Source organism: Panthera leo, chromosome A1, assembly GCF_018350215.1.
Source record: "Panthera leo isolate Ple1 chromosome A1, P.leo_Ple1_pat1.1, whole genome shotgun sequence".
Classification (NCBI taxonomy): Eukaryota; Metazoa; Chordata; class Mammalia; order Carnivora; family Felidae; genus Panthera; species Panthera leo.
The window spans coordinates 195,759,290-195,880,132 of NC_056679.1; the positions used below are offsets into that span (position 1 = coordinate 195,759,290).

A 120,843-nucleotide genomic window follows, 5' to 3' on the forward strand; every position below is an offset into this window, starting at 1 on the left:
GAAACCACCCTGGCCCCTGGCCCCACCTGTTAGTCCACGTTCAACACAGCAGCCAGAGTGAATAAGGCATTCTTCCACTTCAAACTCAAGGTTTTGAGCTTGGTAGAACAAAAAAGTACAAACTCCTTACAGTGGCTTGTGAGGTCCTACATGACATGAACCTACATGATGTGAAACCCCACTACTGCCTCCTTGAATTCATCTATTACTTCCCCATGCTCCCTCCACCCCAACCACGCCAGTTTCTGCTGTTGCTGAGTCACCCAGTCAGGGGTCTTCTCAGGGCCTTTGCATGGGCTGTTCCATCTGCTTGGAAAACTCCTCCCAGATATCTGTATAACTTACACTGTCATCACAATCAGGCCTTTGCTCAAATATTTCCTTCTTAGTGAGGCTTTCCCTGACCACCCTACTCAATGGTGGAAAACTGCCGTCCCTAAGCACATTTCCTGTCCCCTTGGCTACTTGTTTGCTTTTTTTTTTTTTTTTTTTTTTTTTTTTTTTTTGCATAGCACTAAACACCAGCATAATGATATACTTTATTTTCTGACACATGACACTAGAACATAAGCTCTGTAGTGCAGGGATTCTGTCTTTCTTTTTTTAATTGCTGTATCTGCAGAGCCTACAATACCTGATAGTAGGCACCTTAATTTGTTCTATTAATGTTATCCTTTTCCTTATGTATGTACCTGTTGATCTTCTAGCTTTTTTTTTTTTAATATACCTATGCCTCTTTTTTGTCATAAGCCAAATATCGTGCTTGCCTTGAGCATTCTTGTTCTGTAGTTTTCTCTACCTAGAATACTCTTCCTTCTCTGTGTGCCTTCTCTAGAATTACTTCCCTGCTCTCTCCTCCCATCTCTCCCTTCCTCTCATCTAGATGTGACCTTGATCCACAGCACTGTATCTCTTAAAAACATTTACCTCTTCCTTCTTTATGGGGTTTTGTATGTGTGTAGTTCAGTTACTGGATTGTAGACTCCTTCAGAGCCAAATTCTGGACCCCTTCTCATCTGTTTTTCCTTTATTTCATCAAACTAAAAACAATCAGAGCTGAGATGCTTGTTCAGTTGCTATACTTAACTTTGTTTATCCTCATTTTCTGGTGGTCAGGGACATCTACAGCAAAATGTATTTCACAGTGTGAGACACCCACACAAGATAATGACTTTAAGTATTAAATGAAAGTAACATTAGGGGTGCCTGGGTGGGTCAGTTAAGCATCTGACTCTTGTTCTCACTTCAGGTCATGATCTCATTCTCATAGTTCATGGGATCAAGCCTGTGTTGAGCTCTGCACTGACAGCGTGGAGCCTGCTTATAATTCTCTCTCTCTCCCTCTCTTTCTGCCTCTCTTTCTCAATATAAATAAACGCTAAAAAAAAAAAAAAAAAAAAAAAAAGAACATTAGGGGCACCTGGGTGGTTCAGTCGGTTAAGCATCCAACTCTTGGTTTTGGCTCAGGTCATGCTCTCACAGTTTGTGAGTTCGAGCCCTACATCGGGCTCTGCACTGATAGTGAAGAACCTGCTTGGGATTCTGTCTCCCCCTCTTTCTCTACCCATCCCCCACTTGCATGCACACTCTCTCTCTCCCTCTCTCTCTCAAAATAAGCAAACAGTTTTTAAAAAGTAACATTAGGGGTGACTGGGTGGCTCGGTTGGGCGTCCGACTTCGGCTCAGGTCATGATCTCGCAGTTTGTGAGTTCAAGCCCCGTGTCGGGCTCTGTGCTGACAGCTTGCTCAGAGCCTGGAGGCTGCTCCGGAATCTGTCTCCCTTTCTCTCTGCCCCTCCCCTGCTCACACTCTGTCTCTGTCTCTCTCATAAATAAACATTAAAAAAAAAAAATAAAAAGTAACATTTAATAGAGAATCAACCAGTGAAAAAATATTTTCCTCATGTTTTTATCCCTATCCTTCTGGTTAAATCAAGGAAAAAGTATCAATACTCATGTTTGTAACATCTAAACACTTCCTCTTCTTTTTTAAACCTAGGCTTCTAGTTCAGAGTCTGGCAGACAACAGTAGCTACTTACTTAAAAAAAAGGCTGTTTCATTTTCATTGTATTTGTTTTTAAGGCTGCATCTAAATATGTGATACTATTTTCCATTTACAGAAGTGATAGAAAGTTTCCTCTTAAACTATATTTTGAAATGAAATCACTCAGGAGTTCCGCTTCTGCCCATGATACGGGTATCTGGAAAGTGTCACCCCCCGCCCCACTCAAAAAAGAAAAGGTGGATAGATGAGAAAGTCATAAATTTTACTGGATCTATCAGAGAGCTGATGTGGCAGAGCAGCCAAATAGCTTGAATTTCAAGGGGGGGGGGGTGGGGGGCGGCAGGGGGAGCGGGGAGGGACAGACCCCTCCAAGGAGAGATCAGACATGCACAGCATGGGAGGAAGAAGTGTTGACCATTATAAGCAGGTAAGAGGAAATCAACAAAAATCTTAAAGAATTGTTTGAACAGTCATATTTGGGCTAACAAAACAGTACAAAATCCCTGGGAGCCTAAAACACTCAGGGAGCTTGCATGCATTCACAAGCTCTTTCCAGAATCTCCACCAGGTATTCATGAGAAAGACCTGCAGGGAGGGGAGAGTGCTGGAGCTCTACAGGGCCTCCTTGGTTTGGAGGCCACAGAAGAGATCTGCTGCTTCTGTAGGAAAGGCCCGAGAGCCTGCCTCCTCCTGCCCAGGCCCCTCCCTCATAAGGAGAAAAAGGCCACTGGGGGAGGAACAGAAAATCATGTCTCCCCAGGGCACAGGTAAAGACCCACTGCTGCTGGGGCACGGTAAGAAAAAGCTTCTACTCTTGGGGGCAGAGGACAAGATTCAGTCCTGAGCCCCAAAAATCTATACCAACCAATACCATTAAAGTTCTACCACTGCAGGAAGGGCAGGAAACTCTCCCTGACAAGGCCGACTACAGGCACAAGTCACAGTTTGGCTGTCATAGACAGCAGGGGCAGGAATGTTAAGAAAAAAAACCACTCGTGAGGCCTGGCCACAAAGGACCCACTAAAGACGGAAGTTGAACTGGAACAAAGAACCTCCAACAAATTCCCAACTACCAACCTAGCAAGGAACTAATAACAGTTGCTGGGGGAAAAGCAAGGCCACAGAGACTCACCACTAAGGTTTGGGTGTGCAGGACAGCTGAACGCTAAGGATAAAATATGAACACTTGAGAAAAGTTCTTCAACCCCATCCTAAAGCACAAAATAATGCTAGAGGATACGAAATCTGTAATGCATGGAAGGCAACCATAGCAACAACAAAACCCAGACCCAGTTCAATTTCTGACTGGATTGACCAAACCCCACACACGTGGCCTGACAGATCTGCCCACTTCCCAGCATCTACCTCAGTCTACTGCTACATAAGCAATGAATGGCATTCAATAAAAAAAATTGAGTTACACAAAGAAGCAAGAAAGAAACAACTCATTTTTCACAGATAAGACAATAAGACCGTATACAGATATGACCCAGATGTTGGAACTATCAAGGATTCAAACTCTGATTGATATGTTGAAAAAAGTAGTTGAAAATATGGATAATATGTATGAACATGTTTCAGCAGAGAGGTGGAAACTGTAAGAGACAAATTGAAATAAAAAACAGGATCAGAGAGGAAAAATATCTTTTACAGGCTTATCAGTAGAATTGTCATAGCTAAGGAAATAATCAGGAAACTTGGAGATCGGTCAACAGAAATTATCCATATTGAACCACCTCCTCCTAAAAAGGGAGGAAATAACACCACAGTTTTCAAGAGCTATGGAACAGTATCGCGTGGTCTGATATGTGTAATTGGAGTCCCGGATAGAGAAGAAACTAGGCAGAAGAGTAAAGAAATGATGTCTAAGAATTTGCCAAACAGCAAACGATAACAAACCATAGGGGCACCTGGCTGGTTCAGTCGTTACAGCACGCGACTCTTGATCTCTGGGTTGTGGTTTTGAGCCCCATGCTGGGCATAGAGTTTTCTATACAAAAAAATTGTTTTTAAATCTTAAAAAAAAAAAAAAAAAAAAGATAACAAACCATAAAGAAGCTCAGCTAAATCCAAGCACTTTGCCTTACAGGAAAATATACACTTACCATATGATCAAGTAATCCCACTCCTTGGTATTTACAAGTGAAAACCTATGTCCATGCAATAACATGTATGTGAATGTTTATAACGGCTTTATTTATATTCACTGAAATCTGGAACAACTCAAATGACCATCAACTGGCATATGGATTTTTTTTTTAACTCACCCGGTACATCCAAGAATCTCAGCAATGAAAAGAACAAATTGCTGATGCATGCAACAATATGGAAGACTCTCAAATACTATATTGGAAGAAAAAGAAATCAGACCCAAAAGGCTATAATAGGACTCCACTTATGATTTTCTGGAAACAGCAAAACTATAGGGACAGAACAGATCAGTGCTTGTTAGGACTGTGTGTGAGGAGAGGGGAATTTACTTGGTCACGAGGAAACTTTTTGGAGTGATGAAACTATTCTATATTTGTAGTGAATATATGTACATATGTGAATATATGTAAAAATTCTATACAACTATAAGGTAAACTTTTACTGTACATAAGTTCAACCTGATTTTTTAAAAACTGTGGTGACTTAGGGGCGCCTGGGTGGCTCAGTTGGTTAAGCATCTGACTTCAGCTCAGGTCATGATCTCACAGCTTGTGGGTTCGAGCCCCGCATCGGGCTCTGTGCTGACAGCTTGGAGCCTGGAGCCTGCTTTGGATTCTGTGTCTTCTCTCCCTCTCTGCCCCTCCCCTGCTCGGGCTCTGTGTGTGTGTGTCTCTCTCTCAAAAATGAATAAACATTAAAAAAAAAAAACCAACTGTGGTGATTTGAACATAATAGGTATTTTAATGATACACTGTAAGTGTACAGAATGCTTGAATTCCTAAAATATTGGCAGTGCAGTAATGAGTTGTTCAAAAAACGATGTAACGATGCATGTGTTGATCCATAAGACCCTTTAAGTTTCAAGAGGGAAAACACTACTATTGTCTTTGGATTTGTGGCTTCACCATTTATTAGCTACACTACCAGAAGAAGCAAGTTAATTACTCGCTCTAAGCCTCACTCTCCTTTTCTATAAAACAGGTACAATCACACTTGCCTAGAGGGTAGTGGTTTGCCAGATACAATAAGGATATCCAGCTAAATTTGACTTTCAGATAAACGAGTCATTATTTTAGTATAAATCTATTTGGGACATCTTTATACTAAAATATGGTTTGTTGTATATCTGAAATTCAACTTTAGACGTTCTGTGTTTTTGCTTGTTAAAACAGGCAACTTTACAGAGTTTATTGTGAGAAATAAGACACTGGCACGTCAAGACGTTCGCCCAGCGTTTGGCATAATAAACGCTCCACGGAAGCTAACGCTGTTTGAATCCCATCCCCTCATTCCTTGCTTGTTCCTCTATTCCTTCGCTCAATTTTAAAATAAATCTATTGTATTTCGGCTCTTCTTCCTAAGCACGGACCAACTCAAAGAAAGGACCAGGGAAACCCACCAGGCCGCCCAATTGTTAAGCGAAGAAATTCCGGGCGACGTCATGACGCACGAGGCCCGCCCCCAAGGGCGCCCAAGACGCATAAATAAGACGTCAACGGGCCGGGAACCAGCCTCGGGGCCTGACGGGATTGTGGCGGTCCTCTCTCCCAACTCGGAAGCCGCCACTGCCTCCAGACGCTCTCAAGATGGCGACTTCTCTGGGTTCCAACACCTACAACAGGCAGAACTGGGAGGATGCGGTGAGTATGCCTGCCGGAGGAGGACGGAGAGAGGCGGCGAAGCCGGGCCTCTTTGGGGCGGGCAGGGCCGTGGCTGTGGATCGGCCGAAGGAATTCCGGGAAGGAGCCAGCGCTGCGGCCTAGCTCGGCCAAAGCGGGAGGCTGGAGGGCGGCCCTCCTTCGGGCTTGGAGGGAGGGGGGCTTAGCCAGGGTCCGGGACCTGCCCCCTTCCCACCCCTGCCCTCTCCTCTCATTTCGAGCTGGTTTTTTTTTTCCCGCCGCTTGCCGGAAGTGCAGACAGCGCCCCCTCCCGCGACCGGGCCCGTGCAGAACCTCGGGTTCCTGCCCTACCCTGTCCCCCACCCTCGCTCCTTGCCTCCCCTCCTTCCCCCTTCCCCACGAGTGTGGCTGAGATGGCAGGGTCTTCCGAGCCTGGCTTTCAACCAGATTTCCCACTTTCACCAGGACTTCCCCATTCTGTGCCAGACATGTCTTGGAGAAAACCCATATATTCGAATGGTGAGTAATCGCGTGTGAAACGAGAGTTCTTCAGGTTCTGTCATTGTTGTGTTACCTACACGCTGTCCGTGAAATGCTTCTCCTAGCCAAGCCAAAGCAATGATGCTCCTTTACTAACCCAAAACACAGGACTATTTGCAAAGGACTGTCATGCTTATTCTGTCTTTGGAACTCAGCGGCATTCCTGAGATCCAGGAGTCATAACAACAGCTAATATTTGTTGAGCATTTATCTAAGAGTGAGGTGTATTAACCAGGCAAATACGGTTTATGTTTTTTCGGTATGGCAAGCAAGGAGCAGAGCTTGGATATAAATTCAGATAGGCTGACTCCAGGGACCTTAGCAAGGAAGGAGGAGAAACTCGGTGTCCTGATTCCTAATCCAGTGCCTTTTGGCCACTGCACCTTGTAATCTGTTTAGTGTAAGGTAACCCCATCCTTATAAATAAGGGTAAAATCACCAGCAGTTAACATTTAATAATTAGAATAGGGCTGTGTTGTGATCCATCTCAGAGATCTTGATTGACTGTATACAGACTGTCTGCACAGGAGGGTATAGTAGGTACCTCTGACTAAACTTTGTAAAATGGGCTAGCCATAGCTACGTCCTCCATGATTTGGGGACTGTGGACACTATTAGGAATTTTAGTTCTTCAGCGAGAACTTGGGAGCCAGAAGTGAGCGGAAGAGTTGTGGCAGTGGAAACATACGTATTTACCCAGTATTAGATCCATAAGATTCTTAAGAGAGTATAATTCATAGCAGGTAGTTAGAATATATCTCTGTCATCCCCTGCCCGCCCCCCCCCGCCCCCCAAAAGAGGTGGTCCCCACACACACATACACACCTCATTAGGATGCCGGGGATCTCCAGACACATTTCTTAGATTGTATTTAGGGAAGGAGAAGACATCTAGTTTTTTTCTTTCTGTAACCTGCTGTTTTCTGTTTCTTTCTGTTTCAGACCAAAGAAAAGTATGGGAAGGAATGCAAAGTAAGCATGTCTGTTAAAGAGTAATGATTTGATTTGATTTTCCTTTTCTTTTCAATTTGCATGGCTTTGAGCTTCTCCAGTAAAAGTCAATGCTTCACAGACTTTCATGTATCATTTATGTACTCACTGATTGTTAACTGTTTAGTGTGAGAGGTAAGAAAGTGAGGCCTTTAATGTAAAGGTTCTTAACCTGGCGTCTGTGAATGGGCTTTGAACCCTCAGAGATGGTATACTGAGTGTTGTTGTCTGACCGTGCACATGAGGATTTAAATTTTTTTTTGACATTAATTTATATTTGAGAGACAGAGCACGAGCTGGGGAGGAGCAGAGAGAGAGGAAGACACAGAATCTGAAGTGGGCTCCAGGCTCTGAGCTGTCAGCACAGAGCTTGAGACGGGGCTCAAACTCATGAACTATGAGATCATGACCTGAGCCGAGGTCAGATGCTTAACCAACTGAGCCACCCAGGAGCTTCCAAGTGAAGATTTTAGCAGAGGAGGAAGGTCATAGCTGTCATAAGATTCTTAAAGGAGTATATGGCATTCCCCACTGTCCCCCCAAAAGATTAAGGGTCATATGTTAATGGTGGTTACCTCTAGTGTGGGGAGGACTTTGACTTTTGAGTATTTCATTTCTGTACTGTGTTAATTTTTTAACTTCTGGGGATGGGTGTGCTAAATGGAATCGAAATGTCAGATGGTGTTTAGGCTACATGATTGCTAAGATCTCTTCTAAACCCTAGAGTCAAGGATCCTTTCTTTAAATCCCCTGTTGTTATTAAATCCCCTAGCTTGATTGGCCAGACCAGCATCAGGGCTCTTATTTTGTTTATTTTGTTTTCCAGATCTGTGCCAGGCCATTCACAGTATTTCGCTGGTGCCCCGGTGTCCGCATGCGTTTCAAGAAGACTGAAGTGTGCCAAACCTGCAGTAAATTGAAGAATGTCTGTCAGACCTGCCTCTTGGACCTAGAATATGGTATGTTTGCCCTAACAGATCTAAAACTATGCAGATGCAGGTGCCCTAGATGACAAATTAGTCTTTTTGTTTTCTACTTCTCACCCCATCTCCAGTTCTGACCCCCCTTTGGAGTGCCTTTTGTGCTCTGCTTCTCCTAGGAAGAGGAGAATCGTGCCAGGCCATCCTAGAGCCCTTCCGGACAAGGGGAGGAACTTAACTTAAGGAAAAGTTGGGAATTAATCAGGACTGGCCCAAGCCTCTCTGTACATCTGTGTAGCCAAAGTGAGGCAAAGGCATTTTTCCTATGGTAGATCATCTCTTTGCCTTGGGCTTCTTTCAAAATCCAAAGCTCTTTCCCACAATCCCTACCAGAAGCATAGGCTAATTGTGCTTTAGATTTCTGTGTTTTGGGGACTGATGTGCTATAACTGCTCCTATTTTAAAAGTAATTTGGGAGTGATTTTTTTTTTTAACTACAAGTGACTTTTTGTTTATGAGAAAAGTACTTTTTCAATAAGAGTTTCTACTATACAATAAAATAAAAGGGAAAATAAAAGTTTATGTATGTTAAGAAAGTTAGCTGCTAATCAGAGTCCTGGTCATATATTGTTTAATATTATTTACTTACATGTTTGTTAAAAGAAGTGTTCTGGTTCTGGAATATAGTGACTCTTACTGACTATGACTATCCCAAGGATCTAGAACACCAGCCTAAAAATAACCCACTTTTTATGTTTATTTAAATAAATCCTGTTCCAATAAAAGCTAGGTACTTCATTAAGTACAGGTCAAATCTGACCACTACCAAAGTTTGTCATCTAAAAGATTTTCTAAAACCTTCATTTCAAATATCATGACAGCTTAGGAATTTCGACAGTTGCATAGAATGCTCTTAGGTAGTTTTGGCCTGATGGTAATAAAGATTTCGAATAAAAATAAAGCCTCTGGGGACGTGTGGGTGGCTCAGTTGGTTGAGCATTGGACTCTTAATTTCAGCTCAGGTCATGGTCTCATGGTTCATGGGATTGAACCCTGCATCAGGTTGGGATTTTCCCTTTCCCCTCTCTCTACTCCTCCTCCCCGCTCACTCTCTCTCTCTCTCAAAATAAATAAACATTAAAAAAATAATAAAGCCTCTGATACCTAGAAAGCTGGAGGAGAGAACAATGATGTTGTATTCTATGTGCATGTTCAATATGGATTTGTTTTAAAATGTATCTTGAGGTTTTTTCCTCCTTTCCTTTGTACCAGGCCTGCCCATCCAGGTTCGGGATGCAGGATTGTCTTTTAAGGATGATATGCCAAAGTCAGATGTCAACAAAGAATACTACACACAGAATATGGAGAGAGAGGTGTGCTGCCACTTTCTTGATGTAATTTTATATTTGGTAGAATCCTAGTGGATTGATACAGTCTGTGTAATTTATCTTTTGAACTTGTCGTCCCTCTGTAGATTTCCAACTCTGATGGAACACGGCCAGTTGGCATGTTGGGGAAAGCCACATCCACCAGTGACATGCTACTCAAACTAGCCCGGACCACACCCTACTACAAAAGGAATCGACCCCACATTTGCTCCTTCTGGGTAAAAGGAGAATGTAAGAGAGGAGAGGAGTGTCCATACAGGCAAGAGCTGAATTCCATTTTCATTATTTGCTTTTAGATAATTAGTCATCTAAGAAATGGGAGATGCTAGCTTAAACTATTTCTGCTTTAAAATCTACAAGTTTAGGGGCATCTGGGTGGTTCAGTCGGTTAAGCATCTGACTTCGGCTCAGGTCATGATCTCACAGTTCGTGGGTTTGAGCCCCATGTCGAGCTCTGTGCTGACAGCTCAGAACCTGGAGCCTGCTTTGGATTCTGTGTCTCCCTCTCTCTCTCTGCCCCTCCCCTGCTTGCACACGCTCTCTCTGTCTCTCTCAAAAATAAATATTAAAAAAATTTGGGGCGCCTGGGTGGCTCAGTCGGTTGGGCAACTGACTTCACTCGGGTCATGATCTCACAGATTGTGAGTTCGAGCCCCATGTCAGGCTCTGTGCTGATATCTCAGAGCCTGGAGTCTGCTTCGGATTCTGTGTCTCCCTCTCTCTGCCCCTCTCCCACTCACGTTCTGTCTCCTTCAAAAATAAACATTAAAAAAAATTTTTTTTAATACATATTTTAAAAATGTAATTAAACAAGTTTATGCAATTAGTGTCATATATCTCATTTCTTAGGGCTATTAAATTTAGAAGAGCTTGATTAAATTGTTGTTTTTACTTGTAATGGGACTTTTACTCATAACCAAGCCTTGGGAAACTAAGTTATTATGCCATATAATACGATGTTGACTCTAAAAGTTTCTGCCTGAGAAGTATGTCATGGTTTAAATCTCAGTGTGTAGTTGAAATCAAATGAAGGCCAGACCTTTAACAGGTATGTGAGTATGTTTCAGTCAAGACCGCCAAGCGTCTGGATCAGAAGTTCTTGATTGGGTCTTGGTTAACCACACACCCACCAAAAAAAAAAAAATTATCTATACTTTTTTCTGGGGCTGGTCCACAGCCTTAATGAGACTCTCCGTGGAATGCAGGACTTCAGGTTTGTTAAGAACCATTGCCCTAGAGAAGGGTAACCATGTTTTGATTACTTTTTGTTTTGAAGCAGAGTGTGCCAAAAGCATTTCTTTGTAAGGAAAGTCTGTTACCGTAGATGGTCATTTAAATGGCTTTTAGGAGGCTGGCAAGTGTTTGTGTGATACAGTAAATCCTTTTGGTGTTAGCTTTGTTGTGATAATTATGTTTTGGTATGGCCATGGTTTCTAGTTCAGAAGGCATTTCAGGGTATATGTACGTAGCTACTATTGGGTGATAACCTGTAAATTCTTTTCCTTTGTTTTACCTTCATGTGTTGTTCTGTCTTGAACCATAGGCATGAGAAGCCAACAGATCCGGATGACCCCCTTGCTGATCAGAACATTAAAGACCGATATTATGGGATCAATGACCCTGTGGCAGATAAGCTTCTAAAGCGGGCTTCAACAATGCCTCGTCTGGACCCCCCAGAGGACAAGACTATCACCACGCTGTATGTTGGTGGTCTGGGCGATACCATTACTGAGACCGATCTAAGGTTTGTAGATAAAATTTTATGAGCTCTCTGCTTTTAACTGCCCTGAAATACTTTTTTGGGCAAAAACACAGGCAACAGGATAATTCTGTACAAAGTACATTTTTCTTTAGCCTCTCTATAGTTATGCTAATTAGTCATGCTAACAAGAATTTTTATAAACGTGTCCTTTCTCTTGCCAGAATAGTAATGTTCATCAGCAGTGCTTATAGTGCTTACCTGATCCTTCCACGTGATAATAATCACAAGATTCTATTTGACCTAATAGCCAAATAGAGTCTTTTAAATATGGCACATATCCAAGAATGATTAATTATGTCAAGGAGGGAGACCTTGGCAGTTATAAAACTCTCATGGTTTAAATTGTTGGCTTTTTAAAGAGATTTCTGTTTGCTATGTTTATATTATTCTTGGCTTGTATTTTGCTTGGCCAGTGGGACATCTAGACAGATAGTGATGGAAATTACCCCTTCCAATTACCCACTTATCTCCTATAAGTGTATAACCTGCCCTTGGTAGCCTGTCTCCATTAAACCCGGTCTAAGTGAGCTAGACAGTCCCTACTGCTGGCCGACGCTTTCCCTGCTCCTCCCTTTTGTTTCATTGTTGTTGTTACATAGCCTTAAAAAACTTTTTTAGAGGTGCCTGGGTGGCTCAGTCAGTTAAATGTCTGACTTTAGCTCAGGTCATGATCTTGCGGTTCATGAGTTGGAGCCCCGCATTGGGCTCTGTGCTGACAGCTTGGAGCCTGGATCCTGCTTCGGATTCTGTGTCTCCCTCTCTCTCTGCCCCTCCCCCACTCACACTCTGTCTCTCTGTCTCTCAAAAATAAATGTTTAAAAAGATTAAAAAACGGGGCGCCTGGGTAGCTCAGTCGGTTAAGCGTCTGACTTCGGCTCAGGTCATGATCTCACAGTTTGTGAGTTCGAGCCCCGCGTCGGGCTCTGTGCTGACAGCTCAGAGCCTGGAGCCTGCTTAGGATTCTGTGTCTCCCTGTCTCTCTCTGTCCCTCCCCTGCTCATGCTCTGTCTCTCTCTGTCTTTCAATAATAAATAAACATTTAAAGAAATTTTTTTTTTTTTTTTTTTAATTAAAAAACAAACTTTTTACAATGTTCTTGGCTCATGAGCTGCGGGGCTGAGTTTGCCAGCCCCTTATGGAGGGTTTAAGGTCCCTATGAAACCTGGATACTGGAGCCTCTGTTCCTCCATGGAACAATCCCTGAGATGTTTGTAAACCTTTATTTACTCACTATTTTTCTTATACTCTCTCTCAGTAAGTAGTACCCACGGTAGGGCAGGGTACTGGGGGAATTACCTGCAGGTAGTTAGGCAGATGACCAGGGGGCCACCTGCCTTGTGTGTGAGTGAGTGCAAGAATGAATAATCCACTGCAACCTCCTGGGAGTGTCATTAACTCTCCTGTTTCTCTGCCTGTATCCCTTCAGAAATCACTTCTACCAGTTTGGGGAGATCCGGACGATCACCGTCGTACAGAGACAGCAGTGTGCGTTCATCCAGTTTGCCACGAGGCAGGCTGCAGAGGTGGCTGCGGAGAAGTCCTTTAATAAGTTGATTGTCAATGGCCGTAGACTCAACGTGAAATGGGGAAGGTGAGAATTGGGCTATTTTACGATGTCTTTATTGAGATTTTCAAGGAAGTGTTTCATTATCTGGGGGCTAGTATGCTTTTGGTGAATGGGTTTAAGTCAATAGGACCGTTAAAAACAATGTTTCATTTCTCTGACACTTCTCTAACACTGTGGACATTGGGAGGATCCTGCTTTGGAAATTTATTCAGGGCTTTGCCGTTGTAATCTACTCCTTCGAAGGTTCTTACCTTTTGTGACCAGCTATTATAGGCCAAATATAACGTCAGGGCAAGAAAGATTGGATTTGAGAGTTTACAAATGCATTAGACCTAGTTTCTGCCCTCTAGGGGCTGGTTGTCCATGGAGAATAGCTAATTGAAGTTTGAAAGTGATGATTGCATAAGAGAGACTCAAGTGAAATACCCTGAAGGTTCAAAGGGAGAACATGTTTCCAGCTTGGAACCAGGAAGGAGCGCCCCTTGTGGGTGCTTCCTGTGTGCTGATTAAGCACTGCGCCAAACACACATAGGTCGCTGCTTCTTGTCCTTAACAGCATTTCCAGCAGAGTTTGAATCCAGGTCTTTCTGGCTTTAAAACATTTGCTTCTGTCTACTCTGCACAGTGGCATTTAGGGGAAAAGAGTATTCTCTGAAAAGGAGGCAAGGAGCAAAGGAACTCTATTTGGAAACACGAGAAGCAGAGGTGTGAGAGAAGGTGGGACAGAGTACTGACATTGTGTGTGTGTGTGTGTGTGTGTGTGTGTGTGTGTGTGTGTGTCTGTGTCTGTCTGTCTGTCTGTCGCCCAGGTCCCAAGCAGCCAGAGGAAAAGAAAAAGAGAAGGATGGAACGACAGACTCTGGGATCAAGCTAGAGCCCGTTCCAGGACTGCCAGGAGGTGAGTGCAAACTTCCTGCCTACTGGGTAGCTTGCTGATGTCAAATGCTCACCCTGCCCTGCTGTTCCTCAGTGTCAGGAGAGACCCAGGCAGGTCTCTGGCTACTGTAGCAACTCTTTTCCCCCAGCAGGAGCCCCGGGCTTAAAGGAGGTAGAAACATCGTTGCACGGTCTTCTTCCCTTTGACTGTTGGCTGTTTTCTCTTCTCCAGCTCTTCCGCCTCCTCCTGCAGCTGAAGAAGAAGCCTCTGCCAACTACTTCAACCTACCCCCAAGTGGTCCTCCAGCCGTGGTGAACATAGCCCTGCCGCCACCCCCTGGTATTGCCCCGCCCCCACCCCCAGGTAACATCCATCTTCTTTCTTAGTAAATAGGTCTCATTTAGCCCAGGAAAATCTTTGTGAGAGTCCTGTCTCCACACCTCATTATCGTGGCTAAATCCTCTGAGTTTGCCCCGTAGAGGTCTGCAAGTAAACCTGATTTGTTAGGATCCCTGATCTTTCGTTTTTTTCCCTGGCCTGCCAAGGAGGAGAAGGTTGCCAGTTTTCTAAAGATCTGAGTGTGTATGATCAGAATGGGAGTTACTGGATTATAGTGATCTCTCATCAGTTTGTCCCCTGTTTGGCTCAAGTTACATTTGACTTTATCTTGGGGTGGCGGGGGCAGTAATAAGCAGTTCCAGGACCAGCACTTTGTGTAGCGCTGCTCTAGGAAATGTCAGTGGCGATCTGTACAGTGTAGGTAAGTCACAAATAGCCGGTTCTCCTGTGGCAGAGTTCCCATACTCTGTAACAAAGTCCTGGTTTCTGAACACCTTCCATTCTGGTATAAGGCATTGAGGTTGGTGGTGACAGAGTCTGGCATCAGCCTGGTTCCTTCCTCACTTCCCAAATCCTGATTGCATCCTGTCTGGTAGGCTTGGCGTGTTAGGCACCAAAGGCTCAGATGACATAGTACCAGATCCCTTTGGGTCCTGTGGAGTTTTCTTTTAACCTGGTCTGAGGGGAAAGCTTTCTAAAGCCGAGGAAGTACTACAGGTGGACATGCCTAAGCAAGTCTGTGAACTGACATTTTCTGAAGCCCCTTGTCAATTTGACTTACGGCTGGGTGGTTTTGACCTTAGAAAGATTCACAGGTTTGAAAGGTTGTCCAGGAAACGGCAAGCCTAACAAATTTGTCCTCTCCCATCTGCAGGTTTTGGGCCACACATGTTCCACCCAATGGGACCACCCCCTCCTTTCATGAGGGCTCCAGGACCAATCCACTATCCTTCTCAGGACCCTCAGAGGATGGGAGCTCATGCTGGGAAACACAGCAGTCCCTAGCACACTATCCGCACGCCAGGGCTTTATGGAAGAAAGGGCGTTTAAAAATCCCAGTAAATGAATCTTGGAATAAATATATTTTTTCCTTCCTTTGTAGTTTCCGTGGTAGCTGAATGTGTTCAGATGTGGGCAGTCGGAGAACGACAGCCATGCTTTCCTACACGTGTTCCAAGGATTGATGGACCTCAAATAAGCTGCCATTAACACATCTGGTTACTACTATAACATTGCTAATAAAACTCAATGCCTGTTCTCCTTACTTGTATGGCGAACAAGCGACTGGGTGAATTGGAATGTCTAACGGAGTTACCATCCCAATTATATGTTCATTTTGTATCTTTTTTGGGGGGGAAAAATTGACCTGCGGTAAGATCTTTTTGACCATTTTTATGTCCATTGGGTACTTTTCCTTTTTATCATCTGAGAAAAGATTACTAGTACTAATCATTGTAGTGGCATGAGTGTGATTTAACACTTCGGAAGTCACGTTCTCAAGGAGACAAGTAGAAGCCAGCACCCAGCACAGCCCAGATCCTTCCTTACCTCTCCTCTCCTCATTTATTACTAAAGGCATCTGGCGGCTAGTTTCACTTCTCTGCCCTGCTAAAACAAGATGAAAACAAAAACCGCTTTTTAGTCCTATCAGTCGGATGGAAACACCGATGTGGAGCTCTGTGTTGTTGAAGAAATCTGGCGTCTGGGATGAAATGATTTTAAAGAGCTTCCCGTAAACCATGTGAACAAACTGTGAAGTGAAAGTGGCGGCGTGCGTCGGGCTGGAAGGCTGTGGCCCGCAGCTGGGACTGTCCTCTAGCATTCACCCTCGTGTGTCTTCAGCGTCTCTCTCCTCGTAGTCCCCTGCTGCTGGGCAGAGGACTCTGTTTGGTCTTAGAATGTTTGGATATAACTGAATTGTAGACGGCAAAAATAATTTGACGTTGTGTTGTGTGTTTTTGTTTTTAAAAAATTAAAACGGTCAATTTTCCAAACGTTGTGCTTTGTCCTTTGGTAGCTCACCTTGAGGTCAGTAGCAGTTAGAATCAGATTATGTATAAATGTAAGTTTTTGGCTTTAGACTGTTCCGATTTTTGTCTCTATCCATTCTAGGATGGGAAAACGGCCCAGGCCTTTTTCGCAAGTTCTTGTGGTTAGTTGTGAGGTTGGAGTAAGAGAATGCACAGAAGGCACTTGGCACGGAGCTGCCGGGAGGTGGTTGACAAATGGTAGCTTTCAAGTCACTGCCATATTATCCAAGTCACTTTAAAGAGAAACAAGCAAAAATCATCCGAAAGTCTATTTTTCCTGAAGCCAATTCCATGTCACTTGGGTAAACGATGTATTTCTGGGATGGACATAACCCATAGGACCCTTTTTTAACTTCTCTGGAGAAAATTGTTTTTTCCTCTAGAGAGCTTCCTCTGGGTTGCTTGCTTTTTTTTATTTTTATTTTTGTTTTTTAAAGATTTCAAAATTAATCTAGAAGGACTTAGAAGATTTGATTTAATTTCTAATAATACCAAATGTGAATCGGTGAGGGTACTTCCAAGTATTTTGACACTGTTTGGGGTAGGGTTTGTCACTGTTTTGGGCCTACTTTTGAGCCTGTAAAAGATTTTTAGCCAATTTGTGAATAAGATGTGGATTACGTGTAGTGTTTTAATAATGCCAAGTTTGATTATTTATATCTGTACATATATATGTATGTAAATATATGACTCCAATTGTATATTCTTTTCGAGAAGGAGGGGATTCTAAATTTCCTGCACTCTCTGGCTGTGGATATATATTTTTTTTGAAAAGCATAATATGCCAGCATAAGTTGAAGTGTAGAAGCGATGCTGTCTTTCTTGAGTAAATCAGAATTAAGAGCGATTGGATTTTGACAAAAACTCTTAGGTACTTAACCAACTCCGTTTCCTTTTCCTCCAGGGCACACAGCTGGGGGTGCACTTGGTGAAAAGTAACCTTTGCCATTCGCAGACCAGGTCTGTAAAAACATCTCGCCCAATCCCATGAATTCTTTTCCCATCTGGCTAAAGACACAGGAGGAGGATCCCTCCTCTGGAGGGAGGAAGATGGCAGAGTCACAATGGAAGGAGCCTGGGTTCCTTATCACTGCTTTGAGGAGGAGAGCGTTATGATGGGGGGAATTTTTGTTACAGTAAAGTGTTGAGACCTGGGGATTTATCTGTTACAGCAGCTAGTGTTACTCGAGTAACAGAGCTGTAGTTGAATCTCACCACAAAAAAAGAAAAACCCCATTTTTGTTGATAACGAGTGATGGTTTGTTGATAACGAGTGATCTGGAGCCAGATGATCTGCATTCAGATCCTCACTTCAGCACCTCCCAGCTGTGTGCCCTTGGGCACATTACTTAACCTCTGTCTCCTGGTCATAAGGCCTCCCCTCCCAACCCTTCTCGTTGCCTGTGGTATTTTGGGCTGCTCCCCTCATGGAGGAGGCTCAGAAGGCACTGCATCATGACAACTATATTAAGGCAGTGACTGCCCATGGGGCAAAGAGTGATGTGACGGATGTTTTAGACAAGTCAGCGAGCCACCACTGTAACCTGAAGTAAATGGAAATAGAAGAGTCAAGGATGACACCCCCCGCCCCCCCCCCCCCCCCCCAGGTCCCTGGGTTGGTCAGATGGGTGGAAGGGTGCCTTTTCCTGACCGAGAATGATGGTTAGGGGAGGACAGTGAGGTTGGGATGTAGGGGTAGGAAAATGAGTCCAATGTGGGGGTTGGTAAGTTTAACTGGAAGACCTATGGAACTTCCCAGCCCAAAGGGAATCGGAGCTAAAGAAAGACCCCAAGATTTGGGAGTTGGCAATGAAGTAGCATTTGAAGCTCTGTGTGTGGAGTGAAATCCTGCAGGATAGGGATATAGAACACTAGTTCTTAAACTTCAGTATTTAAGTTCCTGCACTGGGTCTACACAAGTTGGTGAGGCAAAGACCACCCTCCAAGAAACACTAATATGAGATGAAATGGTTTTCTAAGATTAGAAGAAGCTACCCTCCTCAGAGATCCTGAAGTCTTTGTATTCTCCCTAACATTTTATTATAAAAATTTTCTAACATACAGAAAGGTTGAATTTTACAGTGAGCAGTCACATATCTACTAACCAGATCTACAATTAACATTTGGCCATATTTGCTTCAACACATACCTGTCTATTCCTCCATCAATCTGTTTTTTATGCATTTCAGAGTAGACTGAAAACAGCATACTTCACCTTGAAGCACTTAAGCATTTATATAATGAACTTGAGTTCAATATTTGTAGATTTTCTAGGTAAAATTTACACAGATCGAAATGCACATATCTTGAATATGCTACTCAAGAATTTTGACATTGTATCCATCTATGTGACCCAAATCCCTGTCAAGATGTAGAACATTACCATCATTCCAGAAAAATGTCCCCTGTTCTCCCTAGTCAATACCCTGCCCCCATCAATCTCCAGAGGCAACTACTGTTCTGATTTTTTTCACCATAAATTAGTTTTACTTATTTTAGAACTTTACATAAATGGAATCATGCATTGTGAACTCCTTGTATTTGGCTTCTTAACAACATGATGTTTTGGAGGGTCATCCAGGATGTGTATAATTCCTTCTTATTGTTGAGTAGCATTCCACTGTATGATTATACCATCACTTACCTTCCATTGTATGATTACACCATCACTTACCTATCAACTTTTTGCTATCATGAATTAAAGCTGCTTTGGATATCCTTGTACACTTTTTTTTTTTTCTTGGTGAATATATGTTTTTATTTCTCTTGAAATAAATAGAGTGGACTTCCTGGATCACAATGCTGGTGCCCATTTAGTTTTAAAGGAAACCGTTGGAACTTTTCCCAAGATGGTAGTACCATTTTACATTCCCACCAACAAGAGTTCCAGTTGCTCCAAAACATCACCAAAGTTTCATATAAAAAGTCTTTTGACTTTTAGCCATTCTGATGGGCATATTGTAGTATTTCATTGTGGTTTCAGTTTGCATTTCCTTTTTAAGTAGTTGTTGGTTGTTTATATATCTTCTTTTGTGAAGTGTCTGTTCAAATATTTTGGCCATTCTTACTGGGTGTCTTTTTATTAACTAGTTACAGGAGTTTTTAAAATATATGTATGTTCTAGATGTTAGTCCTCTGTCAGATATATGTTTGCAAATACTTTCTTCACATCTGTGGCTTGCCTATTAACTTTCCTATTGGAAAGATGATAAGCAATTTTCTTGATGAGCAGAGATTTTTTATTTAATGAAGTCTCATTTATTGTCTAGCATACAAAAATATGTATTAGTTTGCCAAAGCTGCTGTAACAAAGTATTATCAAGTAGGTGGCTGAGCCAACAGAAATTTATTGTCTCACCTTTCTGGAGGTTAGACATCCAAGATCAAGGTGTTGGTAGAGTTGATTCTTTTTAAGGCTGTGAGAATGTGTTCCAGGCCCCTCTTCTAGCTTCTGGTGTTTGTTGGCAAGCTTTGGCATTTGTTGGCTTATGGAACTATCACCCCCTGTATCTGCCTCCGTTTTCACATGGTTTTCTCCCTGTGTATACATCTACTGTTTCCAAATTTCCCCCTTTACATAAGGACACCAGTCAGATTGGATTCAAACCCACCCCACTGACTTCATTTCTTCTTTGTTGAAAAGCTTTTCCTTTGTTAGGTCTTCTACATTTCCGTATACATTCTAAGATCAGTTTGTTAATTTCTCCAAAAACATAGGACTATGACTGGGATTGTGTTGAATTTGTAGATCAATTTGAGAAGAATCGATGTCTTAACAGTACTGAGTCTTCCAATGCAGAGCACGGCACGTGTCCCCGTTGCATGAAGTCTGCTGTAAGTTCTCTCAGGAGCATTTTACACCATCAGCGCACAGGTCTGATGCAATATTCGTTACATTTATCACTAAGAATTTTGTGATTTGCTCCTATTGCAGCTGGAATTTTAAAAAACGTACTTTCTAATGATTTCAGCTAATATATGAAACTGAGTGGGTTTCTGTATATCAACCCTGTATCCCGTGACCTTGCTTAGCCTCACTCAGTATTTCTAGTACTTGCTTTATAGATTCCTGTGATGATCTATGTAAGAATAATATCTGCAAATATAGACCAGTTTACTTATTTATTCCCAATCTTCATGCCTTTTATTTCTTTTTCTTTTTTTTTTTTTTTTTTTTACTGAACTGGCTAGCACCTTGAGTAATATATTAAATAGAACTGGTGAGAGTGGACATCTTTATCTTGTTCCCAATACTGAAATACTTCAGCATGTTACCATTAACTATGATATTAGATGTAGATTTTCTTTTGTAGCTGCCTTTTATCAGACTGAAGAAGTTACCCTCCAAATTCTCAGAATTTTCACCGTAAACAGCTGTTGAATTTTGTCAGTCCTTTTTTTATGCCTCGTATGGTTTTCTCTTTCCCTATGCCAGTGTGGTGAATTACATTGATTTTTAAATCTTTTAGATTAAGTTTGTTTATTTATTTATTTTGAGAGAACAAGCAAGCTAGGGAGGGGCAGAGAGAGAGGGAGAGAATCCTAAGCAGGTTCCGTGCTGCCAGAGTGGAGCCCAACACGGGGCTCGAACCCATGAACCATGAGATCATGACCCGAGCCAAAACCAATTAAGTCACTCAGGCGCCCTGACATTGATCAATTTTTAAATGTTAAAGCAACCTTGCATTTCTGGGATAAACCTAACTTCGTCATAATTTATTTCTTTTAAAAATTTATTTTATTTTTTCTACTCTTACTGAGATACAGTTGGCATTGTATTAGCTTAAGGTGTACAATGTGATTTGATACTTGTATTTATAGCAAAATAATTATCAAAGTCAGTCCAGTTTATATCCATTACCTCACATAGTTACATTTTTTCTTGTGATGAGAACTTTTAAGATCTATTCTCTTAACAACTTTCAAATATGCTATATTGTACCATTAACTATAATCGCCATGCTATACATTACATCCTTAGAACTTACTTAACTTGTAACAAGAAATTTGTACCTTTTGAGAAAGAATGAAAACTTGCCATTTGCAACAATGTGGATGGAACTGGAGGGTATTATGCTAAGTGAAGTAAGTCAGTCAGAGGAAGAGATATCCTATGTTTTCACTCATATGTGGAATTTGAGAAACTTAACTGAAGACCATGGGGGAAGGGAAGGGGGAAAAATAGTTTCAGAGAGGGAGGCAAGGCATAAGAGACTCTTAAATACAGAGAACAAACCGAGGGCTGATGGGGGGGAGGCGGGGTAGGGGTGCAGGGGAGGGGAAAATAGGGTGATGGGCATTGAGGAGGGCACTTGTTGGAATGAGCACTGGGTGTTGTATATAAGCTATGAATCCTGGGAATCTACTCCTGAAGCCAAGAGCACACTGTATACACTGTATGTTAGCTAACTTGACAATAAATTATATTTAAAAAAAAGAAAAAGAAATTTGTACCTTTTGACCACCATCACCATTTGAAGCCCTATGACCCAACATAGACATAATGTATCATAACATATATCTATATATGATATATATCTATCTGTATCTATATATCTATATATAGATATATATCTATATCTATCTATCTATATACTGTTTTTTGTGTTTATGTTCATGAGAAGTATTGGTCTTGAATTTTTTGTAATGTCTTTGTCAAGTTTCTTCTGGCCTTGTAAAATATGTTTGGAAATGTTACCTCTTCCTCTATATTTTGAAAAAGTTTATGTAACATTGTTATTAGTTTTGTCTTAAAGATTTGATACAATTCACCAGTGAAACCATCTGGGTCTGGAGTTTTCTTTTGGGGATTTTTTTTTCTTTAGTTTTAAAACTTTATTTTGGAATAACTTGAGGTTTACCGAAAAGGTGCAAAGATGTACAGAGAGTTGTTATTCTTTACCTAGCTTCCCCTAATGTTAATGTCTCACATAGCCATGGTATCTTTGTCAAAACCAAGAAATAAACATTCGTATAGTACTATTTACTAGACTAAGTCTTTATCTGAATTTCACCATTTTTCCCTCTAATATCCTTTTTTCTGTTCCAGAATCCAACCCAGTCTACCACATTACAGAAAAGTACTGGTGAGCTATTTTGCAGCCTCTCTTGACTTGAATTTGTCTGATGTTTTGTCGTGATTAGCCTGGGGTTATAGATCTGGGGGAAAATATCTCAAGGAGAAGTGCCCTTATCATGTTATATCATTGATGATGTTAACCTTGATTACTCGGTTAAGGTGATGTCTTCCAGGTTTCTCCTTTGTAAATTTACTGTTTTTCCCTTCCTATGCTCTATAGTTTGGAAGCAAGTCAGTAAGTCCAATCTATAATCAATAGGATGGGTTTTACATTCCACCTCCTGAAGGACAGGTTTCTACATACATTATTTGGAAGTCTTTTGTGGGGAAAAAAGAAGACTTGTCTTTTCTCTCCCCATTTATTTATTTATTCAATAATTTATTGTGGATGCATGGATATTTATTTTTTCTTTGAGTTTATAACTGTTTATTCTGTAGATTGTCTTTTCACTGTCTTGATAGTGTCCTTTGATGCATGGAAGTTTTGAATTTTGTGTATTCATTTTATAAAGTGTTTCATAGTAGTTAAAAATAGTGAGTATTCTCTAATTTGGCAGTGCAGTATTCTACATTTTAATTTTATTGTACAAATTTCCTATATTCCCTACTCTGTCTGATAACCAATCAATAATTAAAAGAACTGTGTTAAATCTTCCACTATGACTTTGGTTATATCCTTATGTAAGGATCCTCTTTATCACAATAATGCTCTTTGAAAGTCTCCTTGTCTGATGTCAATATGGCTGGAACACATTTCTTTGGGGTAGTATTTAACTGGTTTATCCTTTTCCATTTCTTATTTTACTACTGTGTCGTAGTTTTAGGAGTGCTGTTGTGAAAAGCGAAGAGCTGGAATTACTTTTGACTTAAACTGTTATCTTTAAATTGGTGAATTTTACACATTTACATTTATTGTGATAACTGATATATTTGAATGTATTTATACTACCTTATATCATGTCCCTTTAATTGCTGGTTTGTTTGTTTGTTTGTTTGTTTGTTTTTCATCCTTCCTGCTGTCTATTGAATTGATTTCTCTGCTCACCATTGCTTCTTAGACTCTATACTTTTATTCTGGATCCTTCCTAAAGCATGTTCTTTTGCTCTTTCAGAGGTTAGTGGGAAATTCTCTCACTACTTATTTGTCTAAAAATGAATTTGTTTTGCTCTCACTTCTTGAAGATGTTTTTCTATTATGGCTGTCATTTTAAATACTCTTTTGTAGGTAACCTAGCTTTTGTGTTGGGTAATTTGTAGGCAATATCAACTTTTTTGAAATTTCTCTGTGACTTTGGAGTTCTGCAGTTTCACTACAATGGTTCTTTAAAAAAATTTTTTAATATTTTATTTTTAAGTAATCTCTACACCCAACATGGGGCTCAAATTCATGACCCTGAGATCAAGAGTCATATACTCCACCAACTGAGCCAGCCAGGTGCCCCTCACTACAATGGTTCTTTTTTTTTTTTTTTTTTTTTTTGACAGAGAGAGAGAGTGGGGAGGGACAAAGGGAAAGAGAGAGAGAATCTTAAGCAGACTCCATGCCCAGTGCAAAGCCCAACATAGGGCTCGATCCCACGATCATGAGGTCATGACCTGAGCCAAAATTAAGAGTTGGATGCTTAATCGACTGGACCACCCAGGTGCCCCATAATGGTTCGTAAGTGTGGATTTAATATCCTTTCTCATGATAGGGTGAGAATTGTGTGAATTTATGTCCTTTTATCAAATCTGAGAAAACCCCAGTCATTAAAAAAAAATTTTTTTTAACGTTTATTTATTTTTGAGGCAGAGAGAGACAAAGCATGAACAGGGGAGGGTCAGAGAGAGGGAGACACAGAATCCAAAACAGGCTCCAGGCTCCGAGCTGTCAGCACAGAGCCCGACGCAGGGCTCGAACTCACAGACCGCGAGATCATGACCTGGGCTGAAGTCGGCCGCTCAACCGACTGAGCCACCCAGGCGCCCCAAACCCCAGTCATTTTAAAACATTCTGGAATTCCTGTCAGTATTGTTGGACATTTTCATTTTATTCTCCATGTCTTTTAATTTCTCTCTCATACTTTCTAACTCTTTACCTCTCTATGAAGCATTATGGGCACATCTGGTTCACTAATTCTTCCTTCAGTACATCTGATCTACCATTGATTTGTCCATTAACTATTTTTTCTTTTTCTTTTAGAGAGAGAGAGACAGAATGAGTGAAGGAGAGGGGCAGAGAGAGAGAATCTCAAGCAGGCTCCACACTCAGCACAGAGCCTGATATGGGGCTTGATCTCAAACTGTGAGATGATGACCTGAACGGAAATCAAGCATCAGATGCTCAACCAACTGAGCCACCCACGCACCCTTGCCCATTACCTTTTTAAAAAGAGGGACTGTTTTGGTAAAACCTAACACATGTACAGAAAAAGTACATAAAACACAGACGTACAACTAAATATTCTAAAGTGAACACCTATGTAACAATCACCCAAATTGTAGCAGAAATTGTCCAACTGTCCCCAGAAGCATTTTATGTGTCCCTTTCTGATCACCACCCTCTCTTTCATCCCGAATTTAACACCATCCTGACTTTTACATTAACACCTCCTTGCATCAGCAAACATCTATGTTTGTATCTTCCTTCCTTTGCTTTTGCCATTTTGTTTCCAAGGTGCATTAGTCTCTGGATGTTACCTGTAGCTGCAGCTCACCTACCTTCACAGCTGCAGGATCTAATGGCTGCTTTCCCGACATTGTGGCTATGCTCCGTCTGTGCCATTTCTATATCACTGTGCGATTTTATTTATGTAAGGAACAAAACAGCCAAAAGCACAGAATTTTATGTGAATGAGCAAAGAATAGGATTTTATATGAAGGGCTTCCTAGGCCCACAAATTACATGAAAGGCTAAATGGCCTGCTTTTTCAGGATCGAAATTTTACTTACTGTTGAATAAAGGTGCAAAATACAGAATAATGCACATAGTATGATCCCATTAAAGACATATTTTTGTACCTATGCATCTATGTTTCCTATGCATGTTACCTATGCATCAAGTTTACCGGTTCAAGTAATTCTAGAATTCTACAAGGTCCACACTGTTACCAGTGGTTACCTCCAGTATGTGGGAATCAGGCAGAATGCAGGAGGCTGGGAAAGTCTATCTGCGTGCGTGGGAGGAGCTATGTGGGCAAATCTTTTCACATTTTATTTATTTATTTATTTATTTATTTATTTATTTATTTAAAAAGCTTCCTTTCTTTCTCTTTCTTTCTTTCCTTCTTTCTTTCTCTTCCTTCCTCTTTCTTTCTTTCTTTCTTATCTTTCTTCTTTCAACAACATCAGTGAAAGTCATATTATCAGGAGAAGAAAGAGTGAGAATTTGCTTTTGGGAGCAGCCGGCTCTGCTAGGCTCTCCTCTCCTGGAGCTGGTGGCGGCCATCACCCTCCAGGACATAGCAGAGGCAGACATTTTAATGGTTGGTTTTCAGCTCGTGCAAACATGGCTTTAAACAGCAGCCCCCAAACTCAAGACAACACGTTAATTACAAGCAAGTCTAATGGGCTGCTGGCCCCTTGAGAATGTGTGGGGTGAAGTAGAAGTCCAGAACAAAATGCAACCACTATCCCATGCACCCTGGGAATTAGCTGGATTTCTCACCTTCTCATCTCCCCAAGAGAGGGAGTCAGGGAAGAGGCAGAAGGAGGCGGGGTGGGGGTGGGGGGTGGGGGGGGCGGTGAGGAGGTAATTCATGTCCAGAGGGAAGCCCTGCAGTGATCAGAGGCTTTCCTTCAGGCTTAAGCTTTACCGACCCCAATGGTCTCTCGCAGACAACTTCTCAAGCTGCATCTGCTACAAGAACATCTCTTCCAGTCAAGAGCAGGGGCTGCAAGGAATCTAAGAATGACTGAGAGCTTCTTAGGTATGTGGCCATCACTGTGCTTGCAACAACCCTACACAGGGCTTTTGGTCTTGCCCTCGTGTTACAGGGGGGGAGAGACAGCCTCACCAATAAGAAATGGCTTGTTCAAGTTCACACAGGTAACAGTAGCAGTTCATCTGGTCTGACTACCCAGCGTGCACTTTTTACCTCTAAACCCTAAGGCGGGACACCATGCTTTGATGATTTCAGAGTGAGTGGGCGTTGGCCTGGCCACCCAGTGCAGTGAAAAGGGAGAGCCACTAGAATTAGATTCCCATTTTAGCTCTGTCCCTGAACAAGCCGCTTCTTTTGAGCCTGGATATCCACATCTGTAAAATGGGACCATACCTTTTCCTCAGGGTTGTACTGAAAATAAGAAATAGGACATGTGAAGAGTCTACTACCAGCCCAAGCACTGAGGCACCCAATAAAAAGCAGCCACCAGCACCATCGTCATCATTGTCCTCCCCATCATCACTTGAACTGAGAGGCACTCCTTTCTTTCCTTTTCCGAATGACCTAGAGCACAGCCCTTGAACTACCCCTGCTGGAAACTAGGACATGACTTACCCTGAGGCTTGCTCAGGATGGTGAGCAGAAGAAGAAAAGAAAGAAGGAGTTCTTATAGGTGCCCCACATTGCACCTGTCTTAGAAGGTGGCCAGAGGCGTGCCCCTTCTTTCCATCCCCATGGCCCCCTGCCTAGTCCAGACCTTGTTCTCTGTAGGCTTCCTGGCTCCCGGCCTCAGTCCTCTCCAGTCTTTGCCCCACTTAGCAAGACCCATCACTCCCCAGCTTAAAAACCACCCCCATCTCCTTAGCAGAGTGCGCCCTACGGTGGCCCTCACCCCTCCAACACAGCCCTCTCCTTTCTCCAGAACACCTCCACCTGTGCACAATTCCACACTTCGCACGTGCTGGTTTACTCGGCAGGAATGCCCTCCCCATCACTCCCTCTTCCCGTGACGGCTCTCACTCCTCCTCTGGGGTCCCACTCAAAGTCTCTGAGAAGCGGCCCAGAACCCCACCCCACACCCAGGGGTAGGGACCCCCTCCTCTGCCTCACGGCACTTTATTCCCCAGTTAGTATACTGTAGGGAAAATTAACACGATTTACTGCTTTCCAAAGCTATCTTCCCTACTGTCCTCTCTTCCTCTAGGCCACGGCCTGGGCTTATTCGCCACACACTCTCCCTGGGGCTGGCAGGGTGTCCAGTGCATAGTAGGTAAGTAGCAAATGTTTAGCACATGAATGAGGGCCAACTGCATCTCAATAAAAGGAAAAGCTTTCTAGTTATCAGAGTTATCCACAGGTAAACAGGTGCTAGTGAGCTCCCTGTTGCCGGAGGAGTGTAAGCTGGAGTACACGAGCAGGGAGGGGTGGTGGCATGGATGTGAATTCATTGGTGGCTTGGATTCCTAAAGACACAAACCATGGACGAGTTTCACTGGAGTCTCCTGGGAGTGTTGGTTACTAATAGAGATTCCCCGACTCAGGAGATTCTGATGCTGCAAGTCTGGGGCAGGCCAGAAATCTGTGTTCAAAACATCATCCCCGGGAAATTTGGAAACACACCCCATTTAGGGACTGTCCCCAAGTCTTGGCTCCAAGATGTCACCCGGACACCAAGATAAGGGAATTGAATATTCAGGCTGGGGCTACAGGTCCTCAGATTCGGGGAGGTTGCGGACCCAGCCCTGGGCCACTCTGTTGAAGCTGGGTCTGAGACGGAGGAGTTCTAAGCCACTGATGAGCTCCGGGACGAAGGGGGTGCCTGCCCTGGGAACAGTCTCCCCAACCAGGGGTCCTCCAAAGGGCACCGGGGTCCTGGGGAGAGAAGAGCAGCAGAAGAGGTGGGCTGTGTGGGAGAGGGATGGCAGAGCACTGACATGCGGGTCACGATGTGGGGCCCCCTCCGTGCCTCCCTCTGTTTCCCCACCTATACCAGGCTTTGTACTGTCTTTAACAGGTTTCTCTGGCTCTGCCCATTCCCCAGTCTCCTTCTAGTGCGGATGGCTTGTTGCTTGGGAATGGGAATGAAATTTTCAAAGCTAGAATTGGCTGGTCCCAGACAAAACTCTAGGTACCCCTTAAGTATTAAGCTCCAGAAGCCAAAAGAGCTGGAATGGGGTTTTTCCTTGCTCTGCTCATCTCCCCTTAGAACAGGGGAGAATTAGAGAGGGGAGAGAGGATTAGAAAGAGCACTGAGAAGGGCCCCTGGTTGGCTCAGTTGGTTAAGCAACCGGCTCTTGATTTCAGCTCAGGTCATGATCTCATGGTCTGTGAGTTCAAGTCCCAGCTGCCGGTGCAGAGCCTGCTTGGAATTTATAAAAGAGATGCACCATTTGTCACCCATAAGACTGGTAGGAAGAAATAATTTGATAAGGGGGCAAAGTTGATGAGGCGGTGGGGGCAAAGTTTCACTTAGATACTGTTGGTTGGAGGGTAAATTGGTGCTGCTCCCTTGGAGGACAATTTGGCAGGATCTTTTTCACCTAAACATGTGCAAACTCTGTCAACCAGCAATTGCACCTGTGAGCATACGGCTTAGGAAAGCACGTGCACAGACAAACGGATACAAGCAGGGATTGGTGACAAACCAGAAACAGCCCCTATGTCCACGGCAGAGAAATGGACAAGACAAATGTATATTCACATGGTGGAATACCATACAGCAGCTTAAAAGGCATGAAAAGATCTGTTTGTATTATGTAGGATAGATTTCAAAAGCATACTGTTGAGTCAAAAAGGCAAGCAAGTTCCATGATGAAATACAAAGTATTAAAATGCCCACTATACATAAAACAATCCCATCCCCTATCAGAATGTAGCTGCTGGTAGAAAATGATCTGAAAACACACACCAACCTGACAACGGTATTCCATTTGGGAAGGGAACTGGGATTGGAGGATGGTGAACAAAAGGCCCTCTATTTGTAGTGTGTGTGTGTGTGTGTGTGTGTGTGTGTGTGTCTTTATTTAAGAGAATATAAGTATGTTATTTTTAAACTTTTTTCATTTTAAGACAAGTTAAAAAGCATTGCTTGTGTAGTGTTTTCCTCGAAGCCCGGGACCAATGGGAATGGGGGAGTGTTTGCCCCCCGGGGGTAGAAAGGCAGACCGCAGGCCAGGGCCTGGGTTCCAGCCAGTATAGCATTTCTGCCCGGACCACCCCGGCTGTGGCGGCAACAGCCAGGCCCTGTGGGAACAGGCTGGGCAGTTTCCAAGCTGCACAGGCCTCACGATTCGGCCCTTGACTAGAAGCCCAGAGCCCTGGATCCTGAGCACAGCTTGGCCACCAACACTGCTGTTCCCCCCCTTCTTAGCCTCAGTTGGCCCTTCTGTCTCAGACGGGGCCTGGGCTCAGGGCCCCCGAAGGTCCTCCTTCTGCTGATGGGAATGTGCTTCAGCCTGTCATAGCTGCAGTGTGAGATAGATGGGGCTATGACTCGACTTGGCCAGCCTGGAAGCCGGCGCCCGGGACTGAATGTCTGCTGAGGGTTTTAAATAGCTGGGCAGGCAGGAGCTGAGGGCCCCCGGAGGAGGGAGAACGCAGTCTCGCCTGGCAGAAACCCCAGAACGTCTGCCAATGGCTCGTGGCTCACACGGTGCCTGTTGGGCACAATTCTTCCTGTAGGGGCCCTCCTGGCTATCAGCTGTTTGAGGGCAAGCACCTCCCTTCTGAGCAGTCTCTTTTCAGTGCTGGTCACCCCCAGTTGTCAGACGGTCTCCGCATGTGGTCTGGGCCAGAAGAGCTGGACCTTGGCCTCCTCCGGTGGACCCCCCCCTTTCTCACTTTAATGCAGCCAAAGCCAGAGGAGCATTTTTCAGAAATAGCATCAGACTGAAGAAGCCGACTGCAGTTGAAATGCATCCCCCAGCCCAAGGCCTTCCTCCAGTGCCAGACTCCTGTCTTGACTCCTATGATTTGTCTTTGGGCCCCTAGGTCAGCACACTAAGTTTATCCCTTTCAGTTCTCCCTAGTAGCTTTTCCAACCATCATTTCAGCCTGTAACTACTACTCCTAATACCAATAGCTACTGTTTATTGACAGCTTATTCCTTGCTAGAAACTTTGCCTATGACTTCTCATGCCAGCCTCACAACAAACTTATGAAGAGATTCTGTAATGATGCAGACGGGGAAATGGAGGCTCAGAGAAGTTAAGTCACTTGCCCAAGGTCACACAGCTAAGCAAGGAGTCTACATTTAAGCCCACGTTGAGGCCCCATGCTCTGGATAGTACAAGCCACTCTTCTGTGGCTCTCACCTCTGCTGTCCAACGTTTCACTGCCGTCCCCCACTCTGATAGAGCCTCAAGCCATTTCTAGACCTCTTCCAGACCATTGATGAACATGAGGAAAAGGCTGAGCTGATCTAGGAGTAATGAGATCCAGGGCCCCCACCTAGGGAGGATATCCATCAAAGGGGTGGCACCAGGAGTGCAGGAGAATAAGACCCCGGGCTCTGGAGTCAGACTAACCCAGACTTGGATCCCAGCCCTGCTTCTTGCCTCGTGACTGTGGGCAGGTTGTCGGTGTTCCTGAGTGGGTCTCTTCACTGGCGAAATAGAAAACATTGAGGCACGTCCCCACCCTGTTGTGTGCAGAAACTGAGATGTGTGGCACATTCACCCATTCACTCCCTGTACATTTACTGCGGACCTACTATGTGCTGAGGCAAGAGTTCTACCGAGTTCTAGCAAGAGCTCAATCAACGTGTAAGTGTTCAGATAGAGCTTGGCATGTCCAAGGGCTTGGGAAATGCAGCCACTACTGTGTTGTGCCAGGCACCTGCACCCCCTAGGGACCTCTCCCCAAGCTGCCCACCCATCCTTACTTGTTGAAATTTCGAAACTCGGCAGGGCTGGGGGTGTGACTTCTGCCATCGCTCTGGTAGTCCCGGTAGCTGATGAACTCCTGCCAAGGACAGCGGTAGCCCTTGGGGATGGCCGTGTGGTTGAACTTCTCCGGCGGGACGCCCTTCAGCGGCTGGGCATAGCCTGGAGGTGGAGCAGGGCGTGTGGGAGGCAGGCAGGCTGGGGCACCCGGGGGGCTTTTCTCCCTCTGCCCCCACGCCTGCCCACCTGGTGGATATGGTTGGGGGAGGGAAGTCTGGAGCTGGGGTAGAGGAGTGGGAGGGATGTAATGCCAAAGTTGCGCCAGCAAAGGGGAAGGAGGCTTCCCCACCCCTGGAAGCAAGGAGGACCGGCATCTCGAGTCGGGGCGTAGACTCTGGCTGGCTTTGTGACCTTGGGGACGTTGCTGTGCCCCCCTGGGCTTGTGTTAGATCTGTGGAGGGGCGTGGGGGGTCAGGGAGGTGGACTAGACAGCCCTCTGGGCACTGTCCCTGCCCCACCCTGGAGCACTGCCACGCTTGGGTCCCCCAGCCCTGGTCCCAGGACCCGGGGCTGAACTCACCTGGCGCCAGGGCGCTGGGGCTGCGGGGGCGTTCCGCAGGGAAGGCTGAGGGCTGGGCCACCTCGGGGCCCCCAGGCGTGGCCCGGAAGATGTGGAGCTCAGAGCTGCAGCTCTGCCCCTCAGGGCCGTTGGCAACCTGGGCACAGGAGCGGGCGCTCAGAGGCTGGCCCGAGCTGCCTGGCTCCTTCCCCCGAACTCCCCCATTTTCCCAGGGCTCCCTCCACGCTCACCTTCCCCTGGGCATGAAGGGGGCCGGCCTCCGCTGTTCCCGCTGTTCCCGTCACCTTCCCCTTGGCGCTTCGGTCCACCAGCTGTGGGCACAAATAGACCACAGGGAGGCTCAGTGGGGCAAGGATCCAGGGTTGTCCCAACACCGAAAAAGGGAGGGGCGCATAATCTTAGCGCCCACATCCCGGGGATGCGGGGTAGGGGGGATGAGTTAATAGCGAAGAACGCTAAACTCGGTGCCAGGGACAGGAAGATGGGCTCTATATGTTAGATGCTATTCTAATATTGACCCTGGCCAGATAACCTTCCTGAGTCTGTTTCCTTGTCTGTGAGATGGAAGTACTGATGATAATATCAGCTCACAGGGCCCTATGAGCATAAAATGAGATGATACATGTGAAGTGTGTGGCTAGCGCTGTCTCAGGCACCTCGCGAAGGTAGGTGTTTTGTCGTCTTTACTCTTGTGCATCCTGCCACATCGTCCCCTCTCAGTCACCCCCTGTCTAGTCCAGAAATGGAGTGGCGTATGAGTGGAATGTCCCCGAGTGACTGAAACTACCTGCGGACTCTTTGAAGCCTGAGGATAAGCCGTTCTTGTCTCTACCAGCAGACTGTTTTCTGGCCTTTTCCTTCTTCTAGAGGCAGGAAGAGAAGGAGTTCTCTCTCTTAGGTTCTCTCTCCGTTCTCTCTCTCTGTGTTCTCTCTCTGAGGTCAAGCCCAAGTCTCATCTAAATCCTGCTCACTGCCAATTCAGCCCAGAGCACTTTTTGTAGGAGCCAGAGTGCCCTCCTCACCCCACAGCTCGCCCTGCCCGGTCCGCTCTCCGTTTTGCGTCTACGGAGAGGCACCTAAAGAGGTAACGCTTTTCTAGGATCACACGGCAAGTCAGGGGCTCGAGCCGATGGGAACGTCACAGCCTTTCCAGCTGGAGCTGCAGGGGCTCCCCGGGGGCCAGAGGTCTTCATCTGACTCGCTGCTTGGCTCTAGGCTTGGCTCTAAGCTCACCGAGCCTCAGTTCCCCGGTAAGCACGGTGGGGGCTAACTCACCGCCCTCTGGCTGGCTGGAAATTCAAAGGTGAACCTCTGTACCCGGCGCTGTCTCTTCTGGAAGAGGAGGGATCCTCTGTTGTTGCGTAGCGAGAGCTCCTCCATCATCAAGTCCTGGGGCACACTCAGCTTCTTGCCCAGGTCCAGCAAAGGGACTGCTCAGAGAGGCCAGAGGGAGCTCTTACCACCAAACCCTCAGGGCACTCGGGGCTGCCAGCCTCCAAGTGACCTCCTCTGAGCAGCTCCAGTACCATGCCGCGGAATCTTAGCCCGCCTGGGGGGCAGAAATGAGCTCGCAGAGTTTAATGTGCATGTGTTTGACACCCAGTGAAACTGAGTTCTTCCAGATGTTCTCTGGCCATTTGTATTTTTTCCACGGATGTCCTCGGCAGCTCTTTGCCCACAGTGGTGGGAGCCGTGAGACATGGTCAGATTGTAGATATCTCCTAACGGTAAGCCATGGGTGTGAGCCATGCGAGGGGAGGAGGGGTACTTTCCGGCCTGAGCCACTGGCAGGAAGGCACAGCCGCTCACTGAGGTGGGGAGGGCAGGAGGAGGGTGAGAGGGGGCAAGATCAGGAGTTCAGTGTTAGACGTCTGTTCGTTCAGTTTTAAAATAGCCTTTTATTATTATAAAAATAGCATATATGTGCATTGAAGAAAGTTAGGAAATACAGATATAAAGGGGAAAGAGAAAAATGTCATTTCTATCACCTGGAGATGTCCACTTTTAACACTTTGGTGTGTGTCCGTTCATATCTTTTTTTAAAGACTACCTATTCATGTATGAGTTTTCAGCCAAAATGAAGTCATAGTTATACAAGCTTTGTGACTTGGTTTTATCAGTTGAAGATCTCCACCTGTACACACGTGAAAAGATACTCAGCCTCACTCATGATCAGGGGAACACAAATCAAAACGGTAATGAGATATCACCTCACACCTGTCAGAATGGCTCACACGAACAATCCAGGCAACAACAGATGTTGGCGAGGATGCGGAGAGAGAGGATCTCTTTTGCATTGTTAGTGGGAATGCAAGCTGGTGCAGCCACTCTGGAAAACAGTATGGAGGTTCCTCAAAAAACTAAAAATAGAACTACCCTACGACCCAGCAATTGCGCTACTAGGCATTTATCCAAAGGATACAAAAATGCTGATTCGAAGGGGCACATGCACCCCCATGTTTATAGCAGCACTCGCAACAATAGCCAAAGTATGGAAAGAGTCCTAATGTCCATCAACTAATGAATGGATAAAGAAGATGTGGTATATTGGAATACAATGAAATATTACTCAGCGATCAAAAAGAAAGAAATCTTGCCATTTGCAATGGTGTGGATGGAACTAGAATGTATTATGCTAAACGAAATAGGTCAGTCAGAGGGAGATAAATATCATGATTTCACTCATATGTGGAATTTAAGAAACACAACAGATGAACATAGGGGAAGGGAAGCAAACATAAGATAAAAACAGAGAGGGAGGCAGACCATAAGAGACCCTTAAATACAGAGAACAAACTGAAGTTGCAGGAGGGGAGGGGGGAGGGGGATGGCTTAAATGGGTGATGGGCATTAAAGAGGGCACTTTTTGGGGTTAGCATTGGGTGTCACATGTTAGAGATGAGTCACCGGGTTCTACTCCCGAAACCAAGACTGTATGTTAACTAACTTGAATTTAAATAATAGTAAGAGATCGCCACCTGCGCGAGTGAACACATTTTTATTTCACACAATCCCTAATCCATATTTAAATCCCCTTAATTGTCTGCAGAATTGGGCATATAAGGTTTGAAGAACCTCGACGACACCCAAACGGAGAAGCCGAGGAGGGCACCAGATATGTGAGCCTAGTGCTCACGGGACAAACTGACCTGAGATACAAATTGGGGCATTGTGGGCCTACAAACGGTATCTGTCATTGTCTTTGTTGTTTGATGAAGACTATTACATTTACTTTTTTTCTCAAAGTTAGGATGAGTCGTCGTAGCCATGGAGAGGGTTTCCAGGCTATCCTTAATGGTTTCAGAGCCCAACAAACACTGTTACACCCTTCCCAACAAGGGAAGTCTTTTGGAGGCAAGGAGTGACAGAGTGGTGAGGGCACTGACAGGAAAGGGATACGGGGGGGACAGCGTGGCCAGAGTTGTCCATCTCTAAAATCCGATACACGGAGGTTCGTGTTCCAGCTCTATAAACGGTATGTAGAGCCGGAAGGCTGGATGAGATCACTGGGGATGTGAGAATAGGTAAAAAGATCCCAAGCCTGAGTTCCAGGCCTGCCGCATTCAGACGGAGGAGGTGAGGAACCAGCCACGGAGCCTGGGAAGGGGAGCCTGGTGAAGCAGGAGGAAATCCAGAGTGTGGGGCCCTGGAAACCAAGTGATGAAAGTGTTTCGGGGAAGATGGGTTGATCACGAAGCCACATGCTTCTGCTTAGTGAGGAGGAGGAAGGCCGAATACTGGCCGTCCTCTTTACTGTCATGGGGTTATTATTGGTCACCCTCACAAGAGTAGTTTCCATGGAGTATTTGGGTGTGAAAACCTTACTGGAAAGTGTTACGAGAAAATGGACAGGGGAACATTATAGCCACACCACGAGCAAGCAATGAACCAAATCTAGGATGTGGGACATTTTATAGGGCAGCTGGCCTGGGTTCTTCAAAGGAGTGAATGACATGGGAAAAAAAATAGAAGAAGACAGGGCCGGGAGGGCGGGGGGTAGGGTGTAGATTAAAAGAGATTTAAGAGACGCGGCCACCAAATAAACAGTGGTCCTTCTTTGGATGCTCATTAAAACAAACTAGAAAACTGAAGAAAGTTGATGCTGGCACTGGTTACCAAGCTAAAGTTGCTAACAACTTGAGAGAGAGAGACAGAGAGAGAGAGGGAGAATCTCAAGCAGTCTCTACACTCAGCACAAAGCCCAATGTGGGGCTCAATCCCACCACCCTGGGATCATGACCTGAGCTGAAATCAAGAGTCAGATGCTCAACTAAGACACCCAGACCCCCCTCTTTTCATTATTTTGGATGCCTCCTGAGCCTGATGAAATGACAGGCTCTTTGGGTTTTGCTTTGGACTCCAGGAATGAAAGGAGGGCCACGGAGATTTGCACTCTCTATTTTTGTGTGTTTGGAAATGAGCTTGATAAAATGTTGAAGACAGCGAGTGAGGAGGGGAGAAAGTATAGACAACAACGTTGAGGAGTTATGCTCTACAGGACCCGAGGCATCTGTAGAGTCAAGAGGTGTTTGTTTGTTTTTAAGAGGGAGAAGTAAAAGCATGCTTTGTGGCTGATGGGAAATTTTGACAATGCAGTAGAGAGAGGGCAGAATGGAAGAATGTCCTTGGGCAGGAGAGAGGGGCAGGGAGGGTATCTGGTGCCCAACTGGAAGGGGTAGCTTCAGACACGTGCACGGAGAGGTCAGCCACCACGTGGGGAAGAAAAACAGGGAACGCCGAACAGAGGTTCCCTTTTGGTTCCGTAATTCTCAGTGCAATAGGAAGCAAGGTCATCAGTTGGGAACGAAGATAGGGGAGGAGGCATTGGGAGTTTGGGGAGAGAGGTTGCCAACGTTGTGTAAGAGAATAGTACCGGATGGGGAGACAGGCCTGATGTGGCCACCAGGCGGCATCGAGGCCAAGGCAGGTGCTGTGATTCATTCCACTCGATGGGATCCAAACAGCCTTTTTAAAAAAGGAGGCTGATGATTTTTTTCATTCTTTCAGCAAATAAAGAGAGCGCACCTTTTACATGTTAGGAACAGAAAGAGATCCATTGTAGGGTAAGAGGGGCAAAAAAACAAGTTTCAGAAGAATCTGTATTCTAGGATTGCACTCATATTTTAAAAAATAAGTACTGTTGATGCACACATTGAAAAATCTGCATGGAGACGTGCCAAATATTAGTAGTGACTACATACAGGACATAGGAAGAGGAGGGCTGGAAATCACACTAATTTTTAACGAGAAAAGGTACTGCATACTTAAAAGCATGAAAGACTATTTATACCGAAATATATAATAAAAAGTCCCCTGGCATCATACTGTCAAATATTGTCCAGATGAATTGACCTCGACAGTAAAAAAAAAAAAAAGTTACAGATAAAATCTATTTAAGGAAACAATTCTATTTCTAGGCTCTCATTCTTAGGGAGAAAAGTTGAATAAGCATGCCTGAAGTTATGTATACAAGGATGTTTATGGCAGTGAGGGTTCAGATTGTGAAAACCGGGCATCAGTGTTGTGGGGGTGCTGCCCAGATGTCCTTTATCAGTGGCTCTGTGTCACAACTGGCCCCTTCTGCAGAGAGCTGCCTGGCTGAGCAGAAGTGCTCACAGCCCCCTCGCTGAAGGCAGGGTGAATTCTGTGGACTCTGGGGGCCTGGAGCCCCCACAAGGTCAGACTGAACCTGGGCTACAGATGAGCCCATATCCTGGCTTAGCAATTTCCCCCACCCTATCCCCCTCCTGTCATCCCTCCTCCTGAGAGTCCAACCTCAGTAAGTCACTTGCTTGAGAATCTTCAACTCTGTTCCTAAGGGTCCAACCTGAGATGAGCCTTCACGACTGCCAGTAAGGTGTGTGTGTACCAATATGCTGAATATATTATGTGCTGGGGGAGCAGGGGGAGGGGATGGAGAGAGAAATCATAGCAGGAGGGAAAGAAGTCTCTGGAACGCTGCTAGTGGAAAAAAAAAAAAAGCAAGCTAAAGAACCCAGCGTATAGTACTTAGCCCACATGTATTTGCGTTTATATAAATACATTTGTATATGAACGGAAAATGGATTTACACAATTATGCTAACAGTGGTTATCTCCAGATGGTCCCATTACGAGGAACTTTCACTTTCAAAGTCATTCATGTCTGTTTTGTCTGAATATCTTATAAAATGGATGTATTATTTGTACAACCGTGTAGTAAGGAAGAGGGCTCTGGAGACAGAGATCTGGAGTCAAATCTCAGCTCTACTGACTACTACATCCATGATCACCTAGCTCCTCTGAACCTCGGTTTTCTCATCTACAAAACAGGGACAATAACATCTAACTTACAGAGTTGTTGTTTATGTGTATAACATAGAGCATAAAAGCCCTTAGCACTGGATCTGATGCAGAGTAAGTACATAATAATGGTAAGTGTTTTCATCATCATCACCTTACAGTGCTGTCTTCTGATGGTGAGACTATGAGATTTTTTTTTTTTTTCTTTCTACTTTTCTTTGGTTTCAGAATTGTCTTGCGTTAATACCCTAGCGATAGTCAACAATGTATACATTTCCAGTCTGGCATAAATGATATGTGTCCACATTTGGGGGGGCCGCAACTAATTACTTAGACAAAGGGGAAGATAAAGCATTGCCTGGTTCTTCTAGTTAGAGCATCAATACCTCACCAAGTTGGCATATTTTAGCACTTGAAATCATGAAGTTAAAAAAAAAAAAAACTTGATGCCAACAAAAGGAGGCAAGAACACACAAAACAGGTTAGGACCACTCACATATAAAGTCATACGACATGGTTAGGGGAGCCTGGGTGGCTCAGTTGGCTAAGCGTTTGACTTCAGCTCAGGTCATGATCTCACAGTTTGTGAGTTCGAGCCCCATGGCGGGCTCTGTGCTGACAGCTCAGAGCCTGGAACCTACTTTGGATGCTGTGTCTCCCTCCGTCTGCCCCTCCCCTGCTCGCGCTCTGTCTCTCTGTGTCTCTCAAAAATAAGTAGAACGTTAAAAAAAAAAAAAAAGTCATTCAACATGATTAAATACTTCTTAGAACCCTGCACGGGGCAAAACCGCAGTGGTGTCGATTGATGAGGGTTTACCGGAGCTCGGTTCACTGTCCGCGTGCACCAGGACACTTGCCTGAAAGGTGAATGTGTGGCCCCCCTCCAGGTCCACTGAATCAGAATCCCTGGGGGAAGGGGCTGGGACTCTGCATTTTGAACCCGCAACACCACTTCACTATCATTCACACTAAAGCCTGAGAGCTAGGACTTGGCTGAATTCATTTTTTAAAATACTTGAAATGCCCTGACATAGGCCAAATGAACAGACTCCAGAATTACGCGGAGAGTTCCAGAAGGGGTCTTCTATGGTGATACACATGTGTTTTAGATGATTTCTTCATTGAGTGAGCTGGCTTTTAAGTGAAATGGTCTGAGTCACCCTGGGGAGCCTGCTCTTGCCAGCCTGCCTTACTCTCCCCGCCACCTTGTCTCTTGCCACAGGGGCTCGGTGAGACCCACAGTTACAGGAAGCAAGGGCAAGTGTACGGGGAGCTTGGGGCCACGGTAAGGCTGGATCTGGGACCAGAGCCCTCAGTGCTCAACTCGGGGCTGAGGTAAGGACTTAGTTGGGCCCAGGGCCCAGTCTAGGGCATTCAATCTCAGCTCCTGGGTGTGTGGGTGTCAGGGCAAGGCCCCTCCCAATGCTTCGGGAAACTTCCCAGCCCAAGTGGCAGATTCCACAGGCACTCCCTCAGGGCTGGCCTGGAACTCACACCTGTTTGCCCGGGCCTCGGGCCAATAGGCCTGTGTGGCTGCCCTTTGGGACCAGGAAAGGATGGGGTCAGAGGAACCCACAAGGGCTGAGTCCACCTTACCTGGTCCAGTGAGGTCCCCCATGGCAGCCATCACGGGCCCCTTCTGCTCCTTAGGGATCATCCTGTGGAAGAGAGATGCCTGCAAATGGGCCAGCCCTCCTCCATCCACCCCCAGACCTCCTCTTAGTCCCTGCCAGACCTCCTCTCAGTCCCTGGTCCACCCAGCCTCAGCCCTGAACCGCCTTGGTCCACCCTAGTCTCAAGGAAGGGCTGTCTGAGCTGGAAAGGGCTTTGGGGCCTCTGTGTACAGAGGAGGAGACTGAGGTCCAGGGAAGGCAAGGGAGGTGTGAGAGGCCACACAATGTGCTTCACAGGTTGTCAGGGAGGCACTCTTTCTTTAGGGGCTGATCTCTGGGACATGAGGGGTAGGGGAGGTGGGGGTCTCAGACCACTGTCATCCACTCAGATGAGCTTCTAATCAGAGGCTGAAAGAAGATGGAAGTTTAAGTCAGGGAGAGGGGGGTATGGATGGGTTGTCAGTCTGGGGTCTACAAGGCTGGTCCTGTCCTTTTATCCCCAATACTTGGCTCGGAGGCTTGAGGGCACAGGCTGGTCCAAGGAAGCTGAGAGACCCATTGCCCCCCTTCCCTATGCCCCATCCCTCAGCTGACTTACAGGGGGCTCTCTTCTGCCTCACCCCTTCTCTCTTTCCTCCTCCATCTCACCCCCCCGCCCCCCCCCCCCCCCCCCCCCCAGTTTGCATCTCATGGGACTTTTCAGGGATCTTGGAGGAGATTTACAAACAAAAAGAGATCTAGAGCCCCAGAGGATCCCTGCAGGCTCCAAGTCCAGATTCCCTGATTTGCCCCCAGGAGAGAAGGCAGAGCCCTTGAGGCCCCTGACACACTACCCACCCCTGTGCTTTGCTTCCAGGTTTTTCTACACTCCTTCCTTTGGAAAAAAGTCTGCCTCTATCTATACCCCACACTCACACATGGCCCCTGGTCAGTGGGCACTGAACTGGGCAACCTGGAGTCCAATCCATGCCCCTGACTTCCTCTGTAACTGTGTGTGAGTAGCTCTCCAACTCTGTGCCTCAGTTCCTCTTATGTGCCCTTATTACATAAGGAGGGTGGGCTAGATCATGGGATCCACAGACAGACTTTGGGGCATCCATAACCGCCCCCCCTGCCCCACAAACTGTGTCACACATGAGCATGTCTACAGGCTTTTGGGGGGAGGGCCATGAGTTAGGGGAGAGTGCTCTGACCGTGACCACTCAGGAGTCTACAGTGCACGGGTCTGTTTCTTGATAAACACTCCCCTTACAGACAGGCACGGACATTGGGAAGGGCTCTCATCTTACAGACACGGACGCTGCTCCCTTCCACAGCCTAAAGATCTTGAAATGCTGTGCAGAGCCGTCACCTATGCCCACCTCGAATCCCAGCCACCCCTCCTCATTCAACCTAAAGCGGCCTAGAGCTTAGAATCCCTCTGCTCCCAACTCAGGCACTGAGCTTCCTTGAGGCCCCCGGTTCCCCAGCCCCTCCGCAGGGCCCTTCCTCTGCTTGGGGGCCAGGGCTCATGCTCTCTGCCTATGCCCCGAAGCTCCTCGAGCTCCCCTAAGATCCTGGTACCTGAGAGATGGAACCGAAGTGTGCAGGAGGGAGGGTCAGACTCTCAAGATTAGCACCTCTGTCGGGAAGCTGAGAGCTGAGTAGTCATGTAGGTGTTAGTGGTCCTCGGTCCAGTCCGAGCCGGGTGTGCCCTTGCAGCCGGCTCTGGCCTCAGCTGAGAAGAATCAAGAATCGTTCCTGCCTTGTCGTGGCTCACAGCCTTATTTCGGGCTGCAACAGGATCCAGGGACAGATGCTAAAAGCACCAGGCCCCAGGGAAGACAGGTGCCCCGGCAGCAGGCCCTTGCAGACAGAAGGGCTTGCACACACACACACACACATATGCACACACCAAAGTCACCTGGAAATGCTGAGAGTCAGTTGCCAGTCACTTGAGCTTGCTAATTGTATCTTCAGTGCCTAGAACGGAGCCTGATAGGAATTCAATAGATATTTGTTGAATGAATGAATGGATGGATGGATGCTTGAATGAATGAATTCTCCCCTGATATCTTTGCTTGACTTGTTCATTTCTTCTTTCCTTTTTTCTTTCCTGCCTTTCTTTCCTCCTTCTGCTCCCTCCCTCCCTTCTCTCCCTCCCTCCACCTTCTCACATTCTCTAAGTCTCTCTCTATGGAGTGCAGATAAATATGGCAGGGCTCTGTCCTCAAGGAGCTCAGCCAGGCCCAAGTCAGACCCGTAAACAAGCCTTTGCGCTGCATGATGGGAAGTGCTCTGGGAGTACCCAGGGGAGGGTGCCACCAGCTTGGCCTGGGGGTGGAGGGGTGGGGAAGGCACTTCCCAGAGGAGACATTTGATCTGGGCCTGGAAGGCCAGTGGGAGTTCAGTGGGCAGAGGGGCACGGGCATTGCAGGCGGAGGCCACATTGTGTATAACAGTGTCAGGGGTCTTCAAGCAGAGCCAGAACTTGCCCCCAGCGTTGAGAGATGGGTAGGGTGGGGCTGAGAGATGAAGCGGACAGGTGGGCCAGATCACAGCAGGCTTTTCAAAAGGAAGATGTGCTTTATAAAGGGCTGTTGAAGAATTTGAAACAGTGGAATGCCGCGGTCAGATTGGCATTTTCCAAATATATCTCTGGCTGCCAGGTGGGCAGGGGGCCAGACTGGAGGCGGGAAGATTTTACTGTGCTCAGGTGGGAGATGGGGAGGCTGCACAGGGGTAGGAACAGAGCCCACGGAGAGGAGAAGGACCTGAGGGGTATCTGGGGAATCATCAGGTCCTGCTAAGAGACTGGATGTGGGGAGCGAGGAAAACGCCACTCTGGCTTGACTGACTCGGAAAGGTAAAAGGGGAACAGATTGGGGTGGCGACAGATGCTCAGCTCAGTTTGGGATAAACTTGATTTGAGGTGTCAGGAATGGGAATCACCAGTAGGAGACTGCGCCCAGGAGGGGCTCCAGCTGAAGATAAAGATTGGGTCATTTGCAGGGAAGGGTGGGACCGGCAAGGATGTGCTGGGCCCCGGGGTGGCCAGCACCTGTACCCATGTGCTGGGACAGACTATCCAAGGGTGCGTTTTTTTTTTTTACATTTATTTCTGATAGAGAGAGACAGGGCACAAGTCGGGGAGGGGCAGAGAGAGAAGGAGACACAGAATCTGAAGCAGACTCCAGGCTCTGAGCTGTCAGCACAGAGCCCAACGCGGGGCTCGAACTCACAAACCGCGAGATCATGACCTGAGCCGAAGTCGGACGCTTAACTGACTGAGCTACCCAGAGGGTGTATTTCTGACACACTCATAGGAAGAAGCCTGGGCTCTGCTGTGGCCCGCAGGAGGTCCACGTTCTGCCCCTTAGGATCCTGCATCCAGCCTCTGCTGGGAGCTCCTAGAGAGGAAGGAGAGGGATGTTCCCAGGGCAGGCTCGGCCTCACCTGGGAGTGGGGCCACAATCCCCTTCTCTAGACAAAGGACACCCCCCTCAGGTGAGAAGCACTCCAGATAACCTGGGTCTTGAGCTCACTAGGGTTATCTGGACTCACATGGGATCTCTTGTAGGGGCTTCTCTCCCTGCATGGAGCCCCAACCTGCCATGAAGAAACAGCCCCGGAGCACTGGCCCCTGACCTGGTTTGGCCCTGCCTGCTTCAGTGACAGTGTCTTGTGGTGAGGGCCTGGGAAATACCACCCTGAAACATCACCTAGCCCAGCTCATTCTGCACACACAGGGAAGCTGAGGCTGGATAAGGAGTGGCCTTATTCAGGGTCACCCAGCTAGTAGATGACAGGATCAAGATTTCAACCCTGGGACTTCATCTATGGCCTGGAGTTTTTCCATTGTTCCCCATCTCTCTTCATGGCCGCTACTCCCCGAGCTCCCGTCCCACCTGTATCAAACGTTCTCATCCACCCAGAGCCCCTTGGACTGTTCCATGGGGAGAAGGGAGGGGCTTTAGACACAGCCGAAAATGACACAGGAGGCAGAAGCATACAGGAAGCATTTATTGAGGGCCAGAGATGAATTCTACAGGAGGCAAGAGGCAGAACACAGGCAGTCTCTAGTGGGTTAGAGAGGATAGGGGCTGGGAGAAGGCAGTGACAGGGAGAGAACAGCCAGGAGAACTGAAGCTTCTCAAGGCTGCCTCCTGCTGGTTCTTTGGGGGAAATGCAGGCAGAAGTGGATTTGCTATGCTTTGGCATCAGCCAGGGGCCCAATAGTGTCTTTTCTCTGAAAGAGGCCCTTAGCCCCAGTCTCCCATGCTACAAGGAACCCTGAAACAGATGGGGACTTTGGTAAATGTGGTCACTCATCATTGACCAAAGCAGGAGCACCCTTTTACCTTCCCACTGTCAGGGCCTATGTTCCCAATCCTTAGGCCCTAGGCACCCTCTGGGATCGCTCCTTTATTCCAAAGCCCCCCTCCCAACTCTCTCCCACTGTGGCCCAGCTTTCCCTAGCCTCACTTAGGGGTTCCAGGTCTAACATCATCTGATGCGTGGGTAAGTCTACCTCTAACCCCAAACCACACTCACTCCCTCACCTTTAGCCACATCCTGGTGTCCTTTCACCTGCATCTCTTTGATCCTCAGCCCATTCCAAGCCCCACCCCCCATGCTCCCCTGCTCTTAGTATCCTGAGGCTGAAACTATAGAATTCAACCACATTTCTCCCATGCCCTGACCCTCCTGGGGATTGGAATGAGAACCACCAAGGTTTGAGGGTCAGGCCAGGGCCTGCAGCCAGGCTTCTCGAGGTCACTGGGCATCGGCACTAGCTAGGCCAGAGTGTAGTGGGAAAGAGACGGGGCAAAGCGGTGCCCATTATCTGGGCAGGATATGCATACTGGGGCCTAAAACTGAAGCATGCGGTATTTCCTAAGGAGCCAGAAACACAGGCAGACTCTAGTCTAACCCTTCACTCACCCACCCGTTCTCATCTGCCCCCAAATGCTGCCTAGCCAATCCTCTGCCGCCAATCTCCTTCCCTTCCTAACACCATGGAATGCATTTCAGGACTGGGAGAGCCCTCAGAGGTCATCTGAGCCAATCCCCTTCCTACTAGAATCTCCTCTATGCATCCTGGCTCCTGCTTGAATACCTCCTGTAACAAGGAACTCTTGCCTCCCTCTTTCCAAGTGGGCAACCTCAAACTCAGGGCCATCAGGTAAAACCACAGGGTAGTGGATAGCTCTATATCAACTCTTCTCTCCCCAGCTCAGATTTTAGCCCAGAACTTTCCATGGAAGGGCCCAGAAAAGACAGATGGGCTGGAGGCACCTGTAGCATGCCTGGACGCCCAAGTCCTGGGGCTGGGGATAGAAGTCATCCCCTTACAGCTCTCCTCTCTGGCAGCAGGTAAGATGCCCAGGCAGTCTGAGCTGAGGTGGGGAAAGCATGAGAGGGATCTGGGAGGAGGGATCTTCCCATCTCTTGTCTCCAGAGGGGCCCGGCCGGGCACCTTGAGCTGGCCTGGGAGACCTCTCTAAAGGTCACCATGGTAAAAATAGAGCTTGTCTGGGAAGGGATGGAAAACAGCTGCTCCTGCCTGGGACTTGGTGCCAGGGAGGCGGATGGTCAAGCCAGGGCCTGGACAGGGAACTTAGGCCTAGGATCTTCTGAACACACCCCTCGTTTGCCAGACTCCAGAGAGCAGAGGCAGGAAGGGAGGGAGGAATAGGGAGCCCCGGACTGCATGCAGCAAGCCCAGGGGTCCACATGCACAACACCCTACCTCTTCCAAGGCACGTGTGTGTCTGTGTGTGTATGCTGATGGGAGGGGAGGGGGAATCTAGACCTGTGAAGATCGCCTTGGCCAAAGGCCCACTAAACAGATGGGAAAGCCCAGGATCGGACAGAGCAAGGGTCTTGCCCAGGGTCACACAATGACTGATTCGAATAAGGGCCAGAACCCAAACTTGGATCACTACCCCAGCCCCAGGCCCAGAGCTCTACTCCCCTGACCCCTTGTCCAAAGAGGCCAGGCCTCCTGGGGATGTGGTGCCAGGAGCTGCCAAGCCCCACAACTCTTCTTCTGGCTCAGCCCTCCCGGGGTGGGGATGGAGCGGGAGCGGGGGAGGCTTTAGGTGGTGCAGGAGGCCTCGGAGGGGAGGCTGCCACGCTTGAGCCTCAGGCTGCCGGTCCACCCGCGGGGACAGATGTTGTAGCCGAGGATGCCGGGCGACTTAGCGCCGGAGTCCTCGGAGTCGAGGGACACATCGGAGTCTGTGGGCGAGCGGCGGGAGGGGAAGGGCCTGGGCGGCGCCGGCAACGGGCTCCGGGGGCTGGCGCACGGCGAGGGCCCGGCGGACAGCGGGCTCCGCGGGATCGGGGAGAACGTGGCCCCGGGGGCGGCGACGGGGCCGGGCCGGGCGGGCTTCGGCGAGCGCAGGCGCGGCGGCGGCGGCGGCGGTGGCGGCGGTGGCGGTGGCGGCGGCGGCTGCGCCCCGGGCGGGGAAAAGGGCCGCAGGCTCTCGGCTCCCGCCGGCCGCGGGGAGGCGCTCTTGCGCCGGGCCGCGTTGATGATGTTTCGCGCCAGGAGGGCCTGCAGCTGGCGGCTGGGAGGCCGCGCCTCTGTCTCAGGTCGCAGCGGGGACACCGAGCGCTCGCTCCACGAGGGAGACATGGGCGGCGGCGGCGGGAGCGGCGGGGGGCTGCTCATGCTGCTCCCGCGGCCCGGCTCCCACGGCCCCGGGCTCACCCAGCCGTCCAGGCTGCTGGGGGGCCGGGAGGCGCCCGGCGTCCAGGGCGGGGAGGTGGGCAGGCTCTCCCGGCGGTCCTGGGGAGAGAGCAGAGAGGGCGGGGGCAGGCGTTAGTGCTGGGGTCCTCTAGACCGGGGTTTCGGGAGGGACCGAGTCTGGGTTGTCCACTGCACACAGTCGGGAAGCCAGGCCCCCAAGTCAGGGGAATAGGGCCTGCAGTAAAACGCAGGGGTCCCGGCTCTCAGCCCATGCTGCCTGTCCCTGCGCTCAACGGGGAGGCAGGTGAGCGGTGGTGAAGAACGCTCGCTCTGGAGACAGACCCCTTTACTTACTACTGAATGAACTTGGGCAAGTTATTTCAGCCGCGGAAGCAACTGGAAGCCTTCGGGCTTCGGTTTCCTCCTCTGTAAAATGGGGGTATAATACCAGCACTAGAGTTAGGGGGTTGTTGTGAGGGTTACATGAGATAACTCGTGTAAAAGAATGTTACATGTATTGGAAGATGCCCTGGAGGAGAGGAAGGGCTCAGGAAGTGTTAGTTACCCGAAAGAAATACTGGAAGGATACACCGGAAACTAACCAAAGTGGGTCTCGGTTAGGAAATGGGGCCACCGGGGTGGGGTACACAGCCACGGGGGTGGGAGTAAAGCTCTAGCGTATTACTTTCTATGTAAGATTAGGTTTCTGAAACATATGGTTGTATTATCTATTTTAAAATGTTAAGACAAAAATACTGATCATTATCATTAAGGGCTTAGGGAAAGAACCTCTTAGTCCCAACCCCCTTGTCAGGTTGCCATGGTCACCTCCGAAGTTTTCCCTGGATGCCCCCAAGCAGGGAGGAAGTTCCCAGTGACAGATGGGGACACCAAAGGGAGTTGGCTCATTCTGCCCTAGACGGCACACTCCCCCGACTGGACTTCTTGTCAGCATGGGGTAGGGGGTGTGGATTTGGTGGGGCGGAGTTGGTGAACATCTCTGAGGTGATAAAGCACGGCTCTGCTGTATACTATTGTACCTGTTTCCTACCTATTTAAGGACCCTCCAGCCTACAAGTTTCAGTCTCATCCTGTATCTCTCCTTGGATCCTCACAACATCCTGATGAGGTGGCTGGCATTATCACACCCATTGTACACACCATCTGAAGATGAAATTCAGAGGTGTAAAAAAACTGCCTGCTGTGTTCTGTCCCACCAGGAAATGTGTGGGGGTGACCACCTCTTATCCAAAGGCTACACCATGCTTAAGCGGTTGGAAGCACTGGTTTGGGCTTTGGAATCCATGCCCAGCTTGTATCTGCTAAATCATCCAACTCTTCATCCGATCAGATTGCAGCAGTAAACCAGTCCACTCAGCCTTCAATCCAACCCAGATTCACCAGCAGTCATTCCTCAGAGTCCAGACTTAGCCAGTCCATTCAGTGTCTTCTACTCAATCAAAATCCAGACTCATTCAAAAGATCCAGTCTTTCACCCAATCAGTAACCAGCCACAGCCAAGCCAGTCAGCCTCTCATCCAATCAGAATCCGATTTCTCCCAATCAAAAGGAAGTAATAAACTATGTTTTCTCCATCCAATGCAGCAGCTACTAGATGGGCTGACTCAGAAGGGGGTCCCTTAAACCTAAAGAAAAATGTTGTACAGCCGTCCCAATAGGAGATTTTTCATGGGATAGTAATGCTGGAGGGGCCCTTAGGGACCTCCTGGGGACATCCAAGACCCCAATCATCAACTTGGAAAGTTAAAGCTCAGCGTGGGATCCACCCCTTTCACTCCCAGGGTCGGAGTTGTGTATATATGAGCCAGAGACACTGGGAGCTGTTCTGGCTGTGACATATCCCAGGAAGCTTTCAGTTAGCCCAGCTGTGGGAAGTGGGGCCAGGAGTTCATGATCCCAGCCCATCAACAAGCATCCAGGGCTCTGCAGCCAGGAGAAAGGCGGGCTAGGGCAGGTGGACTTATCATACCTGTCTGAAATCTCTAAGGGTTATGTCTGCCTTTGGTGGCCACAAGGGGAAGGCTTGGGCCAGCAAGTGGCCCTAGCCTGACTTCCCAAGCCTGGGTTGGAATGTGGGGCAGTGGTAAGCAGCTCCTCACCATTTGGAAGAAGGCCAGAGCCTGACCTCATCGGAACTGCCATGTCTGGGTACTGACTCTCTGTGCGGGGGGCGGAGGGGGGAGGTGGGGTGCACAATACAAAAAAGCTGTGAGAAATCAGGACTGTTCACTTTCTGACAAAGCTCTCAATGCATTACATAAGCCAGAACTCCCTGGAAATGCACATGGGTGAAGATTCAGAAAGAAGCGCCCACTTAACCCAGCCCCAGCCCCATCGCAGGGCATGTGTGTGGGGTGAAGGCTTGAACAGAGTCGTCAGACAGGAACCATCGGAGACCAAGCAGAGCTAGCTCCCCGATTGCCTTCTGCAATCCTTTCATTGGACGCAAGGCAGACTAAGGCCCAGCCAGAGGTGAGAGGGGTTGTCTAAGGTCACACAAGGAGTCAGGTATAGATCTGGGACTACAACCCACTTCTGACTCTTGATGGCAGTTTGCTCCTCTCCACCAGGGGCGGAAACTCTGTTTTCAGGAGCTAGGAGGTGACAAATATGGGACATTGCCAGATTAGATAACAGGGAGAGGAGGAGGGGGCCTGAGGGAACCAGAAAGTATATGCTCTGGCTCAAGGCATTTAAATCCCACTTTTAGGGGCTCCTGGGTGGCTCAGTTGGTTAAGTGTCTGACTTCACCTCAGGTCATGATCTTGCAGTTCATGAATTCGAGCCCCACATCAGGCCCTGTGCTGACAGCTCAGAGCCTGGAGCCTGCTTTGGATTCTGTCTCCTTTGCTCTCTGCCCCTCCCCCGCTCAGGCTGTCTCTCTCTCTCTCTGTCTCAAAAATCAATAAACATTAAAAAAAAATTTTTTTAATTCCACTTTTAAAGAACTCAAACAAACATGGACTGTAAGGGGCTATGGGTCTTCCCTATGCTCCACAGCCTTTTTGGCCAAACTCTGAAGGAAGGAGAAAACAGAAGAATGTGATTTCCACAGGACTATGGTTCCCTAAGTGCTGACCCAGGGACGAGAGAGAGGCAGCCCTTGCCTCCAAGCCGGCACACATCTATACACACGGCAGATCCAGACACGCAGCGGATTCAAACAGTACTCGGAGACACGCCACACGGTAACTGGGTTGTCCCACCCCACCTCCCAAGCCAGAATCGGGAAGGAGAGAGTCCTGACCACCAGCCAGGGAGTGCGGAAGAAAGAAAGAAGCAAGACAGATTTGAGGCCGAGTGTATTGAGAACAGGAGAGAAAACAAAGTTGGGGGAAGAGCTCGGCCAGCCTGGCCGCAGGAGCTGCAGGATGGAGGGTGGCCTCTTCCACTGCTGGCCCTGGCGGGGGGTGGGGGGAGGGTAGAAGGGAGCAGGGTCCAGGGTAGGGGCTTCGCTCTGTCCTGGGAGGGGCCGGGCACGAAGAAGCTGAGCTCACTTACGACTCCCCCACGCATGCCCCCAAAGTTCTGGGCAGAATGAACTCACTAGGAAGGCACCCCCTGTTCCCATGGAGACGAGCCCAGAGCTCACGAAAACTGCAGGCTCAGCCCAGCATGGGCACCGCCTCCACCACCCCTCACCCCGCTGGGGAGCCCAGAAATAGGGCTGGGGAAGAGAAAGTGGGTGGTGCTCGGCCCCCAGCCTTGGGAAGCTTCCACCCGAATTCTGCCTCTTGCGTCTGTATTCTCTCCCTGCCCACAAAGCCTGGTTTGGGGGCTGCATCACATCAAAGGTGTCAGAGGTGGTGAGCATCTCACACTACCTGACTCAGCACCCTCACAATACGGGGAAACTGAGACCCAAAGATACACACGGAATTAATCTGGTAGAATCCAGATCTCTTAAGTGCCGGCCCTGTCCTCAAAGCCTTAAGGTCTCCTCCTCTGTCCCACTGAGCTGCTAGGCCCCTGCCCAAGCCCCTGCCATGCTTCTACTGTCTCTAGGCCACCCTGAGCCTGTGCCGTCCCAGCCGAGGCTTCTGATCCCCTGGCTTCCTGAAGCAGCTCGTTGCAGCCACGCCCCAGGACGCCCTTACAGACCTCTCATCTCCAACGGTTCTATGGCAACAGCCCATTTCCCTCCCCGTCTCTTTCCAGGGGACTGTCTTATCACTTACAAGGCCTTTCTCTCGAAGCACCAGCCTATCCCCTCAATCCTCGAAGACTGTCATAGCTGGAAGGGCCCTGACTATATAAATAAGTGGGGTGGGGTAGGGGGCTCTCTCACTGCACACTCACATCTGCACATCCTTCTACAGGGTTCCCCTTCTCTCAGGGATCCCCCGGGACTTCGCACGCCCTAGCACACTGAGGGCCAGCCAGATGGGGTCTGGGATGAACTGCTCTAGCTATCCCCAAAGTGGAGCCAGGTGTTTGGAGAGGGCACGGAGGCGGGTTGAGCAGAGGGGCAGGAAGAAAAGCATCAGACAGCAGTGGCAGGCTAAGTCCTCGTCCAGCAGAAGAACCCACGAGAGGAGAAAACGTGGCAGCCGAGGCAAAGCTCTCTGAAGCGGCGGAGAGGAATCGGTGTCCAGAAGGCAGAGATGGAAGAGAGACCTGTGCAGGTAAGAAGCCAGCGACAGGCAGAAAGACGCCGGGAGCTGGGGCAGCTGAGGAGGCAGACCCTTGGCTGGCTGGTTGCACAGAGGCACTGGCAGGCTGTTTGCTCCAGAAGCCCGTGTTAGGGTCCCCTTCTAGGCCATTCCCCAGCAAGACGCTGGCATCCCTAAGGCTCACAAAGGCCAGAGGAAGCCCCCCAGCCTCATTTCGGCCTGCCAAGGGAGTTCTCTCTCCGTGACCCTCCCTGCTATCCGGTATCGGACTGCAGATCCTTCAGACTTGGAGTCTCATGACCCTTGTGGCAGGGAAGGAGGAGCTGCAGCCCAGAGAGGGCTTGCCCAAAGTCACAAAGCTAGCTGGTGGCAGCATCAGCCTTTGAGCCCTGGGTCCCCATACTGCTGACCCTCAGCTCTGTGCCACTTCCAGCCACATCTGCTCTCCATCCAGCCCTCGGAGAGGGGACCCTGCCAGGCAGTGGGATCCCTGCAGGGTCCGTTACTTGAAGCAGAAGGAAGGCTTCCACACCTGAGCCTCGATCCCAGCATTCCGGGTAGAGAAGGAGGGCCTGGGGGCCTGCTTGGCTCGGGGAGACCACGCCCTGGAGGGCGACACAGGGGAGATATCACTGCTGTAGGTAGGGCTCACGGCCGTGGGCTGGAGGCCATCCTGGCCGGGGGAGGTGTAGAGGCCCGGTGAGGAGCGGGAGGGCCGAGGCAGGGCCGGGGATGCCGGGAGAGCGGCCTTGGGCAGGCTGGGCACCAGGTCCAAGGAGCTCGGCTTGGCGGGCGAGGCGGCTCTCGGAGAGACCTTGACGGGCTCCTTGATGGGTGAGAGGACGAAGAGAGACTGCCGCATCTGGTAGGCCGGCTGCTTGGTGGGCTCGGGGCGCAGGACCCCATTCTCGGGCAGGTAGCCGTGGTAGAGGGAGGCAGGCGGGGTGCGAGCTGGGCTCCGGGATGCCACCCGGAAGCCACCAGGAGCATTGGTGGAATATTTCCAGGACGAAGGCAGGGACATGGTGGGTGAAGGGCAGCGGGCCAGTTCGGTGTGGCCGGAGGACTCGATGACATACTTCTCCATCCGGGACTGGCGGCGGGCGTAGAGCTCGGCCCCCTTCCCAGAGGCCTCGGACAGGTTCTGGTTGGGTTTGGGCTTCGGCTTGGCCTGGACGCGCGGAGACTTGAGGCATGAGGCCCACTCCGGGAGGACTTCCTCGGCTGCCCCGGGGCTGACCCTGTCCCGGGGTGCGGGCTCCTGCTGGAAGTTGGAGGCCTCGGCCCCCAGGGCAAAGGGCTCCTCCTCCACGCCCGCCTCCCCCTGGTCCCTCTGCCTCCGCTTCTCATCAGCCGTCTGTACCAGATCCAGCAGGTCTGGGTTCGGGGTCACCTTGGGCTTCTCTACGAAGGTGAACATGGATTTCCGGCTGCCCCTGCGGGCCATGGACTCCTCCAAAATGCCTGTCTTGCTGGCCGGAGCTGCCTGGCCCTTCAGGTGAGAAGGCTTGGTGTCAGAGCTGGGGTAGAGGGCAGAGTAGGATGGGGGAGACCTGCCCCGGGAAGCCAGGGGAGCCGTGGACAAGGTTTCAGCATAGGTGGGGGGTGGGGTGAAGTTCCCCAAGGGGCGTCTCTCCAAGGCAGGGCTGCGCTGTGCCACGGGCCTCCTCTCCACCATGGGGCTGTGGGGCATCACATGTCTCTGTGGCCGAGGGCTCCTGTCTACCACGCTTGAGGGCTGGGGAGCCCGGGCCTTCTCCCCGAGATGTCGTCTCTCTACCATGGGGCTCCGTTCCACCTGGCCGGTGCTCCCTGGAGCCTGGATCCCAAAGGGCCTGGCGGTCCTGTTGACCACTGATGGGGGCTTGGCCAGTGTGAAGTGGACCTCACTGTATAGCTTGGTGGGCGTGGGCGTGGCTGCCCATCCAGACGGCTCAGGTTCCGCTGACACCGCTGGGACGCCCGGCTGCACATCGATGAGCAGGCAGCTGGACGCGAAATCTGGGGCTGGGATCCCAGAGCTGGAGACGGGAGTAGTTTCTCTGGAGAAGGTGTTGGTGCTGGTAGGTGGAGCTGACACCTTATCGATGAGGAGGGTGCTGGATTTGACCTCTGCAGCCGGCTCGGGGGGCTGCCCGCTGGCACACGGGGTGCTGGGTTTGGAATCTGACACCGTGCCATTGGGAGGGAGCTGGCTTTCTGAGGGCTGCTGGCTCTGCGGGGCAACAGTGGCCGGGGGATTCTGGTTGACGTCTGCGTGGTCTGCGTCTGGCAGGCTGTGGTTGCTGTTAGAGGCTGGCGTGATAAGGGTGGCGCTGAGTGAGGAAACGTTTTGGTTGACGTCTACAGCTGGGCTGTGGGCCTCAGCCGCGGGCGGGCTTGGCGGGGTCTGCTGGGTTTCTCGGTTCTGGGACAGGTGCAGTCCATTGGCTGTCAGCAGGGCCGCGTTCTCCTTCAAGTAAACCACCAGCGGTACCTCCTCCTCCTCGCTGGCCACCTTCTCCAGGTGCCGCAGCAAGCTGGCTTTCTCTGAGCACCCCTCCATGCTGTGAGCGGGGACCCCTGTGTCAGGGCTCTGGCGGTCGCTGTTCCTTGGAGGTGAGGTGGGACTCAGGCCGAGCCCCGAGGCGTAGCCCGCAGGGCCGGCAGGGGGCACTCTGAGGGACTCCTGGCTGGGCTTCCGTTCCCGTTCCCTCGGGCCAGGGTTCTCCAAGGTGAACTGGTTCACCCTCTGCCGACGCCTGTTGAAGAGCTGGACGCCTCGGGAGTTGGAGCTGGGCGGGGTGGTCAGCTGTGCCGCGATCTGCTGGCTCCGGGCCTTGGCCTCTTTCAGATCTTTCTCAGTGAGGCTGGTGCTGTGGGCCAATGCTGTTGAGAGGGACAGAGGTCCAGTTAGCAAATGGGAATGCAGAACCACGGGAGCAGAGACAGACAGACAGACAGCCACCATGCCCCTCCTACAGATGTTCTTTTCCTCTGGGATTTGCTCTTTACTCACTAGTCCCCGGAATCCCCTCTCCTCAGAAAGATCCCTGACCCAACAACCATCATGACCCAACTCAAAGGCCACCTACCTGTGGGAAAACCTCCCCTGATTACCCTTTCAGGGTGAACCGGCCCCTTATTTGGCTTCTCCCTGAAGGTTATTGATACTGTACTTTATTAAATTCTGCAAGAACACCTCACCCTAGCAGGAGAGGCCACACTACATCCCTGACCCATTCTCTACCACCCTCTCCACTCAGTGGGCTCGGCCCTGCTGGCATTCTTTCAATTCCTTGGAAATGCCAAGGTTGTTCCTGCCCCGGGACCTTCGCACTTGCTCTTTTCTCTGCTTGGAATGATCTTATCCCAGATGGAATACCATGTCGGTTCCTTCTTGCCATGCAGGACTCACCTGAATGTTCCCTCTCTGGAGGGGTTTTCCTCTCTAATCAACTCTCCCCTCCCCTATCCTATCCCTTTGTCTTATTTCCCTCATGGCATTCACCATCATTTGCGATTATCTTCTTTACACATTTCCTGGTTTATCATCAGTCTCCCCACCTAGAACATCGGCTCTCAGGGGGCTATGTATGACCTTGCTTGACCTGGTCATCATTCTATCCCTGGCCCCTACAATAGTGCCTGGCATAAAGCGGGCACTCGGTAGGCATTACTGAATGCATGAATGAACCCCCAGGACATTTTCTATGTGCCTGTCTTAGGGGCCTTTACGCTTTCACGGCATAGTCATTTGCTAACACTAACACTTCCTCTTTTTAGAATAGGTAATACACTCACATGGGCTGAAAACTGAGAAAAACAAAAAAGCGTGCGGTAAAAAAAATGTCCCTCCGCCCCTGAGCATCCACACCACAAATCAGGTAACCACGGTTACTAGTCTCTTCTTATAGAGTTTCTTCCCATTTTTATTTCCATAATCATTTTAAAGTTCTCATATTTTAATATCATAAAAGTAATACATTGGGCTAATTTCAGCAGCAACCGTACTGGAACGTTGCATTAGTTTATTCTGTCCTCGTAAGAACACTAGGAGACCAACATTACTTGTCCCTGTTTTACGGAAGTGGAAAATGAGGTCCAGAGGCTGTGTACGTAACTCACCCACAGTCACACAGCAGAGTGGCCAAGCAAAAGTCAGCACCGGTTCCCTCTGGGCTCACAACCCATGCTCAAGATGCCTGCTCGTCCCCAAAGTTCCCTTTGGCACCTTGTAGGGTGCCACTACAGGAGACAGAGTCAGTGGGGGACAGGTTCAGTCTAGGATTGGAGTCTGGGGCCCGAGGTCGGTGATCAGGCTGGGGTCAAACCCTGTTAATCTGTAAGTTCACTGTAGGCAACCATTTCTCTTCCAATCCCCAGAGCCCAGGTGGCACACCGTTGGTGCTCAATTTATGCTTATTGAACAATGAATGAACAGATGGACCAATGGGAAGATGGATGAGATAGCCTGTGGCCAAGGTTACCAGCTCAGTCAGTGGCTGGGAAAATTCCTCCCTCCGTCATCCTCCCCCAGCCCTCCCTACTGTGGGAAGCTAATTAGTTCTTGAGGAATCTGACCCTGCCCTCCCTCCTACCATGCCCTCATTAGCACTGGCCATGACATGCTGAATGGGTCTCCAGGGACAGTCTTTCTAGGCATCCTGCCAGCGAGGCTCAGAATTCACAGACTCCCAGAGCTGCAAGGGCCCTTCCAGAGGAGCTATTTGACCACCACCCCCATTGTAGAGGTGAGGAAACTGAGGTCCAGAGAGTGACGGCGCAGAGTAGAGCTCACACTAGGGTCAACAAAGACGTCCACATGGAGCAGCATAGCCGAAGAGGTTCTCTGGCCCCAACCTCCTCCTTCCCACCTCCCATCAGGATCTGGCTCCCACCCACACACACCCGTGCCCACCGGTCCAGAACAACCTGCCCCATGTGTCCCTGACGCTTGCCCCCTTCTGGTAGGGCTCCTCTCCTGCCTGGATCACCCCATCCATGAAAGATGAGGGATTTGCAGGTTGGGCCAGGCCGCTGCTGCCGTGGGTGCGGGGGGTCGTAGGTAGGGGCAAGTCAGCCACGCAGCAGGGCCTTGAGAGGTTTCGTGGCTCACGCAATGTTCGTCTCCTCTGCCCTGCTTAGCAACCAGGACTCCTGGCCCAAGTCCGGGCTCTGCCATTTGTTACTTGTGAGACCTTGGCAAGTTACCACACCTCTCGGAGCCCGCTTCCTTGACTGAGAAGAAGTGATAAGAGCACTGACGTTAGAGCCAGGAGGCTGCGATGAGGTCACGAATGCCAGCACTGCTTGCTGCCATCAGGCCCAGTGGACAGGGCAAGAGGGCTCATGCTCCCTGGGAGAAACTGCTCGTTGGTGACCCTTCTCTACTCCCTGGAGGGGTCAGAGCTTTTTCTAGCAAAGGAGACTCACTCCACAGATCGGGATCCTGAGAGGGAATGTGACTCTCTCAAGGTCACACAGCAGGGCATTCCAGAGTTATGGAGAGGGAGGGATTATTGTCCCAAATCACGGGACCTTGGAATCTCAAAGATGGCGGTCACTAGGTCCAACTGCCCACATAATTCCTGTGTCCCCAAAACCATGCCCCTGAGTTACAAGTCTCTGTTTACATACTCAACCGACAAGGAGCTCACTACCCTAAAGAGGTGCCTTCCTTACATTAGTGCTCCTTACATTAGCTCCCGACCTCTGGACACGGTTCTGTCCCCTACTGCCACAGATTTTTCTTTCCAACCTGACAGTCCTGCAGAGTCACAGATACAAATCATATCCCCCTGGGGTATGGTCAGGATAAACACCTGTGTAGCCCCAACAACGTTTCTTCCGCCACAATTGCTAATGTTGATTCTACATATTATTTAATTTCCACAACAATGCTATGGAAGCACAAACTATTATTATCCACCTTTTAGTGATGAGAAAACCAGGGCTCAGAGAGAGAAAGTGAGTTGCCCAAGGTCACAAAGCCAGAAAGTAGTGGAGCTGGTTCACCTCCGGCTCTGCAAGACTCCAGACAGCACCAGGCTTTCTGGCTAACGGGTTCCCACAGTGTGAGGCTCACGGAAAGTGCTTCATTGTTTGAATAATCCAGACCTCCCAATGTCCCTGCACTTTCCTGTTTTTCTTTTTACTTCTCTGCTTCCATCCTATCCCCAGACTGGTTCTAAAGGCCGCCATGGGTTTAGAAAATGCTCAAATGTGAGAGCATGAAGGGCCCTTGGGGATAAGCTGGCCTGGGAGGCTTCTCAAGAGGCTTCGAGAAGAGTGGGCCTCGGGCCAGGACCTGGTCTGCTGACCCCCAGGCTGGGCTTGGAACCTCCCCCGCCCCGCGCTGCTGTTCTGGGACAAGAGGAGGGCAGCAGAAAAGGCCAAGGGGTGAGAGAGTCCAGCCTCCAAGGAAGCTCCCGTACCCCCACTCCCAGCCCGCAGTGACTCCACGGAAAAGGAATCCGGCAGGAGGCTTGGGCAAGACCCTGCCAGCAATCCAGATGATTTCTGCCACCCTGCGCAAACCACGCTGAGAGAAGGGGGCTGGGCCAACCCCAGAGTCCCCCACTTGCAGGGCGCCAGGGAAGGCAGGTCCATGCAACATTCCCCAGACACAGGAATTGTTGCCCCTGGCCAAGCCCCAGCCAGCCAGGTGCAAGACGGTGCTCCCTGGTGCTAGAGAAGCAGGAGGTAGCCAAGGGCCATAGGGGGCAGGTATCTCGCTGAGCCCCCCATCTGCCTGGCTGCAGCCTGTTCCTGTGCCAGCCATACACCCCCTCTTCTCAGGTTGGGGTGCTGGCCCTTGAAAGACCTACCCTGGACATTGGATCAGGAGCTCTGAAGACAGGCCTTCAGGAGAGGAAGGAGCGAGGGTAGATACAAGGAAGAACTGCCCGGGGTCAGGAGAACTGGCTCCAACAGGGGTAACTCCCTAAGTGTGTTGGGGGACAAGAAGCCCCAAGTACAGCTGTCAGAATAAGGGCTACAGTGGCTGCTGCGATCAGGCAGCCCTCACTATACCCAGGGGGGTCGTGCCGCACACTTTACACACATTACCCTATTCAGTTCTCCCCCCAAACTCCGAGAGGTAAGCACTAACATGCTCCCCAATTTGCTGATGAAACTGGAGCTCAGAGAGACCTGTCGAAAGCCATACAACTTACAAATAGCAGGGCTCGGATCTTTCCAACCAAAACTCAAAGTCTGGTTGAGTTTCTTAACCGTTCCGCCTTTCAGCCCCAGACTTTGGGTCCAGTGCTCTTGGATAATGGTCTGCAGAACCGCCTGTTTCCTCATCTCATGATCGATGTCCCCAGCAGTGCCCTCTCCCCTGTCAGCTGCCTAGAACAACCCATGCATCCTCTCCCTTCTGCCTGTCAGGAGAAGAGCTGAGAAAACTCATTCTTACTAAGGTAGAAATGACTGCTAGGAGATGAAAGTCCAGGGGAGTGGAAACAGCATGGTATTGGGAGTCAGGAGACCTAAGTTCCAGTTGTGCTCAGGCAGGGATAAGCCCTTTCTCCCACCCCTGTCACTTCTATAGGTAGTTGCCTGGTCTGCTGACCACCAGGCCTGTCTGGACCTAGGATCTGAAGGAAGGAGGGGGGGCAAGGGAAGGGAGGCCAGAGCAGAAGGTCAGGACAGGGAGAGAATTCAAGGAAATGCTTCTTCACACGGCTGCCGTCAATGGGAGTATCCAGGCCCCAAGCAGGGTGGAGTGGGACAGGGAGCCAGAGGTGGGAATAGAGACTGGCTGGAGGCAGCCCATTGTGGACGCCCGGGAGTCTTGGCACTGGGACAGGTAAACAGGCTGGGTAAACTGCCCCCCTGCTGGGGTCAGGAAGGAACCAATGGCTGGCTGCACAACCTCTGGCTTAGCTGGGGGCAGGAAGATGAACTGGGCCTGAGTAATGGCCTGACCGCCTTGCCAGCCCCTGCCCCATATCCTCCGGGCTGAAAGGAGGAAATGACACAGCCTCCATTCCCTAGGGAGTTCTCCATCCACGCCAAAGTCCCAGTGAGTGCAACCTGACTGAATTGTGGCAGACTGCCAGCCCTCCTCTCAGGAGGAGAATAATTCATACTAAGGTGAGGAGGACTGCCAGGACATGGGAGATGCATAAGAACAGGGATGGGAGTCCCAGACCTAGCTCCGGCCTTGCCACTGACAGGCTGGCAGAAGTCTTCACATGCCTCTTCTCTCGATGCCCAGAGGGGAACTGAGACCAGAGAGGGATGCCATATGCCCTAAGTCACACACCCCAAACCACAAAGGCACCTCCGAGTGCTCATCTTACTCACTCCAGCTGGGTCCTCTCTGCAGCCCAGCTTCCCCCTGGATGCTGAGCCGGCCTCGGTTCTCAAAGCCTCCGGGAAAGGCAGCCAATTGCCTCGCTGACAAAGAGAGGAAAATCCCACATCGAAGGCAACGGAGAAGCTGGATGTGACTTCTCTCCTCCACAGATGACTCAGCCCAGCTCTTTATCAGGAAAACCGATTTTGCAACAGCTTTTTAAATGGCCTCTCCGCCCCCAATCTCTCCTCCGCCAATCTACCCGCCCCATGCTGCCAGATTCATCTTCCTCTGCCTGGCTTCACTCACTTCTCTCTCCTGCCCCCCCAGGATGTGGAGGGTCAAACAGCAAGTCTTCATCCTGGCATTCAGGGCCCCCGACACCAGAGCCTGCCTGAAAGCTTGCTAACCTGCTATCTGTGCCCTCAGCAACGGCCAGAGAAAATCCAATGGCCCGTGCTTCTCATGCCCACCCTGTGAGTTCCTGCCTCCCCTGTGTGGTTTGTGCCGACCCCTCTACAGGAACCCTTCTCTGTCTCACATCCTTTGTACACGCCCCAGCCTTCCCACCTAACTGGAATGCCACCCCTTCCTCCAAAAAGCCTCCCCTGACCCACCAATGTATTATATGCACCGCTTAATAACCTCATCACTTTGCATATTATTCATAGGAGTGAGAATTACCCTTCAGGGCATGCTCACCACACGCCAGGTCCTTGCTTCATTTACAGCAACCCTCATCCCATGTTAGAGAAGAAACCGGCTCAGAGGGGTGCAGTGACCTGTTCAAGGAGGCGCAGCTAGGCAGTGGCACGATCAGAATTCAAACAGGGTGGCCCAGTGCCCAGTCCAGGGCCTACCACGTGGGTCACATTGCCCCCTTCCTCCCAAGGTCTTGCTTTGCAGCAATCACAGTCTAGGTTTATTCCACCCCCCATCTCTGCCCCCCCCCCCCACCTCACCTCCTGAGACTGCAAGAGTCTCCGGGGCAGGGCAGGGGCCTCAACTGCTTCACTTCTGTATTCCCCCCTTGTTCCCCGTACTTTCCATGAGTGCTGGCAGAATAATGACAAAGTCAATGGGGATGACAATAGCCAACGTGTGAGGAGCACCAGATGCTGCTGAGCTAAGGGTTTAGCATATATTTTCTCGTTGAACCTTCACAGCAACTCAGAGGGGAGGCTCCCTAACCTCTGCTGAGGAAAATGAGAGCCACAAAATCAGAGAACTCACCCCCGGTCTCCCAGCCAGCAAGGGGCAGGCAGAGCTGAGTTGGAGCTGGGAGTCTGATTCCAAGCCCGGGCCCCTCCTTGTGAAGAGCTCTGCCTACAAAGCACACTCATTTCCCCCACCCACGGTTCCAGGCCCAGCCCTGCTGCCACTTCCTCCAGGAAGCCCTCACCAATCCATCCAGACTCCTAGATCAGTGCTCCACCTCTGCTCAAGCTGGCCCAGGGGCCTCAGAGCAGAAGGGGGTCAGAAGAAGCAATAGGTTGAGAAAGCTCAGGAATCCAGGCCCAGAGGAAGCAGGCCCGGCCCAACTCCTGGTATCTCCCTGTTGGAAATGGGCTGGGATCAGGCAGGGCTGGTGGCTGGGTTGTGGGGGGAACCTAAGAAGAGGGCTCTCAAGTGGGCATGGGCCTCAGCTGGCAGCTATCCCCTTAGGCTACGGGCACTGCTCATTGCTGGACTTCTGCTGTGGGGTCCTCTGCCGAGGACTGGGAGCCACCACTTCTCTCCTGCCTGCTCCACTGGACTAAACACTCATCTACAATTCGAGTTTTAGGGACTCAGAAATGGTGACCCAGAGAGAGTCAGGTTCAGCCCCAGGTGCACAGCAAACTGGAAGGGACTGGTTCACAGAGAACCAGGCTCAGACTCAGGCTCCCACCTCCCAGTCCAGCCCTGGTAAGCCAGGCCTGCCCGGCCTCGGCCTCCATCATCCTGGCCCTGGGAGCCTTAGGAGTACAGAAAGGACTGCCACACCCTGTCCTTCCAGAGAAAATGTTTACTCCAGGAAACAAAAGGTAGTGAGCTGGGGGCGGGGGTGGATGGAGATGGTTTCCCCTAAATTGCCTCTGCCAGGGGTGTGGTGGGCCTAGGCCATCTCTGGGTCTCCAGCACCCAGCCCAGGGCCTAGCACGCTGGGTCTTGCATCGAGATGCAGCCCTTTCTCTTGGCCCTGTAGCAAGCCGGGGCTGGAGAGGCCTCCATCCTGTCTGGAGGCCCCCAGGCTCAGCAGAGGCTGCCGCTTGGGAGGGGTTCAGTAAGTGCTGAGGAAATAAGTGACTGAAGGATGATCCCTCCCACAGCCCAAATCACCTTCCCAGTTTGCCCCACCATTCATCCGGGGAGACAGCCTCTAGATCTCAGATTCATCTAGACTCTAGATCATAGATCTAGAAGATCCTGGAAGACCTTTTGGATCCTGGAAGAAGAGAGGAGAGAAGGAAGGAGGGAGGGAGCCACACCTCTGGGGGCAAAGAGGGAGATGAAACCTCAAATCACAGCATTAGACCTAAGAGCACGATATTCCATTAAGTGCTAAGAGAACACAGAACCTAGAATAGAGATTAATTAGGATGAAGGAATCCGGGAAGGCTTCCCGGAGGAGGTGGCTATGCCCTCCATCTTGAAAGATGGAGCTGTGGGGGCATTCCAAGCAACGGGCCAGCCCAGCAGAGGCTGGAAGGCTCAACGCCACCCCCACCCCACGCCCCTCCACCACCCCTACCCCAAGTCAAGACCAGATGGAAAGGAAGAGGGATGGTCCCAGGAGAGTTCCTCGGAACTGTGTATATTACAGGGCGCATGCCCGGGACGGGAGGCACCGCGCCACTTGCCCGGGGGGCCTCCGGGTGGGTTACATAACCGCCCTCCGCCGGGGCCTCGGAATCGGCCGGGGACCCTTCTCCGCCTCCGAGTCCTCAGCCATCTGTCTGGGCCGCTTCCCTCTTACAGAAGAGGCCGCTGCAGCGAAAGTGAAGGCCAGCGCCCTGTGGTAAATTCCCCACATTCCTTCCTCACAGAAAAATAAATAGCCCGGGAGAAGGAACGCAGGAGGAATGATAATGACTGCAGGGCTCAGTGGTGGAGACACAGAGCGGGGTAAACAGAAAGGAGCCGGAGCACCCCGCAGAGCTCCCCAGCCTCGGGGGACCGCTGCCTGTCCCCTGGAGGCCGCCTGTCCGTCTCCTGTCTACCTGTCCCCCGGAGGCTGCCGGTCCCCAGAGGCGTGCTCATCCGCCTCCCCTGGCGGCTCACTGGGCTGTTGCCAACGCTCTCGGGTCCCAGGCTCGCTCACACTTGCCAAAGAAGGCCCTGGGAATCCCTGGGTCAGGGCAGGTGACAACTGAGGGCAAGCTTGTCAGGACAGGGCTCCCCTGGCTTTTACCACTCAGGCTGCTGTCTACTGGGCACTTCTTACGTTCCAGGTATTCAGTTTTAATATCATCCTTACGTTGTTATGTTGTTTTATTTTCTCTCTGCAAGCTGTGGCCTGGGGGTGCGGTTGAACCCATTTGACAGATGAGGAAACAGGCTCAGAAAGGTTTTGGGGAATAGCCAAGGTTATTTGGCCAGCGAGTGCTGTGAGGCCTCGGCTCCTGCCTCTCACTCCCACATCCGTTCAGCCTGCCTGCCCTTCCCAGAAAGCCCTCCTCTACCAAGTCCAGCCAGAGGTGCGGCCTGTGCGCCTCCCACGCCCTGTGCGGCAAGGCATCCCGTACCGCTGGCAGGCTACTTTTAGTAAGTCACCTCACCTCTCTGGGTCGCAGCTTCCTCATCAGGAAAACAGGGATGATGAGATCTGCTTTGCAGAGTCGCTGCTGAGTACATGAGCTACAGCAGTGTGATTCCTACAGTAGAAACTACTGTGCACACCTGAGGGGGATTTAACTTCAGCCTTTTGCACAAATCCACCTGTGCATGACTCTGCTGGGCTCAGGCTCTGTCTGTCTGTCTCTCTCTTGTCCTCCCTTCTCCAGCCCTCTCTGGGTCTGGTCTTGCTATTCTGCTCGCAGTCAGACACAGCCCAACTTGCCCTCACCCTCACACCCCCTCCTCCCCCAGCATCCTGTCTGCAAGGGCACCCCAGCGTCAATCTCTAGCTAATGTGCTGTGGCAGAGAGAACCAGGTTTGAAGCCCACGTTTGCCTCTTGCTAGATGTAAGTGTCCAGGCCGCCCTGGAGTGGCCCCAGATCCAAGAGTCCTACAAGGGAAGGTGCAGCCAAGGCTGCTCCCACCTCTCCGTGCACAGCCCCACAGCCTGGAGGGCACTGTGGCCCTGGGTGTGCTGGAGGCTGCTGACCCTGCCATGCCCCCTATGCCATTCACCAATTACTAGGCCGGTCTGGCTCCCCTCCAGCAGGAGGATTCTGCTGCCAGAGGAGAGGCTAGATCACCCAGCGCTGCCCTCCCCTCGTCCCTCAAACTACAAAGGCAGTTTAGAGGCAAGTCTAGTCCAAAAGACTAGAGGCCAGGAGGTTTGGTATCTGTCCTGTCACAATTTGGGTGAGATGCTGGACTAGTTCTGACCTTCTTTGGGCTTCAGTTTGTCTGTGTGTTCCAAGAAGGGACTGGGCTGGAACAGTGATTCCTAGAGAACGGTGCCCCTATACCTCCAGTGGCAGCAAAAGGATCTAAACGGTACCCTGATAATCTGAAATGTTAAGAGTTATGTAAATTTCACATGTGTATTGGCAGAGGGGTATAATGAACACGTCAGCCCTGTGAAAGGCATATTACTGCTTAGGGAGAGGTAAAAGTAAGTATTTCAGTAATGAAAGCTAGACAATTTAAAGGAAATAAGCATAGGTGGTGCATGGACTCATTCATTCAACAGATATTTACTGCACACCAACTAATGGCCAGGCGCTGTTCACAGCCAGGAAGAGTAACAGAGATCCCTGTTTGCATTCTGGTAGGGGAGCAAGATAATAAATATATGAGTAACTATACAAGTAAGTCAGAAGGTAAATGTTATGGAAAGAAATAAAGCAGGGATAAGACATCAGGCGACAGCATGGGGTGGGGAGTGGTCTGCAAAGGTAAATAGAGTGACGGAAGTCACTGAGAAGTCACGCCTGAGTAAAGAAGAGAAGAAGGTGAGGGAGTGAGGCACGTGCCTGTCTAGGAAGAGAGAGCAGGCAGAGGCAACAGCTGGTGTTAAGGTCCCGAGGCAGGCTCGCACCTGGCAGGCTTGAGGATGGTGCACCTAATGGGGAGGTGGGGCACGGATGGAGAAACCAAGCTCTCTAATGGCCCTTCTACCGCCGCCCTTCAGGGTCTTAGGGATGCCCCTGCATTGCAGCCATTTGTGCACACACGTGCACGCACACCCTGCAACACACGCATTCTCAATAGCTTCTTCATGCTGGCCAGAGCCTAGACTGCAGCCGTACCTCCTCCTGCTTGCTTCACACCTGCACTACAGGGGGGAAAGTGTGCGCAGGCTCGCCTGCACACCCACACACAGGGCGGGCAGACCCTGCCCATGACCTGCAAGCACTTGCAGTCATGCGGGTGAGAGGCACAGGTCCTCAGGTGGCAGGCTGGCACGGATCCACACGCAGCAGGCATACGCCTCGTGGCAGGGCCCATGCGTTTCTCTCCCACCAGCCCGCCCGGTCTCCAGGTGACTGAGCTCTCAGACAACCCCTGCCCAGAGGGCACGTGCTGCTGTAGAATGTGAAGTGCACTGCTGGTGGGTCACATTCTCTTCTCCAGGCTCTCTGCAACTCGGCCATGGTTTCCTCTTTCTAGGGGTACATTAAAATCTACCACCTGATACTCAAATGTGCCAGTGGATTTTGTCACTCCGAAGAATGTCGCCCTTTCTCCCCATACTGCAATTAAATGGACAAGCCATGTAAAATGCCTCAGGGAGCACTGTAAATGCCACCAGCTGCTTCCAGCACCATTGCCTGTCACAATCCTGGTCCCTGGCTTCATCCTTTGAGGTTGCTTGGGGCGGCGGGGAGGGGCAGCTGAAGAGTAGGAAGAAAGGGCCAGACTGGGAGCCGGAGGTCTGGCTTTCAGTTTCAGTCTGGTCTCCAACCCATCATGAGGCCTCGAGCACATCTCCTCTCTGGCCCAGATCAGAAACCTGTAGGTGGTATAGGATCCCTCGGGAGGTGTATCCCAAATGCACATTCCTGGGCTCCACCCCAGACCCAGACCACAGATTATCCACATTAACAGTCCCCCTGAGGGGTTCTGAAGCAAGACATGTTGGGGACCCACTGGGCCTGTGATTTTATAAACATGTTTGTGGAAGTGAATTGACATATGGGGAAATGCTTGGAACACAGTTGGGTACCTAGCAAGACCCCATAATGTCAACAAAAAATGCACTTAAGAAAATATATTCATTTACGGAATCATACGCCAACCCTTGAACACGCACCCTTTTAAAGTTCTACCAGCACCTTCGCATCCATCAGAGACAGAGGCAGAGCAGGAATTGTTACACTATTTTATAGATTAGGCACCTGAGGCAGAGAGAGACCAAGGGGCCTGGCCAGGATCTCCCAGAATCCAGGTCTTCAGCTCCCAGACACAGACCTTGGCTCAGTCTCATGAGATGTGCCACCCTGGGGCCTTATCCCTCATCCCCGATGGTTCTGATGTCCGGCCCACAATGCACCTGTCCTTCCGCTGCAGGTTTATGAAAACTCTGGACACACATGACTTCTCACGGTTCACTGAGAACAGGACAGCCTCAGATAGTTGAGTTCCTTAACTAGCCATAGTGTTGCTCTCACTGGGCAGGGCAGTGGCTTTCCAAAGCCGTAACGTTACATGCTACCATTTGACCTGGTGTGGTCCTTCTCTTCCCGTCAGCCTGAGTTCAAACCCCAGTTGAGCAGATCACTACTTTGAGCAAGTCTTATAAATGCTGTGCCCAGTCTCCTCCTTTGTAAAGGGGTCTCCTAATTCCTACCCTGCAGGGTGAGTGTGAGGGCTAGGTCTCCTATGTGCTAAGCACCCGGTTTCAGGCCTGGCACAGAGGCTCCTGTGATGACACAGCACCATTAACTCGTAGGCTAAAGTGTGAGTTGCCGGAGGCAGAGACTCTGCCTCATTCGCCAGGGTGCCCGCAGCTACTGCGTGTAATACGTGCTCAGTAAATACGTGCTGAATGAATGTAGAGATGATATCTCCAAAGCAACTCAGTCCTCGTCCCAGCTTACCATTCTATTTCCTGACCCATCTCCCAGCCTGGAGGCTGAAGGCACTGAGCAGGAATGGTCAGGGACAGAAGGGATGGGTTATGGGTCATGGGAAGTGCCCCCCCTTCTGCCAAGGCAGTGACAACAAGCGGCATCCGGGGAGGGCGGTGTTCTTGGAGCCCTGAATGTAATCCTGTTGACTCAGAGGCATAAATAATGCACTAGCATGTTCTCTCCTCACTACCCTGTCATGCTAAGAATAGCAGCAGCTACCCTTTCAGGAATTCCACAGGGAAGAGAACAGGACACCAAGATGGGGACGAGCAGGGAAAGACGTCACTAGGCTGTGGATGGTCAAGTGCCCTCCTTCCAAGCCCACCTTCCCAAATTCATAAGACAAAGGACCCTGGAGGTAAGAGTGGAAAAGGCTCTTAGAGGCACCTGGTCAGGGGCTCTCCAGGGACAAGCAACAAGCACCACCCCCACCCTCTTCCTGGTCTCTTTTCCTCCTCCCTTCTGATGCCCATCCTAATACGCCCAGGCCTCAACCACCCCTCCACACTCCTCCCCTCCCTATTCATGTGAATAAATATAGAGTGGGTGGTTCCTCTCTTATGGGTGGTTTCCTATGTAAAACTTCAGAGAGAAAAGAAGATTCTATAACTTTTAATTTAAAAAAATTTTAAAAAAATTTTTAACTTTTATCTATTTTTGAGAGAGAGAGAGAGACAGAGCACGAGCAGTGGAGGGTCAGAAAGAGAGGGAGACACAGAATCTGAAGCAGGCTCCAGGCCCTGAGCTGTCAGCACCGAGCCCAACACGGGGCTTGAAATCACGGACCATGCATGAGATCACGACCTGAGCCAAAGTCGGACACTTAACTGACTGAGCCACCCGAGCGCCCCTAATTAAAAAAATTTTTTTAAGTTTAAAAGTGACTGACCTAGAACAGTGCCTCTCAAACTTTAATATACATTTAATATAATTGCTCAGGGATGTGGTTCAAATGCAGATTCAGATTCAGGAGGTCTAGAGTGAGGCCTGAGAGTCTGCATTTCTAAGAAGCTTCCGAGTGGTGCTGATATTGCATCCATGGGCTGTACCTCGAGCACAGAAAACTAGAGTATTTCCCTATGATGCAGATGGAGAAGCTGAGGCCCAGAGAGCAGCAGGGATGTGCCCGAGAGCATACAGCAGAGCTGGGCTCAGAACACAGGCCACCTGACTCCTAGGGTTTGGCCCTGAGGGGCTTTGGGGTTGGAAGGTGATGCTTGGTGTGGGGCAGGGGACAGACAGCAGTGACAGGCAGTCCAGGGGCAGGCCTCCATTCAGCCACGAGCCAGACCTCCTTGGGTCCACGGGCTCCCACAGGAGTAAAAGGAAACAAGAATTATCCTGAACAGAGGCACTCAGCTGGAGTGAGTAGCTAAGACCCTGCTCTCAGCAACCTGCATCTGGGCCCTGATGGGCCACCAGAACCTCGTGGAAGGCACGATGCATCAGGCAGCCATTAAACTGAGAGGATGAGCTGGCCTGATGAGCACTGTGCGTTCAGGTGTTGGGTAAAGCAGCTGGCGGAGTGCTGAAGGCCCCCAGGGCGGCTCTGCCAGGGTGCAGACCCACGGGAAAGAAGACAGAAGGCACGACCAGCCTCCCAGACCAGCACTGGGAACCGCTCCTCCTTCCCAGGATGGGCCTCGGACCCCTTGGCAGGCTCCAGGCCCTACATGACCAGCCCTGCTGCCCCTGCACCCACATGCCTCAGCAGCGCTCCTCCTCTTCCCCCCATTGCCTCCCCGCCATACACTCAGGGCGGCGTGCTGGCCCTCCTTCAAGTGCTCAGACAGGGCCCAAGCACTTCCTCACCCCAGGCCTTTGGCAGTGGCTGCTGCTTCTGCCTAGAGCCCTTTCGTCCTTACCCTCTCTGTTGTCCCTTTCTGGCCACACTTATCCTTCAGGTCTGTTTACGGGTCTCAGGGAGGGCTGCCCGCCCTGGGAGACTGCATTCCTCTGCCTGTCCTCCAAACTCTCATTACATCTGTAATTCCATTGTATCTTTGAAGCGTCAGTCTGCCCTGACTGATGGTGGTTAGCAGCCCTGAGGGCAGGGACCTTGGCTGTCATTGCTCCGCGCAGTCCCTGCCTCTGTGTGTAGGCCACGGCTGGGGCTCAATAAACATTTGTTGACGGGATGAGGGAATAAATGGATGAAAACACTGCTCACGTCACTACTGCAAAGCCTCCCACCTCCGTGGTTTCTGGCCCTGCTTACCCTGAAGAAATTGTACAGGACTGGGGTTGGCAAGATCATCTGCCTCTAGTCCTGTGCTCTGCCACTCTCCAGCTGAGGGGGCCTCACAGGTCATATCACTCTCCGAGGCCGGTGGGTCTCTCTCTAGCGCTCTTTTTGGGTCTAAATGGGCGATGGCATCTGGCAAAGGCTTTGGAAGCTATAAAGAGCTTTAACTGGTAGCATTACTCTGTCTGTGTTTGAGGCCCAGAGAGGGAAAGAGCCCCACTCAAGGCCACACAGCCAGTGTGTGGTGACACCAGACCCCACAGGCACAGCTTAAAGCCAACAGCTAAGCTTCAAGCCCACCCAGGCTCAGTGAGAGCACCATCTGCCTGGAGGCTGGGCAGGGGTGGAGGAGGGAGAGCATTCAGCCTCAGGCCCAGAGCCAGGGTGGGGTGGGCGGAGCCCCCAGCGGGAGCCCTGAGTGGGGCCTGGCAGCTGGGCATGGGGGAGCCAACTGGCACAGGCTGGGTGGTGGCATGCTTGTTCCCCATGCGCGTGACAGTCTATTTTTTAATCGGCACCCTCCCCACCCCCCAACTCCATGTGCCCTCCCAAAGGGCCCCATATCAGGAATTGTGTCCTGGCTAAGCCACCTTGGGGATCAGTGGGAAGGTCCCCAAGTCCCATCTCCTCTTGGAGCCCACAAGTACTAAGCATCCCAGAAGGCAGGACAGCAGGGCTCGGGAGGAAGAGTACCTCCTACTCGTGTGACCTCTGGCTGGTCCCTGGATTGTCTGACCTCAGTTTCCCCCATCTGTATAGTGATGGGAGGCATGCCAGACTCTGCAGGAGTTCACTACAACGCAAGCTCTTGGGATTCACTCGAGCTCCATGACACTGATGATGCCCATTCGTCAGGTTCTGGCAGAGCCTCCGTGCCCACAGCCCTCCCAGGGTACACTTGATCCTCCCTGACCTACTCACAGGGGAGGAGGGCAGGTGGGGAGAACAGAGGCTCAGCTGGCTCAAGGGCCAACCTCAGAACCCCAGACCCTAGACCTCAGGTTCCTCCTTCCAGAACCTGAGGGACAGAGATGAGGAAGATCAAAGAGGAATGCTGTGTGTTCTTAAGCAGGTGGCCTGGCCTCTCTGAGCCTCTGGCACTCCATCTAAAACAGGAAAGATTGTGTTGTGCAGAAGTTAAGTTCCCAGGATTTGGAGCCACACTGCCTGGGTTTGAATCTGGCCACTCACCAGCTGTGTGACCTTGGGAAGCCCACTTAACCTCTCTGTGCCTTAGTTTCCCATCTGTAAAATGTTGATAATAATAGTATTTACTTCATGGAGTTGTTGACATGTAAGGAACTTAGAATGTCCTTGGCACATAGTAAGTAACCATAAATAGTAACCAGTTTTCAAGAACTTTGGTTTTTATCTGTCGAACATTCTTAGTCTCCAAGAGATTTTATTCCAGAAGATTAAGCATAAGAGTCTCAAGTCAGCTTACTCTCCTGTCTGTGAGGCTCCTCCAGCCTGCCCCTTCCTAGTCCCTCCTGTTGGCCCCATGTTTTCGGTGTCTGCTGAGCTCTTTCACCCCCATGATCCCCTCGCATCCTTCCTACCCCATTTCATAGCAGTTCAGAACCCAAGCCTGAGCCCCAGAGGAAATAAGTGATTTGTCCAAGACCACCAGCCAGTCAGCTAAGACTGGAGGTTCAAGTATTTGTTCCTGAAGTGCGGTCCAGGCCCTTTTCCACTGTGCTGTGCCCGTCCTCCCGCCATCAAAACCTGTTCCTGGCCAAACATCAAAAATTTATACTGAGATGTGAGTCTTGAGCTAGAGTCTGTCTCCTCAAAGGCTTGCTAGTTTAACAGAGATCAAAACATGACCATACTATTTAATAAGTAATACTTACCTTTTTTTTTTTTTAAAGCATTTACCATCATTTAATTTCAAAACAGTAAAGACAGGGCTTATTATTTTTTCTATTTACCGATGTGGAAACAAAAGCCAGAGAGGTTATATAATAGGGTTAAGACCTCCCAGCCAGTCGGGAGTGGAACCCAGGGGTCTAGCCACCATATCCGTGTATCAGCCATGCAGGAAGCAGGTCACATAGGAGTAGACTGAACTTTGTTTCACCTGCTGCAGCCCTGGGAAGCTGGACAGGGGAGGGGAGGGGAGTCACAGTCCTATAAGACACTGCCTCACCAAGTGGAAAAGATGAAGCTAGGAGGCAGGAATTTCAGGCAGTGGCCAGTTGGTAAAGATTTCATTCTGGAGAGAGAGGGCTTTTGTAAGCCTCTGGAATTACAGGGCCTGGAGGCCGTCCCCACATTGATTCCCCCCTCTGGCCACACTGGGTAGCGATTGAGCCCCAGTATCTAGGGACAGTTCACAAAGGACTATGAGCTCACACATACACAGGCCTAACTCAGCAGAGCCCAGCCACTCCTCTGACCAGAGCACAGGCCTGTGGCTCCTTTGGGTCTGCAGCCTGAAGCTGTGAGGGATGAAGGCATTTTCATAAAACCTAGAGCCAATGGCCACCCCACCTCCACCTCAGCTCCTCGTGTAAACCATTTACTGTCCTTTGAAATACCCTTCCTTCCAACCAAATCCCTCCCATATCTCTAGATCCAAGTTTTGGAGGTACCTCCTCCATGAAGCCAGCCATGACCACTCCCTCAAATAATACTCAGGTCTCTACTCCAATGGAGTGAGGGAGGTCTTCCCTAGCCACCAACACAAAGTAGCCCCTCCAACTGTTCTCTATCTTAGCAGGATGGGTTAAAATAAATAAATAAAAATTATATATATATATATATATATATATATATATATATATATATACACACACCACTTTTATCTACCTGAAAATACCTTATTTATTTCTTTGCTGTTCTTTTTCTTATCTATCTCCCCAGTTAAAATGCAAGCTCCTTGAGGGCAGGGACCTGCCTTGTTCACTATTGTAACCCTGGTGCCTAAGAACCCACCCCATCTCGTTGCTATCCAGGGACACTGAGGTCTCCATAAAGAGCGAGGGATTCACGCAAGGTCACACAGCCAGCAAGCGAGCAGCAGAGATCAGCTTAACACCCAGGTCCCTGCACTGCAGCCCAGGGCACTTGGCCATCCCCACCCCCACCCCAGTTGACCCTCTGCTGGCCTATCTTGTCACTGCCTCCACATGACAATGGGGGCCAGAGCCTGCAAATCCTCCACCCGTCCACTTCCCTGGGGGCCTGCAGTTCCCCCAGCTAGGCAGCCCTGCCTGCTTCCCCCCTTGGTCCCTCCCTTCCTGGCATCAACAGCTCTGATGAGCTCATGTCTGGAAGCCTGGGAGCTGCCCTGAAGGAAAAGGTGCCTCCCAGGCCAGGCCCCTGGGCCTGCAGGTGTATACAGCTCCCTGGGATGGCAGCGCTGGCAGGTGGAGGGAGTGTGCTGACCCAGGCCCAGTCCACCTCCCAGAGCTGAAAGTAGGCTCAGGGTGACAAGTGTCAACCACGGACACAAGGCACGGGGTGACAAGGACATATAGAAAAGTTTCCTCCTGCACTCCTCCCATTTTTCCAGATGCTCCTCTGCCCCTCGCCCCTCCCCTATCAAGGAGCTGCTCTGTCCCAAGAAAAGGGGGCTCTGCTGCCTTCTACTCACAGAACTACCCTGGGCAGATCTCGTCCCCTCCGCAGCCTCAGTCCCTCCAACTCTAGAATGGGGAGATTAGATCAAGTGCTGACCCAAGACGCTAGGGCTCAGTTGAGCCGCAGGCACCTGAATACCACAGTATTTTTTTCTTTTTTTCACCTTAGGGGAAGGGCAATAGCTAACAAGAGAGTGAAAGGGCTAAAGGCCTTATTTTAACCATTAAAGCTGATTCCAATCACAGCTTAATTTAGGTGCCAGCTTAATTTGGGGAGGCGGGGTGGGGGGGGGGGTCTAGCCACCCTGCAGGCCACCCTGAAAACAGTGGGAGCCAGGTTAGCACAGCAGCAAAACACTTGCCTTTTGGAAGTTCTCTGAATATCAAAATAGAGTGATTCTAGTCCGTTCCCCTTGTACAGATGGGGAAACTGAGGACCAGAGAGGAGGAAGAACCAAACCAAGATCTCATATAGAGACAGAGGCAGGGGACCCCACTCCAAAAGGCATTTTCGAACTCCCTTGAGAAGTTCCATCCCACTGCTTGAGGTAATATGGTGGTTGGTTTGTGGCTCCGTCCCCCAGCACAGGATGGGGGCAGACCATGGGTTGGTGACAGGCTGGTGGGCACCAGCACGACTTCCAGTCCCTGACCCCAGCATACCCTAGTTCCTCTGATCAGTGTCTAGCCTCACCCTACACCCTGCAGCATGACAGGGGTGAGGCACCCTCTGACCGCCCCTCCACCCAGCAGGGTCACCGCTGTCTCTAATGCAGCTGTCCCCTCAGGGGTCACTCTGCCCACCCTCTCACCGCAGAGAGGACAGGGACTCGCCTCCAGATCACACAGCAAATTGGTTTATTCCAGTGCCACTTGTCAGTCAGAATAGGGTGGGAGGTGGGGTGGTCTGGTGCTCTCCTGCTCACTCTTGTCCCTTGTAGACAACCCAGACATGGAACACAGGGGGCCCTTGTCCCAATCTAGGGTAAGCCCATAAACTGGGGTGGGGGTAGGGAGCAAGGGAGACCCTTCCCTCCCCCCCCCAGAGTCCTCAAAGAGGTCTTGTCAGGGCCCGGTTGGAGCCCCTGATCCACAGTGCAGTGGTTAGGAAGGAACCCCGCCCTCCACTCACTTCACCTCCATGGTCTCTCACCTTGGCAAACTGGGGAATGGTCGGGGTGTTGTGAGAATCTGCTGTAGAACCCTTAGGACAGTTCCTCCTCTGCCCCCAGGCGCTCAGGAAGGGCCTCGATTTCCCCAGAGGGTCCTGCCGGTGGTCCCCGCGGCGGGAAGGTCCCGCGTCCCCGCAAGCCTCGCCCTCTCGGCCAGAGCACTGCGCCGCTGCCCCGCCCGCGGGAAGTGGGACGCGAAGCCAGCACACGCCGTTCTGCTACCCCACGGGCGCCCATGTTGGTCAACCCGGCCCGAGCCCAGCCCGCTTTTCCCAGAGCCGGCTAGGGGGCGCAGACCGCTCGGTCTGGTGCCCACCCGTCGGCCCGCGCTGCCCCGGCCCCCGATGTGCTTGCGGGTTGGGGCTCGAGGGCCGGAGCCCCAGCGCAGCCCCGGTAAGTAGCTTCACCGCGTCGGGGCGTCCTCCCGCTCCGGGGCTGCTCGAGAGCTTCGGGATTTCTCCAGCGCCCCCTCCCACCCCGCCCCACGGTACAGATGGGGAAACTGAGGTCCGGAGTGTAGCAGCGACTCAGCCAAGGTCACCCTGTGCGCGGGGGACCGGAGCCCAAATGTGCCACCTCCACCTGGGCGGCACAGGGAACAGCACAGGTGGGAAGGGGCGAGGCCCGCTCGGCACCTGCACCCCCGCCCCGCCAGCGCCCCTCACTCACCTCCAGCCGCCGCGCGCGGTCCCCGAGCTCACCGGCGCCGTCGCCTCCGCGCACCTGGCTGCGTCCGTCAGTGCGCCCCGCCCCGAGCCCCCCGCCGCCCCCGCCCCCGCCCCGCGCCGGGCGCCCCTTCCGCGTCGCCGCCGCCGCCGCCGCCGCCGCCACCGCCACCGCCACCTCCCAGCGGGCTTCTCGGGGACCCAGAGCTGGGAGCCCGGAGCCGGGAGGGCTGGGCGGGCGAGCCGCGCTCCTGCCGCCCGCTCCCCGGGGCCCTAGCGCCGCCCCGCCCGCCGCCCCGCCCCGCCCCGCCCCCGGAGGTGCGACTCCCTCCCCCGCGGGCTCGGCCCCGGGATCCTGGCGGTCTCCTTTTTCGCCCGCTTTCCTTCCCTGTGCTACACTCTGCTGCCTTGCTGTGTCTCTGTTTCCTCCTCCTTTTTTTGTATCTCCAGGTCGGTCCCTAAATCCCTCTGCTTTCATTTCACCCAGTTCTGTCTCTCCATCCATTTCAGCTGCCCCTCTTCTCCCCCCACCGCATCCCTCCAACCACCCCTCTTTTAAATCTTGGTGATTCCGGCCCCATAATTGACACCACTCCCACCTCTCCAGCCCCTTTCCTTTCAGATCCAGATGCGGTGCCCCTCAGGCCCATCTTCGCTCCCCCTTCTTAGCTCTGGTGATTAGAATAACTGTCTACCTTAGTAGGACTTAGGCAAACGGGGACTGAGGAAGGTCGTCACCTCCCCGCTGGCCTGGGGCCATCCCCTGACTTCACTGGTAGGTCAGCAATAGGGATGCTGTGTGGCTCCTGAACTTCGGTTCCCCATCTTTTTATTGAACTAAATGCCATTTAGACTGAGCTCAGCAGAGCCCCATGACAGTGGTCGGTGTGCATCAGAATGGGGGGGGGGGGGGGAGGAGGGGGAGATGCTGTTAAAAGCGGAGATTCCCACATTCTAGCACATCCTCCCAGTGGTGAAGAGGCAGTGGGCTTGGAAACAGTACTGGTAACAAGCACCCTTCACACTCCCACCAATTTTGAAACAAAAGTAACTGCACTTGGAAAAATGTTGGCCTGGGTTTTCACCGAAGTTTCCTGGGGTTCCAAGTACCCCACCCCTTCAACCAGGGTGGTTCCACTTTCATTTGTCTTTCATATCAAGGTTCTGTGTTTAGACTCCTGCTAGAGGAAGTTAGCCATGGGCTCATGTAAGCCCACCCCACCCCACCCCACCCCACCCCACCAGAGGTTCTGTGAAACACTAAGCTGCAGGTGGCCTGGGTTTGGGACATCCCCTGTCCCCAGTGGGCGGGCTCAGAGTGTGGGAGGTCAGGTGACAGAGAGGCAAACCCTATCTGGCTGCTCCCATCTCTCTTCACTGGTTGGCCTCATGGTCTGCAGAGAATTCCTCTGCCCCCACGGCTGCTCTTGTGCTGGGGCCACCACAAGTGGAGGTGGGAAACATGGAGAGAGAGGGTCCTGGGGACTGGCACCAGGCAAGGTATTGCCTGCCTTGTAAGCCCATGTGCTAGAAAAGTGGCTATAGTCCAGCCTGTGGAAAACCAGGAAACAAACTGTGTGGGAGAGAGAGAGAGAGAGAGAGAGAGAGAGAGAGAGAGAGAGAGAGAAAGGGAGCGAGGGAGGGAGGAGAGAAGCTAGAATTACTGTGTGGGTGGGTATGAAAGAGAAAGAGATGGGGAAGAGGAAAGAGGAAGGAGGACAGAAAGTGGTTCAGTCTGTACGTAGGTGTTTGACGGTGGGTGTGCAAGAGTGGATATGCCTACAGGAGAGAATGTGTGCATGCAGGAGAGATTTTAAAGTGTGGGTATGTGGGCAAAAGAAAATGGAGAGAAGAGCATGCTTTTGACCTGTATCTGAGGAAAGGAATATGTGTACTGGTATGTTTTCAGGCGGGACTGTAGCTGTGTATGCAAATCTGATACATGTCATGTGTCACAGGTGAAAGGTAGGCATGCCTGAGTGAGGGGTGTGCGTGTGTGTACTCGTGTGTGCCCCACGTGTGGATAGGTAGGTGTCTGAGGGCATGTACATGCATGCATGTGTGTGCAGATATGTGATTATATACACATGCGTATCTGCATAAGAACATGGTATGCATATGTCTGTGTATGCACCCATGGGGGTGTGAACATGTGTGTGGGTGCACGGGTGAGGTATATGTGACCCTGTGAGCCTTGCTTCTGCACCATTGCCCTCCTATTATGGTCACTATGGAGTGTGGGATTGAGAGGGGGTGTGGATGGCATCCTGCCCAGCCTCCTGCTCTTTCTACCTTCTCTCGCACAGGCCTAAAGAGCAGGGATCCTGTCTTTGGCCCAGTAACCACTGTCAGCTCTTACCATGACCGGGGGTTCCTCTGCCTCAACCATAGAAACATGGTCGGGGCAAGGTGCATCTGACAAGCCAGATCCACACCTTCATCCCCACCTTAGAGGCTCAGAGCAGTGTCCATTCGAGTGGGAAAGGCCCCCAAGCCCTCTAGATGGCCTGGGCCCCCAATGACAAATGGCCTGGAGAGGGGGGAAGGCAGCTCTCCCAAAGCCACAGACGAAGGAGGGGCTGGATCAACAGTGGGTTCCAGGTCTCCCTAAGTGTATCCAAGGGGGAGGGAACGTGGCTTGGCAGAATCCCCCACCATCCTCCAGAGCCTGAACAACCTTTTTCCAGCCCTAGGTGGGTGGAAGAACACAGCCTGCTGCCTTGTTTCCATGGAGACAAGGCAGCACAGAAGGTGGTTGAAAGCATGGGCCTAGACCTCCTGGGGTTCAAATCTCCGCTCCTCCACCCACAGGCCTGAGACTCTGACAAGTCACTTAAAGTCATTGTGCCTTAGTTTCCTCATCTGTGAGGCAGAGATAAGAAAGGCATGAACTTCCTAGGGGTGTTTAGAGGGTGAAATGAAGTGACCCATACAAAGCAATTAGCACAGCGTGTGGCAGCTGAACTGGGGGGGGGGGGGGTTGGCAAAAGCCCTGGGTTCCAGCTCTAGCTTCTCACCAACTTACTGCGTGACCTGGGGCAAGTCTGTTACCATCTCTGGGCTTCGGAGTCTCCTCAGGATTATCTACACAATCATCTCCATGAGCCCTGCTAGTGTTGACCAGCTGAGACTTTGGGGTGAGGACGGCAGCCATAGCTCAGGGCTGTCTTGGTGAGCCGTGGACCAACTACCACCGGCGGAAGCCCAGCCGTGAGCCTTACGCACTTGCCTTCTCATATCTATTCTCTCACGTTGGCAGCAGCTGACGGCAGGAGACTTGAGCCGCAGGCTGCTACCCCCATCATCTCTCTGCACCCCCTGCTCCCCTAGCCTGCCAAGGACCCCGTTCTGCCCTGCCCAGCTGGTACTCAGGCTTTAGAGCAATGGCACCACGTACCCACCCACCCCAAGTGGTGGGTGCCCAAGGCCGAAGATGCCATGACCCATACTTAAAGCTGCCAGGGAGCACTCAAGGGAGGCAGGTATAATTGCGGAAGGACGGGTGTAATTGTCTGAAGATGCTTATATTATAATCCTTTGGCGGTACCGGGAGGAAGCTTTAAAAGGAAGCCCTAATCCACTAATAACCTGGCAGCCCCACAGGCCTCTTCCCTCCGGATCTCCAGGCAGAGAGAAAGGACTCTAGCCACTCCCTTTCCCGAGGGAGCAGAAAGGCCAGTGTGGGCTCTGACGCACGACCACCCGGATTTCTCCTCTCCTGCGAGACCCAGATTCCTTCCTGCTCGCACCCGTGAGGAGACTTCCCTGAGACATCCTCCTGAGGTCACTCCTGCGCCCTCTGTCCCCAGAAACGGTCAGGACAGAACTGGAGACCATCTGGCTGGACGTCAGAGAAAGAAATGAACAGGACTGTGAGGAAGAAGACCGTGATCATAGTCTCAGCTCCAACACTGACTGTGTGACTTTGGGCAAGGGACTTGGGTCTCTGAGCTTCAGCTGTGTCACCTGTAAAACGGGCAGAGTGATACCTGCCTTGAAAGACTATACCGTAAGATCGACGAGAATGAGGTACTAAGAAATGACCTAGCTCTGTGTGAGAGGCCAACAGGATTCATTAAATGTGGCCCCTCTCCTCCCTTCACCCATGGTCTCTTCCACTCCAGGATCTCAGCAGACAGCACACTCCCCTTGTAAATCCAGAATACAGCGATGGCTAAGAACAAAGTCCCATATTCAAAAAACTCCGTGGTTGAATCATGGCATAGCGGCTTACTAGCCAGGAGTCTTAGATAAGTCACAAGGCACCTACGTTCTTTGAACCTCGACCTTCTCATCTGTGTAATGGAGATAATCATAGCATGTCCCTCATGGGGATTACTGTGAGGTTGAGTGAAGTGATGTATATAAAGCTCTTAGCCCAGTGGGCTTAGCACATAAGGGCTTAACAAATAGTAGCTGTTATACTGTGGAATTGAGGATTATTTTAATTATTATTAACATTTGTCACGGGATCACCTAACATTTCCAAAACACTACCCCAGTCTAAGATCACTGAAACCTCATAATGGCTCTGTGAGGTAGAGAGGCTCCTATTTTTGTTTTATTTTCACAAATGAAGAAATTGCAACTCACTAAGGGGAAGCGATTTGCTGGGGTTTGGCTGGTTCGTATCAGGTCCAGAACCAGCACCCATGTCTCCTGACCCTCAGCCGTGGTCTGTAAGAGGAATAGGAGGAGGTCCTGGGGCTTTCAGGCTCTAGGGGACCTGAGTTTGGGCTACTCTGGTGTGAGGGCCCACCTCCAAGTTTAGGGCTGCTGGGCGCTCCTGGGGTCCTCCTTCTTCTTGCCCTAGATGCATCGAAGACATCTCCTGGATCCTGCCCAGCTTTCTGTGTGACCCAAGCATGGGGGAGTTGGTGGGGTGTGGGGTGGGGATGGCCATGGGGGGTGATCAGAGCCTGGAGAGAATTATTTCAGAAAAGAGAGTGGGCGGGACGGCTGGTGCGATGCCAGCCAGGGCGGTAGCAATGCCTGCAGAGAAATGAGGTGTTCCTTCAGCTTCCTGACACATTAGCCCTCCCAGGCCTGTGTCCCCCACACGCCCTGTGCCCCCAGGATCTGCTGGCAGCAGCTGCCTTCTGAGCAAGCATAGCCTGGCTCACGTCCTCTCCATCTGGACCCACTTCAGTGTTTCCATGGGCCCAGGCAATGGAGGTGATTCAGTGCGGGTTTCCCTGTCCCGCCCTGCTCTGCTGGCTCCTGACTCCTGCAGCCTATAGGAAAATTATCTCCCTCCCTCCCTTCCTTCATCCCCCTCTCCCTTCCTTCCTTCCTTTCCTTCCTTCTCTTCTTTCCTTCCTTCCTTCCTTCCTTCCTTCCTTCCTTCCTTCCTTCCCTCTTCCCTCCTTCCTTTCCTTCCTTCTCTTCCTTCCTTCCTTCCTTCCTCCCTTCCCTCCCTCCCTCCTTCCCTTCCCTCCTTCCTTCCCTCCTTCCTTCCTTTCCTCCCTCCTTCCTTTCCTCCCTCCTTTCCTTCCGTCCTTCCTTCCTTCCTTCCTTCCTTCCTCCCTCCCTTCCCCTCTTCCTTCCCTACCCCTCTCCTTTCTTCCCTCCTTCTACCTTTGTTCCTTTTTTTCCTTTGTTCCTTCTCTTTCTCCATTTGTTCGTTCACTCCTTCCTTCCATCCAGTGAATACTGAGCTCTTCCCTATACACTGTCCTTGGGTCCTCACTTCAGCCCAGGTGACACGGGTCCAGCTTTTGTCATCTCTAACAGATGGGAAACTGGGGCCTGGGTGAGGAATGTGGGCCCAGCTCAGTCACCAATATGCCAAGAGACCTGGAGCAGTCTCTTCCTCACTCCGGGCCTCAGTTTTTCCATCTGTAAAATTAGGAGGTCAGCTTGGATCAAAGGCTTCAGTCTGTACCTCAGAAACCCCATGAGGGCAGCAACCATGTCTGCTTTGCCCGGTGCTGTGTCCCAAGCACCCTCAAGTAGCCGGCACACTCAATATGTTCAATGAGAGGCAGTCCTGCCCCTTCACTGCCTGGAATCCAAGGCCATTTGTTGCCACGAATGATTCAGGGCAGACAGAGTGAGGGATGGACTTTCGTGTAACCAAGCATGATATCAGGGCTTTCTCTCCCTGCCTTCTCCCGTGCCCCCCTTGGCAGAGAAAAGAGTGGGCATAGATGTGGCATGGAATCCCAGTCTCCCCTGTCTCCCCACAGTCTGTGGGACTGTGACAGACTGTTATGGATCATGGGAAGATATTGTCAGGAGACCTGTCGGGGTCCCCAGTGGGCTCTGGCAGTCCAGGGGAAAAGGGACGTGAGCTTACCTGGTTTCTGGGCAACCCTGGGCCCCACGCTGCGGCTGGGGCCGGGGCTGGTTGTCATCACCAGCTGAGCCTTCACCGTGCTCCCGTCCTGGCTGGCCTTGTTATCTTGCTGGGACCCCCCTTGTGCTTCTCTGGAGTGTCTGGGTGCCTGGATGCCCAGGGCTTTGGGCAGCTCTGCTGCCCCCTGGGTGGCCCTGCAGGCAGAGCTGTCCCCATTCCTGCTGGCCACCCTGTCCTCATCCAAGTTCGTGAGCCCTGCCTCTCCCTGAAGGCCCTCCTCACCGCTGCTCTCCTCAGCCTCCAAGGCCAGACACCTGTAGCTCCCATCAGGGATCCGGAAGGTGCAGGGAGTGGGCCTGTCTTCGCTGGGTCCCAGGGGGGCAGGTGGGAGGTGGGGACCCAGCATGGTGCTGCCTCTCCTTAGAGACGCACAGAAGTGGGGGCCAGGCCGGCCACCTGTGCGAGCACGCGTCTTTGCTCCTCTCCGGAGGTCTCTTCTGGCTCTCTGCAGCTTTCTCTTCTTCAGCCAACTTACAGAGCTGCAGCAAGGTCCAACTGTGGGGTCCTCCTGGGCTGGGTTGGGTGGTGGACCCCCAAGCCCTCCTCTCAACCTGTGTCTGGTCTGTGAGGCTCTCCTTCAAGATGATCTATCTGCACGGGGAGAAAAGAAACAGCAGATGAGACCGTATGCTGGGTGTTCTGGGCTGAATTTCTGAGACTTGTCCACCTTAAGGTGGCCCTGAGAACTGGCTGGGGTTTGGAGGTACAGGTCTCACACACCCACAGCCAAGTCCCAAGCTTCAGTCATTCGACATCCCAGATGTTCACCATATCCTTATGCCACCGGACACTTTATTTGCTTACTATTTTCCACAAATCAACTTTAAATAACTTAACTCTATCACTTTAGACTTATCTTAAGCCATAATCGCAGGAAAACCACAAGTATGTCACGCTAAGTCATTTCCCCCCCTGAGACCCATTAAATAAATATCTAGTTATTTAAAAATACTTAACTGGGCACCGCCTAGAAAACATTCTCTCACATGCCAGAAAAGGTACATACACCACAGGAATCACAGGAGCCGTGGGGCGGAGGACCCAAGACTGGGGCCAGGGGGTCATGGAAGAGGCTGTGTGCACCAAGGGGGACGGGGCAGCAGTGTGCTTGTGTGCCCAGGCTTTGAGCTAGAACCCCAGCTCGGCCACCTGCCTAGCTGCCCTCTCTGAACCTCAGCTTCCCTGTCTGCAAAATAGGAACTGTACCATCCCCATGGAGGACTAAGTGAGAAAATAGGTGCAGAGGACTCAGTATGGTTTTCGAGACGTGTTGGCTATTCTTTGACTTCGCAAAAACGTCTTGAGCTTTTATTGCCAGACAACATACAATGGGGGATAAAGAAGATATGGTATTCTGATTCCTGAAGCCTTAAAATCTGGTGGGGGGAGTGGTGAGTGATAACAAGAACCATAATAATAACAGTAGGATTATTTATAAATGTTAACAGTGATGATGGCTTCGGAGCGAGGGCATGTGGGATGCGGAGAGGGGTGGGTGGGAGAGGAACCTGGGCGGGGAGAACTGGCTGGCCTGGGAGGCAGATGGAGAGTGGGTGTGGAGGAAGAGGGAGGAGCCTAGGCTCAACCAGGTTTGTTGCTCTGGTGACGGGGGGGGGGGGGGGGGGGGGGGGGGGGGGGCTGGGGGGGGGTGATTTCGTTAATAGAGATCGGGAGTCCATGTCCCAGGAAGGGCAGGTAGAGCTTAAGATGGCCAGTGGCCACGTACACTGGGAAGAAACCCTGGGATTTATAGATCTTGGTTAACAGATTCCACCTCCGCTTAGCGGTGTGAACTCGGGCAAGTATGCACACTCCGAATCCCACTCGTCCTATTGCAAAATGGGGAGAGAAGAACCCCCCGCCTAACACACACATACACACACACTCACAAACACACACACCCTGGCTGGCCCATGGATAGTGAGAACCCTGAGTTGTGAAAGTCTGGACACTGGTGACCTCGGGGCTTACACTGACCTTACCTGCTGTGGTACTTGAACTGGAGGTCATGCCTCCACCCCCAGACACCCTTAACCCCCCCCCCCACCCCCGCCACCACTGAGACCAGCAGGCTGGGTTAAGGCCTTGGCTTCTTGGTTGGAGCTGTGCCAGGAGAGTGTGGTAGGTAAGAGGCAAGATAAGCACATTACCTGGCCCTGGGGCAAACCAGTGCCAACTAGGGAAAGGCCAACAAGCATCAGGATTGGAAAGATAACAGGCACCTGTTATAGCAGCCGCAGCGGAAGGGAAATCAACACAAAGAAGCTAGCCTTCTGCCCAGAGAAGAACGGCCACTCGTGGTATTTGAACACCTACGCCATACTGGGCCATTTGCTCAGGTTGTGGAGATAAATCATCACCACCACCCCTTGAGAGGGGTACTGCTATCTCCTTTCAGAAGTGAGGAAACTGAGGCTCAGATAGCAAAGTGACTTCTGCCTAAGTCACACAGCTAGTAAGTGACAGGGCTCCATCTGTCCCCAGCTCTGACACCTTGACCGTGACGGTGGACACAAAGAGAAGAGATGGCTCCAGGGCCCTTCCCTCTCCATGCTTTTTTCGAACTCACCAGCTGCTGCCAGATTTCTGCCACTAGAGAGTCACAGAATCCTAGAATCTCACGAAGAGCCAGTAGAATTCTGAGAAGACCTAACTGGCCACGCGACCTTGGGCAGATGCCTTTTGTACTCTGGAGTCCGTTTGCCCAAAGGCACAATGGCAGGGTTGAGCCACATGATGCTGGAGGGCCCATCCAACGTTGGCATTGCAGGATGCCATGATTCTAGGCCCTTGGAGCCCCCCTCCCCCGTCACCACCGCCACCCACACCATCACAGAGCCAGATGGCAACAGGCAGGAGTGGGTGTGGGGGGCAGGGCTCTCCCTGACACGCCACAGGGGCCTCGCCTCGCTCTATCTCTGCTTCTGTTTTGCTGTATTTGACGGTGGCCACGGTTTCCAGGAAAGAAGAGAGAGGCGGAAGAGTTAACTTTCCGCCACCCACACAAATATTTTTGGCCAGCGTTGTCTTCACGCTGCCAAGCCAGGAGGGAGGGGTTGGCAGGAGCACTCCAATTCAAGTCTCCCTCCTGAGGAGGGAGGACTCCCAACCCAGCTGGGGGGCCTAGGCAGGCTCCTTGCGGCCTGAGCCCTGGAACACCCACTGAGCTCAGGAGGCCAGGGCAGGGGCAGGGTGGTCAGGACCCACAGCAGTAAGGGCAGCTGCTGCTTACTGAGCATCTGCTAGTGTGTGGCCAAGCCTTTTACCTAACACTCCTGGGGGGCGGGTGTGTGAGTGCTGTCTACAGATGAGGAAACTGAGGCAAGAAGAGGTAAATTCCAAATCCAGAGGCACACGGGTGGTGAGTGGTAGAGCAGGATGTGAATTCAGCTGCTGGGCCCTGTGCTCTCACCCTCTGCTCTCAGTGGCTGCCGACTTAACTCCGGAACCCCTGCAGGGGGCCTGTCTGTGTGGGCACATCTCCAAATGTGGGCAGGAGAGAGCCAGTTCCAACCTTGGCAGAAATATGGGGTGGGGGGGGGTCCTCTAATGCCAGCTCCCTTAAATCCACATCCCTCATCTGGCCACAGGCTCTAAGGGCACGGAGGCTCGGCAGGCAGGGCCGACGCAGAAGGCAGCAAACCTATTGTCCTCTTCTCCGAAAGGGCAACTCTGAGCCCAGGGCCGGGAAGGACTCACCCAGGTCCTACGGCAGGTCAGATGCAAGTCTTGTACTAGGACCCAGGCATCCAGGCACCTGCCTCCAGCTAAGCCCTGCTCCACCCCAAGGGGTCAATTTCCTTCCTCCCTCCCCTGACCTCCAGGAGTCCAAACAGGGTACCGAGCTGAGCTGAGCATCAGATGCTCTATGGTCCCCGTGCATACAGATCTGAGGGGCTGCCGAGACCTCCTGAGAGTGGGCCCAGGGAACATGGCCTTGGGAACCTCATGTTCTTCCTGCTGTTCCCTGTGTGATGAGGGAAGGACACTGGCTCTTTGGGATCAGATCGGATTCAAATTCTGACTCCGGCATTCGGTGGCCGCCTGACCCTGGGCGAGTCTCTTCATATTTCTGAGCTTCAGTTTTCCCAGCTGCAGAATGGGTTAAAATAGGACCTATGTCCAAAGGTTGTTGTAGGGATTAGTTGGAAAACATAGGCTGATTCCTTCACTCAGCAGGGAATGAAGGAGCACTGCTGTATTCTCACCTGCTGGGCTCTAGGGATGATGGACAGCCAGGCGAGTGTGCAGCACTGACCTCCCCTGACTCCCCTGGCCTCTCACTGGCCTCCCCTGACTCCCCGACTGCAGTGCCCACAGCCTGCTTTGTGGCTTCAGGGGAAGGTAGAGGGAGTGAGGGGTGCGGAGGATCCGTACATTCCAGGGGTCAGAGCATGGAGAGTCAGTTTAGACTGTCCCAGTGATTTAGTGAGTCATGTTGGGGAAATCAGAGGAGCTGATTCTATAGTGGGGACATGGAAGCAGCAGAGAGGGGAGGAGCAGCCCAGGAAGACTGGACCCTCATTCCTCTGAAGGCCTTTTTGCCCCGGAAGTCTCCACACCTGGGCTCCCACCTGCAGTCTCTTCCTGTCTCCACCCTCTATGGGGTCTAGTCCACTCTTCTAAAGCCCAGCTTTGAATGTCTTGCTCATTTGCTCAAGGACCCTCCGTGGCCCCCCATTGCTCACAGAACTTAAAAAAGAAACAACAATTGCAAACAAAGGGAAATGCAGATTCAGAGGCAGATCTCATGATTCTTGGCTGAGGGGAAGGAAGGAGGGCTTCCTGGGGATGATGACGCTTCAGTTGGATTTGAAGGACCTTGGTAGGAAGTGCTTGGCATTCTGATGGATGGAAGAAACCATCCATCCATCAAGGCCCAGTGAAGGCAAGAAGGCAGGCCGATTTGGGGATGAATCTGGAGAAATATGTGGGCCTGGAGAGGCTGAGGCTAGGGTACGTGTGGCAGGGCAGAGGGAGGTAAGGCTGGAAGACCAAAGTGTGACAGGCTTCACTTGCCTGGACTCTCTCCTCCTGGCTTGAGAGGTGATGTAGAGGGCGGCCCTATGGGACTAGGGGAGCTACTGCAAGGCCGAGTTCTTGGGGTGGGGCTGGGAGGAGAGGATGGGTGGCTGGAACAAGGGCTGGCGTGCAGGGATTCCTGCCAGAGGAACATTTTGGAGCAGTTTCCTCAACACCTGGCACTGCGCCAGGCACATAACAACAAAGATAATAGTTGATGTTTATGACGTGTTTACTATATCAGGTGCTGTTCCAGACACTTAGTGTGCAGTAACTCATTCCCTCCTCATCACAACCCTATAAGGAGGGTGCTATTATTATCCCCATTTTACAGATAGGGAAGCTGGGCCTACGTGACTTGCCAAGCTCACACAGCTAGTAAGTGGATGAGTCAGGGTCCATCTCCTGATAGTCTAGCCCCAGATATCACTCTTATCCATAAGGCTGTACTGCCTCGATAGTGTAATTAATACTGAATGAATGAATGAATGAATGAATGAGAAGGAAGGAAGGATGGGAGGGAGAGAGGGAGGAGATTATCTCCAACATCTGGTACATTGCCTGGCACAGAGTAGCCACTCAATAAATATTTATCAAAATAATGAGTGCGAGGTGACCAAGGCATTAGCTTTATGTATAGCCTAGGGGCACAAATGGACTTCTCCTGGGGAAAGGGGTAAGTCAGATCTGGTGCAAAGGGCTCATCTGCCTACCCCACCCCTGCCCGATAGCACCTCAGCATCAGGAGTAGTTTGGGGGGTAGTGTCTGGCCCATCCAGAGCTGAGTTCCCCCATCACTAGGAAGAGATCTTCTGTTGTCCTCAAGAATCTGAGCTGAGAGTATGTTCCCGTCTTAGTGCTTCTCTCCAAGGAGGGAATGGGAGCCCAGGTGCGGGGTTTCTTCCTTATGGTTCCAAAGGGGGAATCCCAAGCCCCCCAACCTCTAGAACAGCTGCGCATGAGGAAGCCCAGCATTCATGATTATCTTGCTTTATGTTCTTGGAAGAGTCACTTCCTTCCAGTGGGGCCTCAGTTTCCCCAGCTGAAAAGGCCTTGGGCAGAGTGGTGGTGGGGGTATTCACAGGCAAGATTGAAACTATCCCTGAATTCACCCTGTCCCGTCATTTTCCAGGGATTGAAGTCAGCTCCAGAGAGATATGCAAGTAGTGGCCACACATTACTGACTGACCCCTCCTTCCAGTGCTGCAGGACAGATTGACCAATCCTGGCCTCCTTCCTGCCTGCCTCAGCCTCCAGCTATCACTGCCCTGGCTGCCCAGCCTGCTGTGACCTCTCTTCCTTCCTCCCTACGTCTCTCCTCTCCTCTGTTCCCGTCTACCTCCTGGGGCAGATGGAGCCAGGGTCCAGTGGGCATCACGTGAAGCTGGGCAGGGCGGGGGGAGTTCAAGAGGCATCAGGAAACGATCGCTTGGCAGGAGGTGAGGCGCTGGGAAGAGGTCCCCAAGCTGGGCTCGCTGGGTGTTCTCAGGAGAGATGAGTGTCAGCCAGGCCTCAGTGAAGCCTCACAATAACTGGGCCAGTCACATCGTCTCCCTGAATTTCAGTTGCCTTCTTGGGAGAATGGCTACTCAGTCATTCATTTATTCATTCATTCATTCGACACGTACTCACTGAATGCCAGCTATGTGCCAGCGGCTATTTTAAGCACGGGTGGTACACAGTGAACAAAAAAGAAAAAAACCCTGCCCACGTGAAGCTCGCATGTTAGTTGGGGTGGATGGATGATAAATAAATAAGAAACTATGTCAGATGGTGATAAGTACAATGGAAAAATAATTAAGCAGGAAAGAGAACCAGGGACTGCGGTGTATTATTAGGACAGAGAAAACAGTGATATTCATGTGAAAAACCTTGACAGATGCCATTCTGTGTTTTTATGGCATATGTATTTCAAGTTCGCAATTACGTTAAATTCTCATATGCAATTATAAATACATAAAATCAACATTAGGTGGCAAACTCGGGAACGTAAGCCTGCAAACCTCTGGGAGATTTATTTCTTATGCTAATCTTCTGATTGTGCAATTGTTCATTTCACCTTATGAACACATCTGCCGTTTAGGGTTGAGTATTTTTATAATCCTGGATATACAAATATGATTTTGCATATTAGCATTATCTCTTTGAAAAACATTGTTTTCCAAATTCATTAAACTGAGAGTATGTCCTCAGTGTAAAACACCTGCTATGCAATGAACTGGAGGATTATAATGATGATGTCATAGAGTTGTGAAGATGAAGTCAGGTGATGTGCATAAGTACTTGATGAGATGCAGCTATTGTTAGAATTATTTTTGGCAAGGGGTGAGTGGGGATATAATCAGAATAAAAGCTACCATTTATTGAATATTGACTATGTGCTGGGCACTGAGCTCATACATTATAGCAATTGTGATCTTATTTATTCCCCATAATAACTACCTACTAGTGGTAGGCAGCAGCTACCTACTACTGTTCCCATTTAACAGATGGGGAAATAGAGGCTGGGAGTATGAGTCTACCCATGATTCCAGAGCAGGAAAACAACAAGCCAGGACTTGAGGGTGCCTGGGAGCTGAGCTGGCCATCTGGAGGTTCTCTGAGGGTCAGTGCAAAGAACCCTTCATACTGGCCACGGCTCTGCCATGCCCTCTGTGACCTGCGCCACATGTTTCCACTCCCAGGCCTTGAGGACCCACAACCGGACAAGTACAGGGCTGGGCTTGGGGTCTCCAAGTGCCCTTCCAGCTCTGGATCACCCATGAATCGCAGCACCCAGGATGCTGAAGGATTCGAGCCCGTTCCAAATGGACTTGCCAAATCCAGCCTGCTCACAAAATCAGCCAAGTCCCATGCACGTCACATCTATTTCTGCCCTGCTGGGTTTATAAATATGTGGGCCAGGGAACCAGCTTCGGCAGAACCGGAGAGACTGAAGTCATGGCTATAAATACAGGACCAAGGCTTTCTGGGGTCAGGTGGGTTTGCCGCAGGGTCAAGGCCAGGCTGAAAAACCACACCCCAGAGGTCCTACATGCAGTTCTGTCTCCTGGCAACCCAAGAGAATGGCGGCCCCTGGAGCAGGGACTTGCTCAAGGCCACAGGGGCAGTGAGAGTCAACGGTGGGCTTGGAGCACGGGTCTCCCGGCTCTGAGTAGAGGCTGTTCCTCATGCCACCTACCATCCACGCTCATAAGTGCCCCCTCACCCCGCCCTGAGGGGTCACCTGGGAGAGCCCAGCTTGCACAAACACATGATATTATAATTTAAGTTTATAAAATAAGCTTCTACTGGGGCGCCTGGGTGGCTCAGTTGGTTGGACGTCCGGCTCTTGGTTTCGGCTCAGGTCATGACCCCGCGGTTCGTGGGTTCGAGCGCCACGTCAGGCTCTGCGCTGGCAGCGCGAAGCCTGCCTGGGATTGTCTATCTGTCTCTCAAAATAAATAAACTTAAAAAAATAAATTAAGCTTCTTACGAACAACATACTGCTTTTTATCTGTAGGATGTATTGGGGTTCTTAAATTTTTCATTTGAGAAAGTTCTATGACTAAAAATTGAGGAAATTACTAACGATACCTACCTCCCCCTCGATGGGACCCTTCCCCATGCAGGCAGGGGGCCCAGCCACGTGCTGAAGCCTGCCATCCTGACCCAACAGTCACCTGTGTGAATTTCTTCCCAAGTCTGCATTCAGAGATATCACTTTGATAGCTCAAAATTGGCCACGGTGGGAGTTGTTAACACTATAGAGATGGGCGGGTGCTACAGATCAGGCTCCCCTCCCCTCTGCCATCCCCCCCACCCCCGGCCACTCCCCACCCCCACCCCAGAGAGCCAGTTGTTAAACATTTACCAGCACACTACTGGTTAAGACCATAGCTGGTGAATCCCTACTGTGCCTGTTTCCTGGCTGGCTGAACTTGGGGGGCCAGTTATCTTACCACTGCAAGCCTCCATTTTTCCATCTGTAAAGTGGGAGCCATAACCACACCTGCATCATACCCACTGTGAAGGCTAAATGAGCTTGTACCCCTAAGGGTTAGCACAGCGGTTTCCAAACTTGTCTGCACGGTAGAAGCCCTGAGGATTTTTTACACACGCCAGAGGCCCAGCCATACCCCAGGCCAGTTCAATTACAACCTATGGAGGTAGGCACCACTGTACTATTTTGAAGCTTCCCAGGTGATTCCAATATGCAGTCAGGGCTGGGAACCACTGGCTCACATTGCCTGCCTCTTTGTATGTGCTTAGCAGCTATCCAGGAACCAAGAGAGAGAAGGGGGCAGTGATGGGGGCGTTTGTTTGTTTGTTTGTTTGTTCTATTTAAAGGCCCAGTCTGCCTAAAGTGTGCAGGAGATGGTGTTCCCAGGGACCATGGAAGGAGGGCCTTTGCCTTCTCCCTTCCAGATGTGCTCTTGGACCCCCCACATGCTCCACAGCAGATGGGCACAAGCCTGTAAACCCCAAGGGGGCCTCACTTCATTTGGTACTTAGCTGGCCAGCCAGGAGATAGGCAGGCCCCAGCCGGGCCTCTCCCGCCCTTCCTAGAGACAGTTAGGCTGGCTTTTCTCAACCCACAGGCCAAGGATCCACGAAGCTTGGCTTAGCCTGGGAGACAGCAAGCTGCTGGCTTGAAAGACTCAGATTAAGAATAGAGCTATAAGAGGCGATGCCAAGGGCTTGGGGCCTCAGCCCAGCTTTTCCATGGACCACCACCAACGAAAATCAGTGGCAAAAATAATCATAAGAGTGGCCAATATGTATTGGATTCTTTCTATGCACTAGGAGGTACCACATAAGCACCTTGACAGACAGTCTGATCCAGGGGACGCTAGCCGCATGCGTTACTTGCATTTGAGATGTGGCAAGTTCAGACTGAGAGGTACTGTGAATAAAGGATAGCATCGGATTTCAAAACTCTCATCCCCGAAGAAGAATGTAAAATGTCTCACTGATAACTTTTTAAAGATTTATTACATGTTAGGACGATGCTATCTTGGTTTTAAATAAATGTGTTATTAAAATAAATTCCACGAGGTTTTTTTTTCCCCCACCTGCTTCTTTTTACTTGTTTAGGGTGGCTGCTAGGCAATTTGAAATGACATGTGTACTCGTGTTATTTCAATAAACGGGGCTGGCATAGAAGTCAGGAGGGCATACTGCCTAGGGCCACAGTCCTGGGCTTCACATTCTATTCTGTATTCTGCCACTTACCAGCTGTGAGACCTTAGGCAAGTTCTATAACTCTGTGCCTTGGTTTCCTCATCTGTCAAATTAGGATAATAATAGTACCTACCTCTTTTTTTTTTTCAAAAAAAATTTTTAAGTTTTATTTATTTTTGAGAGAGAGACAGAGAGAGTGAGTGGGGGAGGCGCAGAGAGAGGGATAGAGAGAGAGTCCCAAGCAGGCTCTGTGCTGTCAAGCCCGACGCGGGGCTCGAACTCATATACCATGAGATCATGACCTGAGCCAAAACCAAGAGTCGGACTCTTAACCGACTGAGCCACCCAGGCGCCCCAATAGTACCTACCTCTTACGCTTTGGTGTGGATTCAGTGTCTTGGTACAGAGAAAGCGCCCATGAAAAATCAGCTATCAGGGGACCATGTGGCACACAGCTAAATGATTTCCTTGGATTATCTCATGTCACCGTAGGGGCTGAGCTCCCTGTCACTGGCAGTGAACAAACAGAGCCTGGAAGACTCCTTGGCAGGCTGCTCTAGAGGTAGTCAGGAAATTGAATGTGGGTCAGGGAGGCATTGGATAAAGTGGTCTTTGAAGATGGCTTCCAGTGCTGACACTGCTCTGTGCTGCTGTCTGTCCCTTGCTTAGTGTTTTCCATTCATCTCTTCTCCACCATATCCTTTTCATTCAACCCAACTGAGTTTTCATTCAACCCAACGGAATATAATAAGCATTTAAAGGTGCCACCAGGGGTCAGCCGGACACTGGGGGGTGTGTGGGGGGGAACCAAGGTAAGCAGATGGGGCTCCTGCCTTCAAGCAGTCCAGCATGGGCAAGAGGACATGAGGCAGTGGCTTCGATATTTATAACACAAGGTAGGAGGGGACAAGGGCTGTGAGCAGTTACCTAGCCTCTTTAAGCCTCAATTTTCCATCTGTAAAATGGAGCCAATGACAGAACCACCTCCTAGGACTTGTGAGGATTACATGAAATCATATGGGAGAAGCACTTAGCACCATACCAGGCACAGGGACAAGTCCAGGAAGTGTTGGTCATCGTTCTGGTCCCACAAGCGCTGGCACAGTGTCAGCTTTGCTCACTGCCATTCATTCAATCATTCATTCAGCAAGCAGTTTTTAAACATGTGCTGTGAGCCAGGGCTGCTCTGGGAGCTGGGAGTACAGCGGGGACAAGTCTCCCGGACTTGGAAATGCTGAGGGCAGGGCATGGTAGGACACACGACAAAGTAGTAGTTGAATAAATAAGCCAGGTAATTGCAGATCATGGAAAGCACTCTGTAAGGGATAGAGGGACGAGGCACGCTCCCTGCTCTAGTGCAGGAGCTGTCATCCCTAGGACCTACTGTAATGCCTGGCACCTAGTAGGTGCTCACTAAATGCATGTAGCACAGATCTCAAATGAGAGACATGATAGGGTGTGGGAAAGGGGTGGACTGGTTCCGCCTGGCAACTTTCTCTGACGGGGGTGGGGGGTGGGGAATCAGATTGTCAGTTCATCAGCGACCTGGCAGTACAGGGAGGTGGGCACCTAGGGTTGGAGACCTGGGTTCAAGCTAAAGTTATGATCTGCCATCTCCTGTGAGCCACTGACTTCAGGCAAGCTGTTTCTCCTCTCTTGCCTCAGTTTACCCTCTGTAAAGTGAAGAGGTTGAACCAGACACTTGCCAAGAGTCCCTTCAACTCTGGTAAGTCTGTGGATCTATCTTACCAAGATTCTGTGTCTTGGGGGCGCCTGGGTGGCTCATTCGGTTAAAGGCCTGACTCTTCATTTTGGCTCAGGGCATGATCTCATGACTCGTGAGATCGAGCCCCGCACTAGGCTCTGAGCTGACAGTGCGGAGCCTGCTTGGGATTCTCTGTCTCCCTCTCTCTCTGCCCCTCTCCCACTCAATTTCTCTCTCTCTCTTTCAAACATAAATAAACATTTAAAAAAGAGAAAGATTCTGTGTCTTGATCCTGGAGGGCAGGGGGTGGGGGAGGGGTTGAGGCCGTGAAGCATGGAGAGACCTGGCTGAGGGAGTGTGCCCAGGCCTCCCTGGGGACCCCTCAACTTCAGCCCACCTGTGGAGGGAGCCAAAGGCAGGAGACACTGGTACGCATTGGCCGAATAGTGGGACTGGGAGAGAGCTAAAGCCCCCATCTGATTTTTGAATTGCCTTTTCCTCAAGGCCCTGAGCCTCAGCTTGTTCCCTTCTGGTATCGGGGGCCTCCCTTTCCCCAGGGACAGCTCATTCAGTCTGTCTTGAGCACCCCTTTTCTATAGAGGTGACATCTTCCTTCTAGAAACCCCTCCACCCCGCCCCACGGATCTCAGCCCCATTGTCTTGAGTATGACAGAACAAGTTCAGCCCTGTTTTCTATCCCTTCCCTCAAGCTAAATCAGTCCCTTCACACTATTCCACACGGGACAGAATTTTCTGACCACCACCCCCCCCCCCAGCCTCATCCTGTTCACCCTCCTCTACTGTCAGTCCGGTCTGTCAGACTCTCCGAAGGGAACGGACCCCAATATTCCAGGAAAACCAAAGCAGCACAAACCATGGCAAGCCCATCACCACCTCCACTTCGGATACTCTATCATGATCAGTGCAGCCTGGCATCAAACTGGCCCTTTCGCCCTCTTTCAACAGCGGTATCTCTGCTGGGTCGTACTGTCCCCAGGGATCCCAGAGACCTCGCTATATAACTACCACTTTCATACATCTCCGGCATCCTGTACCTGTGCTGTGGGCATTTCGAGCCCCGGGGAGGACTCCGATATGTATTTCGGTCAGTTTGACCCTCTGTGGAAAGGATTCTCAGGGAGTGGTGGAGTCAAGATACAAGAAAATCATAGTCACCACCGATGCCTCCCCCCACCCCGTCCGGCACATACACGCACATACAGGATGAAATAAAATAATGGACGGGAAACGTGTTTTGTCAACAGTTATCCAAAGCTATCATTAAGGAAACTCAGAACACACTGAGGCAAGGGCTGGCGGGCTGAACAAGCGTGAGGTGTGGGGCACTGGAATCCCAGGGCTAGAGAGAGGAGGGAGGTCAGTCTTAGGGGTTGGGGCGGGTGGGGGAAGGGGAGCTTGGGCAGAAGGTGCTGAAGGAGGAGGCTGGGGGTGCCGAGTCTAACGCTGCTAAGGCTGCGGATGCGATTCTTTGTCCGTCTCCGACCCCCGCCTCTCCTCTCCGCTGACGCCTTGGCTCGCACACATGGAGGCACCCCAGCCCTGCTGCCTCTGCACTCTGTCGCCAAGGGCAGGACGCTTCCCTTCCCTGGGCCCGAGGAAAGGGCAGTCTCGGGGTGCTGCTTCACACGGCAGGCACGGTGGGGGTGAAAGTGCTGAACACGGTGCCTGGAGCAGAGCCACAGCCCAGTGCCCGCCCCCCCCCCCCCCGGGACAGCGTGGGGCAGCACTTGACCGATGGGCCCTGTGCTCCGGGGACCTGCTTTGGCGGGGGCCGGGGGGGGGGGGGCAGCGGTGGACAAACTGCGTGACGTTGGCTGAGTTACTTTGCCTCTCTGAGACTGGTTTCCCATATGCAAACCAGGGCTAATTACGGCGCCCACCTCATCCGGCTGCTGTGTGGATTAAACCAGTTCTTGTAAGTAAAGGGCTTCAAGCTCAACAGTAAGTACCCGGTAAGTGTTATTGTGGTTGCAGTGAAGGGCTGAGCCAGGGGTTCTAGAAACCCTCCAACTCAGCACCTGCCCTCCAGCCGGAGCTGCTGCACCATGTGCGTGCGTGTGTGTATATGTCTGTCTTGTGTGTGTGTGTGTGTGCATATCTATCTGTGTGTGTATCTGTGCATGTGTGTGTCTGCATGTGTGCCTGTATCTGCGTGTGTCTGTGTGTGTGTGTGTGTGTGTGGGAGCGCACGCATGTGGGGCGGCTGTTGGAGTCTGTGCAGTGCTGCTGGGAGTGGCCTAGGAGGTGGCTCCGCCAGACCAAACAACCCCAGTGCTTCAAGCTCCAGGCTTTTCTCTGACTCTGTTTGCTTTCTTTCTCTCCTTTCCGGTTCCCCTTTAACTGGTTCCTGCTTCCAGTGAGCAGAGCCGGAGGGAGGCCCTGGCAGGGTAGGTACTGGGCCCTCCCCTCCCCCTCTGCATGAGGTTTTCTAGACCCCGCTTCCCTGCCACAGCCCCACACAGGCCCCTTTCCTGTCTGAGGCTCAGTATCCCGGTTCCCTCCTGTAGGAAGCTGCCCTACTCTCCTGCTGGCAATGCCAACGGAGAGCACTGTTACCACCCACCCACTGCCCGGGATTGGGGCCCAGGGTTCCTCCAGGAGGTGGTTTTGGGAGATCTGAAACCAGCCCCCAGAGAGGAGCCTTCCTGAGGCTCCCTAAGCTTCTGACCACCTGGCCTTACTACCTATAAGGGCTGTGACGCCACCGAGGGACCAGAAGGACTATTTGGGAGCATTTGAGGGGCAAGGGACCCTGAGGCCAGCCATGCCCAGGCCTCAGGCCTCCAGGGTTCCATTCAGCCAGGTGAGTATCCACTGAACACTTACTACACGCCAGGTTGGCTCACTTGACCCCCACCGACGCCCCACGAAGTAGGTGCGATCCCTGCCCCAGTTTTACAGATGAGGAAACTGACAGAAGAGTTAAGTGGCCAGCTTGAAGTTACAGGGCCAGTAGGAGCAGGGCCAGGCCTGGAGCCCAAGGCTGGCAAAGAGTTAGCACTCTCCCCTCATCTCAGGGCAATCACTCTCGGTCTCGTCCTTCCCCTCGTGAAGTGGTGATGACACCCTGCTCTTAAGTCAGCAGAGTCACTGCCAGGCCCGACACCTTTGAGCTACCACTTATTGGGTGCAGTGTGTGCCGTGGCTTCGGTCCCATCGTCTCAGGCGTCTTCATGACAACCCATTTTACAGATCAGGAAAGTACAGCTGAGAGAGGTGCAGTAACCCGGCGAGGTCCCATAGCCGCAGCAAGAACGAAGCACAGGTCCACCTGACCGCTTTTCTTCCTTCTCTTTTTTCCTAACCCCACAGCAAGCTCCAGCTTTCCTTTGCCTGAAGTCGATATCGTCACCGGTAGACCTGTGTGTGACTCTACGGGGAAAGGACCTTGCTGCCCCTCCACGTTCTGCCTCTAGCAAACCCAGGAAAGGGAAATCAAGGTGAAATCTAAGGAAGGGGGGACGCCCAGGGCATCACTGTGGCTGGGTTTAACTCAAATCCTCTGCCTTCATTGGAACCCACCGTTTAGCACAACAAGGGTTACGTACGTAAGTGGACCCTGGTCGTATGAAAAGTTCCATCTGCTAAATGGGAATGTTTCTTTAGGAAGGGGTTGCTCCTTAAAGCCCATTCCTCCCAACTAAGCAATGCCAACGCCCACTCTCTGCTCAGGCAGACCTCTCTATGACGATGCCCAGAAAGCTGGCCAGTGCAGCATAAAGCAGTCCTCTGTTTGCCCTTGGCCTTGGGTGTAGCCTCTAGCAGTTCCGTAGGACGCACAAGGCCGCTGAAGGCCAATTGAAATGTGATAAGTTCTGTAAGCAGGGACTGTGCCCCTGACCCTGGCCAGCTGCTTCTCCAGGATTTGAAACAGCTGGTCTAGGCCGCAAGGGAACCTGGTCCCAAGGACCAGGTTAACTCCTGGTTAACTCCTGGACCAGGCTAACTCCATGTGGCCCACCCCTGCTCCAAGAAGCCCAAGCCCAAAACTCTCAAGGTCTTCCCCACACCCTGGAAAGCACGCCTCTAGAGCAACAAGAACCTTCTAGAGGTAGAAGGATGTTGCTCCCTCCTCGGACAGAGCTACATAATTACTGCAGCCTCGCTAAGAACAATGCCTCCTGAGCCTGGTGTGGACACTGAGGCCTTGCTGGGGCAAGGAGCCTACCCTGGGCTCCTTCCTCTTCACCTGCTGCCTCTCCAAGAAGGGGTCTTGATTTGCGCCCCCACCCTCCCACCCAAGGAGGCTGCTCACATCCTTGAGCCAATGTGTGGTGCCCTCTGCCTGTTGCAGGATGAGACAAGAAACACAGTCTCAGAAGCCCCACCCCCTGCATCCTCCCGGTGCGCCCCTCCCAGGGGGTGGTCCTGGGTTGGCACATTAAACACAGCCAAGTAGCCAGGGAGCCAAGGCTGAATGGCAGGAAAGGCTGAAGCCAGGGTGGCTCCTCGCCTACCCGCCCAACCCAGCGATTCAAAGCAAGGCTGAGGCCGGATAAAGCACTTGAAAATGTCAGTCAGGGAACAATCTCTTTCCCAAACTCCCTGCCTTTGACCTTGGGCACCCAGCCCTGACCTTGGGACGGGCTGATCTTTTTCTCAGCTCTGCTGACTCCATCCCCAGTCCCTTCACACACACACACACGCATGCACGCACGCACAAGCACGCACTGTGACAACTGGACTTTTTGCTGTAATCACAGAATTACAGAACTGCTCATTTGCGGGGCCAAAAAATGGTTTATAAGCAGATCACACTGGGTCCCAGACAGTCGGAACCAACATTCTTCTGAGCATTTAAAATGGTAAAAGCGTCAAGAAAGCCTGTGGCCAAAATGGACAGGACCCCAGGGACCATCGGGCAGTCCCCAGCCTTCATTCATTTGAGCAGTTTGTAACTTTCATCTAATGTATCTTTATGTATTTTTTTCCCTAATGTAGGTGAAAATAACACACAAGCCTCGTCAAAATGAAGATTACTAGTCCACGTGGCCCCATCTCACCAGCTCCCAGGGTGGCACATACCGCTTTGGGAAATACTACCTTGGCCCAAACTTGCCATTGTAGAGATGGGGAAAACTGAGGCCCAGAGAAGGGAGGAGACCTGTCCGACATCCACAGCAAGTTGGTGGCAGGTGGCCACCACCAGATCCCAGAGCCCTGCTCCCAGAGAGTCTTACTCCTTAGGGAGAGAAGACCCCGGACTCAGGTCACTGAGGCCCCCAGGTGCCCCTGTTTGCCAGAGAATCGGAGTGCAGGCTCCAGCCTTTTCTCCAAGGCCTCGCCCTTGTCCCAGTTATCCTCTGACCCCTCCTGGAGCTGACAGCCCCCAAGCCGCCTCCCTGACGGTATGGGAAAGCTGGCCTTTTCCTTGGGATTTGTTTCCTTATCTTCCATGGCTACAGCGAAGATGCCATGCTCCTGGGCATGAGCGCTCTGAAAAAAGATGACGACAGATATGGGAGAGGGGGTTGTTAGCTCCTTGCTCCGTGCCTCAGCCTTTCTCTCTGGGAAATAGGTACAGGTTTGCGGGTGTGAGAAGGCTGAGCTGGGCTAGAGGGAAAGGAGCGAAGGAGGATGGTGGCCATGGGGGTGTCCCCGCATGGAAGGACCGGCACCAACTCAGCTGGGGTGTCTCCTCACCCCCCGAAGACCCTCCTGGGAGGCAGCCAGCAGGCTCCCAGGCTCAGGGAGATAGGTAGAAGTCTGCCCAGGCCTCTGGCCACAGGAGGCCAAGAGAGAGGCCAATCTAGCCCTGTGAACAGGGCCACCATCAACCTGCAGACACGCTCACGCGCACACACTCATCCACACGACACGCACACACACACAACTCAGACATTCACGCGCGGTTTTTGACGCACTCTCATTCGCGCAGATGCAAATGACCCCAACCCTTCCTACCCCCCACTCACCCTGGGCACACAGCGGGGCCAGCCTGCCTCTTTCCTCCCCCCCAGTCCCAAGCCCCAGGCCTGGCGGCGTCTCTGTCCCGCTGCCTGGGAGACACATGTGGTTTCAGTTAGCAGCAGAACGGGCATTTCCGTCCCAGACAGCCGGGCCCTGCCAGGGCCCCGGCCCCACAGGCGCCCCCAAGAAGGACCACTTCGACCCCCACTCCTCCACTGGCCACACCAGGGACCCCAGAGGGCCCTCTCCCCAGGAAGACCCTGTTTTCCTCTCCCAAGGTCTCCCCCTCACCTGGAGCCAGAATCCGCACCCACTCGCTCAGGGACCAGCTATGCCCGGGGCCTCCGGCCACGACTGCCAGCCTGCCTCCTCGCTCTCGCTCTGTCTCAGAGCAGAGGCTGAGCTGGATGGAAGGAGGGCAGGGTGTCAGGGGGGCGGGCGGGAGGGAGGGGAGGGGGCGTGTGGAAATGAAACTTTAATAACAGAGCCCCTTTTGTTTCCGAGCATATGGGATATTTCATACATACTGAAGACATTAGCCGTCTATATTTTTAAGGGCTCCGGCTAAAGGATGAATAAATACAGCCCATATTCCACTCTGCAAACACGCACATGCAGAGTGCTCGCTTCTGGAGCATTTCAAAACCCAAAGAGAAAGCCCCCAGTGACACCGGACACTTAAAAATAAATATGTTTCCAAAACCTCCAGCTCGCCTTGCCCCTCTTACAGCCACCTGGAGGCCGTGGGGCTCCTTTCCTCCTGTCACCCTCCCCGCATCCTCTCTACCTTCTACTTCGGAGTAGGGAAGCAAGGCCCTGGAATCCTGCCTCCATCCTGGTTCTGTCTCCCAGGACCCCCTAGCCCCCCGCCCGCCAACCCCCAGCAGGATCCCAGTGTGTCAGAGTTCCAAAAAAGCTTGAAATCTTTGTCCTTTTCGTTTCAGAGAAAGGGCACCAAGGCCCAGAAAGGGGCAGAGACTTGCCTGAGGTCACACAGCAAATCAGGATCTTGAGCCAAGGGGCAGTGCCTTCTTCTTTCAATGGAAGGGATCCCCAGCTTCCCCACCTCAGGCTGGGGGTGGGGAGACCCCAGTGCCCCAGAGGGAGGGCCAAGGTATGGGCTGGGAGAGTGCCCGCCTGCCTTTCCCACTGGAGTGCTGTTCTGGGCAACCCCCCCCCCCCCCAACTCTGGGCACTCATCCAGAGGAGACGTCAGCAGGGCTGGGAACTGGGCCGGCCCCAGGAAATCCCCTTCAGGCCGGCAGATCCCAACAGGCCTGGAGGCCTCAGGTGAGGGAGACTCCCTCCCTGACAGCTCAGCTCCCAGTCCCTTGTGCCCTCCATCTGTTCTCCTGGAGGAAAAACAGGGGCCAGGTCTTGGCCAGAAATCACATGGCAAGATGACAGCCGAGTGGAAAATTGAACCGGGTCTTCAGACCCTGTGCTTGTTGGCATGCTTTGCTGGTGAGCTCTTCCCCAGCTCCCCCTACTCAGGGCCCCTTCCTCCTGGGCTGCAGCACCCCCACTGATGTTTATTCACCCTCAGCGGTGGCCTCTGCTCCCCACTCCTGTGAGAGTTCACCAACGGTCTCACCATCCGTTTAGCTGAGTAATCTACACATAGCAAGTGCCCAGAATAAATGTGGATGATGGATCATGATGACACTGACAGTTTATGTGATGCTCTGAGGCCCGCGCCAGGCATGGGGGCTCTGACAGTTACTATGAGACAAGTTTCCTCCCTCCCAGGGCTTGTGGAAGAGAAAGAGCATCCCCTGTGGCAGACAGCTCCACATTCAGGGGAAACTGAGGCCCAGGGAGGCTCGGATGCTTCTCCAGGCCACACTAGTGGTAAGTAGTGGGGCTGGGCCTCCAACCAGGATTCCCTGACTCCAGAGTCAGTGCTTAGAACCCTCTAGGGGCTCACTCATTGCCTGAACCCCACCCTGGCCCCAAGACTGTGCAGTGCTATGCTGTTCTTGAATGTCTCTGCATTTAATAAGAATCAGCAGGCAGAGCACCCTCAAACCCTCCATGGGAATGGAGAATTGATGCAGGAGCTGGCGGCCTGGGGTTTTGGCCTCACTGTGCCACTAACAGCTAAGTGAGGTCCCTTCTTTAAGGACACAGCTTTTCTCCGCTGTAAAGTAGAGATAACCATTTCGCTGAATTATGAAGATCACATGATATAAAGGATGTGAAGGGCGGCGGGGGGGGGGGGGGGCTTTGCCAAGTACGTGGTGATTTTCCCGTCTGGAATTTCGTGCTGTGGATAGATCCTGGCATTAAATGCTGTCTGGGTTCCAACGGGCCCCGACTGGCCTCCTTGCCAGCCGGTGGCCCTCACCATAACCTGCATTAGCCCCCAGAGTCAGCTTCCTGAAGAAGGCCTTGTATCTTGCCATCTCCCCCACCCACAGTGACCCCACAGCAGCTCCCCCATTGCCCCAAGGCAGCCAGTGAGTTAGAGGTGCATTCAAGACCCCTGGGAACTTGATCCCCACCTGAGCCTCCCCACTCTTTCCCAGCCCAGACCCTCCACCCATGTCAGCCCGGCATCCTCAGGCCTCGGGAAGCTTTCCTGCCCCCGAGTGATCCAAACTAGTACTACCCTCACTTCTGTCATCAGCTTACTGATGAGAAGGGCCTGCGAGCTTTGGTGACAGCTCAGAGGACTTTTCAGAAGGGAAGCTTCATGTGAGTTCTAGGCTGGGTTCTGCAAGGTAGGAAGGTTTCCAGGTAAGTGAGAGGTTATTGTCTTAATGCTAATTATTTCACAAGATAATAACGAAGCGGCCATTCATGGAGCACTTTACTCTGTGCCAGGCACCGTGTGCTCCGTGCATTGCCTGCTCGTTCCTGACAACCGGACAACGTTTTGAGGCTGGTGGGGAGGCTAAAGTCTCTGCCTGAAGCCCCCCACCTGTCCATGGCAGAGCTGGTATTCAAGCGTGGCCTGCCCACCTCCAGCTCATGCTCTTAACTGGCTTTACAGGTCAGTGTTTTCTATCCTGACATCGACAGGGTGAGCCCTTGGGGGAGTGAGATTTGGCCTCGGACTTTTCATTCTCCGCAGAGCAGAGCTAAGCTCAGCGCTTTGTTCTTAATTGGCATCAGGGAATAGTTGCCGGATTGAGATTCCGGTGAGATTCAGTGATGGAAGGAGGCAAGGCGTGGGTGTATGTGCATGCATGCACTATTTCCTCAGACTGGCGAGCCCAGCCTAGTTCCTGCAGAGCCATGACCATGGTGGGTCACCTGGCGGGCAGTAGGCACTCTGAGTCGCGATTCTACTGCCGATAAGCATGACTCACTCTGTTTCCAATCCTTTTGGCAATCTGGTGGCCCCCGGCTCCCAGGAGGTTACTTTAGTATTGATAGGCACAGCACGCCGAAGCCCAGATCTCTTGGGCTGGGTGACCCCCCTGTGTATGTGGATGGTGAGGGGTAGGGAGGCTCAACGTACAGGAAAACAGTTCTTTAGCGACGGGCTCGGCATAAGAGGTTTTAAATGCAGACTTGAAGAAATAGGAAACTCCAAAGCCCACTGCCCCCCACTTACCAACTTAGCAGAAGCCACAGGAAGACGGCAAGGATCACCTTAATTTCCCAAGGAGGGATTCCTAAGACACAGCACTGTACCCCCAACCCTCACTACTGCAACCTTGCAAGTAAGCACCAGCCTTTACCATCCAGGCTCCCTGCTAGGGATCGGAAGGTAAAGAGAAGCCATAAGGGTTACCAGCCTTAAAGATTCCATGGCTGGACACTTAGCCAGACCAGCTGGTCTAAAATTCAAACACCATCTTTCTTCACCCTCTAGCCTTTATATGCTGATTCAGGTCTTGAATGGATAGGGAGCCTGAGACAGAGCAGGAGGTGATACCCCTTCTGGATCCTCAACCCCCTGTTCATCAGGACACTGCCCCCCACCCCGGCCCTGTCCCTCCAGCAGCCCCAGGAGGACACCCAGGCTGTGAGAAGGGTGGATGATACATCCAGGAACCCTCATCTCTGGGAGAGCAACCTTCACCAGGGCCCCCTCTGACACATGAGCCGTCCTGATCAGATCACCGGTAATTGAGTTGCTTTGGGGGGTAAATTCCATCCAGATGTGCAGGGCGGGGTAGACTTCCTGAGCAGAGCAGGGGCGGGGTACTGATACATGGGGGCCATGCAGCCAATATGCCAAGCACCCAGGAAGCCTGGGTTAGAACATCATCTGTGAACAATACAGCAGTAGAATTTTAGTGTCAGAATATGAGTCCAAACCACGCCCCCCCTTAGCGGGTAGTTGGGGAAACTGAGGCCTGGAGAGCCTAGAGAGCAGAAGAGACTGGTCCATCAGTGACTAGTTGGTCCCAGATCTCCTGTCTGGTCAGATCTCTTAAGTCTGGGAGTTTTTAGATGGAAGGAGGCAGGTCAGCCTTTTCCCTAGAGTTTCCCATCAGTCCTTAGATTAGGAGGTCAGCACCCAGGGTGTTGACAGAGTAGGGAATCTTCAGATGGGGAAAACTCTATTCACCTCCATCTTAAACCCCCCAACCAGAGAGAGTTGTGTGTTCCATTTGCAGGGATTGGGGGGGTGGGGAGCTCGGAGGGAGAAGGCTCCAGTGACAAACCCATAAATAACATGCACCACCCCACCCCGCACCCTGCCTGGTGCTCGCTGGTGGTGGGAGAGCCTGTGGCCTGGCCCTCTTTTCCCAGGGGAAGCCCCTCCACACTTCTCTCCTTTGACCTCCTCTGGGCTACATACCTTCCTGGCTCCTTTGGGCTGGCTTACTGGAAGGCAGGAAGAGGCCAGCCAGCCGGGTGGGTTGGCGGGAGAGGGGGTTGGGGGGGGGCATGAGAACTTGGAGAGAATGAGAGGAAACGAGGGGGGGGAGTGGGCTGGGGGGGGGGAGATTAAGAAGGGAATTTTTTTCCTCCTGCCTCATGTTTTGGCTGCCTTAGTGTGAGCATGTCTAGGCGCCTTATCGCAAAGGCCAGCATAGTCTGCACGAGAAAGAAAATAGTGTCTGCAGCGGGAAAAATTACATCTTGATAAAATATCCCTTTGGCGTGGCATTGTGGGTCTCTTATCAGCAGGCGGCTGGACCCCACATACCTCTTGTCTGACTGTCTCCAGGCCCCTAGCCCCCTCTTCTTCTTCCCCCTCCCTGGCCCTCTACCCTGTTGCTTCCTCAGCAAATGGCCTGTACTGAAACTGTGGGGGAAGTCAGGAGATCCAAGTTCTAGTCCATCTCTGCCACTGATGCTGTGTGACCTGGGCCAGATACCTTCATCTCTCTGGGCCTCTGTTTCCCTTTAGTAAAGGGCAGGGAGGGAGGGGTGGACTAGATGGTTTCTAAAGAGCCTTCCATCATGAACACTTTGTGATACTGACATCCTCATTCTTTGTGGTTCTATGTGTTATGAAAATTCCCAACCTCCACCCGAACGCCATCATGCTAAATGTCTCTGATAAAAAAAAAAAAAAAAAAAAAGTGCAGGGGCACCTGGGTGGCTCAGTCGGTTAAGTCTCCAACTTCAGGTCAGGTCATGATTTCACTGTTCGTGAGTTCAAGCCCCTGCATTGGGCTCTGTGCTGACAGCCCAGAGCCTGGAGTCTGCTTCGGATTCTGTGTCTCCCTCTCTCTCTGCCCCTCCCCTGCTCGCACCCTGTCTCTCTCTCTCTCTCTCTCTCTCTCTCAAAAATAAATAAACATTAAAAAAAATTTTTAATGCAAATCCCTTTCATTTCCATTAGCCATGGGAAGCTCTTGCCTGAGCTTGTGGCACTGAGAAGGGGGTCCTGTGGCCTGTGCCTCCGAGAAGGAGGGGTCCCTCTCAACTCCACCTGAGAAGTCCAAGGAGAGCACAAGGCTTTCTGGGTTTCTTTGTTTTGTTTTGTTTTTATATACAACAATTTTTTCCCACAAAATACTTCCTACATAGAAATCCATGTGGAAAACAGGTAAGGGAAGCAATCGTGCCTGGTCTGACCTGTGCTCTCATCCCTTGCACTCCGAGAGGGTACAAACCGCCAGGGTGGCAGATGGAGGTCTGGACACCGCCACAGGAGACTGGCTCAGCCGCCTCCTCACTGTGTGAACTTGGAGGACCCCTTCCTCTCTCTGAGCCTCCATTTGATCATCTGAAAAAAATTGGAGGGGTAGAGCTCACCACATCCACCTCACTAACCACCAGGTTAAGAGATAAACTAAGCAGGAAATAGGACAGTGCTCTGTAAACTCTCAGAGCTTCTTATCGTTGAGAACTTGGGAGTCTCAGAGACCAGGAGGGCTCAGAGAGACCATTTATCCAGGTCCTTCCTCACGCGGCTGGGGAAACTGATGCCAAGAGAGATGGGCAGGGACTTGGTCAAGGTCACGCAGTGAGATAGCAGCAGAGGACCAGAGGGGAGAGCCCGGGAGGTGGCAGGACGCCCGCCTTCTCTGACCATCTGCCATCTGTGAGGAAGGCCTCTCCGAAGGCCAGGGGGCGGACTTGTTGGTTTTTGGAGACCTTGCCCAGCTTGAAGATTCAGTATGAGCCCTCTGAGCTTTCCCCCTCACTCAGCCTGTGGGCCCTGAAGGGCAGGGCCAGGAGAAAGCCCCTTTGTGTAGCAGCCAGGCCCCAGCTCTGACTCGAGTTTTTGTTTCCTAAAGACCTTCTCCCTGGCAGAGAAACCCCATTTGCACCCCCAGCCCCGCCCAGCCAGCCTCCCCCACTGCCTTCTACACCAGCCTCAGGCCATGAGCCTTGGCCTGCTCGCAGGACTCCACAGAGCACCTCTGTCCTCTGGCCGTCCCGGTGGCAGGGTGTGGGCTGACACACGTGTGAAAGTCTGCAGGATGGAGTGACACAAGGCCAGGGCCAGCTCAACCGTGTGGTGGGGGGGAAGGGGGGGACACCTCCTTTCTCCCAGCAGGGATGGCCCCTCCCCCATATGGGACCTCACTGATCACCTTGTGTTGTCCTGCTTTGTCATTCCAGAGCCACGTACTGCCAGAGCGGGCAGGCCCCTTAGGCCACGATTGGCACACAGGCAGTTCCCAGACTGCCATTGTGTTTGTCCATTACGCTGCCCATTTTCCCTGCTGACCCCACACCCTGCCTAACACCCTTCCCTCAGGGAACTCCAACGGCCAGGGCACCAATCACTCAGAACAGGCACAAGGGGTTTTACCCATAAGAATAGATCAAGTTGCTTGCAGTGCATAAAGCAGAGCTAAGGCCCAGGAAGGAGAGGGGGCTTGCCTGAAGCCGCACAGTGAATTAGGTGCTGAGCAGGGAACAGAGCCCCGTGTCCCCAGATCTCCCTGCAGTTCCGCAAGAAAGACACTTCCCTGCCACCCTGGTGCTAGCCTCATCTCCATTCCCGGCATTCTCCACGCACAACCTCTTCCTAAGGATAGTACATAAGTAGGGCCACCCCAAGCAACAACCCTGTCCCAGCCCTAAGACGTGCCCTTGCAAGTGAGGAAGTCAGAAGTCAAGCCTTAAGAGGTATAGTTCAGAGAGCTGGGTCTGAGTAGACTCCAGCGGGCTACCCTCATGACTCACAGATCTCTGAAGGACTGTCCTGGGGCAGAGGGGAGACTTTGTTCAGAGGGTCGAAGTGAATCTACAGGGACTCAGCAGGAAGGCAGATTTCTGTTCAGGCTAAGGAAGGGCTTTCTGACGGTCAATACCACCTAACTATGGAGAGAGATGCCTTAAGAGGTAGTGAGCACCCCGTCACTGGAGAAGTGCAAGTAAGTTTTAGATCCCCCCCGGGGGTGGGCAGGGGCTGGGGGAGGTGTTGGAGGAGATGCCCTCAAAAGCTCTTTTGTGTCCTAAGTAGGTGTGATTTGAGCAAACACATACAGCCACTCATGCTCACAAGCCACATTTCCTCAAACACATGCCCCTCTGTCCCCTAAGAGCAGGGTTGACTGCATCCCTGCGGGGTGTCCTCTGTCCCTGAAGTCCTGGGGCCAGTGGGGGAAGGGTGCGGCCCTGCACTCACTGGTCCCTGACTAGGACCCAAACCCCACACCTCTCTCTTCCTCATGGAGCTTTTCAGAATTTCACTCAAGTGCACAGCCACCTTCAAATCCCCACACTACTTTGCTGTTGCCTGCTCTAATCCCACCTTGAATCAGGACAGGTTTTCTCCAGATTATTTTTGGTGGCATAAGGATACTGCATGGAAATATCTAATCTCTTAGCAGTGAGGAAGTTATTCCGTTAAAAACTGTCTTCCATTCATCAAGGAGAGAATGGAAAACAACAAATAAAATACAGGATTCCCAGTTAAATTTGAATTTCATTTTTTTCTGGTATAAGTGTAGCCTATGCAACATTTAGTATACACTTATACTAAAAATATTATTTATTGTTTATCTGAAATTCAAATTTAACTGGGCATCTAGCATTTTTTTCAGACATTTTCTCCTCTACTCAAGGAGGCAGTCTTAGCTGGATGCTAGCCTGTCTTCCTGTCGCATTTGCTAAACTCATTTGTTCGTTTTTATCAGAGAGAGAGCAAGTCTCAGGCTAGCTAGAATTGAACGACATTGTTTTTGTTTTATTTAATACGGTTGCTCTGCATGGCAAGTGCTAGAAGTCTTCCATTTACAGTAGCAATATACAGTTCCTTTTCAAAGAAACGTATTCAAGTTTTAAAAAGGAGTCAATTTAAAGAAAAATGTCATATGCGTAAAATCACAGGCTAAACACAGATATGACACAAAACCAAGGTAGAACCCAGGGGACTATCTGAGAAGGTGCTTCCCCCCTTCCCCACCTGTGAGCTCCTAGGACACACAGGCGCCCTGACTTGACTCCTTCTTGACTTGGTCCCCCTGGCCCCTGGCCCCGAGAATTATCCAGCCTCCAGGGCAGGCCCTCGGGAGATGTGGGAGCTCAGTGGAGGGGGCATGTGTTGCAATTCTGAGGGAGAGGTTTTAGCCTGTCCTCCATCACTGAGGTCCCCTGAGCCCCTTTATATAAAACAGCCTCCCCAGCCTGGGCTCAACTTCAGAGAGGCCGTTTCGGCGGAGGCAGCCGCCAGGGACTTCTCAATGTGTTTCCAAGTCAAATCCAAAGCTTTTCAGCTTTGCCAGAAAACCAACCCCCCTTTCCCACCCTGGCTGCCTCCGGAGTCACGGCTACAGGGCCATGTCCTCCCAGACAGTTCTCCCCTGCCTCCTCCTGAGCCTCCTGGTCCAGACCTCATCAGTGCCCCCACCCTAAGCCTGGCACCCTGTTTCCATCCATCCTCACACCCTCCTTGGAATCTGAGGTGGGGATTTAGGGGAGGAGCAGAGAAGGATCTCATTCCCTGGAGGCAGTGACGGCCCCAGCCCCTCCTTGGAGCCTGACTAGACAGGGGTGGGGTCTTGGATTAGCAGGGTTACTCCACACCAGCCCCCTCTGCTTAGAAACCCCTTTCCCACTCCTTGGTTGTCACCATCAACAACAACCATGGTAGGAGTATTCTTTTTGAGTCTCTGTATCAGGCACTATGCTAAGTCCTTTCAGGAATCTTCTCAGTTCCCTTCACAAGGACTCTCTGAAGTTGGAATTGTCATCATCTTGTTTTACTGAGGAAAAAGTTGAAGCTCAGAGGTGTTAAGTAACTTGACCAAGGTCACACAGCTCAAAGGGACAGATCCCAGGATCTGAACCCCAACAAGGTGACACAGATACCACACTGCCCCTCCGGCCTCAGTTACAGGGTGTCGGCACCAGGAGGGTTCTAGGAAATAAGAGGGGGGTGGGGGGGTGGGGGGGGATGGGGGACTGAGAGACCAACAAGCAAAGGCTGCCAGATTCTGCTCGATCACAGTAGAAATCCCCTTCATGGCCTCCCCCCATGTCTGGACACCATCTGAGAGGGAGCACTTCACCAATTTGTTGTGTGGCCTGGGGTGGCCCCTTGGCCTCTCTGGGCCTCTGAATCCCCTTCTGGGCTCTATCACAGGGGCCTTGGTCTCTCCACTCACTCCACCCCCACCCCACCCCCCACCCCACCCCCACCCCAGGAGCCTGGGGTCCCAGCAGGAGTGGAGCTGGGGCAGCACATGAGGTAGGGAAGGCCTGGGGACCATCGCAGCTTGACTCCCCTCTTGATCCTCAGCAAAGATGCTTCTCCCCGAGGCGGAGGCAGGATCGGCCCAGACATCAAAGGGCCTGCACGGCTGGCGCTTTGATGGGAGTCTTGTAAAGTAATAGGAAACATGAGGATGACACTGTGCCCCGGCCCAAAGCACAAGACTTGGAGAAATGAAAAGAAGAAACTCTTGGCAGCCTTCTGCACGGGTTTTGGCTGAACTCGGGCCCCTCACAGCTGCCGACAGCCTGTCCTCTCCCCACTAGGCTGCTTGCGGCCGCCGTGGGGGATGCGGGTCCTGTGCAGGGCTGTGGGCCTGGGAACCTCTCCCCACGGCAAAGGAACACAACCAGTGGGGCCCCTTCCTCCCAAGTTCCTCGAGGCACTGCAGGGAGCCGCCGAGCCCGGAGCTCACAGGGGCTCCAAGGGAATGCACACTTGAAGATCCTTTAAGATTGTAAAGGCCCCCCGGGGCACCTGGGTGGCTTAGTCTGTTGAGCGTCTGCTCAGGTCATGATCACACGGTTCATGAGTTCGAGCCCCACATTGGACTCCGTGCTGTCGGCTCTGAGCCTGGAACCTGCTTCGGATTCGGTGTCTCCCTCTCTCTCTGCCCCTCCCCTGCTCACACTCTGTCTCTCTCTCTCTCTCTTTCTCTCTCAAAAACAAATACACATTAAAAAAAATTTCTTTTAAACGGCCCCCTCGACATTGAGACCTTGTGGCTCATGAACAGATACTTTGCTCATTCCGCCCCCTACCTCAGGAACCACTGCCCGGATGCTGGAAGCCTGTCATCCCCCTGATCAAAACTTGCAGGGAGCAGTTTGGTGATGTCTGCTGAGTGCCAAGTGCTTGTACCCTTAGGCCCAGTGATACCACCGCTAGGAACCTATCCAGTGGGTACCAGTCCGTGTGCCCACAAGTGGATATGCACAAGAATATTTCATCCCGGGATGGTTTGTGGAACCAAAAGCCTCGACAAAATTGTCCGTAGTAGGGACTGGGGAACGAAGGGCAGAGTGGTCACACAGTGGAGCAGCACACGGCAGTAAAATCCATGCAAGGAAATGACCCGAATGTGTACGTTGCAGCAGAATGGTGTGTGTGATATGCTTCCGCTGTATCAAGAGGAGGGATGGATACATTGAATAAATATAGCCTAGAAGATTGCTTCAAAGATACAAAAGGCCCCGCAGTCAGGGTCACTTCTGGGGGAGGGGAAGGGAAACAGATTTCATTGAGCATTTGGTGGTACCCTTTCCTTTTTTTTTTTTTTTTACAATGAGCGTGCAACATGAATTTTTTAGTGTCAAAAAAAAAAAAGAAAGAAAATGTGAAAGCCTTAACAATAGCCAAAAAAGTTTCTCTACTTTCTAGAGGATAAAGTCCAAAGGCTTCAGCCTGGCTTTATGGCCCCAGGAGTCCCTGTGACTGCCACCCTGGCCTCCTCTTCTGTCCTTTGCCCCCTTCCTGCACCCCACCCCATACCTCTGCCACCCAGTCTATCTCTTGTTTCTGTCACACACACACACACACACACACACACACACACACACACACCAGAATCCCTTCCCCCTCTGACTGCACAGCCCTGTGTCTGGGGCCTGAGAGTACACTTAATGCCTGCTTTCTTCCGGGGCAGAAAGCCCCCTTCCTAGACAACACGTACAATCCCTTTTCCTCAAGGTTGGGACCGACAGCCCAAGGCTGACTCTGGTGGGGGTTTCTCCCCAACTAAACACACCTCTCCTCAGCTTCGGGGGCTGGGCTTACAGGGGTCCAGGTCGGTGAAGAACTTCCACACAAGGCATGTGGAGCCAGAAACCCACCGAGGGGCCCCACGGCCCCCTCCCTGAGAGTGCAAAAGCACACCCTGAGATACAGCTGATGGCCAGGCCAGCTCAAAGGGACATGGAGGCTGGTCTTGCCCCTCCAGATCTGGAGCCTCAAGTGGCCTCTGCCCCAGGGGCCTGGCATCTGCTCCGACAGCTCCACTGGGCTTTTGGGAAGGTGTGGGGGGAGGGTATCTGTACCCAGGTCTGGCCAAGCCCAGGGAGGCTGGTCTTCCCAAGAATGCAAAGAAAACCCTAGATTTTGTAACCTTTTCTTCTAAAGAGGAAACAGAGAGGCCCATTGACTTGTCCCAGGTCACAGAGAGACTGCGGAAGCGACAGGATTGGAACCTGGGACTTTGACCCCTTTCCCAGAGGCTCTTTTGCACAATGGTCAGAAAACAGGGACTTGGGGTCACCTAACTGGTGATCTTGGGCAAATCTACTTCACTTTTCTGAATCTGTCTGCTCATCTCTTATCACAGGGAGTTGAGTTCTGTAATTTCTCCTTCTAATTTTGATGCTGAGCCGTTTTACAAAATGCTGAGCATTTTGATGCAAGTGTATAATGCAGTTTTTAAAAGTATCGGACTTTAGCAGCCTGGAGTTTCGTGATTATTAATATTCTTAGAGTCTAACATTCCAAACTTCTGCCCACCTATGCTTTCATTCATGTATCTGTCCCTCTACCCATCCATTCATCGACTCACCATCCAGCAGCCATTCATTAACACGTCCTTGCACACATTCACCCTTCTGCTCACCTATCCATGCACACACACACACACCTGCCCACTTACCCATTTGTTCAACAAATAGCTCTTGTGTTTTTACTATATGCCAGAGCCTGTGGACATTCTGGTGACCATGAATCACTCACCTCCTGCCCTCTCAGAGCTTACAGCTAGAAGGGGCACAATATCAACCAAATAATCCCACAAATGAGAACATAATTACAAACTCTGCTAGGAAAAGCCCCAGTTCTAGAAGTGCTATTCCAAAGGAGTTTGACCACACCTCCGGTGTGTGGTGGGGGCCAGAGGGCAGATACCAGGGCAGCTTCCCCAAGGAGAGGCCACTTGAGCCGAGACCCAAAGGAGGAGGAGTCGGTTAACCAGAAATCACGGTGGGAAGTGAAGGGTTGTGGGTTAGAAGGTTCCTGACTTAATCACCCACTGGCTCTACCATAGCGCACTGGGTTCTAACTCCTATGATTTGGGGATCTGACTGAGCACATCACAGCGCTGGGCTCAGCTGCCCTGCCCACCCTAGAGAGAAACAAATGGCGGAAGTAGCGTTCCCCTTCTCCCTTCTCCACTTTCCAGCCTCTGCCCAGGACTCACCTCTGCCAGCCCGGCACGCTGGCCTGCAGCTGCCCCGGACACCAGGAAGCCTGATGCCAGTGGGTCCCGAGGAGCTTCAGAGCCTGGTTCCTGCACCTGACCTGGCAGTGTCCCTCTCCAAGGGGTGGCACAGTCACTAGGGGCCTCTTGGCTCCTCCTTCCATGGCACCTGGTTAATGACACCAGGGAGAACTTTGCCCAGCTCAGGGCTTCCTGTGGTTTCTCTGGGGCCAACGCCGCACAGTCCCCAGGAGCACTCCACACCGAGGTCGAGGGCCAGGCTCATCTATTAGCTCCTTCAAGAAAGGATCTGAGGTCAAGAGGTTGCTGGGCTCCCCTCAGATTGATCTGTCTGTCCCCTTGTGAGCTAGGGCTCACGGGTACCTTGACTTCAAGCTGGGCCTACTTCCCAGGATGCTCCCCTCTCTCCTCCTATCCTTTGATTTATTTTTTTATTGTTTATTTTTATGTTTTACTTTACATCCAAGTTAGCTGGCATGTAGTGGGGAAAAAGATTTCAGGGGTAGATTCCAGTGATTCATCGCCTGTGTATAACACCCAGTGCTCATCCCAGCAAGTGTCTTCCTCAACGCCCCTTGCCCATTTAGCCATCCCCCTCCTCCCATCCTTTTAAAAGCCTGCTCAAATCCCAGCTTGCCAAAGCCTTCACGTGTCGGGTGCCACAGCCCCTTCATCACCCAAGGCAGTGCAGACTCATGAGAGAGCTTGAGCTTTGGAGAATCATGCCTGGGTTTGAGTTCTGACCAGCTGTGAGTCTTGGTTCCTTTGCCTGTTAAAAGGGGGAAAGATGGGAATGATAATACCTGCCTTATTGGGTTATCAGGAGGAGTAAATAAGAGAAGGCATATAAAATGCCTGGTGCCATTGTTGCTACAGTTAGTGTTCAGACTGCTCTGAGCTCCTGCCACGTATACAGAGCACAGCACCATTAGTCCTCCCGGTGGGCTTGTCTCCCCAAGAAAAGCTGTGGCCTTGACGTGGGAGACGTGGCTGTTAAGTCTGACTCTGCCGCCCACTCCTTGTGTGACCTTGAGCGAGCCCGTCCTCTGGGCCTCATACGACCGACCGGCTGAACCGTCGTCAGTCCCTGGAGGATGGAAACCGGGCTGCTCTCCCTGCTATAGCCCAGTGTTGACCTCGGGGCCAGGCACAGGTAAGTAAGTCCTCAAGGCTGGCTTGAGCGGGCAAGGAAGGAGATGGAAGGGAGATGAAGCCGGGGCAGGGGAGGAGGGTAAAGGGAGGAAGGGAGGGTGCCACTGCCCTTATAGTTCAGAAACACAGGTCTGGGGGAAGCTCTGGTTCTACGTGAGAAGCCAGGAAGGTGGTTTACAGACTGGGTTTACTGTGTCTCCAGCTGCCGGAGTCTGGACAAGCCTGGTCTGTTCGACTGTGTACCAAGGGCTGGGTGAGACTTGGAGGCACTCATGCGGCAAGCGCTCCCTCGGCCAGGCCACCGGCAGCCTGGGCGGGAAGGCAGCCTGCAGGGAGCTGGGGTGGGTCAGGGTGCATCCAGTGGCGGGGAGGGGGGCTGCCACTGTGTGCCGAGGGCAGGGCTCGTCCACTCCCCACCTCTGTGACCTTAGGCAGGTGACCTGCTCCCCCTCCTCTGTGCGGTGGAGCTAACGATCGTGCCCGCTACTGGGGGCATTAAATGATGCACGGGAAGTGCCCACCACGTAGGAAATGCTCAATGAATGTGTTATTAAAATCACTGTTATCCTGTTGTTACTACGGTGTATCTGTGAGGCAGAGGACCGTGGGCTTCAGTTTGCGTGTGTGTGTTTGTGAAAGGGAAGAGAATGCTGGAACGTTGTCCCGAGTAGCTGATGTGTGGGTTTGCGTGTGAAGTTGGATGAGAGTGTGTACACGTGAACGTCATGAAAGCTGCCGGTTCCGCGCAGTTCACGGGATTCTTGGGTTCCAGGAACCCTTGAGAGGTCACCTCTAAGTCCATTCCCCTCCCCCCCCCCCACACTTCTCCAAGAGGTCACCCCTCAGGCTGCATTGTCACACCTCCTTCTCCCCGGGGACCAAGGAGGCGGGTCCTCTAAGACCCCAGCCGCGCGGCTGTCTGGCGGTAAGCAGACCCATCACTGCGCAGCACTGTGCCTGTGGTAAGTGCTCAGGAGTGACGTCCTGCCTCTGTGCCTGCCACAGTCCCTACACGAAGTCACGGAAGTCCCTGCCGGCCAGGTGGGATTACAGAAGAGGGTGCTGTCATCCACGGACCACATGCACTGGAGAGAACTGTGATACGGGGTTCTCCCAGTTCGCAGGTGGGCAAAGTGAGGACCAGACAGGACTTAGCCAAGTTCTCCTCAGTTCCAGTCCAGGACGTCCCCACTCCTTGGTGTCCTTTAGAGAACATTAGGGAAAGATGTGTCCCTGGGCCGGCAGTGACAGCCAAGTGTCCCCGCAGGTACCACCACCTTCCTCCAAAGGTGGGGGCCAGGCCAGGGTGGACGTGGAAGGCAGCCTCCAGCACGAAACACATGAGCTGAGTTGGGGGAACGAGGGCTCACGTGTGCAAATTAAATGGGTCCAGGCTTTCAGAAGGTCAGTTTCATTGTATGTCCCTCAAAGCCCCCACAGGACATATTCTTCAACCAACTGAGTTTACTTCTTGGAATTCATCCTAAGGAAATAAACTACATGTGAACAAAGGTGTAGGTACAGAGAGACTCGGTGTTACACTGTCCATTTGAGAGAAATTCTGGAAATTTCCCCAAAGCCAACGACATGAGGCAGCTGCACAATGAAAAGGCAGCCGCAAGGTCGATGTGGATCCACATTTCTGAACGTGGGCAGATGTTCACAGCGTGCTGCTGAGTGGAGGAAGGCAGGTTGCAGAGCTAGACGTGTGTGATGAGCCCACTTATTGAAAAATATGCATACATAAATATTTATATCCACAGACACAGAATATAAATAAAGAAGAATTTGCACCGTGTTAGCAGTTAATAATCATACATGGTGAATCTTGGGAGTAATGTTTAGTTCTCTTTTATTCTTGCTCCTTATGTATTTTTTTCCTGTTTTCTTTTAATTATTATGTATTTAATTTTTTTTAACGTTTATTTATTTTTGAGACAGAGAGAGACAGAGCATGAACAGGGGAGGGGCATTGAGAGAGGGAGACACAGAATCTGAAACAGGCTCCAGGCTCTGAGCTGTCAGCACAGAGCCCGACACGGGGCTCGAACTCACGGACCGCGAGATCATGACCTGAGCCGAAGTCGGCCACTCAACTGACCAAGCCACCCAGGCGCCCCAATTATTATGTATTTAAAACCAAAATCATTAGAAGGCCAGAGACGATGGTGTGCCCTTTGCTACAATCATGGTTCTTTTTTTTTTTTTTTTTTTTTAAGGATTTTTTTTTTTTAACGTTTTATTTATTTTTGAGACAGGGAGAGACAGAGCATGAATGGGGCAGGGGCAGAAAGAGAGGGAGACACAGAATCAGAAGCAGGCTCCAGGCTCTGAGCCATCAGCCCAGAGCCCGATGCGGGGCTCGAACTCACAGACCACGAGATTGTGACCTGAGCTGAAATTGGATGCCCAACCGACTGAGCCACTCTACAATCATGGTTCTTGAGGGGAGCACGTGAGGCAATAAACCCTGGATGGATCTTAGCACCTGCTGATGGAACACCACCTTCCTACCCAGAATCTGCCTTCAGACCCACTCCTCAAACCACAAACCCAGGGGCCTCACCGGGATCTCCCCACCCTGTGGAGGGCCCAGGCCCAGGTCACACCTCTGCCTGTGGCTCTGGCCAGAATATCCCAAGAGCCTTGGGCAGGTGGGACATTTTCCTCTTTGGAGCTTAAAGCTCTTTTTTGGCAGCTGCGTGCCTCACCCAGCAGGACAGGGTGGGTGAGGACCACCATCCCCAATTCTGAACAGAGTCAAGGCCTAGGGAGACGCGGCCACTGGCCAAAGGTCAACAGCAGAACCAAAGCCACCTGAGCCCAGCTGCTGAGGAAAAGGAGGCAGAGGCTCAACATCTGGGCGGCTGCCCCCTGGACCACTGCCGGTCTTCCCTGCCCCCATCCCAGCTCCGCAAAGGCCAGGAACATCTGGCTGCTGGCCTCATTCCAGGAGGGGTGAGTGGCGGCTGAGGGGCCTCCTTCCGCCAGGCCCTGCTGCTGTGGTGCAAGGCACATCAATCAAGGCTGCAGGGCTGGCTGGTGCTAGGAGGGAAGCCGATTCCTTCCCCACCCCCTCCCCAGACATTCCTGCGTAATGGAATCTCCTTTCCTGTCTATTTATTACCAACCCACAGAGCTCCGCCAAGCTCAGTCTGCAGATTCAAACCCCACTGGCCCTGACTTTTCCTGGGGGAAGGGGTTCCCCAGGGGCTACCTGGGAGGAGCACCAGACCCTAACCCTCACTGGTATGTCCCACCCTGTTCTTCCCGCCCTGCCCGTGAATTTGCTCAAGGGGCCAGATCTGAGCTAAGCAATTCACACATTTTATGTGTCCTGACCGGGGAGACAAGCACTTTCTCACCATCTTCATGTTAACAAATGAAAAAACTCAGGCTCAGAGAAGTTAACTCACTTGCTCAGAATGACACAGCAAGTCAAGAGTCTGCCTGATCTCCAAACCCAAGCTCATTCCTTGCTTTTCTTGCTGAAAATACTGTTCTTTCTCCATTGAATGGTCTTGGCTGCCTTGTTGAAAATCGGTTGACCACAGAGATGTGGATTTAATTCTGGACTCTCAGTTCTATTCCATTGATCTAAATGGCTAGCCCTATGCTGGTACCATATTGTCTTGCTTAGTGTCGCTCTGCAGTGAGTTTTGAAATTGGGAAATGTGAATGCTCCTGCTTTATTCTCCTTTTTCAGGATCATTCTGGCTATTCTGGATCCCTTGAAATTCCATATGAGCTCTGGAATTAGCTTATCCGTCTGTGCAAAGAAGTCAGCTGGGGTTTTGACGGAGATTGTATGGACTCTGTAGATCAGTTTGGAGAGTATTGCCATCTTAGTGATATTAGTGGAATCTTCCAATTTATGAGTATCTGATATTTTTCCATTTATTTAGAGCTTCTTCAGTCTCTTCCAACAATGTTTTCTACTTTTCAGAGACAACTTTTGCACTTAATTTTGATAAATTGATTTGTATGCATTTTGTTCTTTTTGAAACGACTGTGAAAGAATTATTTTCTTAATTTCAGTTTTGGATTGCTCGTTGCAAATGTACCGAAGCACAACAGATTCTTGCATATTGCTGTTGTATACTGCAACCTTGATGAACTCATTTATTAGGTCTAATAGTTCGTTAATGAGTTCCTTAGGGTTTTCCATGTACAGGATCATGTCACCTGTAAATAAAGATTAGTTTTACTTCCCTCTGTCCAATCCAGACCTTTTTAATTTTTTTTTCCCTCCTGCTTTGTAATTCTGACTACAATCTCCATTACAATGTTGAGGGAAGAAGCCAGAGCAGACACCCTTGTCTTGGCCCTTCTCTTCTTCCTGTCCAACATCTCGCCCCTTCCTTTCCCCTGCTTCCTTTTCTTCACCTTCTAACCCAAACAGTGGGTGAGGGTAGGGGCTATCAGGAGAGAATACACACACACACACACACACACACACACACACACACACAGACACACACACACACACACACAAGGTAAGTGGCAAGAATCCCATGAGAAAGAAGAAAATCAATATATTGGACAACTGAAAGCTCAAGGAGGAATACATCAGGAACCCCACTATATAACAGAGGGAATTGAAGCTCAGAAAAAAGATGAAACAACTAACATTTATTATATACCTACTATGTTCCAGATACCCAGGGTACACAGATGAATCAGACAATGAAGGCTCAAAGCTGGAATTCAACCTGAGATCAAAATTCAAGGAGACACACACTTATCTTATAATGAGGAAAAACATAAAAGGACCTATTTACTGTCACAGGAAAACCTCTTTCAGTTTCTAGAAAGTAGCAGGCTAAGAGCTGTCACAAGAGCAGCGGGATAAAGACTCTGATTCCGGTTGGGCCCCTGCTCCTTTGCTACGGCACTAGGATCTTGGGTGCACAATGAGCATCCCTGTGGCTTAGTTTACCCTTCTGTAGAATGGGGAGAATTCTGGTAGCTACTTCAGAGGGCTGTTGTGAGGATTAAAGTAGTTAATATGTGAAGTGTTTAGTAGAGGCATGTAATGAAGCTATGTGACTGGTTGACACCCACAGACTGTGGGTGTCACAGTGTGACACTGTGTGTTTGACACAGTGTGTTTGACACCCACAGACACCAGCCTAGTTGTGTGGGAAGCTGGGGGGGGGGGGGTGGGCGATGAGGCTGCCCATGCTGGGGTCTTGGGAATGGACTTGTCCTTGGTGCTTGGATCCCTTTGAGTCATGGAAGAAACTGACATGACTTCTGTTCCATGGTGTTTGCCAAGGGCTTACTATGTCCAGGCCCACTGCTGGGGACTTCTCAAAGATGACAATAATGGTTATTATTTTTATTGTAGCTTACTATATGTATCAATCAGGGCTCAGCCAGAGAACCACAATCAGTAGGAGGAACACACTAAGACATTTATTGCAAGCAATTGGCTTATACAATGGTAGGGGCTGGTTAGCAAGTTGGAAATCTGTATGGGATGGCTAACTTTATGTCAATTTATCTGGGCCCTGGAGTGCCTAGATACCTGGCCAAACATTATTCTGGGAACTTCCCTGAGGATGTTTTTGAATGAGATTAACATTTGTATCCGTAGACTGAGTAAAGCAGATTCCCCTCCCTAATGCAGGTGGGTCTCATCTAAGCAGTTGAAGGGCTTGAAGAACAAAAAGGCAGACCGTCCTAGATGTAAGGGAGAATTCTTTCTGCCTGAATGCCTTTGAGCTGAGACATTGGCTTCTTCCTGCCATTGGACTTGAACTGAAACATTAGCTGTCCTGGACCTCAGGCTTTGGAACTACACCATCAGCTTGCCACCACACCACATACGTACATAATCAATAGAATGTGTGTATACATACACACAAAATCATTCCCTTGGTTCTGTTTTTCTGGAGAACCCTACCTCATACAGCTGTCAGGCCCAGGTGGAATCTCTTCTTCAGGGACACATAGGCTCTGCTCTGAAGGTCTTCTGCCTGATTCAGTTAAGGCCCATCCAGATTATCTAGGATAATCTCCCTCACCAAACATCAACCGGTCATGGACTACAGTTACACCTATAAGATACCTTCCCAGCAACAGCTAGGTTCGTGCCTGACTGGATAGCTGGGCACGGTAGCCTGGCCAAGCTGGCATACTAAATGGACCAACACAGCATGGGCCAAATGGGATGCCAAGCCCATGGCCACATGTCAGCTAATTGGTTTCTCTAACAGTCCCATGAGGAAGATTTTTTTTTTAACTTTTTTTCTAGAAGAAAGTGACTGGCCCGAGGTCACACCGTGGCGAAGGAAGGAGCTGACGTTTGAACCCAGGTTGCCCCCCCCCCCCCCCCCCCCGCCACATGCTGTTCACCACCCCCCGGGTCCTGCATCCCTACCCCATCCTCCTCAGCCCTCACGCAGCCAGCCCCCTGTGGTAGATTCTCCCCTCTGCTTTAGAAGCAGGTGGAGGCTCACAGAGGGCCGGTGGGCGTCCCGGTCGCTCAGCCAGGAAGTGGAGAGCTATTTCACATCCGCTCAGATTCCCCTCCTCACAACAGCCATCTTCTCGCCTCCCCTTACCTCAGCTGTCCGCCCCCAAAGGAAACCGCGGACCCTCTTTTCCTTTTTAATTTTATTGATTTATTTTTTATGTTTACTTATTTTTGAGAGAGACAGAGCGCGAGCGGGGGAGGGGCAGAGAGAGAGGGAGACACAGAATCGGAAGCAGGCTCCAGGCTCTGAGCTGTCAGCACAGAGCCCGACGCGGGGCTCGAACTCACGGACCGTGAGATCATGACCTGAGCTGAAGTCGGACGCTTACCCGACTGAGCCACCTGGGAGCCCCAAAACGCTGACCTTCTGCACCTGAACGCCCTGTGTCTCATGGACACCCTCTTCCTCCTGGCTTCAGCATTGTGCTGTGTAAGGAGGGGCAGGGCTCTTTTGGATTGGACATTGGAGGGCCTGCATGCCTTGGAGCACAGGGTGGGGCCCAGGGATGCCTGTCTCCAGGGAGCTCCTATTCTGGGGCTAGTCCCACCCTTGAGGATGTCCCAGGGCCATCCTGTGGGAGACACCCAGCCAGGACCACAGGCCCTCAAAGTATCTCTGTCACCAGCCTCAGGCTGGACAAGGCCTGAGTTGCCCAGTAGAACGTGCTTTCCTCGGGAAACCAGAGCGTCTTCTGAGACACCAGGCCCCCGAAGGGTCCTGGCTTAGCCAAGACTGTGGTCAGTGCTGGCCATAGTCTGGCCTGCACACCCCTTCCTGTGGGGGCCTCAGTGCCAGGGAGGCGGCCCTGCGAACAATGCCCTGCTCTGTTCCTGGCGTGGGAGGGGATGGTTAGTTTAGCCGCACCTCACCCTAGCGGGGGATCCAATGCTCCCCTGCTCACCTCCACTAACTGGAGCCTTCAGGCCCCAGAGGAAACCCAGACACCCCACACTTAGCACCCTCCCAACTCCCAGACAGGCCACGACTCAGAGGTCAGGAGTTAGAGCCAAAATGCCTTTAGGGGTCCTAGGTCCCACCATCTAGGGATGGCATCTCAGCAGAGCCAGCCATGGCCACCCAAAACCCCGCCCCAACCAATGTGGCTCCATCTTTTCTCAGACCCTTTGATCAGGCCTCAGGCCTCATCTGGTGAATGAGAAGGGCTCAGAGAGGCTACACAGCTGCCTCTGCAGCTAGGAAGCAGCAGAAATGGAACTCAGACCCAGGCCTGTGAGTCTCCAGAGCCTGTGGTCTTACTCACTGCACAAAACTGTCCTTTAGAAATCCTGAAGTGACCATGAGTCCCAGGGCGCGGGGTACCCTGCACAGACCTCAGCAGGCGGACACACACATGCACATACACACACGCACACACACACACACACCTTCCTTAGCGCCCAACCCTGCCAAAGAGAGTCTTGGAAAGCCTCGGGGCCCGGTCCCCCACCGCTCACACGGAGGGGGCCTCTGAGCCTCCCAAGTCCCCAGTCTGGGTCCAGGAGTCAGGGTCCCCTTGGTGGCTACACAGGTGGAGGAGGAGGCCAGTCCTGCCCTGGAGCTCCCCTCAGCCCTGCAGGCCTACAGGTCAGCTGGACCTCCTCCCCCAATCCTCCCAGGGCCCACAGGCCCCAGGCCAGGCTTGGCTTCCGGAGCTGCCGCCACCTTGGCCGGCTACACCACACGTGGTTTCAATCAGCAGCCTGCGGGATGAATGGTGCCTTGTGAGAGCTCCACGGGGCTCACCTCGCACACAACAGCCAGGTGGGGCACC

At 51.3% G+C, this 120,843-nt stretch overlaps 3 protein-coding genes and 1 long non-coding RNA gene across 9 annotated transcripts; 2 read left to right on the forward strand and 2 right to left on the reverse strand.

Annotated features, from left to right (window-relative positions):
* Positions 1-5,640: 5,640 nt before the first annotated feature.
* On the forward strand, positions 5,641-16,151 carry RBM22 (RNA binding motif protein 22). The gene is made up of 11 exons (XM_042949106.1): positions 5,641-5,796; positions 6,241-6,294; positions 7,257-7,286; positions 8,131-8,263; positions 9,497-9,597; positions 9,699-9,871; positions 11,156-11,356; positions 12,801-12,965; positions 13,751-13,839; positions 14,050-14,181; positions 15,032-16,151. Exons 1-11 carry the CDS (start codon positions 5,743-5,745, stop codon positions 15,160-15,162), a joined length of 1,263 nt encoding a protein of 420 aa, XP_042805040.1. The 5' UTR covers positions 5,641-5,742; the 3' UTR covers positions 15,163-16,151.
* An 11,681-nt stretch (positions 16,152-27,832) lies between these two features.
* Positions 27,833-39,530, reverse strand: MYOZ3 (myozenin 3). The gene is made up of 6 exons (XM_042907616.1): positions 39,470-39,530; positions 32,868-33,022; positions 31,850-31,903; positions 31,593-31,728; positions 31,012-31,174; positions 27,833-28,001 (listed from the first exon to the last, which is right to left on the reverse strand). The coding sequence occupies exons 1-6, from the start codon at positions 39,528-39,530 to the stop codon at positions 27,833-27,835; spliced, it is 738 nt and encodes a 245-aa protein (XP_042763550.1).
* Positions 39,531-43,473: 3,943 nt separating this feature from the next.
* SYNPO (synaptopodin) lies at positions 43,474-98,522 on the reverse strand. Of its 6 annotated transcripts, XM_042949121.1 has the most exons (4): positions 98,447-98,522; positions 80,275-80,925; positions 51,329-53,664; positions 43,474-46,261 (listed from the first exon to the last, which is right to left on the reverse strand). In XM_042949121.1, exons 2-4 carry the CDS (start codon positions 80,678-80,680, stop codon positions 45,566-45,568), a joined length of 3,438 nt encoding a protein of 1,145 aa, XP_042805055.1. In that variant the 5' UTR covers positions 80,681-80,925; positions 98,447-98,522; the 3' UTR covers positions 43,474-45,565. The 6 variants fall into 6 exon arrangements, with proteins under 6 accessions (XP_042805055.1, XP_042805092.1, XP_042805082.1 ...); XM_042949158.1 differs by lacking the exons at positions 80,275-80,925; positions 98,447-98,522 and adding an exon at positions 73,293-73,311; XM_042949148.1 differs by lacking the exons at positions 80,275-80,925; positions 98,447-98,522 and adding an exon at positions 60,317-60,364.
* On the forward strand, positions 50,754-59,197 carry LOC122226262. Its single transcript, XR_006205535.1, has 3 exons — positions 50,754-50,808; positions 58,780-58,878; positions 59,114-59,197. It is a non-coding gene; the product is annotated as an uncharacterized LOC122226262 (long non-coding RNA).
* Positions 98,523-120,843: the final 22,321 nt, after the last annotated feature.

Excerpts from the sequence above, each read along its gene's own strand:
- RBM22 (XM_042949106.1), top strand. The coding sequence starts at position 5,743 with ATGGCGACTTCTCTGGGTTCCAACACCTACAACAGGCAGAACTGGGAG. Across the intron at positions 5,797-6,240 it reads GGCAGAACTGGGAGGATGCG|GACTTCCCCATTCTGTGCCA; the intron begins GTGAGTATGCCT and ends CACTTTCACCAG. Across the intron at positions 9,872-11,155 it reads GGAGAGGAGTGTCCATACAG|GCATGAGAAGCCAACAGATC; the intron begins GCAAGAGCTGAA and ends CTTGAACCATAG.
- MYOZ3 (XM_042907616.1), bottom strand. The coding sequence starts at position 39,530 with ATGATCCCTAAGGAGCAGAAGGGGCCCGTGATGGCTGCCATGGGGGAC. Across the intron at positions 33,023-39,469 it reads GGGGGACCTCACTGGACCAG|TCCCTTTGCTGGACCTGGGC; the intron begins GTAAGGTGGACT and ends CTCTCTGAGCAG. Across the intron at positions 31,729-31,849 it reads GAACAGCGGGAACAGCGGAG|GTTGCCAACGGCCCTGAGGG; the intron begins GCCGGCCCCCTT and ends TCCTGTGCCCAG.
- SYNPO (XM_042949121.1), bottom strand. The coding sequence starts at position 80,680 with ATGCTGGGTCCCCACCTCCCACCTGCCCCCCTGGGACCCAGCGAAGAC. Across the intron at positions 53,665-80,274 it reads CAGGGTTGCCCAGAAACCAG|CATTGGCCCACAGCACCAGC; the intron begins GTAAGCTCACGT and ends CCCTCTCAACAG. Across the intron at positions 46,262-51,328 it reads ATGCTGGGATCGAGGCTCAG|GACCGCCGGGAGAGCCTGCC; the intron begins GTGTGGAAGCCT and ends CTCTCTCCCCAG.